The following is a 121,896-nucleotide window of genomic DNA, read 5'->3' on the forward strand; positions in this document are numbered from 1 at the left end:
CAATATCCCTGATGAATATTGATTCAAAAATGCTCAACTAAATAACAGGAAATCAAATTCAACAGTACATTAAAAAGATCATTCATCATGACCAAGTGGGATTTACTTCAGCAATGGAAGGATGGTTCAATGTGTGCAAATATATAAATGTAAAACATCATATCAACAAAATGAAGGACAAAAACCATGTAATTTCAATTGATGCTAAAAAAGCATTTGATAAAATTCAACATCCCTTCATGATAAAAACTTTAAAAAGTAGAAGTATAGAAGGAACATAGCTTAACACAATAAAAGCTATATACGAAAGACTCACAGCTAGTATCATACCAAATTGGGCAAAACTAAAAGCCTTTTCTCTAAGATATGGAACATGAGAAAGATAATCAGTTTCACCACTGCTATTATACATAATATTGGAAGCCCAAGCTGTAACAATCAGACAAGGGAAAGTAATAAAGGACATACAAGTTGGAAAAGAAGATACCAAATTATCATTACTTGCAGATGACAGAATCTTCTACTTGGAAAAAACTAAAGATTCCACACACACAAAAAAAACTATTAGAACAGATAAATTTAGTAAAGTTCCAGAATACAAAATCAACATGCAAATATCAGAACTATTTTTATAAGCCAACAATGAAAATCTTAAAACAAAATTTTAAAAATCCCATTTACAATAGCTGTAAATAAAATTAAATATCTAGGGATTAACTTGACCAAGTAAGTAAAAGATCTCTACAATTGAAACTATAAAACATTGATGAAAGAAATTCAAGAAGATACCAAAAAATGAAAAATGATCAAGAATTAGATGGATCAATATTGTTAAAATGTCTATACAACCCAAAGCAATCTACAGATTCAATGCAATCTCTATCAAAATACCAATGACATTCTTCACCAAAATAGAAAAATTTCTGAAATTTACATGGAACACAAAAGACCCAGAAGAGCCAAAGCTGTTCTGAGAAAAAAGAATGAAACTGAAGGAATCACATTACCTGACTTCAAATTATGCTAGAGCTACAGTAACCAAAACCGCATGGTACTGGCATAAAAATAGAGATATAGACCAATGGAACAAAATAAATAACCCAGAAACAAATCCATACGGCTATAATGAACTCACTTTCAACAAAGTTTCGAAGAACATACACTGGGGAAACAACAGTCTCTTTTCAGTAAATGGTGCTGAGAAAATTGGCTATCCATATGCAGATGTGTGAAACTAGACTCCTATATCTTGACATTTACAAAAATGCAATAAAAATAGATTAAAGACCTAAATCTAAGACCTCAAACTGTGAAACTACTAGAAATACAAGAAAACATCAGGGAAACTATCCAGGACATTGGAGTGGGCAAAGATTTCTTGAGTAATAACCCAGAAGTACAACCAACTAAAGCAAAAATGGACAAATGGGATTACATCAAGATAAACAGCTTCTGCACAGCAAAGAAAGCAGACAAAATAGAAGAAAATATTTGCAAACTATCAATCTGCAAGGGATCAATAACCAGAATGTATAAGAACCTCAAAAAAACTATAGGAAAAAAATTAATGACCTAATTAAATAATGGGTAAAAGATCTGAAAAGATATTTCTCAAAAGAAGACATGCAAATGGCAAACAGGCATCCCAAAGGTGCTCCACATTACTGTTTATCACAGGAGTACAAGTCAAAACTACAATGATTCATCTCACCCCAGTTAAAATGGCTTTTATCCAGTAGACAGGCAATAACAAATGCTGGCAAGGGTGTGTAGAAAAGATAACCTTCATACTGAGTTGGTGAGGATGTAAAGTAGTACAATCACTATAGATAACAGTTTGGAGGTTGTTCATAAAACTAAAAATAGAGCTACCATTCAATCCAGCAATCCTACTGCTGAGTATATAACCAAAGAAATCAGATATTTGCACCCTCATCACTCCCATTCTTGTCGCAATAATATATACAACAGCCAAGATTTGGAAGCAACCTAAGCATCTAGGAAAAGATGAATAGATAAAGAAAATGTGATACTTATACATAATGGAGTACTATTCAGTCATAAAAAAGAATGAGGTCCTGGCTTTTGCAACAACATGGACAGAACTGGAGGTCATTATGTTAAGTGAATTTAGTGAGGCACACAAACTTCCTATGTTCTCATTTATGGGAGGTAAAAATTAGAACAATTGCACTCATATATAGAGAGGGTAGAAGGATGGTTACCAGAGGCTGGGAATGGTCGTGGGGTGGTGGTAGGGGAATGTTGGGATGGTTACTGGATGCAAAAAATAGTTACAAGTAATAAATAAGACCTAGAATTTGATAGCATAAGAGGGTTACCATAGTCAGCAGTAATTTATTGAATATTTAAAAATAGCTGAAAGAGTAAAATGGAATTGTTTTTAATACAAAGAAAGGATAAATACTTGTAGTGATTATACCCCACATTCCCTGGTATGATTATTATGTATGGTATGCCTCTATCAAAATGTCTTCTGTACCCCATAAATATACATACTTACTATGTGCCAACAAAAATTAAACATAAAAATATTTACTTAAAAAAAAAGACAAGTGTCTGCATCAAAGGATAAGAGAACAATGTTAGAAAAACTTGTCTTCAAAGGGCATTTGTAGTGTTACATATTGTCAAAGGACTGCTTTCCCAGACACAGAAGGACTCTTTAGACCAACGTTTATGCCACCCATTGTGTCCTATTAGAACACAAACACTAAATTTCCAAAAATAATCTCAGAGAATGAAATGCTTAAAAAGTAGCTTCTGTAATGAAACTGGGTTTCACGAAGGTCATCAAGGTATATATTAAAAACTAAATATACTCATATTATTTGTAACTTATGGATAAAATAAAAAAGGCAAGGATTTTAGAGGTAGAAGAGGACTTACTAATTAACATAGGGCTTCTAGTACAAGAGAATAAAATGGACATATTTCTATTTATCTTTTTATTCTCCCTCCTATTGAAATGACAGTCAATATATAAAAATGATGTAAATCTCTAATGGTGAAGAGAATGGAGGAAGGAAAGGTAGGGAAACTGGGTGTGAAAACACTACGGTTATTTATGTGTACTGTAAGCAGTTGTCCCCAACCCTGGGCCACAGACTGGTACTGGTTGGTGGCCTGCTAGGAACTTGGCAACACAGCAGGAGGTGAGTGGCCTGTGAGCAAGCAATACCTCCTGAGCTCTGCTCCTGTCAGATCACTGGCAGCATTAGATTCTCATAGGAGCACGAATCCTATTGTGAACTGCACATGTGAGCGATCTAGGTTGTGCATTCCTTAGTAGAATCTAACTAATGCTTGATGATCTGAGGTGTAACAGTTTCAACCCGAAACCATTCCCCCCACCACCTCTGGTCTGTGGAAAAATTGGTGCCAAAAAGGTTGGGGACTGCTGCTATAAAAGGAGTGAGAGTGTCTGCAGGGATACAACAGAGTAGAGGAAGCTGGAATACAGAATGCGCTTAGAAGGAGGCTGGATTGGAGGTGGAAAACTTGAGTTGCCAGTCCAGAGTGTGAGTTGGTAACTGGGCAGAAAGCAGGCTAGTTAATTGAAGGACTTTGTACAGATTCTTTACAGGCTAATATGATTTCCCAAATGATTGGGTGCATCATATAAAAAAGAAAGCAACTGAGATGAGAAAGACCATGTAGAACAGGTTTAGGGGGAAGAATTATGGATTAAGTTTTAGGTACATGAAGTTTGGAATTTTATCTCTGAGTGTATTAAAAATAACCAAGATTCAAGATGAGGGTAGCCTTGAAACAAGAGAGAGGAGCTCAAATCACTGGAAAAGAGGAGTGTAACTTTGACATAGGTATGACTGCAGCAGTGAGGGCAACAAAGAAAAGTAATAGGTAATTTCTAACCTTATGGATATGTGATGAGTCACTAATCACAGTATTTTGCCTAAGCTTCTAATGCAGGTCTTGGTGAGAAATGATGACTCCAGATTGATGAAGAGGAAGAACAAAATCCGGTCTTTATTGGTGGAATAATAGAAGCAAAAACAGAATGTCTCCTTTGCTACCGGCTATACTTCAGTGGGTACAGCTTAGGCCAATGAGATATTGGCAGAGGCTTGCAAGTTGGGAAGGGATTTCTTTCTGAAATAAAACAACAAAGCTTTCTGAGAAGACATTTTCTTCTTCTTTTCTGAACTGTGGATATTAGCCCTAGGGAGCAGTAGCCACCTTGCAACCATGAGGGAAAAAGCCTAGGGAAGAAAGACAACACAGGAAAGGTGGCAGAGCTGGGAGATGGCTGGAGGGTTGTTACCCAAGGTAGCACTTAATATATCCACCAATTGAACAATGAGAACACTTGGACACAGGGTGGGGAACATCACACATTGGGGCCTGTAGTGGGGTAGGGGGACGGGGGAGGGATAGCATTAGGAGATATACCTAATGAAAATGACGAGTTAATGGGTGCAGCACACCAACATGGCACATGTATACATATGTAGCAAACCTGCACGTTGTGCACATGTACCCTAGAATTTAAGTATAATGAAAAGAAAGAAATAACAAAGAAAGAAAGAAAGAAAGAAAGAAAGAAAGAAAGAAAGAAAGAAAGAAAGAGAAAAAGAAATATCTCCACCAACAGGGATAGGGCTATGTGCTGTGGATTTTTAAGCTTATATATATTTTTTCTTTTAGAGACAAGGTCTCTCTCTAGCACCCAGGTAGGAGTGCAGTGGTATGATCATAGTTTTTTGTAACCTCGAACTCCTGGGCTCATAACATTATAAAACTTAAATGGAATGCTTATATAAGAAAATAATTCAAAATCATAAATACAAAATAAGTGAGGGATCGATCTTTTGACAAAATAGTCCAGAGTTACTTACACTCTGGATTAAACTATTTGTTTTGGTAAACTATTTGTTTACTAGATACATAATGTATGAATTATTAGAAAATCTATTAAGAAAAATCAGATAAGGGAAATATGTACTCTCGCAACATTCAAATTGGTCTTGAAATTTTATAAAGGTAATTGAAGCACATTTTCCTTTATATCAAAGAAATAAAAATGAGACTTCCACTTTCCATCAGAGATGCAGGGAGCAGGAATGTCTCACCCACAGCCTTACGATAGAAAAAGATGGATAAAATGCAAATAATAACTTTTCTTGAACCCATCAGGAGTTGAGCTTACCAGGCAAACAGCTAACTGGAAATCTAGATAGAGATGGGCTCCTGTAAGAAGACATAGGATTTGAACACTTGTTTACTTGAAGCATACGTCAACCAGTGCTGTATAAATAAGTAAAATGATTCAGCTAGAAATGTTTAATGAGTTGCTAAATACCAAATGTGGCTGGACAAGAGAAAGTGTGAATTCCCTGAAGTCTGCACACATAAGGGGCTTTATGCTTCTTGCGGCTGATTCTTTCAGTAGCCCCACTATGCACTCTATACGAAGATTACAGGTAATCTCTAGACAGCTCCATTGCTACTGGCTGGGGTATGAGAACAGCAACTACTGTTCAAGGCCTGCTCAAGATCAATCTCTCATTTCACCTTTAAAGAATAAAAGTCTTTATCTCCAAAAGGGTAGGGCAACAAAAACTATGGTTTGAGAGTACTGGTGAAAACCCTTGCAGCCGGGAAGGGAAACTAGGAGAAAAGCTCCACTCCTTGGAGAGGAACAGGTCATCATCAAGACCAAGATTCACAGAGCTTGCCTAATATTGAGCTTCAGGGCAACATCATCCCCTTGCTAATGACTATCTAGTAACAATAAGAGTGGAGTACAGCTGGGAGAGCTGCAAGAGACAAATTGTTTCTGAGTAATACAGCAAAAGGGGAAACCAAATATACTCAGAGGGCAGAATTTATATACAAATTTTTACTAAGATATTTAATGCTTTTGATGTTCCCAGGGTAATGAAAGCAACAAAAAACTTCAAGCCCAGTCCTGTTACTGACAACCCCCCACAATATATGCCTAATGGCAGGAAAGATGTTATTATCTCCATGTAAAATAAATATTTACTTCAGTATTGACATTCCTATACTACATTTATGGATTTCAACAAAAAATTCTGAGACATCAAAAGGCAATGAAAACACACACTGAACAGATATAGCAATCATCAAAACAAAACCACAATAAGACACAGATGTTGGTATTGTCAGACAAACGAAAAATAATTTTTAATTCAAGTGACTCAAAGACATATTTTTGTAGAGAATATAAACAATATAATCTTCACTGATAAGATCAGTCCTAAACAAACTGATGGGTAGACAATTTTGTTTGTACTTATACTCTCACTTTTCCATGATCTTTTCTCTGTTTATAAATATCTTATATTCTCTATTTTCACTACTATCAAAAGCCTGCTTCTTAAAAAAGAAGTGTATTGCTCACAATGTAGTGAAGGAAAAAATTTCTCTTCCAATTTTGCTGGAGATCAAGTCTTAATTCACAGGCATAAACATATTGATAGAAGTTAGGACAAGTTCAAATTATACAGTGGAGATTTGTCGGTGGTTAGAGTTGTGTATAGGGATATTAAGAAGATGATGTCTCCATGTAGACAGAGCTCTCTTTAGGATTCTGAAATCATGTCACTTTCAGGCTTTCACTAGTGGACAAAGTGGGACCATGGATTAAATGAGGCATCCTTACTTTCCTGGAAACACACAACCTCCCAAATTTGAACCAGGAAGAAATCAAAACCCTAAATATATCGATATCAAATTCGTGAATCAGTGCTAGAAACCCATCCAACCAAAAAAATCCTTGAGCTGGATGGATTCACAGCCAAACTTTAACAGATATACAGAGAAGTGCGGGTAGCAATTCTATTAAAACTATTCAAAGCAAAGTCAAAGAGGAAGGACTCCTCCCTAATTCATGTACGAAACAAGCATCACCCTGATAACCAGAATCTGACAAAGACACAGTGAACGCAGAGAACTACAAGCCAGTATCTCTAATAAACATACAGGCAAAAATCCTCAACAAAACGCTAGCAAATCAATTCTTACAGCACATCAAAAGTTAATTCACCATGATAAAGTGGGCTTTATTCCTGGGATGCAAGGATGGTTCAACATACACTAACCAATAAAGGTAATTCAGCACATAAACAAAAGTAAAAACAAAACCCATATGATCATCTCAATAGATTCAGAAAAAGCAGTTGATAAAATATACAACATCCCTTCATGATAAAAACCCTCAAGAAACTAGGCACTGAAAAAACTTACCTCAAAATAATAAGTGCCATCTATGACAAACCCACAGGTAACATCATACTGAATGGGCAAAAGCTGAAAACATTCCCTTTAATAACGGGAAGAAGACAAGAATGTCTAACTTTCACCAACCTTATTAAAGACAGTACTTGAAGCCCTAGCCAGAGAAATCAGGCAAGAGAAAGAAAGAAAAGTCATCCAAATAGGAAAACAGGGAGTAAAGTTATCTCTTTAGCTGATTATATGATTGTATACCTTGAAAACCCTAAAATTTCTGCCAAAAGAAACTTTACCTTGATAAACGACTTCAGCAAACTCTCAGGATACAAAATCAACATGCAAAAATTAGTGACATTTCTATATACCAATAATATTCAAGCTCAGAACCAAATCAAGAACTCTCAATCCCACTTACAATAAGCATACAAAAATACCTAGAAATAAACCTAATCAAGGAGGTGCAAGATCTGTATAAGAAGAACAATAAAACAATGTTGAAATAAATAAAAGCTGGCACAAACAAATGAAAAAACATCTGGTGCTCATAGATGGAAAGAATCAATATTATTAAAGTGCTTATTCTGCCCAAGGCAACCTGTAGATTCAATGCCATTCCTATCGAACTGCCAATGTTATTTTTCACATAATTAGTAAAAACACTATTCCAAAATTCATATGCAACGAAAAAAAGAGCCCAAATGGTTAATGCAATCCTGAGCAAAACAACAAAGAAAGAGACATCACTCTAAATGACTTCAAATTGTAAGAATACAGTAATCAAAAAGCATGGTACTGCTAAATATTAGACACTTAGACCAATAGAATGGAACAGAGAACCCTGAAATAAAGCTGCACATTTACAACAAACTCATCTTTGAAAAAATTAACAAAAATAAACAATGGGAAAAGGACACTACACTCAACAAACGGTGCTGGGAAAATTGGCTAACCAGATGCAAAAGAACAAAATTGGAAACTTACCTCTCACAATGTGTAAAAATTAACTCAAGATAAAGTCTTAAATGTAAGATCTCAAACCACAAATATTCTTGATAAAACCTAGGAAGTAGTCATCTAGACACAGGCCTAGGAAAAGAATTTATGATGAAGATCCCAAAAGCAAATGCAACAAAATGAAAAATAGACAATTAGAACTTGAGTAAACTAAAGAGCTTCTACACAATAAAAGAAACTGTGATCAAAACAGACAACCTACAAGATGTGAAAAAAAAAATTGCAAACTATGGAATTTTGGATTGCATCGTTTGGATGCAAACTATGCATCCAACAAGGGACTAACATTCAATGTCTATTAAGAACTTAAATAAATCAAGAGTAAGCAACAACCTAAGTGAAATGTGAGCAAAGGACATGAGCAAACATTTTTCAAAAGAAGACATACAAGCAGCCAATATAAATTAAAAGATTTCTCAGCATAGCTAATCATCAGAGAAGTGAAAATCACAACCACAAGGAGATACCATCATCTCACACCCACCAGAATGGTTACTATTAAATAGTCAAAAAATAACAGATGTTGATGAGGTTATGGAGAAAAGGGAATTCTTATACACTGTTTGTAGGATCGCAAATTCCTGCAGTGTCTGTGGGAAGCAGTTAGAACATTTCTTGAAGAATTAAAAACAGAACCACCAATTGACCCCATAATCCCATTAATACGTGGATACTCAAAGAAGAATAAATCATTCTATCAAAAAGTCACATGCATTCGTATGTTTATGGCAGAACTATTCACGGTAGCAGAGAATGGAATCAACTTAGGTGCCCATCAATGGTTGATTATATAAAGAAAATGTGGTACATATACACTATGGAATACTACACAGTCATAAGAAAGAATAAAATCACGTCTTTTGCAGCAACATGGATGCACCTGGAGGCCATTATCCTAAGCAAACTACGTAAGAAACAGAAAGCCTAATATCACATGTTTTCACTTGTAAGTGGGAGCTAAATCTTGCATTACCATAGATGTAACAATGAGAACAATAGATACTGGAAACTCCAAACAAAGGGAAAGAGAGATGAAAACAAGGGACTAAAAAAAGTCTTATTGGATATTATTTTTACTATCTGGGTGACAGGATGAATAGAAGCCCAACACTCAGCACTATGCAATACACCCTTATAATAAACTACACATGTACCCTCTGAATCTAAAGTTTAAAAAAGGAAATCAAAATAAAAACCTTCACTACAGATGAAGCGGACCTAATGGATATTTAAGGAACACTTCACCCAACAGTTGCTGAATGCACATACTTTTCATTAGCATGTGGAACAATCGCCAGGATAGACCATATGTTAGGACACAAAACAGGTCTCAAAAATTATTTAAAAAAAATCAAATACATGTCAGGTATCTTAACTGGCCACACGAAATAAAACTAGACATAATAACAAGAGTAACATTCAAAACTATACAAATACACGGAAATTAAACAACATATTCTTAAATAACCAATGAGTGAAGACATTAAGAATAAAATTTAAAAAATTATCTGAAAAACATGAAAATACAAATGCAATATGCCGAAACCTATGAGACACAGCAAAAGAAGTATTAAGAAGCAAGTTTATAGCAATAGAGGCCTATATCAAAAAAACCTAGAAAATTTAAAAATAAACAACCTGAACATGTACATCAATTAACACATAAAAATTTTCAAACCTAACCCAAAATTAGTAGATAAAAGAAATAAGATCATGGCAAAACTAAATGACAAAGAGTAAAAAAAAAAAAAATGCAAAAGATCAACAAACCAAAATGCTAGTTTTTTGAAAAGATTAACAAAATTGACAAGCCATTAGCTAGACTAAGAAAAAAAAAAGACCCAACTAAATAAAATCAGAAATTAACAAGGAAATTTCACAACAGCTACTACAGAAATACAAAGGATCATTAGGAGATACTCTGAACACTATTTTAAATTTGAAAACCTAGAGAAAATTGATAAATTCCTGACACACAATCTATCATGATTGAATAAAGAAGAAATACAAAGTCTGACAGACCAATAACAAGTAACATGGTTGAATCAGTAACAAAAAGTCTTCCAACAAATACAAGCTGAGGACTGTATGGCTTCACTGTTGAATTCTATGGGTATTAATTCTACTGGTACAATTCTTTTTAACAAGAATTAAAACTCATTATTCTGAAATGATTCTAAAAATGTGAAACCAAGGGAATTTTCTTAACCCATTCTACAAGGCCAGCAAAACACTGCAATTAAAACCCAATTAGAACATGAGGAAATAAAAAGAAAAAACTACAGGCAAGTATTTCTGATATATATAGACACAAAAATACCCAACAAAATAATACCAAACTAATCCAACAACATACCAAGAAATAATACCATAATTGAGTGAGATTTATCCAAGGAATGCAAGAATGGTTCAAAATACGTGAATCAGTAGGGTCATGCATCACATCAGTAGAATAAAAGTTATGTGACCATCTTAGTAGACACAGGAAATGCTTTTGAATAAATTCGAATATCTCTTCCTGATAAAAACTTTCAGTAAATTAGGTATAAAAGAAAACTGCATCAACATATTAAAGGTCATATATGAAAAACACACATCTAACTATTTTCTGAATGGGGAAAATCAGAGAGCTTTTACCCTAAGAAACAGAACAAGTTTGTCTAATCTCACCATTCCTAATCAACAAAGTTCTGAATTTCTAGCCAGGGCAACTAAGAAAGAGAAATAAAGAAGAGCATTTAAATTGGAAAGGAGAAAGTCAATTTGTCCATTTTTGCAGATGACCTGATCTTATATATAGAAAAATCTAGAGACTTACAAAACAAAACAAAAACATTAGAAATGGTAAATGATTTCAATAAAGATGCTGGATGCAAAATTAATATACAAAATCAGTAGTGTTTCTATAAATAAACAATGAATTAGCTAAAAAAAATCAGAAGGACAAACCTATTTACAAGAGCTCCAAAAAAAAAAAAAAAAAGACCTAGGAATAAATTTTTCCAAGGAGGTAAAAAGTTCTCCAAGAAAATGTACAAAATGCTGATGAAAAATACTGAAGAGGATACAAATATGTAGAAAGAAATCCTATGTTTATGAATCAGAAAAATCAATATTGTTTAAATGACACTACTATCCAAATCAATCCACAAATTCATGCAATTCATATCAAAATACCAATGACACTCTTCACTGAAATAGAAAATATTAGAAAATTTCTACAGAACCACAAAAGTCCTCAAATCACCAGAGCAGTTCTTATCAAAACGACCAAAGCCAGATTCATTACACTACCAGAGGTCAGAATATACTGCAAAGCTACAGTAACCAAAACAGCATGATACTAGCATAAAAACAGACACACAGACTAGCTGAACAGAATAGAAAACCCAGAAATTAATCCACATATGTATAGCCAACTGTTTTTTTTTTTTTTTTTTTTTTGACAAAAATACCAAAAACTCTCCCTGGGGCAAGGACAACCTGTTCAATAATTGTGCTGAAAAAAATGAATATACACATGCAGAATAATGAAAAAGAGCTCCCACCTCTTATGCTATTAAAAAAAACTCAAAATGGATCAAAGACCTAAATGTTATACCAGAAACAATAAAACTACTCTAAGAAATTATAGGGAAAATATTACAGGACATTGGTCTGCAAAAAGATTTTATCAATAAGACCTTAAAAACACAGGCAACAAAAGCAAAAATGAATAAATGAGATAATAACCAATAAAATGCTCTGTATGGCAATAGAAATAATCAACAGGGCGAAGAGCCAATCTACAAAATGTGAGAAAATATTTCCAAGCTACTCAATCAACAGAAGATTAATATTCAGAGCATACAAGGAACTCAAACAGTTCAACAGCAAAAAGATCAGCAAGTTAATTTTTAAAAGAATGGGCAAATAGTCTGAATAGACATTGCTCAAAAGAAGACATACAATTGGCAAACAAATATATAAAAAAAATTGTCAACATCACTAATTAAAAGAGATATGCAAATAAAAACCACAATGAGGTATCCTCTCACCCCAGTTAGAATGGCTATCATAAAAAAAGACAAACTACAAATGCTTGCAAGGATGCAGACTACAGAGAATTCTTACAGACAGTTGGTGGTAATGTAAACTAGTATGGCCACAAAGGGAAGAGTAAAGAGGTTCCTCAATAAACTACAATGGAAATAACTTACAATCTAGTAATCACACTATTGAGAATTTATCCAAAGGAAATAAAATCACTAAATAAATATATGTCTGCACCTGGATGTTTATCGCATCCCTGTTCACAGGAGCCAAAATATAGCATTAATATCCGTGTCCAACAACAAATAAATGGATAAAGTAAACATCAGATAGATGGATAGATAGACATATATCTGTATGTTTAGAGAGATACATAGAATACTAATTAGCTATAAAAAAGAATTAAATCTTGTCATTTGCAGCAACATGAATAGAATTCAGCAACATTATGATAAATGAAATAAGCCAGGAGCAGAATATTTTGCACTATGTGTTTTCACTCATATGTGGAACCTTAAAAGAGTTGATCTCATAGAAGTAAAAAGTCAAACAGAGGATACTAGACAAGGAAGGATAAGGAGAAGAGGAGATAGGAAGATATTTTTTTAAAAGATACAAAATCACAGCTCAAAAAAGAGCAGCAAAAAGGCAGAGGTAAGTTCTTACTTTCAAGAATCACACTGAATGTATATAAACTCAATTCTCCAGTTAAAAGATATAAAGTTGAATGAATAGATAAAATAACAAGACTCAACTATACATTGCCAACAAGAGACTTACTTCACCTATACAGACATGCATAGACTGAGAGTGAATGAGTGGAAAAAGATACTCCATACAAATAAAAACCAAAACAAAACAAGAGTAGCTATACTCTCTCAGATAAACATAAATTTCAAGTTAAAACATGAAGAGACAAGGCCATTATATAATGATAAAAGGGTCAATACAACAAGAGCATATAGCAATCATGAATACCTATGCACCCAACATCAAAGCATCTAAATACATAAAGGAAACATTAATAGATTTACAGGGAGAGATACATAGTAATACAATAACAGTAGGAGATTTCAACACCCTGCTTCCTGCAATGGACAGATTATTTACAGAAAACCAAGAAAAAAAATCAGATTTAAATTGCACTCTAGACCAAATGGACCTAACAGACATTTACAGAACATTCTAACCAACAGCTGCAGAATGCACATTCTTCTATATTGCACATGGTATGCTCTCCAGGATAGACTATATGTTAGTTTACCAAAAAAGTCTTTAAAAATTCAAAAGAACTAAAATCATATCAAGTATCATTTTTCACCATAATGAAATAAAACTAGAATTCAACAAAAGGAGGAGTTCTGAAATGCTGCAAGTACATGGAAATTAAACAGCATGTTTCTAAACAGCCTGTAAGCCAATGAAGAAATTAAAAGAGAAATTTTAAAACTTTCTAAAGACAAATGAAGATGAAAACACAACATACTAAAACTTATGGAATACAGCAAAAGTGGTCCTTAGAAGGAGGTTTATAGCAATAGATGTCTACATCAAAAAAAGCTCTCAAATGAACCACCAAATGATGGATCTCAAGGACAGAAAAGCAAGAATAAAATAAACTCACATTAGAAGGAAAATAATAAAATCAGAGTACAGTAGAGACCTAAAAAACACCACAAAAGATAAATGAAATGCAGAGCTGATTTTATAAAAACATAAACAAAAATGGCAAACCTTTAGCAAGACTAACCAAGAAAAAAAAGAGAGGAGTCAAATAAATAAAATCAGATTAAAAAGGAGGCATTGCAACTGATGCAACCGAAATACAAAAGTGCATAAGAAACTACTATGCACAATTAATGATATGCCAACAATATGAAAAATCTAGAAGAAATGGATCAGTTCCTGAACATAAGGGTGAAGTTTGGGAGGGTGGTGAAGGATATAATGGATATAATACTACATACTGCATACAGTGTACACTTCTTAGGTGACAGGTACACAAAAGTCTCAGACATCACCAAAGAACTTACCCATGTAACCAAAAGCTGCCTGTACCCCAAAATCTATTGAAATAAAAATATTAAAAATCTGCCAAGACTGAATTAAGAAGAAATAGAAAATGTGAATCAACAAATAATGAGTAATGAGATCTTAAGCAGTAATAAAAGGTATTTCATTAAAGGAACGTCCAAGACATGATGACTTCATGGCTAAATTCTACAAAATAACTTTAAAAGAATGAACACAATTCTTTACAAACTATTTTAATAAATTGAAAAGGAGGGAACTCTTTCAAATTTATTTTGTGAAGCCATCATCACACTGATTCTAAAACTAGAGAAAGACAACGACAGCAACAAAAATACTTCAGGCCAATACCCTTGATGAACTTAGATGAAAAAAATGTCAACAAAATACCAGCAAACCAAATTTAACAACAAATTTCAAAAATCAAGTGGGATTCATCCCAGGGATGCAAGCATATTTCAACATATGTAAATCAATAAACATGATACATCATATCAATAGAGTCAGACAAAAATTATATGATCATTTTAATAGATGCAGATCCATTTGACAAAATTCAACACCTCTACATAATAAAAGCTCTCAACAATTAGGTATAGAAGGAACATACTCCAACATAACAAAGTCCATATATGACAAATCCATAGGCAGTGTAATGCTGAATGAGGAATAGTTGAAAGCTTTTCCTCTAAGATCTGGAACAAGATAAAATTTCTCACATTTACCAGTCCTATTCAACACATTACTGGAAGTCCACAACAGACTGAATAACTAAAGCAATTCTGAGCAAACAGACAAAGCTAGAGACATTACACAACTTGGCTTAAAAATATGCTACAAAGCTATAGTAACCAAAACTGCATTGTATTGGCTAAAAATATAGAAAAGACAAAAAGACAAATGGAACAAAACAGAAATGCCAGAAATAAATTCATGCATTTACAACCAACTGATTTGAAAAAGATGCCAAGAACACAAATCAAGGAAAGGTCACTCTTTTCAATAAATGATGATGAAAAAACTGAATATCTGCATGCAACAGAATAAAACTAGACCTCTATTTCTCACCATATACAAAATTCAATTCAAAATAGATTAAAGATTTAAATGTAAAACCCAAAACTATGAAACTAGAATAATACAAGCAGAAATGCTACATAACTTCAGTCTGGGCAAGGATTTATTAGACAAGATCTCAATAACTCAGGCAACAATAGCAAAAATACAGTAATTACATCAAATTAAAAATCTTCTGTATAGAAAAGGAAACAATCAACAGACTAAGGAGAATAGCTACAGAATGAGAGAAAATATTTACAAATTATACATCTGACAAGAGGTTATTATCTAGAATTTATAAAAAATTCAAACAATTCAATAGAAAAATAATGTAATTTAAAAATGGACAAAATACCTGAATAGATATTTCTCCAAGAAAGATATAGAAATGGACAACAGTTATATGAAAAAAATGCTCAATATCACTAACAATCAGGGAAATGCAAATAAAAAGCAGAAAGAGATTATCACCTCACCCCAGTTAGAAAGGCTGTCATAAAAGACCAAAAACAAAACAAAAAAAAAAGAAAAGAAAAAATGCTGGCAATACTGTGGAAAAAAGGAAAGTCTTATACACTGTTGGGAATGGAAATTACTACAGCCATTATGAAAAACAGCATGGATATTCCTCAAAAAATTAAAAATAGATATATCATATGATCCAGCAAACCCACTACTGGGTATATATTCACAGAAAATCAGTATGCTGAAGAGTCATTTTGAACTCCCATGTTAATTGCAGCACTGTTGATTTTAGCCAAAACATGGAATCAACCTAAATGCCATCAACAGAGAAATGGATCAAGAAAATGTGGCATATATACAAAATTGACTACCATTCTGCCACTAAAAAAGGATGAAATCCTGTCATTTACAAAAAAATAGTGGAGCCTGGAGAACACTATGTTAAGGGAAATAAGTCAGGTACAGAAAGAAAAATACTGCATGATGTCATTTGTGTGAAGAATCTAAACAAATTGATCTTGTAGACATTAAGAGTAAAATTGTGCTTACCAAAGACAGGAAAAACAGGGGAAGGGGAAGATGGGGAGGAGTTGGTTAATGAGTACAATGTTCCAGTTAGATAGGAGGAATAAGTTGCTGGTACTTACTGCATAGTAGGGTGACTATAGCTAACAATAATGCATTATATATTTCAAAAAGCTAGAAGAGAGGACTTTGAATGTACTCACAATTAAGAAATTGTAAATGTATAAGGTGATGGATATGCTAATAACCATGATTTGATTATTACACAATGTATACATGTATTGAAATATCACATTGTATTCAATAAATGTGTATGATTATGTGTGTGTGTGTGATCACATTAGATTTGTTATATGATACCTACAAACCTAGCATGTATGTGGGTTTCCTCAAATTTCTGTTTGTGTGATTATTTTTTTTTCCTCAGGATTACAGGCTGAGAACAGGTATAAAGATATATATATATACATATATATATACACACACACACATATATATATACACATATATATATACACACACATATATATGTTACAGGCCAGTTCCCATATTCTAGTAATAATTTCTTGTGATTTTGCTACACTCAGGTATACCTTCTCCTATACATGGCAGTCTAGCAAGGAATCCTAGCATCATGTGGAATGTTTTAAAGACATCCAAGCTATATCACACATGTTTGAATTTGGAATCTCTAAAGTACATACATAATTATATTTCCTTTAAAATATATTTTTACAGTTGATTCTGATACAAAACATCTTTTAACCAATTGAGAATTATAAACTACAACCTCTAGCATTCACTAAGTAGAGATGTTGCTCCTGATAGTGACAGCAGACAGCCAAATGCCTAGGCAGATAGGGGCAGGTTCCCGGTGAAACCCCACCTCCAAGCTGAAGGCAGTTTAAAGTCCAAAAGCCAGGCTACAAGTTAAAGCCTTAGACCAGATTGAGAAGTTGTCTTCTTATTTGGCAGGCTTTCCTCTGACTGATCCCACCCTCCACCTATTTTAGATGTAACTACTCTTTCTTAATTGGTTTTCTATACTGTCATGCCCACCTTTGAGTGGTGCCTTCACTTTAACCTTTTTTGCATACTCAGAAACCAATCAGCACACACTCCCCATCCTGTGCCTATAAAGACTCCAGACTCAGCTGGTGGACTGGGGGAGACAGCTTGAATTCGAGGAAGAGACAGCAGGACTTCGGGGAAGACAACCTGCCCTTCCCATCCCCTCTCCAGCTCCCCTCACCACTGAGAGTTGTTTTCATCACTCATTAAAATTCTCCACCTTCACCACCCTTCAACTGTCAATGTGACCTCATTCTTCCTGGACACCAGGCATGGGCCTGGAACCCACCAAATGCAGGTACCCAGAAAAGGCTGTCACACTGGCCTTTGCCCTCACTGGCAGAGGGTAGCCACCCAAGGTAAAGAGACAAGGGGCCAGCTGAGCTGCTAACATGCTGTCATCTGTCAGACTGTAGATGGTGGAACTAAAGGAGCACCATAACAACCCCTCTGGGGCTTCAGGATCATGAGCACCCTTGCACCTTGTCTGGTTGCCAGCCCTGCATGTAACTCACTCCTGTTTCGGTGCCTGGAGTGGTTGCCCAGGTCCAGCATTCACTCGCTTGCACCTGGTCTGGCCATAGGAAACTCACAGAGCTTGTTTCTGTATCGATGACCAGAATGGCCCACATGGTCCTGCACTTGGTCACTCACACTCTCCCTCCCACAAGTGGCCGAGCATGGCAGACCAAATGAACAGGGCACCTCTATTGTGAGTCCAGTGAAGAGGCCAAGAAATATCCTGCATCACTACTAGAAAATGCAATATTTAAATATTTGATATCATTTTCTCTATTTCTTGTCCAGCTTGTGGAGATGTGGAAGATATTTTTGTGCACAATGAATAAACAAACAAGTATGCAAAAAAGTAACACAGATTTTGCTTCTCCCAGAGAACAGACAGATGCAATGAAGACACACCTTATCAATGGGTTTTGCTTTCTCAAGCTAAAGTCAGTTTTTCTTAATCCACTTCCATGGGTCCAGTAGAAACTTAACACGTATTATAATATGTTGTCTCACAATTATACCTTGCAAATATTTGAATATTTCTATTTCTTCTGCAGGATCTTAACGGGACGTTGGAAGAAGATCCATCGAGGTTGTTAGTCAAACACAAATTCAAATTTTAAATTAATAATATTTATAATTTCTGAAAAATATACAACTTAACATGAAAAGTATATATTATAGCATAAATCCAGGCTAGATTTTGGCCTAAGTAATACATCCAAAGTGTTTCATTTTTTTTTAAAGGCATCAGGCTTTTCTCTTTATTTAGGCTATTTATCTTCTCCCTTTTACTTCCCTTATATTCTAGTCACTGGTTTTATTAGCAGTTACAACTACCAAACAATTACTTTTTATTGTATCACATACTAACCATGCTTCTCACTTTAAATTTTTATGGATCATATATTCTAATCTTAACCATAAAGGCATAGCTATATCCTAACCATGGGTACTCCCATTTTTTATAGTTTATTATAGATGCATAGGCTTATCCATTGGTCCACTGTAAGTAAAGAATGTTGGAATTGTCAGTGAAAAGACCAGGAACACCTCAAAAATAACATATTAATGAATCAATACAATGTTAGTTGGCAGCAGCATTGTCTTGCATGTCCAAATTACATGTTTTACTATCTGTTCCAGCCGAAGGTACAAAATGTTCACCATTATTTAAGAATTCTAAGTTTGCTTCATCCATTACTTTTCTTTCATTGTCCAATGCCTTGGTATCTTTTCCTTGAAATTTTTTCTTCATAGCAAAAATGAATACAATATATAAAATAAGTGCTGGGAATCTTAAAGCTATAGACAAGCCCAAGTAAACCCTTCTGTGAAAAGAGAAAAAAGAGAGTAGATTATTATTTTAAATGTGTAAAATATTTTACATTTTTTTCTCTCCAGTATGCATACCTTAAAAGAAAGAAAAACAAGTTACACATACAAATATTAAGAGAACAATTCTATTTATTATTTTCATTGGGGGCATAAAATATTTTTCTATTATTAAAAAAAATATATGAAGCTACAGAAACTGAACCCCAGCTGTCTCTAGCCTTCTTTTGGGAGGGAGGAAAATATATAACTCCAGCCCCCTCAAGCCATCTCATTCTACCTAAGGGGTGGGAGACAGAAACTGAGAAGCAAGTTTGAAGTTCACAGTCCAAAGGTACAGGCTCACAAAAAGATTGAGGCCTTATCATAGAATTACAGGATGCTACTTTCTCTTATCACCTTACACCACATTAATAAAGGCTTATATACAGCAATTCCTTTTACCCAATACATTTCGTCTGCCTGTCAAGAAAAATTTGCAAGTCACATACTAAAAGACAATAAACATAGTCTGAAAAGAATAAGACTTAAAACCAGACCCAGACATGTCAGGGAATATCAGGGATGGAAATTTAAAACAACTATTATTAATTTGTTAAGCGGTCTAATGGATAATGTAGACAGCATGTAAGAAAGGTTAACAACGTAAGTAAAGAGATAAAAATTCTAAGAACCAAAATGAAAGAATACAGATAAGAAAACTGTAACAGAAATGATAAATGTCTTGATGGATTTATTATTAGATAGAGCACTGCTGAGGAAACAATCTCTAAGTTTATCTCAATAAAAAAAGCAAAGAAAAATAAGACAAAAGAAAGAAAAAACAGAATAACCAATAACATTGGAAGGACTACATAAGTGTTTATAATGGAAATACTTGAAGGGGAAAATGAAAGGAACAAAATAAATATTTCAAATAATAAGTACAGAGAATTTTTATTGAATTAATGTCAGACACCAAACCACAGATCCAGGAAGCTCAGAAAACACCAAGAAGGATAAAAGCCAGAAAAACTATGCATAGCTTTCTTATTTTCAAGCTATAGAAAATCAAAGATGAAGAAAACATCCTGAAAGAAACCAAAAGGAAAAGCAAACCTTATTTATAGAGTAGAAAAGATTACATCAGACTTCTCTTCAGAAACCATGCACGCAAGAAGAGAGCGAAGTGAAATATTTAACTGTTAAGAAAAATAAAACACCAACTTAAAAATTCTGTACCATATGAAATTATCTTTCAAAAGTTAAGTCGAAATAAAGACACTGTCATACAAACAAAAATTGAGGGATTGTTTTGCCAGTAGACTCTCCTTGCAAGAAATGTTAAAAGAAGTTTCTTAGAGACAAGGAAAATGATATAGGTCATAAACTTGGATATACATAAAGAAGGAAGAACATCAGAGAAGGAATCAGTTAAGGTAAAATAAATTATTCTAAATTGATTTAATATAAATCAATTTGTTCAAATTAATAATAGAAACAATGTGTTTAATTATATATAATATACATGCTTATTCATATGTGTATGTGTGCTTACCGATAAGTGGAGTAAATGACAGCAATGATACAATGAGTAGGAAAGAAGAATTAAGGTTATTTTGGTATTATAAGGGTACTCATAATCTGTGAACTAATAAAGTGTTATTAAAATATAAACTTGGATTAGTTCTAAATGTATACTGCAAATTCTAGGAAAACCACTGAAATTTTTATTTAAAAAGTATAACTAATAAACTGACAAATGAGAGAAAATGAAATTATATAAAATGCTCAGTTAAAACAAAACGGGAAGACAAAGAGTAGAATACAAAAATAGGATCAAAGAACAAAGAGAGCAAATAGAAAATAGTAACAAATATCGTCAGTATTCTTTCAATTATATCAGTAATCACTTTGAATGTCAATGATATAAATACACCAATTAAAAGACCAAAATAAGCCAAGCATGGTGGCTCATGCCTGTAATCCCAGCACTCTGGGGGGCCAAGATGGGAGAATCAAGTGAATCCAGGAGTTTGAGACCAGACTGGGCAACAGAGTTGCCCATCTCTAAAAAAAAAAAAAAAAAAAAAATTCAAAAAATTAGCTAGGCATGTTAGTTCATGCCTGTGTTCCCAGCTACATGGGAGGCTGAGGCAGAAGGATCTCTTGAGCCCAGGAGGGTGAGGCTGCAGTGAGCCATGTTCAAGCCACTGCTCTACAGCCTGGGTAGCAGAGTGAGACTCCATATCAAAAGATAATAATAAGATTGTTAGAGGATTAAAACCAAGAACCAAACTATATGTAGCCTACAAGAAACTCACTTTAAATATGAACACATACAGATTAAAAGTAATTAGACTGAGGAAGATATACACTGATAACATTAATCAAAAGAAAATGGGAGTACCTATTTTAATTTCAAACAGAGCAGACTTCAAAGCAAGGACATTTATGAAGGATAAAAAAGACTTTACATAATAACAAAGAAATCAGTTATCCTATTATCCTTTTACAAAACAGAACAATACTTAACATGTAAGCATGTAAAAATGGAGTGTCCAAATATGTGAGGAGAAAATGATAGAGCTGCAAAGAGAAATGCAGTAAGTCTTCACTTAACATTGTCTACAGGTTCTAGGCTGGGCGCGGTGGCTCACGCTTGTAATCCCAGCACTTTGGGAGGCCGAGGCGGGCGGATCACGAGGTCAGGAGATCCAGACCACGGTGAAACCCCGTCTCTACTGAAAACACAAAAAAATTAGCCGGGCGTGGTGGCAGGCGCCTGTAGTCCCAGCTACTCGGAGAGGCTGAGGCAGGAGAATGGCGTGAACCCGGGAGGCGGAGCTTGCAGTGAGCCGAGATTGCGCCACTGCACTCCAGCCTGGATGACAGAGCGAGACTCCGTCTCAAAAAAAAAAAAAAAAAAAAAAACATTGTCTACAGGTTCTTGGAAATTATAATTTTAAAAGTGAAATTATGTATTGTATAATAAAACCAATTTCACCATAGATAATTGGTATAAAAATAGTTACTATGGTACATAATATATTGTTTTGCTTAAAATCAGTTTCTAAGAACCTATGGACAATGTTAAGTGGATACTTAAATGTAAATGAACCCACAATTATGTTGGAGACTTCAATATGCCTCTATCAGAAATGCACGGATTCACCAGGCAAAATTCAATCAGACATAGTTGAACTCAACAACACTATCAACCAACAGTATAACAGATGTAACCTACTACATCAAACAGCAACAAAGTCTTCCCAAGCTCATATAGAATATTGACCAAGATAGACCACATTCTGGGCTATAAAAGATATCTTAAGAAATTTAAGGCCAGGTGTGGTGGCTCAGGCCTGTAATCCCAGCACTTTGGGAGGCCATGGCAGGCAGATCACTTGAGGTCAAGAATTTGACACAAGACTGATCAACATGGTGAACAACATGGTGAAACCCCATCTCTACAAAAATACAAAAAAAAGGCTGGGCGCAGTGGCTCACGCCTGTAATCCCAGCACTTTGGAAGGCCGAGATGGGTGGATCACGAGGTCAAGAGATTGAGACCATCCTGGCAACATGGTGAAACCCCATCTCTACTAAAAATACAGAAATTAGCTGGGTGTGGGGATGCGTGCCTGTAATCCCAGCTATTCAGGAGGCTAAGGTAGGAGAATCACTTGAACCTGGGAGGTAGAGGTTGCAGTGAACTGAGATTGCACCATTGCACTCCAGCCTGGGTGACAGCAGTGAAACTCCATCTAAAAAAAAAAGAAAAGAAAAGGAAAAATACCAAAAAAAAAAAAAAAAAATTAGCCAGGCGTGATAGCACACACCTGTAATCCCTGCTACTCAGAAGGCCAAGATACAAGAATTGTTTGAACCCAGGAAGCAGAGGTTGCAGTGAGTGAGATTGTACTGCTGCACTCCAGCCTTGGTAACAGAGCAAGACTGTCTCAAATAAATAAATAAATAAATAAATAAAAAATAGAAGAAATTTGAAAGAATGAAAATCCTGCAGTATCTGTCCCTAAACCACAATGGAATTAAACTAGAAGTCAATAACAGAAAGATCACTGGAAAGTCTCAAAATCTGTGACGATTAAGCAATACACTTCTAAGAAATATATGGGTCAAGATGAAATCTCATGAGAAATTTAAAAGTATTTTGAAATAAGTGAAAATAAAATTATAACATCAAATGTTATGGATGCAGTGAAAGCAGGATTAGAGATAAATGAAGAATATCTTAAATCAATCATTTAATCTTTTACCTTAGCAAACTAGAAAAAGAAGAGCAAATTAAATTCAAAGTAATCCGAAGATAATAAATGGTAAAAGTAGGGCACAAAGAAATTTAAAATGGGACACAAAGAGAGAAAATCAACAAAAACAAAAGCTGTTTCTCAGAAAAAAAAATGGTAAAATTGATGAGTCCCTTGCCAGGCTAATTTAGATAAAAAGGAGGACACGATTTACTAATATCAGAAATCAAAGACGGAACATCACTGTTGACCCCATTGACCTTAAAAGGATCAAAAGGGAATACCATAAACAACACCATGCCCCCAATTTTAATAATCTGAAAGAAATGGACCAATTCCTTGAAAGATATAATCTACCTAAATTCACACAAGAAGAAACAGACCATCTGAACAGGTCTATATCTGTTAAAGAAATGAATTGATAATAACCTTCTAAAGCAGAAAACATCAAACCAAGATGGGTTCATGGGTGAATTCTATAAAACACTTAAGTAAGAATTTATACCAATTCACTGCAATTTCCTACAGAGGAATAGAAGCAGCAGGAGTACTTCCTGTCTCCTATGAGGTCAGCATCATCCTAATACCTAAAGCAGACAAACATTACAAGAAAAGAAAACTACAGAGCAATACATCTCACAAATATAGGTGCAGAAGTTCTCAAAAATAGCTAATTGAATTTAACCTTGCATTAACAACTTAGGCACCACAACCAAGTGGAATGTATTTCAGGTTTACAAGACTGGTTCAACATTCAAAAATCAATTATATAATTTATTATATTAACAGGCTAAAGAAAAAAAATCACATGATCACATCAATAGATGCAGAAAATGTATTTGACAAAACCAAACATCCATCGGTGAACACAAACTTTCATTAAACTAGGAATAGAGGAGAATTATCAACCTGATTAAAAACATATACACCAAAAATTCTACATATTTTTTACTTGATGAAGAACTCAGAGCTTTCCTGATAAGGTCAGAACAAGCCAAGAATGTCCCTTTTCACCATTAATTTTCAACATGGTACATAGAATGTCCATGTGATTAAAAAAAAAAGTGAAAAGGGAATGGTATGTATACAGATCGAAAGGCAGGAATAAAACTACCTTTGTTTGCATATGTATATGTAGAAAATCTCAAATAATAAACAAAAACACTACTAGAACTAATAAGCAATTATAACAAGTTTGTAGGATATAAGATTAATATGCCAAAGTGAAAAGTTTTCCTATAAATCAGCAATGAACAAGTGGAATTTGAAATTAAAAACACATTACTATTTACGTTAGCACCCCCAAAAATGAAACATTGGGTATAAATTTAGCAAAATATATACAAAAGGTATAGGCAGAAAACTATAAAACTGATGAAAGAAATCAAAGAAGCACTAAAAAATGAAGTGATATTCCATGTTCATGTACAGTACCAGAAGACTCAATATTGTCAAGATGTCAGTTTGTCCCAACTTGATACACAGAATCAACGCAACCCCAATCAAAATCTCTATAAGTTATTTTGTGGATATTGACAAACTAATTCTAAAGTTTATGTGAAGACGTGAAAGAGGCTAAGTAGCCAAGACAATACTTAAGTATAAGAACCCAATAATTGGACTGATAATACCTGACCTCAAGACTTACTATGAAGCTATAGCAACCAAGACAGTGTGACTTTGGTAAAATAACATACAAATAGGTAAGTGGAAAGAATAAATAGCCCAGAAATAGACCCACTTAAATAGTCAATGGATCTTTAGAAAAAAATAAAGGCACTACAATGGAGAAAATATAGTATTTTCAACAAATGGTGCTGGAACAACTAGATATCAACATGCAAAATAATGAATTTAGGCTTCACAAAAATTAACTCAAAATGAATCACAAACCAAAATGTAAAATGCAAAACTATATAAAACTCCTAAGAGGTAACACAGGAGAAAGCAGCCTAGGAGTCGGTTATGACTTTTCAGATGCAACAGCAAAAGCACAATCCATGAAACAACTTATTGATAAGGAGGACTTCATTACAATTTAAAACTTCTGAATAGAACAGTTATCCAGGCATATATCCCAGGTTTGCAAGACTGGTTCAACATTCACAAATCACTTATATAATTCATCATATTAAGGACTAAGAAAAATAATCACATGATCACATCAATAAGAGGCTGAGGTGAGAGGATCACCTGAGCCCAAGAGTGCAAGGCTACAGTGAGCTAAGAAGGTGCCACTGAACTCCTGTTTGGGCAACAGAGTGAGATCCATTTCCAAAAACAAAACAAAACAAAACAAAAATTCTGCTCTGAGAAAGTAAGAGACACTGTCAAAAGGATAAGATGAGAGTCAGAGGCCACAGACTGACAGAAAATATTTTCAAAAGGCATATTCAATAACTGTTTTCAAAAATACTAAGAACTCTCAAAATTCAACAATAAAAAAAAAAAAAAACAGTTAAAAAGTGGGCCAAAGACTTTAACATACACCTCCCCACAGAAAATATAGAGGTGGCAAATAAGCATATAAGAAGATGCTTCATGACCAGGCACGGTGGCTCACGCCTGTAATCCCAGCACTTTGGGAGGCCGAGGCGGGCGGATCACAAGATCAGGAGATCGAGACCATCCTGGCTAACACGGTGAAACCCCGTCTCTACTAAACATACAAAACAAAAAACAAAAAAACACGCACACACACGCAAAATTAGCCAGGCATGGTAGTGGGCGCCTGTAGTCCCAGCTACTCAGGAGTCTGAGGTGGGAGAATGGCGTGAACCCGGGAGGCATAGCTTGCAGTGAGCCGAGATCCCGCCACTGCACTCCAGCCTGGGCGACAGAGTGAGACTCCATCTTAAAAAAAAAAAAAAGAAAGATCCTTCACATCTTATGTCATCAAGGAAATGCAAATTTAAGCCAAAATGAGATACCACTACATAGCTATTAGAATGGCCAAAATCCAGAACACTAGACATTAGATGTGGATAAGGAAGTGGAGCAACAGAAACTCTCATTCATTGTTGGTCAAAATGCAAAATGATACAGCCACTTTTGAAGCCAATCTGACAATTTCTTATAAAACTATACATATTTTTACCACATGATCAAGTAAGTGCACTTTGGTGTTGACACAAAGAAGTTGAAACCTGTATCTATACAAAAATTGGCACACAGATATCTTTTTATTTATTTATTTATTGTTTTTTTTTGAGACGGAGTCTCGCTGTCGCCCAGGCTAGAGTGCAGTGGCGTGATCTCGGCTCACTGCAGGCTCCGTCCCCCGGGGTTCATGCCATTCTCCTGCCTCAGCCTCCTGCGTAGCTGGGACTACAGGCGCCCACCACCTCGTCCGGCTAATTTTTTGTATTTTTAGTAGAGACGGGGTTTCACCATGTTAGCCAGGATGGTCTCGATCTGACCTTGTGATCCGCCCGCCTTGGCCTCCCAAAGTGCTGGGATTACAGGCATGAGCCACCACGCCCGGCTGGATATCTTTTATTATTAACTTTTATTTATAATTGCCAAAACCTAGAAGCAATCAAGATGTCCTTCAGTAGGCAAATGTATAAACTGTGGTGTATTGAGACAATCAATTATTGTTCAGTGCTAAAAAGAAATAACCCATCAAGCAATACAAACAACTAGAGGAAACTTAAATGCATATTACTGAGTTAAAGACGCTACCCTGAAAAGGCTACAAAATGTATAATTCCAACTATATGATCTGAAACAGACAAAATTATGGAAGTAATAAAAAGACTACTGGTTTCTAGGGATCCAGGGATTACTGGGAAAGGAGGGATGAACAGGCAGAGCACAGAGGATTTTTAGGGCAGCAAGACTACTTTTTATGATAGTTCAGGAGTGGATATGTATCATTTTACATTCATCTAAACCCATAGAAAGTTGAACACTAAGTGTGAAACCTGATGTAAACTGTGGATCCTGAGTGATAAAGATGTGTCAATCTGGTTTGTCAATTGTAACAAATGTACCATCCTGATGGGAGATGTTGATAATGGGGAAGGCTATGCATGTGTGGGAGCAGGCAGGATATGGGAAATCTCTGTGCTTTCTCCTCAATTTTACTGTGATTCTGAAACTATTCTAAAAAATAAAATCTATTAAAAATCATAAGATAATCATTTAACTTTCAGTGTATTAACTGGCAAATGAACTGCCCTTTTTTAAAATTCCACTTTTCATTTCCTTTTACTTTTACCTAAACCTTCACTGAAGGAAAAGGAACTAGTACAGTTTTTAAAACAATGTTTTAGTGGTCTTTTCGTACTGAAACTAACGTAACTAAAGTATCACCATTTCAAAATGTTATGTTAATGCTTGGATTTGGTGATTATTGCTCCGGGGAGATTCTGGGGAGCATCTTGCCAGTTGTCCTTAAAATGAATTATGATCTCAATTAAAATATTTTCTTAAAGTAAATTTATAAAGTTTTGCTTTTTTTTTTTTTTCCATGCTTTTATAAATAGAAATAAAATCTCCCAGCCGGGAGTGGTGGCTCACGCCTGTAATCCCAGCACATTGGGAGGCTGAGGTGGGCGGATCACTTGAGGTCAGGAGTTTGAGACTAGCCTGGCCAACAGGGCGAAACCCCATCTAGTAGAGATACAAAAAAATTAGCCCAGTGTAATGGCGGGCGCCTGTAATCCCAGATGCTCAGGAGGCTGAGGCAAAAGAATTGCTTGAACCCAGGAGTCAGAGGTTGCAGTGAGCTGAGATTTCGCTCCTGCACTCCAGCCTGGATGACAGAGTGGGGCTCCATCTCAAAAAAAAAAAAAAAAAAAAAGAAGGAAAGGGAAGGGGAGGGGAGGGAAAAGGAAGGGGAAGGGAGGGGAAGGGAAGGGGGAGGAAGGAAGGGAAGGAAGGAAGGGAAGGAAGGAAGGAAAGAAGGAAGGGGAGGGAGGGAGGAAATAAACCTCCCATTTAGGGAAAGATTTTCTATAATTATTTTAAATTTAAGAGAATGTCTGTGGGCTGGTGAATGCTGCTTTACTATAATTCCAGGAAAAGCTGGATCATTACTTGTTGGGGATGTTAGACAGTGAATTTACACATTAAGTAGAAAAAAGTTCTTTCAGTAAATTTGATCCAGGGAGTTTTCACCAGAGATCTAACCTGAACTAAGAAACATTCCCCACCTTTCATAAATAATAGCATATTCCACACACATTTTTCATGTAATGCCTCCTTTTTTCATATAATATATATGTGAATATACCAATATATTGCGAATAGGCTTCCATATTAGTAAGTAAAAAGATTTTTCCTTTAAGAACTCAGAATATTCATTTGTCTGTATGCACATTAATTTAATTGATATCTTCTTGATTGGTTCTTACTTTGTTTTCAGTATTTTGGGAGTATAGATATCTTTAGGATAAATTCCTAGAAGTATTGTTGCTGGCTCAAAGTTATAAACTTTGCCAACACAGTCCTCAAGTACATTTTTGATTGTTGACAATCCGGGTGATTTTTAATTATAATTCTTTTATTATCAAGATGATGTTCATGTTCTTATTCATTGATAATAACAGAACTGCAATTATAACATAATTGATAATAACAGAACTGCAATCTTTTTATATGTTTCATAACCATTAGTGACTTCTTTGAAAACTGTTTCATGATTTTTTTGTCTTTATATTTTATAGCAATTCTAGTTTTACCAGAAAACTGTATGGAGATCTCCCTGCCCAACATGTACACAGTTGTTTCTCCTATCATTAATATCTTGTATTAGTATAGCACATTTGTTAAAATTGATGAAATATTGATACATTATTAAATGCACATTTTACATTAGAGTTCACTTCTTATGTTGTGAAGTTCTATAGGTTTGGCAAATGCATAATGTCATGATCCAATATTACAATATCATATAGAATAGTTTCACTGCCCTAAAAATCCCTCGTGCTAGGCCTACTCATCCCAGCCTTCTCCACACTGAGCCCCAAAAACTACTGATTTTGTGGCCCATTGTTTTGCTTTTCTACAAGACCACATAGTTAAAATTATACAATCTGAAGCTTTTTTGGACTGCCTTTTTTTATTTAGCTATATGAGTTTAAGTTTCATTTTTTTCTTTTTTAGGCTGATAGTTCATTTCTTTTTATTGATTGATGTAGTTTGGATTTGGGTCCCTGCCCAAATCCCATGTTATATTGGAGAAGGGGCCTGGTGGGAGGTGATTGGATCATGGGGGTGGATTTCCCACTTGCTTTTCTCACGATAGAGAGTGAGTTCTCACCAGATCTGATGGTTTAGAAGTGTGTAGCTCTTCCCTTTTTACACTTTCTCTCTCCTGTTGTAATGAGAATACATGACTTGCTTCCCCCTTCCACCATGACTGTAAGTTTTCTGAGGCAGACTAATAGAGAATATTGATATTGGGAGTGGGGCACTGCTATAAGGATACGTGAAAATGTGGAGGCGACTTTGGAACTGAGTAATGAGTTAGGAGTGCTCAGAAGGAGACAGAAGATGTGGGAAAGATTGGAACTTCCTAGAGACTGTTGAATGGTTTTGACCAAAATGCTGCTAGTGATATGGACAATGAAGTTCAGGATTGTCTCAGATGCAGAAGAGGAACCTATGGGGAACTGGAGTAAAGGTCACTCTTGCCATGCTTTAGCTAAGAGACTGGTGGCATTTTGTCCCTGCTCTAGAGATTTGTGGAAATTTCAGCTTGAGAGAGATGATTTACGGTATCTAGTGGAAGAAATTTCTAAGCAGCAAAGCATTCAAGATGTGACCTGGCTGTTTCTAAAAGTGTTTACTCATATGCATGAACAAAGAGATTATTTGAAACTGGAACTTACATTTAAGAAAGAAGCAGAGCATAAAAGTTTGGAAAATACGCAACCCAGCCATGTGGTAGAAAAGAAAAACTCATTTTCTGAGGATAAAATCAAGTCTGCTGTAGAAATTTGCATAAGAGGATCCAAATGCTTAATAGCCAAGACAGTGGGGAAAATATCTCCAGGACATTTTAGAGACCTTCATGGAGGCCCCTCCCATCACCAGCCTGGTGGCCTAGGAGGGTTAAATGGTTTTGTGGGTCAGGCCCAGGGCCCTGCTGCCCTGTGCAACCTTGGGAGATGGCACCTTATTTCCCACTGACTCCAGCTCCAGGCATGGCTAAGAGAAGTCAAGGTACAGCTTGGGCCATGACTTCAGAGGGTGCAAGCCCCAAGCTTTGGTGCCTTTAACATGGTGTTGGGCTGATGAGTGTGCAGACAGCAAGAGTTCAGGTTTGGGAAACTATTCCTAGTATGTATCAAAATGCCTGGATGGCCAGCCTGGCCAACATGGCGAGACCCCATCTCTACTAAAGACATGAAAATTAGTCAGGTGTGGTGGTGCATGCCTGTGGTCCCATCTACTCAGGAGGCTGAGGCACAAGAATTGATTGAACCCAGGAGGCAGTGGTTACGGGAAGCTGAGATCATGCCACTGCACTCCAGCCTGGGCATCAGAGCAAGACACTGTCTCAAAAAAAAAAAAAAAAAAAAAAAAAAAAAAAAAAAAAAAAAATGCCTGGATATCCAGGCAGAAGTCTGCTGCAGGGGTGGAGCACTCATGAAGAACCTATACTAGGGCAGTACAGAGAGAAAACGTGGGGTTGGACATCCCACACAGAGTTCCCACTGAGGCACTACCTAGTGGAGCTATGAGAAGAGGGCCACTGTCCTCCAGACTCCAGAATGGTAGATCCACCAACAGCTTGCACTGTGTGCCTGGAAAAGCTGCAGGCACTCAGCATCAGCCCATGAAAGCAGCCATGGGGACTGTACCTGCAGAGCCACAGGAGTAGAGCTGCCCAAAGCCTTGGGCACAAATCTCCTGCATCAGTGTGCCCTACATGTGCGACATGGAGTTAAAGGAGATCATTTTGGAGCTTTAAGATTTAATGACTGCCCTGTTGGGTTTTGAACTTGCATGGGGCTTGTAACCCCTTTGTTTTGGCCAATTTCTCCCATTTGGAATAAGAGTATTTACCAAATGCCTGTACCCCCATTGTATCTTGGAAGTAACTAAATTTTTTTTTTTAAGACAGAGTCTCGCTCTGTCACTCAGGCTGGAGTGCAGTGCTGTGATCTCAGCTCACTGCAAGCTCCACCTCCTGGGTTCATGCCATTCTCCTGCCTCAGCCTCCCAAGTAGCTGGGACTACAGGCACCCACTACCATGCCTGGCTAATTTTTTGGTATTTTTAGTAGAGATGGGGTTTCACCATGTTAACCAGGATAGTCTCAATCTCCTGACATTGTGATCCACCTGCCTTGGCCTCCCAAAGTGCTGGGATTACAGGCATGAGCCACCGCACCTGGCTGGAAGTAACTAACTTTTTAAAATTTAATAGGCTCATAGGTGGAAGGGACTTACCTTGTCTCAGAAGAGACTTTGGACTGTGGGCTTTTGAGTTAATGCTGAAATGAGTTAAGACACAGGGACTGTTGAGAAGGGTAACTGTATTTTGCAATGTGAGAAGAACATGAGATTTGGGAATGACCAGGGGTTGAATGATATGGTTTGGGTTTGTGTCTCTGCCCAAATTTCATGTTGAATTGGAGAAGGAACCTGGTGGGAAGTGACTGGATCTTGGATTTCTCCCTTTCTGTTCCCAAGATAGTGAGTGAGTACTCATGAGGTCTGATGGTTTAGAAGTGTGTGGCACCTCCCCCTTTGCTCTCTCCCTCTCTCTCTCCTGTCACTAGGAGAAGACATGCCTTGCTTCCTTTTAGGCTTCTGCCATGATTGTGAGTTTTCTGAGGCCTCCCAGTCATGCTTCTTGTTAAGCCTGTGGAACTAGGAGTTAATTAAACCTCTTTTCTTCATGAATTACCCAGTCTCAGGTAGCTCTTCATAGCAGTGTGAGAATAGACTAATACACTGATTACTAATATTCCACTATATGAATGTAACATAGTTAACTTATCCATTTACCTACTGAAGGACATCTTCAATGCTTCCACTTTTTTATATTCAAGTACAGGCTTTTTTGTGGACATGTCTCCAACTAATTTATGTAAATACCTGGGAGCATGATTGCTTAATCATACAATAACTCTATTTGCTTTGTAAGAAAATTTCACTCTGTCTTCCAGCACTTCAGTACCATTTTACATCACCTCCAGCAATGACAGGAAACTCCTGTTGTTTCCCATTCTTGCTAGCATTTGATGTTTGTGTTGATTTTTTTTTTTTTTTTGAGATGGAATCCTGCTCTGTCACCCAGGCTGGAGTGTGCAGTTGGTGATCTCAGCTCACTGCCACCTCCACCTCCCAGGTTCAAGCAATTGTCCCACCTCAGCCTCCCAAGTAACTAAGATTACAGGCATGTACCACAATGCCTGGCTAATTTTTTTTTTTTTTTGTATTTTTACTAGAGATAAGGTTTCACCATGATTGTCAGGCTGGTCTCGAACTCCTGGCCTCAAGTGATCTGCCTGCCTCAGCCTCCCAAAATGCTAGGATTACAGTTGTGAGCCACTGCACCTGGCCTGTTTTTGTAGATTTTTAAGAGATCCTTATATACATAGGACATTTGGCTACGTCTATGTCTGAATTATAAATTCTTCTAATTTATCCCTTGCTGTTGAACTTTGCTTAAAATACGTTGTGTGATGCAGTTTTAAAAATATTTTATTATCTGTTCTTGTTCTCTTTCTTCCTTTTTAAATAAGCATAGTCACTTACAGGTAGTTTTGTTTCTTTACCCTCCTCTCACTCTCCACCCACAAGTAGGCTCCAGTGTCTATTGTTCCCTTCTTTGTGTCCATATGTACTTAATGTTTAGCTCCCACTTAAAAGGGAGAACATGCGATATTTGGTGTTGTGTTCATGCATTCGTTCACTTAGGATTCAACATCACTAATTATTAGAGAATTACAAACCAAAACTACAATCAGATACCATCCCACACCAGTCAGAATGGCTATTTTTAATGGGTTAAAAAATAACAGATACTGAAGACACAGTGGAGAAAAGGGAACGCTTATACACTACTAGTGGGAATGTAAATTAGTTCTGTCATTGTAGAAAGCAGTCTGACGATTTTTCAAAAAGAACATAAAACAGAATTACCATTCAACCCATCAGTCCTATTATTGGGTATATACACAAAGCAATATAAATCCTTTCACCATTATTTTTCTATTATACTTTGAGGCATTTGGGTCATACTTACAGACACATTTATTCTTCCTAGATAATTAAAAGAAATTCTACTATGAGTAGTTCTAATACTTATAGTTTCAGAAATCAAATTTATATGTTTGGTCAATATATAAATTACAAATTAATGCTTCTATAAGAGATAAGGTACAATTGCAGCAGCTTTTTTTTTCTTCCAGATAATCTAGTTGTCTCAATGTCACTTGCAGGATACTTCTGCCTATGAATAGAAGAGTAATGAAACTTTTTTTTCCATTTTTTTTCCTCAATTACCATATAATCAGAGCTGCAGCTGGTCATTCTGTGTCTTCCTGGAGAAGCCAGTGGGAGAGAGCTTTGTAATCAAAAGAGATTCAAGTACAAACCCTAGCTGTATTTCTTTTAGTTGTGCAATTCTGGACAAGTTACTCATTATTCTTCAATCTTGTTTTCTTCATATTTAAGGAAAAAGGAGAAATATATACATTTCCTACAGTTTCTATGAGTATTAAAATGAGATACCAGAATGCTTGATACAATAGTGAATACAAAGTAATTGTTCACTAAATGGTAGCTATCATTAATATTATGATCACACTAAAAATGCTATATCTTAGACATTAACATAGACAAAGAAAAAATCTATTAATGAAATGTGTTTATGACAACTTACCCAAAAAATACGGAATTATATATCCTACAAGCCCCTTGTGCTCCACAGCTGTTGGTAGACCACTTCATACATGTTTTATCAATCAGAGCCCCAAAATATATTGGAGCTAGAATTCCTCCTGCAACATGAGATAAAAAGATATCAATCCAAATGAAATGCTTCAAATGTAACTGAGTGATAGTCTATATTGATACATTTTGGATTAATACAAGTTTAAAGTTTTGAAAAATTATTCCATTGGTTTGGCCTGCATCCACCCAGGAATCAAAATTATTAGAAATTGCAAAGGCTTAAATCATATGGTAATGTCACAGATGTATTTGATCTACTGTTCTCTCCCTATATACAGTGGGAAGAAAGAGTATTATATGCCTATATACTCTGTTCTTCCTACAATACCTATTAGCTTAAGCCTGATTGGTAAAAAGGGGAATGTTGTTAGTAAAACATGAAAGTTATGTTGGTTCATATGGTATTTTTCTTAGGCAAGAATGGCTGGATTACTGACAGTTAAATTATAACTTTATGAGAAAAGGAAAAGCTCTCATCTAAACTGCTGTAAAGGCAGATTTTAATACTATTTTAAGATAATTAAAAAGTAAATGCTTACACCAGGATTCCCTCCCCAGAGAAGTTCAGGCCCAGCTTCAAGGAGTGCTCAGCTATTGGCCAGTTTTACTTCCTTCTAGGGCTCAGAGCCCAATTCTCTCTTTCTTAGTGCCATTAGAGCCCACAATCCAGCATTTCCTCTCCATTGATTTCATGCATTTTTTAATACCTCCTAAAGCAGCCTAGGCTGCAGGTTAGGGTCTCTGTTGCTAAATTTTGTATCTGTTAGTGGTCTGTTAGTGCACAATGATGCATATATTTTCAGTGGTCTGTCTCAAAGTCAATTTTTATTTGTAGTGCCTGATTTCAATGAATGTGTGGCATTCCAGGGATACATATGTTGTTTATAGGAGAAGTATAAATTCTGAAATTAACTCCTAGTTTTAAGAATAGGTAATTTGTTCAAAATTTTGAGGGACATCATAGTAGAGAGCTATCATTCAGATGGTAGAACTGAAGCATACAAGATTTTACTTTGTTCTTGTTCTGTTTTGTGATTCATACTTTTCAGATTTTATTTTGTCACAAAAAATGACAGTGATTTATACATGAATGTTTTACCGATTTTTTTTACTTTTAATCATCCTCAATTTTCTGAGACTGAGAAATAGTAGAATCACAAGGGAATGTTGTCTGAGGCCAATGCATCTGAAGCAAACTGGTACTGAGATAATGGGTGAGAAATTTGCAGATTTCAAAAAATCACAGCGACCCTTTGAAAAATTAAAAAAAAAAAAATAGATGCCAACAATTTATTTTCTTCACGTTATGCCACTGGTTTAAACAACCTTTGTGAAGTAAATGTTTTAAGTAACAAACTTGGTCTTATTAGAATTATAAATCTTCTGATAACCTATTTTCTAAATATCTCTTTTAGTTTAATACATTATATAGGTCTTCTACCATTTACACATATATCATATTTAAGACAATTGTTCATGAATTGGAAGCTTGCTACTAAGTGTGGATGTTTCCCACAGAAGCATTTAGGGTCCATTGTGCCATATATTGGACATAACAAAATTGGATGTTCACAATTAGAATGACAAAATTCATTTTTTTTTCTATTTTATGTTGCTGAAACAATGTCTTCTATTGTCATAGTCTCATTTCAACATATCAGAAGGAGTCCTAACTACCCAGATGCTATTTTCAGCCTCTGTGGCCCAGGTTCTGGGAGTGAGGTATCTTCTCTGAATCTGGAGGTAGAGAACTGCCAACATTACAGAGGCTGGAAGATTAGGGACACAGAAAGGGACGGCTAGGATGGAGGCAATGGAATTCTGCAGCATCTTCATCTTCTCTCTCCTATTCCTTTTATATTTCCTTTTACCTTTCAGGATCTGTGACCTTCTCACCAAACACACTTCATGTACAACTTCTTCACAGTAATTTGGCCATAGGGTTATACTTTTCTTGTAAGGGTCCCAGAAACTGACCCCTCCCACTTCCTTTTCCTTCTGCCATCAGTGGTTACCTATGGGCCATAATCAGTCCTCTGCACCAATCCCTAGATGAATGATGCCCTTTTCCTTCTTCTCAGGAATAAGCACATATGTTTACAATTCTTACAAAGGACCACTCACAGAGGTTAGACTAGACATTATTTAACAACAAGTATCTGTGCAGTAAAAAAGGCAATGGCAATAAGGGACAAAGGTTCATTTCCTAAAACTTTTCTCATCACTTTTGAATATCTAGAAATAGGCCTTTAGCCTCTGGAGTCTACAATCCTACCCTTGCCACCATAAACCACAATTTTCTGAGCTTTCTTTTACTCAGGACATCCTCATAATCCAACAAGCCTAGTTCCAGAGTATGAATTTTCATTCACTTTTGCATTAACTCTTGCTAATGGTTAGCTGCCCAGCCATACAGGACCAGGCAGTGGGAAATGGCACAGCAATTGTCAGCTTCTGTTGTTTTAGAAAACCTCAGCCTGACCAGATTCCCAGGGCTCCCAAGCTACTTTAGGGCTGTCCTAAGTAATGTCTCCATTTGGAAGGAAGATCCTCTACTCTGCCTATACCTGGGAGAAATATTCTTATTTTCCTGAAAGAAGGAAAACCTCAGAGGCCACCTATCTTTCTGTTTCTGTTAGAAAGAGTATAATATAAATATGATGATTCCTTGCTCTTAACAGATTGACTCTAACTAGAATTAACAATCAAATTATCTTTTAGGCCACTCAATTTTCCTGTTCCTTTTTATTTTCATTTATCACAAAATAGAAATGATTCTTACTTATTCCTTTTTATACAGTCTTATAGTTGAAAATTAATTGCATTCAGTCTTTAAGGCTTAAAGTTAATATTTATATGTTAAAATGTGTAATCTATATATTTGTCATACCTAGTGTTCTTATAACCATTGAATGGAAACCCATTGCAAGTGCTTTCAGTTCAGGTTGAACAATCCTGAAATATGACAAAGGCAAAGAAATAATACATGTCATTAAAAAATTAAACTGAGTCGATATCAAAACATTTATCAGTATCATTCCTCTCCCTGGTAGAAGGAATACTCTTAAGTGAACTTCCCACATTATATAAAGTTACATTTTCAACTGTTTTAAAAGGCAAACACCTAGTGATAATAATAATAATTTCCTTATTTATTAAATGCTTTATGATTTCAAGACAGTTTAACAAATATGTTCACATTTGATCCTTATGAAGATCCTATAAGTGGTTAGAAAAGACTTTATTATGCTTATGAAGAAAATGATTTTGTGTGGACTATTTAGTCAAGGTAGCTCATATTAAAAGATTATGTACTTTTATCCAGGAGTAATTCTTAGCAGACCTCTTTTTACCACCTTATTTCTGTCATCAATGTTAACAGAATAGCTTACTAATATGATTCATAAATTATATTATACAACCAGAAGGGTCAAAAAATTTTCTGTGTTGTAGTGTCTAATGTATTTAACTGTCATATTAAAGATACAGAGCATATTTATATCCTCACTTGGAAATTCACTCACTCTTACATTTCTACAATTCCATTTTTCTGTGTTCAATAAACTGATGACACTATCATCCCTGTGATAATTCATTTTGGCCATCCCAGTCCTCATAACTACCTCCTAAGTTTTAAATTTACTCCCTTTAATATATCTGTTATAAGAAGCTCCAGCCCAAGCTCTTTAGGCTATGATTCCCCTGACCTCTTCACAGGTTTTACCTCTTCACTTCCTTTCTCATCATGATCTTTTGTTATAATCGCTCTTCTGCAAATATTCTGTACATTTTTGTCCATCTTATCCTTTACTGTACTAGACAAGCAAAAATGCTTTCATCTAATCCTCTGCCTTCTGTGAACCTATATACAAAGAGCTGCATCCCTGGAGGAAATAATTCAAACATCTCACTGTGCTCACTTTACATTCATAAGCCCAGACATTCGGGGGCCTCCAGGGCAACTGTCCAATATTCTACTAGTCCATTTTCTCTGTCAGTATGTTTCTTTAATCTTCAAGATTACAGTTCACATTTTCTGATCTAAAGACTCTTTCTTTTCTTCCTCTGCTTTCTCATCTGATTACATTCCTTTTTTATAACAAAGAAAGTAGAAGCGGCAGAAAAAAGTTCAATATTCTTCATCACTACAGGTACACATTTACCTGCCTTTTACCCACATAGAAAATTTTCCTTCTTGTACAGAGAAAAACTGTGTGTCCTGGTTAATCTCTTTTCATCTTCCTCTGTAATTGCTTTCCCTCTTTTCTGCATTGTCAGTTTTCTTCATCTCTACTGATGATTCTCATCAGTATGTAAGCATGCTATTATGTCTAGCATTGAACATAAACAGAAGTTTTATTCCACAACTTTGCTATCAACTACAACTTTTGTCTGTTTCTTTTATAGCACTACTCCTGAAAATAACTTGCTGTGCTGACTGTTGCATTTCCCTTTCTGGCATTTTCTCTCGATCCTCTTCAATATAGCCTGTTAGATCCTACATAACACACATTATAGCCATATTTTCAAATGGAAAAAACCTAGTTCAAACAAAATAAATTCAAAATAAGGAGAGATAGCCTATCTAAGTTAGAAAGAACCAGAGAAAGAATTATGGAAGTATAAAAAAGATAGATTGTTAAAGGTCCAAAGGACCACAATGACTCTTGAGCAATTAATCCAAACCAAAATAAAATCGATATGCTGATAAAGAATCCAAAATATTGATTCTAAATAAGTCTTCAAGAAATAAGACCTTCAATTAATATGGGATTATGTAAAGCTTGAGATCCAAAAGAAAGTTAAAAATTATCTAAAATAAATGAGAAAAATAATGTAGGGTATAAAAGAAGAGATATATTTTATTATGAGAAGCAGACACAACTTCTAAAAATAAAAAATGTATTGAAGGGACTGCAAAATACTTCTGAAAGCTTTAACAATAAGCCAGACCAAACAGAATAAACAATTTCAGGGACTGCAAAATACTTCTGAAAGCTTTAACAATAAGTCAGACCAAGCAGAATAAACAATTTCAGAGCTGGAAGACAGGTCTTTCAAATAAACTTAGTAGGAAAAATATATAGAAAAGTGAATTGATAAACCTAACAGAGCCTTCAGGACATATGGGATTATGTAATGCATCCAAACTTATGAATCACTGGTATTCCAGAGGGAGAAGAAGAAAAAGTTAAAAGTGTGGGAAACTTGTTTGAAAGAAGAACTCCCAAAAACTTCCCTGACTTACTACAGATATAGATATCCAAATATAAAAAGCTCAGGTGATTCCTGGGAGATGCATTGCAAGAATAACCAGCACAAGACATATAGTCATCAGACTACTCAAAGTCAACATAAATTTAAAAATCTTAAACGTGGCAAGAGAGAAGTATCTAATTACCTGTAAAAAGAATCCTATCAGACTAACAACAGGCTTCTCAGCAGGAATCTTACAAGCCAAAAGAAATTAGGGTCTTATTATCAGTCTCTTAAAGAAAAAAAAAATGCCAGCCAAGAATTTTCTATCCTGCTCAACTAAGACTTATAATTCAAGAAGAAAAATAGTACTTCCCAAATAAGCGAACACTAAGGGAATTTGTCACAAACAGACTGACTCTACAAGAAAGGCTTCAAGGAGTTCTAACATACAGAAATGAAAGAGCAATACTTATCATTATGGAAACACACAAAGTATAAAACTTATAGATCTTTATTTTAAAATTACCTAATTGAGACTGCAAAGCAATTAAGAAATAATTAACAATATTATAGAAACAACCCCTCAAAAATCAATACTGACCTTATATATAAATAGATTAAACACTCTTCTTAAAAAATATAGTCTGGCAGAAAGAATTTTTAAAAATCCAACTATATGCTGCATACAAGAAACCCTCCTAACTCAAGTAACTGGTAAACACCTTTTAAGACTCAAACCAAAGGGGTGCAAAAAGACATTCTATGAAAATACAAACCAAATCTGAGCAGAAGTAGTTATACTTGCATTAGATAAAACAAATTTCAAATCAAAAACCATAAATAATGACAAAGAAGGTTATTATATAAAGGATCAATTAAACAAGAAGATATAACAATTCCAAACATATGCACCCAACATTGGAGCACCACAATTCATAAAACAAACACTACTGGGCCTAAGGAAAACAAAATAGATAGCAATACAATAGTAGTGGGGTCTTTCAATAATCCACTGACAGCACTAGGCAGATCATGGCAGCCAAAAATCGACAAAGAAACTTTTACAATGAACATTAGACCCAATGGATCTGACGAACCTTTTACAGAACATTTTACCCTACAACCCCAGAATATACATTCTTCTCATGCACACATGCAACATTTTCAAAAACTGACCACATGCTAGGCCAAAAGGCAATACTCAATGATTTTTTTTAAAAAATCAAAATAATATCAAGTACTTTTTCAGAATACAGTGGAATAAAAATAGAAATTAGTACCTAGAAGAATTCTCAACACTACACAAATACATGAAAATTAAATAGCCTGTTCCTGAACAATTACTTGGTCAATGATGAAATCAAGGCAGATTTTTTTTTTTAATTGAAATAAGGCTGGGTATGGTGGCTCACACCTGTAATCCTAGCACTTTGGGAGGCTGAGGTGGGTGGATCACTTGAGATCAGGAGCTTGAGACCAGCCTGGCTAACATAGTGAAACCCCATCTCTACTACAAATAAGAAAAAGCTGGGTGTGGTGGCACATGTCTTTAATCCCAGCAACTAGGGAGGCTGAGGCAGGAGAACTGCTTGAACCCAAGAGGTAGAGGTTGCAGTAAGTGAAGATTACACCATTTCACTCCAGCCTGGGTGACAGAGTGATATTCTGTCCCCAAAAACAAAAAAAATTTAAGAAATTGAAATGAATGAAAATAAAGACACCACATACCAAAACCTCTGAGATACAACAAATCAGTGCCAAGAGGGAAGTTTGTAGCATTAAATGTCCACAACCAACAGACAGAAAGATATAAAATTAACAATCTAATGTCACATCTCACAGAACTAGTAAAACAAGAATAAACTGTACCCAAAGCTAGCAGAATATAGTAAATATCAAAGAACAAATCTCAATGAAATTAGGGCCAAAAAATTATAAAGGATCAGTGAAATAAAAAGTTGTAATTTGAAAATATAAGTAAGATAGATAGCTTACTAGTAGCTTAACCAAAAAGAAAGAAGATTCAAATAAGGACAATCAGAAATATTAATAGTGTCATTAAAACTATTACCAAAGAAATATAAAAGATCATCAGAGACTACTATGACCATCTCTACATACACAAACTAGAAAACCTAGAGGAAATGGACAAATTCCTGGAAACATACAATCTCACACGTTTGAACCAGGAAGAAATAGAAATCCTTAACAGACCAATAATGAGTAATTAAATTGAATTAGTAATAATAAAAAAATCTCCTGATGACAACAACAAAAAGATGAACTTACTGCCAGATTCTACCAAGCCGAAGAGGAAGAAATGATACCAATTCTACTAAAACTATTCCAAAAAAATCAAGGGGGAAGGAATCCTCTTCAACTAATTCTATGAAGTCAGCATCATGCTGATACAAAAGCCAGGCAAGTACATAACAAATAAAAGAGAAAACTACACATAGATATCCCTGATGAACATAGAACAAAATATCCTCAAAAAAACAAACTCTAGAAAATAAAATTCAGCAGCACATCAAAAGGTTCATCACAATGAAAAGTGGACTTTTTCCTGAAATGCAGGATGGTTCAACATATGCGAATCAAAAATGTGATTCACAAAATTAACAGAAATTTCTTTTTCAAAAAGCATATGATAAAATAAATTGATGCAGAAAAAACATTTGATAAAATCCAGCATCCCTTTATGATAAAAACACATACCAAACTAGGCATAGAAGAAACATACTTTAAAATAATAAAAACCATGTATATGACAAACCACAGTCAATAACATACTGAATGGGGGAAAATTGTAAGCATTACTTCTAAGAATGGACCCAAGATGAGGATGCCCACTTTCACTACTCCTATTCAACATAGTATTGGAAGTCCTATCAGGAACAATCAGGTAAGATAAAGGAATAAAAGGTCTCCAAACGGGAAAAGAAGAATTTAAATTATTCCTCTTCGCTTATGATATAATCTTACACCTAGAAAACCCTAAAAACTCCTCTGAAAGCCTCTTAGACTTGATAAACTACCTCAGTAAAGTTTCAGGATACACAACCAATCTACAAAGATCAGTATCATTTCCATACAACAATAATGATCAAGCTCAAAACCAAATCAACAACTTAATCCCATTTACAACAGATATAAAAAAATAGTAATACATTTAAACTAAGAGGTAAAAAAGTCTCTAAGAGGATAACTACAAAACACTGATGAAAAAAGTCATATATGTCACAAAAAAATAGAAAAAACATCCTACGCTCATGAACTGGAATAATGAATATTGTGTAAAATGACCATCCTGCCCAAAACAATCTACAGATTCAACACAATTTTTATGAAATTACCAATGTAAATCCTAGAATTCATACGGAACCAAAAAAGTCTGACTAGCAAATCCATCCTAAGTAAAAAATAAAGCTGAAGGTATCACATTACCTGACTTCAAATTACACTACACGGCTATAAGCCAAAATAAAAGGGTACTAGTATAAAAATAGACACATAGATCAATGGAGCAGAATGGAGAAGCCAGAAATAAAGCCACATACCTACAACATACTGATTTTTGACAAAGCAACAAATATATATACAGTGAGGAAAGGACATCCTATTCAATAAATGGTGCTGGGAAAACTGGAGAGCCATATACACAGACATAAAATTGAACCCGTATCTCTCACCATATATAAAAATTAACTGAAAAAGGATGAAAGACTTAGTGGTAAGGCCTGAAACTATAAAAATCCTAGGGGAAAACCTAGGAAAAACTTTTCTGGACAACGGTCTAGGCAAAGAAATTATGACTACACCCTCAAAAGGAAATGCAACAAAATAATACACCAATGGAACTTAATTAAACTACAAAACTTTTGTTCAGTAAAAAAATTAACAATAATAATAATCAAGAGAGTATAAAGACAAACCACAGAATGGGAGGAAATATTTGCAAACAATGCATCTGACAAAGGGCTAATATCCAGAATCTACAAGAACTCAAACAACTCAATAAAAAAAAGAAAAAGTCATTAAAAAGTGGGTAAAGGACATGAACAGAAATTTTTCAAAAGACGACATATAAATGGCCAATAAATATATAAAAATGCCCAACATCACTAATCATCAAAGAAATGAAAATTAAAACCATAATGAGATATCATCTTACACTCATCAAGATAGCTATTATTATAAAGTCAAAAGTCAAGAGATGTTGGTGAAGATGAGAAGAAAAATGAATGCTTATACACTGCTGGTGGGAATGTAAATTAGTAAAACATCTATGGAAAACAGTATAGAGATTTCCCAATGACCTAAAAATTGAACTACCATTTAATCCAGCAATCCCACCATAGGGTGTCTACCTAAAGAAATCATTTTATTAAAAAGACAACTGACTTGTATGCTTATCACAGCACTAGTGACAAAAGCGAAGTCATGGAATCACTCTAAATTTCCATTCACTGATAATTAGATGAAAAATTTTGTATATATGTATACACTATGGAATATAAGTGAGCAATAAAAAATGAAATCATGTCTTTTTATAGCAATGTGGATAGAAATGGAGGCCATTATCCTGAGTGAAATGAGTCAGAAACAGAAAGTAAAAAATGCATGTACTTACTTTGATGTGGGAGCTAAACAATGGACACACAAGGACATACAGAGTGGAATAATCGACATTGGAGACCCTAAAGTGTGGGAGGGTGCGAGTGGGAAGGAAGAAATACTACCTATTGAATATAAAGTACACTATTCAGGTGACAGGAACATTAAACCCTAGACTTTACCACTGCACAATATAATCCATGTTTCACAACTACACTTGTATCTCTAAATCCATAAGAATGAAAAAATTGAAAACAACAAAAACAGCCTTTTTTTCACCTCCCATCTTCATGCACTAGTTTTGTTTAGGTTAATAGTTGATAATAGATAATAGTTGTTAATAGATGAGTATATAATGAAATCCAATGGTCACTTTCTAGTCCATAACTCCTATGAACTCTCAGCAGGCCTTGACACAGTTTCTTTATTCACTACTTCTCCATATATTCTTCACTGTGCTTCAAGGACATGATCCTTTCCCAGTTTTCCTCATAACTCATGGGACCTCCTCAGTTTCCTTTAGTGTCTTCTCCTTCTATTATTAATCTCTAAAGTTAGAGTGCCTGTTGTTCCTAGGATGTAGTTTCTATCTGTACCCAGTCCCTAGAAAATCTCAATGTGGCATTGGATTTAAATAGCATCTGTATATTGCTAACTCTAAGATTTGTGTCTATGGCTTTAATGATTTTCCTAAATGGTGGATTCTACATATGGCATTGTTGGTAGATACCTAACAGGCAGCTCAGTTTTACAGGGATATAAGAAATTTTGCTTTTCCACTTCATCCAAACTACCCTTCTTTAGTACTTCCCCTTTTGTTCAATAGTATCACCATCTTTCCAGAGCTCAGGCCAGAACCTTGGGACCATCCTTAAATTATCTTTCTCACATGCCACATTCAATCAACCAGCAAATCATATTGGCTTTGCCTTAGAAAACAAAACAAAACAAAGACTGAAGCACAAATATCTTCCCACTTCCTTTATCATAACCACGTTCCATAATACCTCATTGTGAAGAATGATCATAGCCTTCTGTTTTCCCTGATTTCATTCTTGTCTTCCAAAAACACACGCCATGCACAGTCTGAGTGATCTTCTCATTAGGTAAGACTTAAGCATTAGGTAATACTAATGCTTAAACCCTCTGAGGCTTCTGAACACACTTAGAATAAGCTCCAAAGCCTTTCCTGTGAACAATATAATCCGGATCACGCTAGCTCTGTCATTGTACTTCCTACCTCTCTCTTCCTCACACACTTTTTTCTAACCTTGTCTGTATCAAGTATGCTCCACACAAGGGCCTTTGTCTTTGCTCTACCTTGCCTAGCTTGTTCCTTTCCTGTCCTCATTTAGCATGGCTTGTAGCTTCTCTCTTCATCTCTTCATTTAGGTCTCTTGTCATATAACTTTCACAACATCTGAACTAGTGTCTGTCAGGCCTCTGAGCCCAAGCCAAGCCATCGCATCCCCTGTGACTTGCATGTATACATCCAGATGGCCTGAAGTAACTGCAGATCCACAAAAGAAGTAAAAATAGCCTTAACTGATGACATTCCACCATTGTGATTTGTTTCTGCCCCACCCTAACTGATCAATGTGCTTTGTAATCTCCCCCACCCTTAAGAAGGTTCTTTGTTAATTCTCCCTACCCTTGAGAATGTACTTTGCGAGATCCACCCCCTGCCCCCAAAATATTGCTCTTAACTTCACCGCCTATCCTAAAACCTATAAGAACTAATGATAATCCACCACCCTATGCTGACTCTCTTTTCAGACTCAGCCTGCCTGCACCCAGGTGAAATAAACAGTCATGTTGCTCACACAAAGCCTGTTTGGTGGTCTCTTCATAGGGACACACATGAAATTTGGTGCCGTGACTTGGATCAGGGGACCTCCATTAGGAGATAATCCCCTGTCCTCCTGCTCTTTGCTCCATAAGGAAGATCCACCTATGACCTCAGGTCCTCAGACCGACCAGCCCAAGAAACATCCCACCAATTTCAAATCCAGTAAGCGGCCTCTTTTTACTCTCTCTCCAACTTCCCTCACTATCCCTCAACCTCTTTTTCTTTTCAATCTTAGCACCACACTTCAATCTCTCACCTTCTCTTAATTTCAATTCCTTTCATTTTCTAGTAAAGACAAAGGAGACAGGTTTTATCTGTAGATCCAGACTAGGAAGGCAGCCTTCCCTTGGTGTTTAATAATTGCAAGGATGCCTCTCTGATTATTCACCCATGTTTCAAAGGTGTAAGTCCCGCTTTTCTAGAGGAAAGGCAAGTACCCCAACCCCTTCTCCATGTCTCTACCCCTTCTCTGCTTTTCTGTACCCCCCCAACCCCTTCTCCTTCACCCTTAGCAGCAAGTCCCGCTTTTCTAGGAGGGCAAGTACCCCAACCTTGTATCTCTGTGCCCCAATCCCTTATTTCCATGCCCCAACCCCTTTCCCGCTTTTCTGGAAGGTAAGAACCCCCAAACCCCTTCCCTCCATGTCTCTACGCTCTCTTTTCTCTGGGCTTGCCTCCTTCACTATAGGTGACCTTCCACCCTCCATTCCTCCTTCTTCTCCCTTAGCCTGTGTTCTCAAGAACTTAAAACCTCTTCAACTCACACCTGACCTAAAACCTAAATGCCTTTTCTTCTGCAATGCTGCTTGACCCCAGTACAAACTCGACAGTAGTTCCAAATGGCCAGAAAACAGCACTTTGAATTTTTCCATCCTGCAAGATCTAAATAATTCTTGTCGTAAAATAGGCAAACGGTCTGAGGTGCCTGACGTCCAGGCATTCTTTTACACATCAGTCCCTTCCTAGTCTCTGTGCCAAATGCAACTCGTCCCAAATCTTCCTTCTTTCCCTCCTGCCTGTCCCCTCAGTTCCAACTCCAAGTGTTGCTGAGTCTTTCTAATCTTCCTTTTCTGCAGACTCATCTGACCTCTCCCCTCCTCGCCAGGTGGAGCTGAGTCCCAATTCTTCCTCAGCCTCCGCTCCTCCACCCTATAATCCTTTTATCACCTCCCCTCCTCACACCTGGTCAGGCTTACAGTTTCGTTCTGTGACTAGCCCTCCCCCACCTGCCCAGCAATTTATTCTTAAAAAGGTGGCTGGAGCTAAAGGCATATTCAAGGTTAATGCTCCTTTTTCTTTATCCCAAATCAGATAGCATTTAGGCTTTTTCATCAAATATAAAAATCCAGCCCAGTTCATGGCTTGTTGGGCAGCAACCCTGAGACGCTTTACAGCTGTAGACCCTGAAAGGTCAAAAGGCCGTCTTATTCTCAACATACATTTTATTGCCCAATCTGCTCCCAACATTAAATAAAACTCCAAAAATTAGAATCTGGCCCTCAAACCCCATAACAAGACTTAATTAACCTCACCTTCAAGGTGTACAATAATAGAAAACAGTTGCAATTCCTTGCCTCCACTGTGAGACAAACCCCAGCCACATCTCCAGCACACAAGAACTTCCAAACGCCTGAACCGCAGCAGCCAGGCATTCCTCCAGAACCTCCTCCCCCAGAAGCTTGCTACAAGTGTCAGAAATCTGGCCACCAGGCCAAGGAATGCCTGCAGCCCAGGATTCCTCCTAAGCCACGTCCCATCTGTGCAGGACCCCACTGGAAATAGGACTGTTCAACTCACCTGGTAGCCACTCCCAGAGCCCCTGGAACTCTGGCCCAAGGCTCTCTGACTCCTTCTCGGCTTAGTGGCTGAAGACTGATGCTGCCTGATCGCCTCGGAAGCCCTGTAGACCATCACGGACACCAAGCTTTAAGTAACTCTCACAGTGGAGGGTAAGTCCGTCCCCTTCTTAATCTATATGGAGGCTACCCAGTCCACATTACCGTCTTTTCAAAGGCCTATTTCCCTTGCCTCTGTAGCTGTTGTAGGTATTGATGGCCAGGCTTCTAAACCTCTTAAAACTCCCCAACTCTGGTGCCAACTTAGACAATACTCTTTTAAGCACTCCTTTTTAGTTATCCCCACCTGCCCAGTTCCCTTATTAGGCTGAGACACTTTAACTAAATTATCTGCTGCCCTGACTATTCCTAGACTACAGCCACATCTCATTGCCACCCTTCTCCCCAACCCAAAGCCTCCTTCCTGTCTTCCTCTCATATCCCCCCACCTTAACCCACAAGTATAAGACATCTCTACTCCTCCCCTGGCAACCGATCACATGCCCATTACCATCACATTAAAACCTAATCACCCTTACCCCGCTCAACGCCAATATCCCATCCCACAGCACGCTTTAAAAGGATTAAAGCCCATTATCACTCACCTGCTACAGCATAAGCTTCTAAAACCTATAAGCTCTCCTTACAATTCCCCCATTTTACCTGTCCAAAAACCAGACAAAGCTTACAAGTTAGTTCGGAATCTGTGCCTTATCAACCAAATTGTTTTGCCTATCCACCCTGTGGTGCCAAACCCATATACTCTCCTATCCTCAATACTTCCCTCTACTACCCATTATTCTGTTCTGGATCTCAAACATGCTTTTTTTACTATTCCTTTGCACCCTTCATCCCAACCTCTCTTTGCTTTCACTTAGACTGACCCTGACACCCATTAGGCTCAGCAAATTACCTAGGCTGTACTGCCGCAAGGCTTCACAGACAGAACCCATTACTTCAGTCAAGCCCAAATTTCATCCTCATCTGTTACCTATCTTGGCATAATTCTCGTAAAAACACACGTGCTCTCCCTGCTGATCGTGTCCGATTAATCTCCCAAACCTCAATCCCTTACAAAACAACAACTCCTTTCCTTCCTAGGCATGGTTAGTGCAGTCAGAATTCTTACCCAAGAGCCAGGACCGCACCCTGTAGCCTTTCTGTCCAAACAACTTGACCTTACTGTTTTAGCCTAGCCCTCATGTCTGCGTGCAGTGGCTGCCACTGCTTTAATACTTTTAGAGGCCCTCAAAATTACAAACTATGCTCAACTCACTCTCTACATTTCTCATAACTTCCAAAAATCTATTTTCTTCCTCATACCTTACGCATATACTTTCTGCTCCCTGGCTCCTCCAGCTGTACTCACTCTTTATTAAGTCCCACAATTACCACTGTTCCTGGCCCGGACTTCAATCTGGCCTCCCACATTATTGCTGATACCACACCTGACCCCCAAGACGGTATCTCTCTGATCCACCTGACGTTCACCCCATTTCCCCATATTTCCTTCTTTACTGTTCCTCACCCTGATCACGCTTGATTTATTGATGGCAGTTCCACCAGGCCTAATCGCCACACACCAGCAAAGGCAGGCTATGCTATAGTACAAGCCACTAGCACACCTCTTAGAACCTCTCATTTCCTTTCCATCGTGGAAATCTATCCTCAAGGAAATAACTTCTCAGTGTTTCCATCTGCTATTCTGCTACTCCCCAGGGATTATTCAGGCCCCCTCCCTTCCCTACACATCAAGCCTGAAGATTTGCCCCTACCCAGGAATGGCAAATTAGCTTTACTCAACATGCCCTGAGTCAGATAACTAAAATACCTCTTAGTCTAAGTAGACACTTTCACTAGATAAGTAAGGCCTTTCCTACAGGGTCTGAGAAGGCCACCACAGTCATTTCTTTCCTTCTGTCAGACATAATTCCTCAGTTTAGCCTTCCCACCTCTATACAGTCTGATAACAGACCAGCCTTTATTAGTCAAATCAGCCAAACAGTTTTTCAGGCTCTCAGTATTCAGTGAAACTTTTATATCCCTTACGGTCCTCTGTCTTCAAGAAAAGTAGAATGGACTAAAGGTTTTTTAAAAACACACCTCACCAAGCTCAGCCACCAACTTAAAAAGGACTGGACAATACTTTTACCACTTTCGCTTCTCAGAATTCAGGCCTGTCCTCGGAATGCTACAAGGTACAGCTCATTTGAGCTCCTTTTTATTAGGCCCCAGTCTCATTCCAGACACCAGACCAACTTAGACTGTGCCCCCAGAAAACTTGTCATCCCTACTATTTTCTATCTAGTCATACTCCTATTCTCTGTTCTCAACTACTCATACATGCCCTGCTCTTGTTTACACTGCCGGTTTACACTGTTTCTCCAAGCCATCACAGCTGATATCTCCTGGTGCTATCCCCAAACTGCCACTCTTAACTCTTGAAGTAAATAATCTTTGCTGGCAGGACTATGCTGAATCTCCTTAGGCACTCTCTAATCAGATGTCCTAGGTCCTCCCAATTCTTAGACCTTTTATACCTGTTTTTCTCCTTCTCTCATTCCATTTAGTTTTTTCAATTCATACAAAACTGTATCCAGGCCATCACCAATAATTCCATACGACAAATGTTTCTTCTAACAACCCCACAATATCACCCTTTACCACAAAATCTTCTTTCAGCTTAATCTCTCCCACTCTAGGTTTCCACGCCGCCCCAATCCTGCTTGAAGCAGCCCTGAGAAACATGGCCCATTCTCTCTCCATACTACCCCCTAAAAAATTTTCACCCCAACACTTCAACACTATTTTGTTTTATTTTTCTTATTAATATAAGAAGGCAGGAATGTCAGGCCTCTGAGCCCAAGCCAAGCCATCGCATCCCCTGTGACTTGCACATATACATCCAGATGACCTGAAGTAACTGAAGATCCACAAAAGAAAAATAGCCTTAACTGATGACATTCCACCATTGTGATTTGTTTCTGCCCCACCCTAACTGACCAATGTGCTTTGTAATCTCCCCCACCCTTAAGAAGGTTCTTTGTAATTCTCCCTACCCTTGAGAATGTACTTTGCGAGATCCACCCCCTGCCCCCAAAATATTGCTCTTAACTTCACCACCTATCCCAAAACCTATAAGAACTAATGATAATCCACCACCCTTTGCTGACTGTCTTTTCGGACTCAGCCTGCCTGCACCCAGGTGAAATAAACAGTCATGTTGCTCACACAAAGCCTGTTTGGTGGTCTCTTCACATGGACGTGCATGAAAGTGTCTCTTACCTATCCCCACTTTTTCTATTTTCTGACTCTGATTTATTTTTCTTTCTAGTGCTTCACATTTACCGTTTTACATATTTACTTGCTTATTTATTAGTTCTTCTATATACATTCATTCCCCATTCCCTATCCCCACTGGATGCTAATGAAGTTTTATCATTTTCGTTCACAATTGCATCCTCAGTGCATGGATCTGTGGCTGACACACATAATGAATATGTACTGGATGAGTAAATGCCTACACTCCTGCTTAGTCTAGTTTTAGCAATAGCCTTATGATGTAAGCATTAGAAAATCATTAATAAAATGAAGTTTATATTTTTATTCTCCAGTCAGCTTCAGAAAACTTTTCTTCAAAGGAAATCAAAGGCAGGTGAGAAATTAATAAATGCTTTCATAAGTGGTAATGTTGATTTAATCACTTTTTATTCAGATAAAATATAACTATCATCAAGGATGGAACAACGTTTTTAAAACTCTCCTTTTCTCATGAAAAGGTTTCAATTAAGAAGCTAAAACATGTTGAGATGTAAACTAGTATGAAATTCTGAAGTGAATTTTTATAAGTTAATGAATCTGTGCTTTGGAAATATAGAAGGCTTCTCCTTCTGAATTGACACTTTATATTAAGATGAAGCTATGCTTGTGGAATATTTACGGTACGAAATTTAATAAAATTTGCGGGCAGGGTGAAAATTTAACAACTGTAAACTGATTTAGTTTACAGGTTTATATTCATGTTAACAAAAGTTAAAACACATTGTTGGTTGCTTTTTTTTTCTACCATGTCATGCTGTTGGCTGGCCATGAACTTACGATCAACTAGTAGGTTTTAAAAGTACAATCAGGTGTTACCCCAGGTCACTCTACTTATCATGTATATTTTTAAGATCTACATGCATGTCTTTCCATGTTTCCCGTTTTAGATGATTGAGTGCTTATTTTGGCCAGTAGGGCACACATTATCTGCTTCCCTCCTAACTCTCCAAACATCATCTGCCATACCCCTCTCACTCAGTGTGTTCCAATAAACTGGCTTCTTTTCATTCCTCAAAAATTCTAGCTCTTTCCTGTCTTAAGGAAACAGCACCTAGACTCTCTCCCTGAAAGCCCTTCATTTGGCTTTTTCTTTACATCCTTAGATATAATGTCACTTCTTTTGAGATGTACTCTGGGAGTCTTTCCCCTCACATCCCCTTACTTTAATCCTAAGTTTAGTTTCTCTTTTTATTCCTTTAATTGGCAGTCTTTTTCCTTATTAAGACAAACAGCAAGTTGTAATTATGTGTTTATTTTTATACTTATTTGTCTCGCATCAGTCTTGTCATTTTCTAAGCTGTGAGATAACAGGTACCTTATTGGTTTTACTTACTAGGAAATATTCTTCATCGAACATCATATCCTGTCTAAATAACTGTCTAATAAGTGAAAAAAGGAATGAATTATTTACACATATTTTTCTTATGCCCTACAAGGGTATCATGAGATACCAGGTCAAAAGCCATGCTGTGGGTGAATTGAAAACATTAGAATTTCATTACAAATTGAAGTTTATATTTATACCTGGTTGCTAAATGTTTTCTTTCAATGAAATCAACAGATAATTTACTCTAACTGGCTCAATAGGATGCAACGCAACTCAAAATTAAAAGTTCTTTTACAATCACACAAAGATTCTTCTACAATCAAGGCAATTGTCAATCAGTGTGTGCCTTAAGATTTTTATTAAAGAGAAGAAAGTATAGAGCCTAGATTTGACAATGGAAGTATTAGAGACAAAAATTATTAATGATGGCACTGAAAGATAAAAATAATTCTAAGAAAATGCACTCTCAAGGAATTAAAAATTGACAAAATATGAATTTGAGCTCAAAATACAGAAAAATATACCTATCATTAGGTGTGTTTTAGTCTAATATAGATGACAATGTTTTACAGCATCATACTTACTTCACAGTCAACAAGATAAATGCGGTACCTCCTGTTGCAGAGAACAAAGAGTTTATGACTTGAATTGCAACATAGATGAAAAATTTCCTTGTACAAGCATTATCTCTTGGGCATTCACCCAAGTGCGCTGAGTAATTTCTGTTCTGGAGACCAGTTACTTCCACACAACTACAGTTATAAAACACCTAAAAATAGTTTTTGAAATATTAACAAATACATTTGCCAAATACAACAGGGCTATGAATACATTCCATTATATTTAAAGAAGTCTCAAACTGAAATATTTACAGTTTAAAAAATGTTATAAAAATATAGTTGCTTAATAGTGAAAGGCAAAATAGCTCCCTGAATTTAGGAATTTAAGAAATTAGTGTATGAAATTCTGTATATAATTTTTTCTTTAATATACATTATTTAAAATATTTCTCTTCCACCCACATTTTCTTTCCAAAATACACATTCTTACTCTCTTTGGCAGGTTCTAAGTATTAGGGACTTACTCTGGGAAAGAACTACCAAAAGAATCCAGAAAATATAGCAGTTTGAAAAGGGACAAAATCTAGCCACTCATGAAAATGGGACAGAGTGCAGGGGAAATAGACCCAGGCAGGGATGCCAGAATTCTATTTAAGCAGGCAAAAGCAACATTCAAGACCATAATGACAGCTGATAAGATATAGTATATTATTACCAGAAAGGTTTAACACAAAAGAATGTGCTGGCTAGTGGTTACAATACAGAAGAGGAATATTAGGAACAAGTGATTTTAGAGATTTCATCAGGCAGGCAGTGTATGTGGTTAGGTGGCTTTAATAAATTCTGCTCTGATTCTAGGCTAAAGATTTAAGTTCATCTTGAACCTACTACTGCTAAAGACTATTTACTGAAGGAGAACTTGTAAAAGAATTGGCCAGGCGTGGTCACTCGCACCTGTAATCCCAGCACTTTGGGAGGCTGAGGCAGGCGGGTCACGAGGTCAGGAGTTTGAGACCAGTCTGGTCAACATGGTGAAACCCCGTCTCTACTAAAGATAAAAAAAAAATAGCCGGGTTTGGTGGTGTGCACCTGTAATCCCAGCTACTTGAGAGGCTGAGGCGGGAGAATTGCTTGAACCCAGGAGGTGGAGGTTGCAGTGAGCCGAGACTATGCCATTGCACTCCAGCCTGGGTGACCGGGCAAGACTCCCATCTCCAAAAAAAAAAAAAAAAAGAATTTAAATCCATACTTGTATCGTTCAAGAAAGATTCCTTTTTTCCTTTTATTTTTTTCAATAGGAATAATATGGAGGAATCTTTTATGGAGCAAGCACATTGGCCAATGAAACCCAACTTTGAAACAGAGAGCATTATTTTAACAATTTTAATGAGGATTTAGTAAAGGAAATTTGCAGTAGCCCCCACATGGTATAGCCATTGCCAATATTAAGATGATGTCTCCATGCAGACAGAGCTCTCTTTAGGATACTAACATCATGTCTCTTTCAGGTCTTCACTACTGGATAACACAGGACCAGGGATTAAATGGGGTACCCTTACTGAAAGATACTATAGCCGATGAATATGAGATGTGAGCTTTTAAGTATAATCTTTGGGCCACAAATGTGCAAGTTTATTAAAGTTGTAGCCTATCTTCAAGGAAACTAGGATGCTTTATTCTTCAAATTTCTCCATGCCGTTTAATAATACATTGGTAGGATATTGGGCAAGGGAAAGATAGAAAATGTTTAGAATTGAAGCATGGAAGAGTGTGGTAGAGAGTCATAATCGCAGCTGACTATATTGCTAATGTTGGTAATAGGGAAAGGGCCTGAAAAATAGTTATGCAACTTGTGAGATTTTGAATTGATTGTAGGTATGGGGAAGAGCATACCTAATTTCCAATCATTGGGAGTTACCCAGGATATTGGGAAAAACAGGATATGTGTCACATGGAAAAAAAAAAAAAGCCTTTGAGTTAAGAAAGAAATGGAATTTCCAATGGACATGTTGGCAATCAGTGAGTAGGATACTAAATTATACTGAGTAAAAGAAGTGCCAGCTTTGGGAACATCAAAATAGGAAATCAAGAATAGGGAATTCAACTGAACATGAAGCCTTGACTCATTTCTTGGAAAGTCCAAGGCCACAGTGAGTCCCTAGCTGAACTTATCAGGATGTATATATTAAAATGCAAATAGATTGTTGTTCCCGTAAAGCAGGTAGTGCTGACTACAGGCTAACTCTGAACTTTCCCCTAACTTCCAAAGGGTAAAGTAATTCCAAATAATAAAAATCATGTGCTTTAGTCAAATGAGATGCTTCTTAGAGACCCTAAATGCATTCAAATTCTAACAGGTCATATTCTTTTATTTATTTATTTATTTATTATTATACTTTAGGTTTTAGGGTACATGTGCACAATACTCTTAAAATCTCAAGAAAAAAAGTGGGTAATATCTAATTAGAATTCAAGTAACAGAGAAGTCTGATTGTGTCCTAAGCAGAGTTTTATATGAAGCTTTGTTTATACTTCACAGCTATCACAAGGACAGATAATACTGGAATCTTTTTGTTTTATCTTTTTATTGGAGACCTTAGTTATAGGAAGATTTGATAAGTAATTATTAAATCAAATCTGTGATTTTGATTAAGGAGAGGAGAAAATGCAAAAACTAATACTCACTGTATGCTTTTTAATACCACTTGAGGATTTGCATCCTGCTAGACAAGGTGACAGGTAAGTTATTCCATTGTTCCCACAGACTGGTTCCCACTGACTTTCATCACAATTGCACTCTGAGTTGCAATAAGAAAGTGGTACATCTACATGAGATGCCACTGAATTATTTCTGAAAATATATGATAGAAATATATCAAAAAAAGAGAAAGAGGAAGTAGAGAAGGAGCAGAAGAGGGAGACAAGGGGATAAGGAGGGGGAAATAGAGGAGGAGGAAGAGAAGAGGAAAAGAGAAGAGAAATAAGAGAAAGGGTTTTCCTTTAATTAGATAGAGAAATTTGATTTGCTGATGTCAAAATGGCAATTTTTGTAATGCTTATTGACTTTTAACTCTCCTTCTTTACCAAGACATGACTTATGACCTAGAAAAAGCAAAACTTAAAAAAGAAATAAAAGAGATCAGATAAGACTTAGACAAGAGGTCTTTATCATTCTATCAATGAAACTTTACATTATATAAGTAAATTCATTTTTCTGAGACTCAGTTTCTCTTCAGGGAGGTAATGGCATTAGATTAAGGTTCCTCTAAGCTCACTTTAAAACCCTCTGAATCTATACATATTAGTTAACATTGTTGAATTTTACAATCTATATTTTAACTACATAAAAAAAGATTTCAATGTAGTTAAAACCGAACCTCTGAGGAATAAAAAATCAAGAATAATAGAATTAGTTGAAAAAGGATAAAAAATCTCTGCATATTTTCTGAATAAAACTATAATATTGTTTATACTGATTTACTTTATAATATAGTTATAAATTATAAGATATAATTTTATATTATGACAAATAAAATATGTTATTTGTATAATGTTTAAGCTTAAAGATTTTAAGTTATTTGTTTTGTAAAGATATGATGATTATTAAGGATTTATAAAATATCTTCAAATGAATATAGAATTTAAATTAAAAATAAGTAGATTGACAATTTAGAAAATACATTATGAATAATTTTATTTAATGACATACGATACCTCTAATACCTCAAATTTGTGTCTTAACACTGCTAGCCATATAGTGTGTGTGTTTCTCTAAATCTCACTTTCCCATCTATAAAATTGGGGTAAAAGTGTCTACCACTCATTTTAATTACCCAGAAATTATAGGTATTATTATTTCAACCTATGTTGCTTTTCCTTAAGGAAGGAATAAAATAAATTTTTATTGTCTTAGGAAATTGACATTTTAATAATTTGAAAATTGAAATTTCTCTCAATTAAAATAAAGTTTAATTACAATTGTTTTCTACCTTATTTTACTTGCACATAATCTTTTAATTCGATGGTTAACATGTTACCCAATTTATATAGCAATATATACAAACCCATCATAGGTCAAGGTTAGGCCGGCAACTGATTTGCTTTCACAGATTAGAGGGAAATATAGAAGTTGAAACAAGAAGGATATTATCGAAGTAAGAAATGAAAATTTGGCAATTCCAACTAAAGGCAATTTGAATTTTTTAATGATATATCCTCCTAAAAGCATTCCAGTTGCAATCATAGGAATGGTTATGGTTCCTGGAAATAAAAGAAGAGAAAAAAGCTATAATTATATGAATATGGTTTTTCTGATATGTCTTTATATACAAAACACAGTGTATATCAACCAAATTCACCCATTCTTATTTCTTTAAGAGAAGGGTGGTGAACCTGGGAGGCGGAGCTTGCAGTGAGCCGAGATCGCGCCACTGCACTCCAGCCTGGGCAACAGAGCGAGACTCCATCTTAAAAAAAAAAAAGAGAGAGAGAAGGGTGGCACACTAGGGTGGAGGTAAGGGACAAGTATACCCACATGAGAGACAAAAATAATTTATTTTGGCCAATTATGAGGGCTTGGCTTCCTCACAAGCGAAAGGCAGTGGCTAAGAATATTTATGTGTCTAAAAAGGTTATTTCTATGAGGAGCTTTCTTTTTTTCTGGCAATCAACAACAACAAACAAAATCTTTCTTCCTCTGAGATTTCTATCCTACCATCTAAAAACTCCTTTACATCTCTCAAAACAGAGTTTCAATCCTCAATAACTCACTCCAATTTTGCCCAAGGCTTTAGAATTAAATTCTTGAACTAATATCTCTTTATTATTCATAAAAGACATATATACCGTGATATGATAAAAATGTCTACATACAGGATTAAAAATGACTGATCTCTGTTACATTTTTTCCATTTCACAGTCCTGTGTTATTAAAGGTGAAGATTCCTCTAACAAAAAATTCAAGCCAGGTTATTGGGAGTCAAAACTGAATCTTTTAAGTTTAAATCTGTCAGTTCAACAGGGAGATCATCCAGAAGCCTGTTCCAATGCTTCAGTACATTCATTTTCTAATTATTACTTTCCTATGTACATATGACCTAGATACATACCATTTGATACATTGTTTAACTCATCAAATACTTATCAAATTTCTACAAGGTTTCTACAATACTGGAGTTGTGGGAAAAGGGATATAAGATAACCTTTCCTTAATGAGAAGGTCTCAATATGACTTTGAAAATAGGGATTGTAGCAAAATAAACCTCTCTAAAATATTTGTTTTGAATCATGCATATTTTGTAATGTATTTAAATTGATTCTCCTTCTGAAAACATTAATATTATGTCTTTTGTAAGTAGCTGAGGGCTTATTTCAGTCCATGAATTATAGGATTATAATGGTTGGGTTTGTCGCAGGATCTCAGTACTATATTATAAGATCCAATTATGCAGATACCACGTCTAAATCTTTTATTCACAAGCAATTTTTTTCTTTAGAATTTCACCTATAGAATTAAATTCACCTAACATGAGATGCAACTTCAAATGCAGAACAACGATGATATCACAAGATAGAGAAATTTGAGACATAATAAGATTACATTTACTAAAATATAAAATCACCTTCATAATAAAATGTGACTTGGAACACAAGTACTCAATAGTGTTTCATTTATCAAGCAAACAGGTAAAAAATATCTTACCCAACAAAAAGTTAGCCTGAGATGCAGACTGACCATACTGTTGCTCCATATATTTAAAGAGGTAAGTAAAAGAACCAATAAAGCTGCTTACTTGTAACAATGTCAAAAGCAGAAATATAACATACAGAGGATTGGTAAGGATGCTTTTCAAAGACTGGAAAAAACCTATAGAATTATAAAAACATATTTCAATAATAAAATAGATATTAATGTCTAAATTTTGTAAATATAAGTTACATAAGACTTAAAGTTACAAATGATTTGTGAGGCTTTCTAAGAGTCGTGACCTTTGCTCAAAATAAATGGAACGTGAATTAACCAAACTGTTAAATTTTTGAGGTAAATAGGAACTCAGATGTCATCTAAACTGAACATCTATACAATCATAACTCACTATAATGTTGATCCATTAAAAAAATGGACCAATAAACAATTCAAGTGACATTACGCTACTTGAGAGCAATTTGCTCAACTTTTGAACAGTTCTCATTGTTTATGTGTTGTCTTTGTAATGAACTGGTATTTTCTTTGCTTTCTAATCAACTAGTCTTAGTTCCACTCAAGAATATATAGAATAAATCTAATTTTTTTTCTGACTATAGGTAGTTAGTATTTTAACCATTCCTAATGGGCACCTAATTAAAATTCGCTTTACTATTCATGTCACTACCCTTAAAACAAAAAAACAGTTCATAATATAGAAAATGTTCACAGTTGCCCCCTTTTTTGCACCTTATTATCTTCTTTATTCTTTTTGGGTCACAGTCAACCCTGGTCCTTATAGGTTTAGAAAATCCATTAATTGGCCGGGCATGGTGGCTCACGCCTGTAATCCCAGCACTTTGGGAGGCCGAGGCAGGTGGATTGTCTCAGCTCAGGAGTTCCAGAGCAGCCTGGCCAACACGGTGAAACCCCGTCTCTACTAAAATACAAAAAATTAGCTGGGCATGGCGGCGTGTGCCTGTAGTCCCAGCTACTCAGGAGGCTGAGGCAGGAGAATTGCTTGAACCTGGGAGGCGGAGATTGCAGTGAGCCGAGATCGCGCCACTGCACTCCAGCCTAGGTGACAGAGCGAGAGACTCTGTCTCAAAAAAAAATAAAAAAATAAAAATAATAAAATTCATCAATTGTTATGGATTTGATTAAAGTAGAAACATAGCATAGACAAAATAAAAATCCTTGAAACGCTATTTTTAGTATGCATGTTAAACAACAAAAACTTATCAATGATGTGCTGGTAAACGTTTAACAACAGATTCATTGGGAAACAAACCCGATTTGTGATATTTTTCAATTTCCATGGTAATACATGATGGTAAATTCTCCTACCATGGACAATTTCAAGCTACCAACACAGCTGAAATTAAGCAATCTACTCTCATGAGTGAATACACAAGGCTCCAGCATCCATCCCATTGCTCTTGGGTTAGTGTGGTGGAGAGGAGAAAATAACAACAACAACAACAAAAAAAAAAGGTACGTGAAAGAACTGATGAGAGAAAGAACATGCGTTACTTTGGAAAGTTTATAAGTTTACTTCAATGAAAACTTTAAAAAGTGCCAAGGGTTTAGGTGTTGGTTGCACTGCTTCAGGTTTTACTACTTCACCATTTCTCCCTAATCTGAAAACTGCTGTCAATACCTTACCATTTGATATATCTTGCTCTGACGGCTGCCAGATCATTCTCTTGATTACTGCTTCTCATGCTTCTCCATTAGCCCATATGGCTTATATTCGAAAGAGGCACCACTATCAAGTGGTAAAGAATTCTAATTCACATTATTGACTCCAAATATCTTAATTACTGATGTTGTTTTCACTTCATTTTTGAACACTTAGGTAAGATTATATATGTATATAACATTTTAATTCATATATATAAATTTAATAAGATATAATTTTAATTACCAAGAAAAATAATCTTACTCTAATTACCTAGACCGACTCTTCTCCTGACTTCCTTCTCCTTATTTCATCTCTACACCTGAGAATAGTTAAATATAACCTATCATAGTACTTAAGATACTTTATTACAGTGATCTATATACTTCTTAATATCATCCACTAGGTTCTCAAAAAATAAAGGCAATGTTCTATTACCAGAGAATAGTATGATGGCTGGTATCATTTGTTAAATAAATAAATGAATGAAATATTATAATCCTTTAAACCCTCACAGTTTATACTATATTAAAATGAATATGTACTCTCCGGCTTATAAGCAGCAGATGTTTGTAGCCTTCGATTGGTTTTTCTCTTCTAAAGAGCAGAAACCTAATCCTCTTCCCCTTTTTATGTACTCAAGACATATTTGTTAATTTTCATAGGCGTTTTAGAAAAAATAATTCAGCTAAATTTAGCAGAGAAGAAAGCTAACTCTAGATGATTTGAGTATGCTTTATTTTTTTTTTTTACTCACTTTTCCGTTTCATTGAGATTAACAATTCCAAGTTGACAATGAATGTTAAATACTTACCAGTCACATTTTTTGTAACATTTTTTCCTTGGTTGGTCAAATTAGCTGTTTGATTTCTATCATCATTTGTTTTCAGCACATGCAAAGATAGTGAAATTTTTCTTTCTTTTTGTGGTTTATTTGGATTTTGGGGCAAGAAAAAAAATGGTATGGAAGAAATAATGGAAAATAGTCCAGACACAAGGAAACCAAGCCACCAAGCTCCAACCCAACGAGAGTCTTTAGGAGTTATTCTGATAGTGCCTAGGAGAAACAGAAGAAACCAGTCAAAAATCGTTCTGAAATACAGCAGGTTCTGGGAAATAATGATAATGATTGCAGTCCTCCACAGATGAAGAAAGTAAACCAAATGTTTACTTTCAATTCTAAAACACTATTTTCTTCTTTTCATATTTTCTTATCTCTGAAACTAGGTTGATGACATCTTGCAATTGCTATTGTCCAGGAATCAGTCATGACCCTGTTCACATTGCCTGATCTTGTGTGCACTTGGTGGCTTTTCAGATTTCGTGACTGGACAGCTGCCATCATTGGACATTTAACTCCTGAGACCATTTAATAACTATTCATGGAAGAAATATGAATCCTCACTGTTGTCTGAAAATGTTGGAATCATCTGATGAGGTCAAGAAAGCATCAGTAATAAAATTTAAGCAGCTGGCAAAAAATACTTAGAGACAATAAAGGAGCTTCCATCCACACCACCCTAACTACCCAGAACCTGCATTTGCAATTATCCAGACAGCACAGAGGATGAAAAACTATGCAAAATGAAAATCTGAGTTTAAGAGTAACCCAGAAATATTGGACTCTAAATGTTAGAAATCATTTAACCATTTTATTTCAACTATATTTCCCTTAAAGTATGTATAAGAGTAATGTGTAAATGCTATATCTCAAGGGTAAATGAGTTATTTTAGTAGGTAGAAAATATACAGTTTAAGTAATAGGAATGCATCCATGAGATATCAGCAAGATACCAGAATAGGAAGCACTAGATACCTTTTTCTCCATGAGCATACTGATTCAACAGTAATATTCAGATCAATTTCATTTGTGAGAAATACAGAAACTAACTGAGAGACTGCTATACATCAGGAAAGTACAAAACCAGATACACAAAAACCAGTAAGATAATTGGAGACATCCTCTTGCCATTCTCCTCCTCAGTATTATACCACACAACTGGGAAAAACTAGCAGTTTAAACTGGCATGTGAACACTTGACACAGCTCTTCCCTCTGGCTTAACACAGAGTGAATGTGAGAGAAAAAGAAAAAAACAAAAAACATGTGGCAATTCCTCAAGGATCTAGAACCAGAAATGCCATTTGATCCAGCAACCCCTTTACTGGGTATATACCCAAAGGAATATAAATCATTCTATTATAAAGATACATACACATGTATGTTTATTGCAGCATTATTCACAATAGCAAAATCATGGAACCAACCCAAATACCCATCAATGATAGACTGTATAAAGAAAATGTGGTACATATACACATGGAATACTATGCAGCCATAAAAAGGAAGGAGATAATGTCCTTTGCAGGGACATGTATGAAGCTGAAAGCCATTATCCTCAGCAAACTAACACAGGAACAGAAAATCAAACATTGCATGTTCTCACTTATAAGTAGGAGCTGAACACTGAGAAGACATAAACACAAAGAGGGAAACTACACACACTGGGGCCTGTCATGGGGGCAGAAGGAGGGAGAACATCAGGACAAATAGCTAATGCATGTGGGGCTTAATACCTAGGTGATGGGTTGATAAGTGCAGCAAACCACCATTGCACATATTTACCTATGTAACAAACCTGTACATTCTGCACATGTATCCTGGAACTTAAAGTAAAATAAAATTTTAAAAAATGGTCCCAGCTCATCCTTGGGGAGAGAAAGGGTTGGACTGCACACTCAACATTTCAACCTTTCCAAGTGCTACCCAATGGATTGGCTTCTATCTCATCTGTCTCGAAGTACTGACAGGACCCAGCATATGCCAGACACCTGGGAACTACCGAGAATAAAGATGAGCCAGTATGTGGACATTTATCACAGATCCTGCCCCCTAGGTTAGTGCAGAGTGAGCAGGCAAAAACAAACAAAAACAAAAACAACATCCCAGCTCTTAGCTCCTCCATGGAGAAGCAAAGATTTGGATCACATATATAACATTTCATCTTTTCTGAGTTCTATTAAGGAAAGGTATTTTGTCCTCCTTGTCTTTAGGTTAGACATACACTTGGCCCCTGGGTGCTACAAAGAACACAAAAATGATTATTTAAACTAGCACATGGGCACTTGCCAAGTTCCTCCTGCCCCTAGATTTAAGCAGTGATGAGGTAAGAAATCTCAGCTTCCAAATTCTCCATGGGAAGGGAAAGAGTTGGACAGCATGCCCAATATTCAAACTTTCCTAAGAGTTGACTAAGGACTGTCTTCTGTCTCAAATGTGTAAAGGTGCTGATAAGATCCTGCATACTCTAGATGCCTGGTGGATCCTAAGACAAAGATAGAAGTTTGGACGACCATGAAAATTTGAGAGGCCCAAGAAGATGAAGGTTTTCTCTTACAATAAGGCCAGTCCATGAAGAGTTGGAGAGGTGATTCTTTTTTTCTAATGCATATATTGCAAAATATTTTTTTCTAATACCAGCTCAGCCACAGTAAAATAGGGCACCAGGCAGAGTTTTGAGGCCCTAACTCATGGACAACATTTCTAGGCACATCCTGGGCCAAAAAGGAATCCACTGCCTTGAAGGGAAGGACCCACTCCTGGCAGCATTTATCATCAGTTGACTAAAGGGCCCTCAGGCCCTAAATAACCAGCAGTGGTACCAAAGTAATGCACTGCGGGCCTTGGGCTCTGAGATTTGCTGACTTCAGGTGTGACCAAGCACAATCCCAGCTGTGGTGGTTATGGTGGAAGACTCCTTCTGTTTAAGAGAAGTGGTAGAAAAATAAAGGCGACTTTGTCTTGCACCTTAGCTACCAGCTCAGCTACAGTAGAACAGAGCAACAAGAAGGCTTTTGGGGTCCCTGAGTCCAGGGATAGTGGTTACAGCGGACCTTGGGCAAAAGCTCTTAGAAAGCATTTCTAGACCTGCCCTGGGCCAGAGGCAAGTCTAGAAATGCTGTCCAATAGCCTAGTCCTGGACTAAGAGACCCACTGCCCTGAAGGATGAGTCTCCGAGACCTGGCAGCATTCATAATAAACTGACTGAAGAGCCCTAGAGCTTTAATTGAACATGGGTGGTGGCCTGGCAGAATCTTCCTTGGGCCTGTGGTGGCGGTGGACACAGGGAGAAGCTCCTCTGCTTGTGGCAAGGGGGGATAAGAGCAAGAAGAACTTTGTGCTGTGGTTTGGGTTCCAGTGTAGCCACAGTAGAATAGGATATCTATTATAGGTAAATTGCTAAGGTTTTTTGCTCCAATCCTTGGCTCTCAGACAGCATCTGTAGGCCAGCCTGAGGCCTAGGGGAACTCACTGCATTGAAGGGAAGGACACAAACCTGGCTGGCTTGGCCAACTACTGCTTGTAGAGCCCTTCAGCTTGAGTTAACATAGATGGTAGCCCGACAGTAGTTAAAGAGGGCCTTGGGCAAGACCCAGTGCTGTGCTGGCTTCCGATAGTGGTTACAGCAGACCTTGGGCAAGACCCAGTGCTGTGCTGGCTTCAGGTCTTACCCAGGACAGTCTCAGTGGTGGGGGGGCCACAGGGATGCTTGCTTGCATCAGTGAACCCCCAGTTCCTGGTAGCTCAGCACAGAAAGAGCAGGACTACATTTGCTTTGGACAAAGTAGGGGAAAAGAACAAGAGTCTCTGCCTAATAATCCAGAGAATTCTTCCATATACTTTCCAAGGCCACCAAGGCAGTACCTCTCTAAGACTGTAAAAACCACAGTATTATTGAGGTTGTGGCCAAAGTCCCTTCATATACCTAAAAAGCCTAGTAAAGAAGGATGGGTAAAAACAAACCCAGACAACAAAGACTACAATAAATACCTAAGTCATCAATGCCCAGACATTGATGAATAACATAAGTACTAAGATGAGCCAGGAAAACACGACCTTACCAAACAAATTAAATAAGGCACCAGGGAACAATCCTGGTGAAACAGACATATGTAATCTTCAAACAGAGAATTCAACATAGCTGTTCTGAAGAAACTCACAGAAATTCGAGATAACATAGAGAAGGAATTCAGAAACTATCAGATAATTTAACAAAGAGATTGAAATAATTAATGCCAATACTATTCAAACCATTCCAAAAAATGGAGGAGTAGGGAATATTTCCAAACTCATTCTGTGAGGCCAATATTACCCCGATACCAAAATCAAACAAACACACATCAAAAAAAGAAAACTACAGGCCAATTTCTCTGATGAATATCGATGCAAATATCCTCAACAAAATAGTGACAAACCAAATTCAACAATATATTAGAATGATCCTTCATCATGACCAAGTGGGATTTATCCTGGGATCCAAGGTTAGTTCAACATATGCAAATCAATAAATCTGATACATTATATAAACAGATGAAAGGTAAAAATCATATGATCATTTCAATTGATGCTAAAAAAGCGCTTGATAAAATTCAACATCCCTTCATAATAAAGGCCCTCAGAAATCTGGGAATAGAAGGAACATACCTACCCAAATACATCCACAGATTCAAATTCATATAAAACCAACAAATGACCTCAAATAGCCAAAGCAACCTTGAGAAAGAACAAAGGTGATGGCTCACACTTCCTGATTACAAATATATGTTAAAGCTAAAGTAATTAATACATTACAGTACTGGCATAAAGATAGATATATAGACCAATAGAATGGAATACAGAGCCCAGAGAAATCTGTGTGTATACAGTCATCTGATCTTTGACAAGGGTCCACGATAGTGAAATAACTGTTTCTCTGATAAATGGTGTTGAGAAAACTGGATATTCACATACAAGAAAATGATGTTATGCCCTTATCTTATAGATACTGAAAAAATAAACTCAGACTATGTTGAAGACTAAAATTTAAAACTAGAAACTATAAAATTCTTAGAATAAAACTTAAAGAATTTCATTACATTTGTCTTGACAATAATTTCATGGATGTACCACCAAAAGCACAGGCAATAAAAGCAAAATTAGACAAATGGAACTGGTCAAACTAAAAAGCTTCTGCCCAGCAAAAGAAATAATCAACAGATTGAAAAGGCAACATATGGAATAAGAGAAAATATTCATAAAGCATATATGTGATAAGGTGTTAATTTCTAAAATGTACAAAACATTCCTACAACTCCATAGCAAAAAAATAATTGCCTGTTTTAAAAATAGGTGAAAGATCTGAATAGAAATTTCTCCAAAGAAGATATAGAAATGAACAACAGGTATACGAAAAGGTATCCAACATCACTTATTATCATAATAGTGCAAGTCAAAAGCATAATTACATATCACCATACACCCATTAGGATGGCTATTATCAAAAATAAAGAATGAGAAAAGTGTTGGCATAGATGTGGAGATATTTGAACACTTATACACTGTTGGTAGAATGCAAAATCGTGCAGCCGGTATAAAAAAATTGTATGAATTTTCCTCAAAAAATTAAATATAGAACTACCATATGATGGAGCAATCTCACTTCTAGGTGTATATCCAAAATAATCGAAATCAGGATCTCACAGAGATATTTGCATTTGCATGTTCATTGCAGCACTCTTCACAACAGTCTAAATGTGAAAACAACCTAATATCTACAGAGAGATGAATAAATAAAGAAAATGTGATATACACATATAATGGAATACTATTCACCCTTAAACAGAAAGGACATCCTGCAATATGTGATAACATGGATGAACTTTGCCAACATTGTGCTAAGTGAAATAAGCCAGTCACAGAAGAACAAATACTGAGTGACTACATTTATGTGACGCATACCAAAGAGTCAAACTCATGAAAGCAGAAAGTAGAATGGTGATTTCCAGTGGTTGTGGGAAAGGAGAAATAGGGAGTTCCCAGTCAATGGGTACAAAAAGTTTCATTTATACAAGATGAGTAAGCTCTAGAGATCTGCTGTACAACATTGTGCCTGTAGTTAACAATACTGTATTGTACAGTTGACCTTTGAATAACATGGGATTTAGGGTGGCTGACCCCCCACACAGTTGACAATCTGTGTATAACTTTTGGTTCCCCCAAAACTTAACTTGAATCTGTAGATATATTTGGGTAGGTATGTTCCTTCTATCCCCAGATTTTTGAGGGCTTTTACTATGAAGGGATGTTGAATTTTATCAAGTGCTTTTTTAGCACTAACAGTTGGCCAGAATTCTTACCAACAGCACAAACAGTCAATATATATTTTGCATGCTGTATGTATTATAAACTGTATTCTTTCTATAAAGTAAGCAGGAGAAAATGACATTTAGAAAATCACAAGGAAATGTGTTTACTATTCATTAAGTGGAAGTGGGTCATCATAAAGCTTTTCATCCTCATCTCTTCACATTGAATAGGTGGAGGAGGAGGAAGGGGAGGCATTGTTCTTGCTTTCTCTAGGGTAGTAGAGGCAGAGGCAGTGGAGGAAGTAAAAAGAAAGACAGGAAAGGCAGGTACACACAGTGTGGCTTTACAGAAATACATCATAATTTCTACAGGAAAGGCAGGTACACACAGTGTGGCTTTACAGAAATAACATCGTAATTTCTATTTGACTCTGTTGCTTTATCATTTCTCTAAAAATGTTTCTATATGATACCAATCCTTCTTCCACTGTTTGCTTTCATTTCAGTGCCCACATTACAGAAGCTTCCATGTTGTAGAATACATCAAAACAGTCTTGAATAATCAGAACGCTTCTGCCAGACTGTCTGATGTCAATTTGTTTCTGTCACTGCTTCTTCTATGTCTTCATCATCTGACATTGTTTCAAAAGCACTTATCTCCATCAAGTTGTCTTCTGTTGATTCCTCTGATGTGCCTGTTACCTCTTGAATGTCTCCAAGATTCATGTCTTGAAATTCTTCACTCCACACCTTTTTTTTTTGGCCATATCCACAATCTCTTCATAATTTTCTTGAATGGTTATGATTTCCATGAAGCTATGCACAACATTTGGACAGTTTTCTCCAGTAGAAATTTGTTTCCTGTTAGATGGCTTTTGTGGCTTTTTACATAACAATGATGGCAACTTCAATGGTGTAATCCTTTCAGACTTTTATAATGTTCTCTCTATTGGGGTTCTCTTCCACAGTATTTACAATCCTTTCTATAGGGTAACATGTATAATGAGCCTTAAATGTCCTTAGGACCCCACATCTAGAGGGTGAATTAGAGACATTGAGTTTGGGATAAAGCAGACCACTTCAGCACCTTCAGTATTCAACTCATGAGGTTCTGGATGACCAAGAGCATTGCGGATTATCAAAAGGACTTTAAAAGGTCAACCCTTCCTGCCAAGGTACTTCCTGTCTTCAGGAACAAAGCATGGAAGGAAACTGTCATAACTTTTCAGAAAAAAAGTTATTGTTCGGGCCTTCTTTTCCTACAACCAAAAGACTAACAACTGTTTTTTATTATTTCCCCTTCAAGGCTTAGGGATTAGCAGTTGTATAGGTAAGAACAGTTCTGATCATAAACCCCACTGCATTTGCACAGAACATCAGAGTTAGCCTATCCCTTCCTGCCTTAAATACTGGTGCTCACTTATCTTCCTTATTAGTAAGTGTACTTTGTGGTATTTTTTTTTTTTCAGAATAGGGCACTTTCATCTGATTAAAAACCTGCTCAGGTAGATGTCCTTTCTCCTCAATGACTTTCTTTATGCCATTTAGAACTTTTCTGTTATCTCCTAAGTGGCAGAAGCTGCTTCTCCTGTTATATTGACACTTTTTTGAGGCAAACCTCTTTCGAAAATTTTCAAATTATCCATTAGTGGCATGAAGTTCTCCAGCTTTAAATCATTCACTTTCCTTTTGCTTCAAGTTGTCATGTAATGACTTCATGTTTTCTTAAATCACGTTTCGAGTCTACAGGTATGCCTTTCTGACAGCAATCTTGCATCTACATAAAAGTTGAATTTTCAATATGATATAAAAAGCTATTTCACTAAAAGGACAGGTTTATGTGACCAATGTTGTAGCTGCAGTGAGGCTTCATGTTCATCCATTTTTCTGTGAGTGTGGGTTTTTGTTTTTGTTTTACAATGGTCCTTGTACTGCATACATTTATATTGAAACAGTGGCCAGCTGCAGAGCTCTTCTACAGTACATATTAAACAATTCAACTTTTTCTTATAATGTGATGACTTTTCTTTGCTTCTGGGAGCACTTCCAGCATCACTAGTGGTACTTCACGTGGCTCACACAGTGTTACTTAAGGTTGATGTTACAGCACTAAACAGGATGAAAAATACACAGAAAACACAAGGGTTCACTTTTTACTGTGATTCATCACTTACTGGAGAGTGATGAAAAATACTCACATGGAGACGATGAATGACACGTGGCATTTTAAATAAATGCTCTCAACACTTGAGCTTACTGCAATAGCAACAGGAGATGGTTACAGAATTTTTACAGCAGTGAAGTAGGCACTACAGTTAATTTTATGCACTTAATGATTTAATACTGTGACTGGGAATGGCATCGTGTAAGGTCTATAAGAGTTTCTCTGTGTAAAGTTTAACAAATTTTAACTTTTAATAAGAGATTTGTGCATATTTTATTGTAGTAAATTATAAAATAATATTTACATATATTTTATATATTCACAATATAACTAATTTTAACTTAACTTTTTCTACATTTCTAAGCTGCCTAGTTTATCTGCAAGGTTTTTCATGTCGTCACAAATCTCAAAAAATGTTTCCAATACATTTACCAAAAAAACTATGTATAAGTGGACCTGCACAGTTCAAACCTGTGCTGTTCAAGGTTCAATTGTATTTTTGGGAGGTAGAATCCATTTTAATTGTTCTTATCTCAGTAAAATAAAAATAATAAAAATTAAGAAAGTGTACACACACAGAAACACACACACCATAGAAGTTTGTAGCAAACTTAACTGATGCCATTACTCTTATCTATAAGAAAAGTCATTGACATGAAAAAATATTGAATTGATTTAAAACTACTTAGAAATATATTATTTTCTAGTATGGACTGATCTGGTTTTAAAATTGATTTATGTGATCATATTGTTTCATAATCAACAACTCAGGCAGACTTCAGGAAATGACTAGTTAAATCAGTAACTCCATTATACATGCTAAGTGTTTATCACCTGTCAGAAATGTAATTTTGATGACTGTTTTTGGTTCTTTCACTGGTCTATATATAGGAACTAAAGGTCATAACCAAGCTAGATATGTCCTGCTAGTGTTTCCTGTGGCTCACACACAATCTTAAAAATTGGAAAATTCTACATTAAAATCTTGGTTCCTGGATTCTCCAGAAAACCAATCAGAAAGCCTTATTAATGCTGGTCCCAAAATTCTGTATGAAAAGTATAGACCAGAGCTGGGGAGCACATGAGTTTTGGGGTATATGGGGAGAGTAGTGCACCAGCAACAACTCTCCCCGTTCTAACCATCATACCCTAATTTCCTGCCCTTGATACTCTTTACTCATTTATGTTATGTCTTTGGCTCCTGTAGGAATTAAAATTTACTGAAGTATACTTTATCATAAGTTCACTTCATGCTTCTCACAGAATAAGAGATGTGATAAGGCCTGAACAGTCAGGGGTAGAAGTTGAATCACCATGAATTCTAAAATGGTGTGCTTATTTCTGAGTAGAGAGGCTACAAAACTACTATCCTAAAGACCTTCAACACTTATTTTGTACTCAGTGTTAAAAGCAATGATTAAAGTAGAGCAAATGAGTAAAAATAGTGTACATAATGTGTAGCTACACTAAGCCACATGTCTAACATGGAAGATATAAAACATATCATCAGGTACTTGCTTTAGTTTTATAATAGAAAACACTTTATGGTTTGTTGGCCTACAATAATGGCTATTCCATCTTGGAATGAATCCTTTGGTCTCTTTGGAGTGATCTATTTAAGTCCTCAAGAGACAGAAAATTATATTTGTTTATTCACAAACCCTGATGAGTTATTATATGCTAACACAGACACAATTCTGTCATGTTCTCAAAGAGATGGTGGGTAAGTACGCAAATATTTACGGATTGTTGTGAGAAGGGCTACAATAAAGGCATGCTCTTGATGATTAATAGAAGCACCGAATTTGAGACCAATGGAAATGATGAAGTAAGGGTTACATGAGAAAAGTCACATGTTGAAAGAGACTTTGAGAACTATAAAAATAAAAAAGAGAGAAAAGTTTTTCCAATTTTAAATAAAGGGAAGTGTCAGATTACAGGGCATAGTAATTCAGTCAGTCATTGAATTAAGGTACAGATATTCATCAAGAGAGGGAATACAGGAAACAAAGCGGGTTTGGAAATCAGACGATGAGACCAGCTTTTGACAGGTTGAGTTTTAGGTACTTATTTAAAAAAAAATCTAAGAAGAAAAAAATGGAACAAGTAGTAGAACCATCCATTAAAACAAATTACAGAAAAATATCCATTACAATTAGTAAATTACATAGAAGTTGATTGTGTTTTATTAGTGGTAAAGCAGATTATAGTGGATGGAAGTACATGGGAGGTGAGAAGGTGAGACACTTATGTTAGATGATGTTTTTCTAGGTACTTGGCTTTGAAGATAAATTGAGAAACAGTTAATCAATTGGAAAGTTGTTTGGGGATATAAAAATGTATACGTGTACATAGATGGGAGAGACTTGAGTGTGTTTGCTGAGGAAAAGAGAGGGTGCAGATGGAGGAGAGGAAGAAAGAGGAAAGCTAAACCCCAGCTGGATCTACTAATATTAGCTGAAGATAAATACTTTTTCATAAGTATGGGTTAACAAAAGATAAATATGGATATGGTGAAGGTCTGTCTGTAGGAAGGAGGGCCTGAAGTCGAGGCAGATATTACAGCATTGACTCTCATTCTTCTATGAAAGGAGAAATAAAGCATGCTCTGAGAGTAAAGACAAAAGTCATAAATTTTATTTATGCATCCTCTCCTTCATTCATTTGTTCTATAAGCACTCATTAAATGTTCCCATAGGCCAAGCCCTCAGTGAGAACCAGGAAAAATGACCAGAACCAAAGTGAACTGTGGCCTCTCTTAACCAACCCCCGCCGTTAAGTCAATGCAGCAGCCACAAGGAGGCTTTCACAAAGCAAACATCAACATCTGAGTTCTACACATCAACATCCAAGTCACCATCAACTGAAAAATAACATTTACTTGACTTGGCCAGTCAGTTTGGGGAAAGGGACATTTCAAGTTTGGTTATTTTGGATCAAGTAATCTAAAATAAATTTGTTAAAAATCTCTTTTTACACTTAGTTGTAAAAGCGAAGTATAAATAGGAGCTAAATTTCTTTTTTATTCTGACTATTAATGGATTTATTTCCTACTTGTAACTCTTGAAAAATAGTAAACAGGTGGGGGGAGGGGGGAGGGACAGCATGAGGAGATATCCTAATGCTAAATGACGAGTTAATGGGTGCAGGAAATCAACATGGCACATGGATTCATATGTAACAAACCTGCACATTGTGCACATGTACCCTAAAACCTAAAGTATAATAAAAAAAAAAAAGAAAAATAGTAAACAAAGAACTATTGAAAGACTGAATTTAATTCTTTGGAAGAATGGTGTCCTGCACTTAAAAGACACTATTATTGTACCTTGTTCTGATTGTACTTACTCAGATCTACATATCCAATATCCACGTACATTTTAGCAAACAGAGATCCCAGTGCAAAGCCAATGACTGGACCAATCATTCCTATTGCATTCAAACTACCTGTAAGTATTACAAAACAATTTAATCAGATGTCACAAATACTTGGTTTTCATTTAACATGTTTTTAAAAGTAATATTACACAATACACTTCTGCAAATATTTTTCTAATAGGTAAAAGAAAAAACTAATGACATTATTATTTCAAGGGTAGATCCAGGGAATGTAATCATGAAATTTAATATATTCTGTACGTTACCTACGTACAAGGAAGAATGTCCTTCTTTTGCAAAATCATCAATGTATGAAATCCCCAATGGTACTATGGGGGTTTCCCCTATACCACGAAGCATATTCCCCATGAAGACATAGATCCACATGTGTGACCCAGATTCCTTTACACAATCTATCAAGACAAGAAAGTGTTTTACTTTAAACATTAATTTTAACATTCCTATTAGAAATTTAACTACTTTAAATCCTTCATTTTTCCATTTTTTGTTTGTTTCTTTCCTAATTACAAGTGATTCATATTCACTTTACAAAGTTTGAAAATAAGGAAGGGCACAAAGAAAACAAGTAAAAATTTTCTATAATTACACTACACACAGAAGATCATTGCAAATGTTATTCTAGATCTTCTGCATTTTTAGTGCACAAAATATGCATAATATTCATTATGTACATTACATGTTTAAAAATCCAGGTTATTTTTAAGGTGCATATACAATTATCACTATATTGTCACAATTTCCCCATGTTGTTAAGAGTTCTTCTATATTAAAATTTTAATTACTGGCATAGTAGTATGTTGAATAATAGTTTCCTAATTTGGTTAAACAATCTCTTCTTTTGTCGTTACAAAATACTTTTATTTTTATTCTGTTAAACACGGATGTCATGGCTGTGATTATCAAATGTCCTCATGAACATTACTGATGATTTCCTTAAGATTAATCAAGAAAGTAGGCAAGTATATTTTTGTTCTTTAATATATACTGAAAATTAATCTCCAGAAAGATTTTCAAATTTATACTCTCCCAGCAATATAGAAAACTTGAAATCATTTTTTTCCTCCACTTCATTTATTTTTATTAAATTTTGGAGTTAAAATTATAATTATATTATTGTGTTAAAATAGTTACAAACTCTTCAAATGCTATAACATTTTGTATCTTTATAAAGAGAAAGTTATATTATTCACATATTTCTACCACTTTCTGCCTTTTTATTTTAAATGTGTATGTTCTTTGCAAATTTCCTACTAAATTTGTTCTTTTGTCTTATCTACTTCTAAATGCCCTTGGTATACAATAATCCATTTGTACACTAGGAGATTTGTTCTAGGACAGCTCATATGTATACAAATTTATGCAGACTTAAGTCCTCTCATTTGCCCTGTGGAAACCGCCTATAGAAGTCAGACCTCCACATGGGTGGTGGGTTTCTCCTTTTGTTTGGTTGGACAAAAGCTGCATATAAAGTGAACACATGCAGTTCAAACCTGTGTTGTTTAAGAATCGACTGTATATATTAACAGTATGATTTTGTCTGTATGTAAGGGATAAACGTTCTTCCTATTTGTTCTTAAATCAATTTTGCTAAAGAATATCACAAACTTTATAGATGTGATTAAATCTATCAATCTAGAATTTGTTTTACTGTCACCATTAATTCTTACCTTTTTCTACTATCTCAGGTGATGTTCCATTGAATGATAAGGTTTGATTAATTAAACAGGTTGATAAACTTGATGTTGAATTTTCTGATGGATTAATATGGGTTTCTTTAGAATACCTGTAACTATAAGAGCAACATTAGATTGAACATTTTGCTTATCTACTGAATATTTTCAGTTTTCCTAGAAATACAGAGAAATTTTCTCCTTTATTTGAACCACTGTCTTCTCCAAATTACCAGAATCTTGTTTGTCAACTTCCCAGCATGTATTTCAGAACAGGTGATGAGAGGGGGTGAAATGGGAGTGTCTACTAAGAAAGATACTTCAATACACCATGAACAAAGTGAGTTATCACCTTGCTATTATCCTAAGAGTGCTTATAATCTGGTCAAGATATGAAATATCCTGGTTTCGCCTGTTGTTTTTTTATCTGTTAACTATGTCTATTTATCCCTTTGAGTTATCGTCAAAGATGGTCAATCTGTCTGATTTTCTTTCATGTACACACACACACACACACACACACACACACACACATACACACACAAAGTGCTTGACTTTTCAAAACTCAATAAAAACAAATTTCTAATTCATTTCAACTTTATGAGGAAAAACTTAATAAGAACAACAGAGATGGAGCTGGAATACGGACAGATGCTGATGCTCAAAAATATTAAGTGCTCTGTGAGCTCTAAGGGCAACATATAGTGTGCCAGGCATTTTGCTCAACTTCAAAGAACAAGAAATAAAACAGGAAGATTAAGAAATAAAACACACAGTGTTTGTACTTTGGAAATTTTACTCTCTCTAAGATAAATGTATATGATCAAAGATATAGTAAATTTAATATACAAGGTCCTGAGTTGCCACACACCCACAAAAAAGAAATGATCAGTGGCTGGGCGCGGTGGCTCACGCCTGTAATTCCAACACTTTGGGAGGCCGAGGAGGGCAGATCACGAGGTCAGGAGATCGAGACCATCCTGGCTAACATGGTGAAATCCCGTCTCTACTAAAAATACAAAAAATTAGCCGGGCATGGTGGCGGGCGCCTGTAGTCCCAGCTACTCGGGAAGCTGAGGCAAGAAAATGGTGTGAACCCGGGAGGTGGAGCTTACAGTGAGCCGAGATCGCGCCACTGCACTCCAGCCTGGGCGACTAGTGAGACCCCGTCTCAAAAAAAAAAAAAAAACAAATGATCAGCTTTTCCTGGAGGTGAAGGCAGATCAAAGAAAACTTCACAATGTGAAGGACAGATTAAATGAATATTGAAGATGGGTAGAATTCTAATTGGTAGACAAAGGAAGAAAAGTATTCAAGTCTGTAGAAATAACAGATGCAAAGATACGACATATTATGGCACATTAGAGAACTGTAAGCCTAGAATGTGGTCCTCAAATGTGGGGAGCAATGGAAGATGAAGCTGGGATAGTTGCATTTAAGGCATATCCTCCATAAAAATCATGAAGAATAAGATATTAAGAAGATTAGAGGGAATTATGGGACACAGAAATTATGGTGTCAGAAGCAAAGGAAAAAGATGGGCATGATGAAGAAGCCACAAAAATAGAAAAATGAATCAAGATTGTGGAATATGATGAGCATTAGAGCAGTATCATTAAGAAGAAAGTTCTTATAAGGGCCAAATATAGGGGGAAAAAACAGAATTAATATGGTGACAAAAAGGCATGATTGCTGGATTTGGCATTAAGGAATTGGTGTCTCTAACAAACTGCTCATTGTCTCTCAGTATCCTTTCTTCTCTCCTTCCACAGTAACAGAAGTTGGGTTTTTTAGCTGGAAATATGGAAGCCTGGAATAAAGTATATTTTTTCCAACATCTATATATCTATGTGTAAAATGTAACTGACTTCTGGTAAATGTGGAATCAGTGAAAGTGTTTTGCTTCTGAAAATGCTCCTGGAGCTCAGCCTGTGGGCACTCTTTGTTCTTGTTCTTCTCTTCTATCCTGTTGCCTGGAAATACATTGCCACAATTTGTAACATGAGGACACGGCCATGCAAGGCATAGCACTATGATGAAAAGTAGACTCATATCATCCTTGGACTAGTTACATTAAAAAATGTAAAAAATAAACTTCTATCTTATTTAAGTTATTGCTATTTTCAGTTTTCTCATATGAACTTCTTACTCTAATCATAACTACACAGTTACCTTAGAAAGAGCAGCTTCAGTGAAATGCTGATGGGAAAACCTGTACAGCAGCAGGTAAAGTTGTGAAGCCTTACTGAGGATAATCAAAATCTTACAGGCAAAAACATAAAATACATATGTTCTACAAAAATTGGTAAATAACATATTTATTTCATATAAAACTGCATACCTTATATAATATTATTCTTATTTAAAAGTATATAAAAGCCATGATAAAGAAATACATGATGAATAAAGCAATACATGAACTATTATATAGGAAATATACTCCATTTCTCTAGGCATACCTATAGGTATTCCTCTCAAAAGGTAACTGCCTACTTAAAAGTATAAAAATAAAATTCTACTGCTAATTTACAAGTAGCTGATAATAAATGGCTCAGAGCTGTTTAACACTTACTATCCCATGAAGAAATGTGGTAAAGCTGTCAAAATACTTCCAGTTCCCATAAGGAGACAACCAATTCCAATTAACTTCGGTCTGTGTAGTTTAGATCCAAAGTAACTTACAAATACAATCACAAGCAAATTTCCTAGAAAAAGAACAAAATTATGTTGATATGACTTAGTGTAATTTTGTATCTAGTAGAACTGAATGCCCCAAATGAATGCAAATATGCCCAAGACATTGTACCTTCCCTCAAAGACCATGCAATTTAATTGTGAAAGTGAACTCTCCTACACTAAACCACTCATTGAAAAGTTGTATAGTATTAATAAGTAGAATAGGTTTTATATGCAAAGAAAGCACTTAGGTAATTTGGCTATATGAGAGAAGCAAAGTTTTTTTGAAAATTTGGAGTTTACTGGATTGCATTGGAATGGAAAATGTCTTCCTAATCTGAGGGAAAGATAATCATTCATGCATATTTTAAACTTATTCTAGGCATTCTTTAAATTTATACTATGTACCTACCACAGTGCTCAGAGTCAGAAATAAAAAAAAATCATGGTACTTGTTCTCTAGAAACACACTAGTAATAAAATAAAACAGATAGATAGATGTGCTATTAGATTATGGAAATAGCGAGCTTAAATTAATTAGGGGCTTTGTGAAAGTTTCCTGGAGGATACATTATTTGAGATGTAATGTTGAGTATAAATTATTTAGATTAAAACATGGAAGAAGAGCAATAAGAGTAGGCCAATTCAGATTTATCTGTAGCCTTATATATAACATTGAACAGACAATAATCAAGAATTATTGAACACTGATGGAAAATAGTTTCACGAAAGAAAGCACCAGAATGGACCAGCAGATAAAGCAACACAAGAATAAATACTTAAAACAATATTGAACTAAAAAGAGTAGAAACTTTAAAAAAAAAAAAATGCTGTTAGTATATTTAAAGGTAAAATGGCATGTCACAGCCATAGAATCAGAACTGGCAGACTAAAAATAATAAGACAACAATAAAGTGTTGTTATAAATTTAAAATATAATTAAAAATTTACAAATTAGAACTTGATATAAAAGATGACATCACACATAAGAGAAAATTGATGAAACATAAAGAAAAGAGGTAGAAATTTGGAGGAAAAAATTTTAAAGGAAAAATATCCAGAAAATATATTATTTATCTCATACATGTTTCAGAAGAAAAGAAAGAATAAAATACAGGAAGAAACAAATAGGAAACAGAAAATAAAGTTTTTGTGTTAGAGGAAGACATAAGCTTTCATATGAAAGTTCCTACATTTGTCCAGCAGAAATAATGTAGAAAGAGAGAGAGTCTCGGATACATGCTGGTAAGTTTTTGGATATTTAAAGATAAAAAAGAGATGCATATCAGTGCATGAAAATTACAGTGGTAATAATTTCTCATATACAACACTGAATGTTATAAAACAGTAGATGAATATTTTTAATGTTTTGAGAAAAAGGGATTTGGAAATTTTAATTCCATACCCAGACAAATTATCAATTAAATATGATATTAAAATAAATATTCCAACAGGCAAGGGCTTAGAAAATATGCCACGTTTTCAATTCTTCCTAAAAAAAATAATTACAGTCATCCCTCGTGTCCATGGGTTATTGGTTCTAAAATGCTCTGTAGACACCAAGATTTGTGGATGCTCAAGTCCTTTAGGTAAAAAGGTGGAGTATTGCCTGGATGTGGAGGGTCACGTCTGTAATCCCAGCACTCTGAAAGGCTGAGGCTAGCAGATCACTTGAGGCTAGGAGTTTGAGATCAGCCTGGCCAAATGGTGAAAACTCGTCTCCACTTAAAAATACGAAAATTAGCCAGATGTGGTGGCACACACCTCTAATCCCAGCTACTCGGGAGGCTGAGGCAGGAGAATCGCTTAAACCCAGGTGGTGGAGGTTGCTGTGAGCTGACATCAGGGCACTGCACCAGCCTGGGCGACAGAGCGAGACTCTGCCTCAAAAAAGAAAAACAAAAGATGTAGTATTTCATAAAACCTATCAACATCCTCCTGTATGCTTTATATCATCTCTAGATAACTTCTAATACTTCTAATACAATGTAAATACTATGTAAATAGTTGCTATTCTATGTTGTTTTTATTTGTATCATTTTTATTAATATATGGCCATTTTTTAGTTTTATATTTTTTGAATATGACTTGCATCCGTGAGTGTGGAACCTGTGGATAAAGAGGGTCATCTATACATGAAGGTATACTCCAGAAAGAGTAAAGATGAGATTTGAAGTCACAGGATTCAAGAAACAGAGGTAAGAAACCAAACTGATAATATGTTCAAATGATTACTGTTAAATAGCTGCAAAGTTTAACAAAAATGTTAAGGATTAATTTCATAATAAAAATAGACATACAGTGAATTAAACGTTAAAACTAATAACATTCCAATTCTAAAATTCTAGATGATTTCATTGAGCCTGGGAGGTAAACAAGTGAAGGACATGTAGAGTGTCATATCTTTGAATCACAAACATTCTGAATTTATGTAAAGAGATAAATCTTCCTTTGACAATTACATTTTAGTCATTAGTTAAGCATTGTGTAAATACATTTAAAATAGAAACATGAATTGTAGAAAATATTTGCAGCCTATATAATAGACGATTTGGTGGTCCCTCCAAATAATTAGAAAGTGAAAAGAAAAAGGGAAAATTAGCAGAGGCTATGAGCTAGCAGTTCGTAAAATAAGAAAAATTTTAATTTTTCTTTGAAAAATTATATTGAAAATATATTATTTTCAATTATATAATATAATATTTTCAATTATTATATAAAATCTCACTATTGTTGGAGAAATCCAAATTAAAATGGTGACATCAAAGCAATATCTTCAATGTTCCAAAAAAAAAAAAAGACTTTAAACCCCCAATGTTGTATACAGTTAAACAGTAGAATCTAGTGTAGGTTGCTCCTATGCAGTCCCTCCACCTAAAATCATAAGAATTATAGTCCTCCCTCAACCTTTCTTCACGCTGGGGCACCTTGAGACAAGGGAGATAAAGTTTTCTAAAAAATTAATTTGCAGACCATGAGTTTGTGTAGGATCAGAGTTTTTCAACATCCTCACTATAGACATTTTGGGAAGGATAGTTCTTTGTCGGTAAGTCTGTCTTGTGCATTGCACAGTGTTTAGCAGCATCCCTGACCTCTACCCCTAGGTACCAGTGGCATCCTCCCCGCCCCAGCCCATTTATAGCAACAAAAATGTCCTAACATATTGCCAAATTGCCCATGAGAGACAAATGTACACCTAGTCCAGACCCAGTGATATAAAGCATGCATGAACAGTTTGTTTTTTAACTTATGCAAGTATGGTTATCAAATAGAAAAAAAAAAGTTACCAATTTCAAAGCTTCCATCAATTAAACCAGCAAGAGAAGAGGATATATCAAATCTCCTTTCTATTTGAGTGATGGAAATTTTCATAATGATTCCACCTAGTGCTTTAGCAATATAGCTGAATGACAGGGCTGCCAAGAACATCTAAAAATAATACAAGAAAAAAGGAAAATTGGTTAATCAAAGAACTATATAATGTTTATAGGTACATGGAACTAAAACAGTTTTTCTTCTTTACTTGAAAACATTATTTTTATCATAAAAAACATACCCATTTTTCCCTATACAAGTTGAAACTTCTCAGCCCTATAATATTATCATCAGTACACTACTAAAGCATGATTTTCTAACTTGGTTACAACATTCGATTGCTAGAGGAGTATAGTTAAGGTTGCTATTTTTAAACTAATTTCATTAACTGATTTATAGGAAGCTAGACACTGTTCTCAGATGGCCATGATGGTGAGCTATTCTTTATTTCCATGTGAATAGCACTGGCTAACTGGGAGGGGAATGGCAGTGCATGCAGAGGTAGCACTTGCAGGCAGCCAGCTGAAAAATAGAACGTTGTGGAGGCAAAGAGGAATTTTATGACCAACACAAGTGACTGTATCAAGACAGACAAAGGTATCCGATGCAAACTGGAACCTAAAGAGAGCAGATATGTCCATAATTATATCAGAAAAACTAGATTTTATGACAAAATCTGTCTCAGGAGACAAAGGACATTATAGTAGCATAAAATTATCAATTCACCAGGAAGAGCCAACAATTATAAATAGATCTGCACCTAAAACTAAAGCAATGAGATATATGAAACAAACATAGATACAACGGAAGGAAAAATGGACAGTAACATAATAATATAACAATACTAATGATACTTCAATATCCTGCATTCATTTATATACAGAACAACCAGGGAGACTATCATAGGAATCAAACGACTTGAACATGATAGACCAATTAACCTAACAGACAAATAGAGCACCCTCTGTCAAATAACAACAGAATACATCTTTTCTCCAGCAGAAATGGAACATTCTCCAAGATAGACCACCGTGGCCCACACAACAAATCTTAACAAATTAAAAATGTTGTAATTATATTAAGTATCTTTTCTGCTACAGTGCAATGAAACTAGTATTTAAAAGCAGGAATAAAACAAGAAAATCCACAGATATGTGAAATTAAAAAATTCATTCTTACACAACCAATGGGTCAAAGGAGGAATAACAAGAATTAATAAAATATCTGAGGAAAAATGAAAATGAAAACAGAAGAAACCAAAACTTATGTGACGCAGTGGAAGCAGCACTAAAGGGAAAGTTTATAAATTGATATTAAGAAAAGAAAAATCTCAAATAAATAACATACCTGTATCCATCAAGGAACCAGGAAAACAAAAACAAACCCAAAATTAAGAGAAGAAGAAAATATTAAACATTAGAGTAGAAAAAATAAAATAGAAAATAAACAAAAACAACAGAAAAAAATTAATGAACCCAAGTTGGTCTTCTTAATATATCAACAAAACTGAGAGACCTTTAGCTAAAATAAAAAAGAGAGAGAGACTTAAATAGCTAAAATTAGAACTGAAAGAGCAGGCATTACAACGGCTGTCTCAGATATTAAAAAGAATTATAAGAGATGACTATGAACAATTATAAGCCAACAAACTGGAAAACATAAAATAAATGCATTCCTAGAAACATACAACCTACTAAAATTGAATTATGATTCAATTTTAAAAATCTGAACAGAACTATAATTAGGACATCGAAGCAGTATCAAATACTTCCAAAAAAGATAAAACCAGTAACCAATGTCTTCACTAGAGAATTTTACCAAACTCCTAAAGAATAAGTAACACCAATACTTTTGAAAGAAACTCCAAAATTCATTTAATGTGGCCATAATTACCCTAATACCAAAATAACATAAAGACAGAAAAAAAGAAAACTACAGAAAAATATTCCTGGTGAATATTGTTACAAAAATCCTAAATGTAATACTAGCAGACTGAATTTAACAGCATATTAAAAAAAATCACATCATGATCCAGCAAAATATATACCTGGAATACAAGGATGGTTTAACATACAAAATTAAATCAGCATAATACATCACATTCACAAAATGAAGGACAAAACCACATGATCATCTCAATTAATGCAGAAAAAACATTTGACAAGATGCCCACTCCTAACATTAATATTAATTCAACCTACTGCTGGAAGTTCTAGGAAGAGAAATTAAACAAGAAAAAGAAATAAAATGCATTCAAATTGGAAAATAAATAAAATTATCTCTGTTCACAGATGACATCATCTTATATGTAAAGATTCTACCAAAAAAAATTTAGAAAAAATAAACACATTTAGCAAAGTTGCAGGAAACAAATCAACATTCAAAATTAAGAAGTGGTTCTATGCACTACCAATGAACATTTCAAAAGGAAATTAAGAAAATCTCACTAGATCATAAAAAAGATAAAACAGGAATAAACTTAAATGACAAAGATTTTTACACTGAAACCTATTAAAGATTACCAAAATAAATAAAATGCAAATAAATGGGAAATATTCAATTCTCATAGACTGGAAGATTTAGTATTGTTAAAACATCCATACTATCCAAACTCATCTACAGATTTTAATTTCAATGCCATTTAATTTTTTGAATTTTGAATTTTGAATTTTTTTACAGAGTCTTTCTCTGTTGCCCAGTCTGGAGTACAATGGAGTGATCATGGCTCACTGCAGTCCCAACCTCCTGGGCTCCATCAATCCTCTCACCTCAGCCTCCTGAATAGCTGGTACTAGAGCTGTGCACCACTATGCCTAATTTTTTTTTTTTTTAAAGATGTGGCATCTTGCCATGTTGCTTGGGCTAGAGCTAGTCTCAAACTTCTGGCATCAAGTGATCCTCCAGCCTCAGACTTCCAAAGCCCTGGGGATACAGGTATGAACCACCATACATAGCCAGAATTTGTATAGAAATAGAAAAAACAAATATAAAACTTACAGACAATCCAAAGGCACCCTGCATAGCTAAAATAATCTTGAAGAATAACACAGTTGGATGTTTCAAATTTCCTGTTTTCAAAATATACTTCAGAGCAACTGTATTTAAGATGGTGTGTACTGAAATAAAGATAGTCATATAAAACAATGGAATAGAATAGAGTTCAGAAATGAACTGTTGCCTATATGGACAAGTGATTTTCAACAAGAGTGCCAACACTGCATGACAGGGAGAGAACAGTCTCTTCAACAATTGATGTTGAGAAAACTGGATATCCACATACAAAGGAATGAAGTTGACCCATTGTCTTACACCATATGTGAAAACTAACTCAAAATGGATTAAATGCCTAAATGTGAGACCTTACACTCTTAGAAGAAAATACAGAGAAAATGCTTCAGAGCATTTGATTTGACAATAATTTCTTGAGTATGACACCCAAAGCACAGGCAACAAAATAAAAAATAGACAAATGTGACTACATCAAACTTAAAGACCTCTGCACATAAAAAGAAACAACAAGATGAAAATTTAACCTATAGAATGGCAGAAAATAATTGCAAATCCTATATTTAATAAGGAGCTAATACCCAGAATATATAAGGAACTTCTGCAACTTAACAACAACAGAAAACAAACAATGCAATTAAAAAATGGACAAAGGACTTGAATAAACATTTCTCCAAACAAGATGTATAAATGGCCAATAAACATATGAAAAGATGCTCAACATCACTAATCATAAGGGAAATGTAAATCAAAACCACCATGAGCTATCACCCCACACTCATCAGAATACTCACTATTCAAAGAAAAATAACAAATATTAATAAGTATGTGAAAAAGTTGGATTCACTGTGTTTGTTGTTTGAAATGTGAAATAGTGCTGCCATCATGAAAACTAGTTTGGAGTTTCCACAAAAAAGTCACAAGCAGAATTACCATAGAAGCCATCATTCCTTCTTCTATGTATATATTCAAAGAAATTCAAACTGGGATCTTGAAGAGATTTTCACACACCCATGTTCATCACAGCATTATTTACAATAGCCAAGAGGTAGAAGCAACTAAAATGTTCATTGACAAATGAATAGACAAATAAAATATGGTAATGCAAATCAAAACCACAATGAGATATCATCTCACACTAGTCAGAATGGCTATTATCAACAAGTCAAAAAATAACAGATGCTGGTGAGGTTGTGAAGAAAAGGGACCACTTATACCTTGATGGTAGGAATGTAAATTAGCTCAACCATTGTGAAAAGCACTTTGGCAATTTCTCAAATAACTTAAAATAGAATTATCATTCAACCCAGCAATTGTATTCCAGCAACATGGATGAAGCTGGTGGCCATTATCCTAAGCAAACTAACACAGGAACAGAAAATCAAATATTGCATGTTCTCACTTATAAGTGTGAACAAAAAATTAAGTACATATGTATACAAAGAAGGGAACAATAGACACTGGGCCTACCTGAGGGTGGAGGTTAGGAGAATACAGAGAATAGAAAAACTACCTATCAAGTACTATGCTTATTACTTGGCTGATAAAATAATCTGTACATTGGCCGGGCGTTGTGGCTTATGCCTGTAATCCCAGCACTTTGGGAGGCCGAGGCGGGTGGATCACAAGGTCAGGAGATCGAGACCATGCTGGCTAACGCAGTGAAACCTCATCTCTACTAAAAATACGAAAAAAAAAATTAGCAGGGCGTGGTGGTGGGTGCCTGTAGTCCCAGCTACTCAGGAGGCTGAGGCAGGAGAATGGCATGAACCCGGGAGGCGGAGCTTGCAGTGAGCCGAGATTGCGCCATGGCACTCCAGCCTTGGTGACAGAGCGAGACTCTGTCTCCAAAATAATAATAATAATAATAATAATAATCTGTACATCAAACATCTGCAACACACAATTTACCTATATAACTAAGTTGTACATGTACCCCTGAAGTTAAAATAAAAGTTTAAAACTTTTTTTCCAACTTTATTTTTTCAATATTATTTTGGTTATTTGGGGACCCTTGCCATTTCATATGACTGTCAGTATTGATTTTTCCACGTCTGCAAGAAAAAAAAAAAGGCTGTTGGGATTTAGAAAGAATTTGTGGTAAATCTGTAGAGAAATCTGGGTAGTATTGTCATTTCAAAAATACTAAATTTTATAATCTATAAACACTGGATGTTTTTCCATTTATGTGGGTCTTTAATTTTTTAAGCAATGTTTTATAGTTTACAGTGTGTGATTTTTTTAACCTTTTTGTTTAAATTTGTTCCTATATATATTTTTGAGATGCTATGACAAATGGATTTACTCCTTTGATTATTTTTCAACGCTCATCCCTGGTGTACAGAAACACAAGTAATGTGTGTGTGTGTGTGTGTGTGTGATTTTCTACTATGTAATTTTTCTTTATTTATTAGCTCTAGTAGATTTCTTGTGGATTCTTTGGGCTTTTCTTTACATATAATTATGTTATCTGTAAATAAAGACAGTTTTCCTTCTTTCTAATTTGAATGCCTTTTGTTTCTTTTTCTTGTCTAATGGATCTGGCTAGAACTTCCAGAACAATCTTGAATAGCGTTAGTAAAAATGAGCATTCATGTTTTTAATTACAGGGAGAAAACTTCCAGTCTTTCAATGTCAAATATGATGCCAGCTGAAGATTTTTCATAAATGCCCTTATCATGTTGAGAGAGGTCCCTTATATTACTAGTTTTCTGGGTGTTTGTATTGAGAAAGGGTATTGGATTTTTGTCAAATGCATCTAGTAAGATGGTCATCTGGCTTTTTTCTTTGCTTAATGTATCGCATTACTTTGGGTTTCGTGTATTTAATCATGCTTAAATTTCCAGGATGAATCCATCTTTGTTATGGTGTACAATCTTTTAAATGTGCTGTTGGAATTAATTGGCTAGTATTTTCTTGAAAATTTTTTAATACACTTAATAGACTTTATTTTTTAGAGCAATTTAGATTTACAAAAAAAAATTGACCATAAATTACAGAGAGCTTCCACATATTCCCTCTATCCACACATAGTTTCCCCTACTATTATGTTTACCTTCTATTGGTGTGGTACATTTGTTTATACTGATGAACCAATTTTGATGCATTATTATTAAGTGAAGAGCATATTTTACATTAGAGTTCACTTCGTGTGTTGTACAGTCTATCGACTTTGATAAATGTATATTGATAGGTCCGGCACAAATATTCAGTCCATAACTCTTTCCTTATAAATTTTTATTTTAGCTATTTTTTTTTTATTCTTCCACCTTTGGTTAGCCTTGGGCTGAGCCTGAGGATCAGCCTTAGGTAAAAGCTTATGGTCTTCTCAGGTGTTTTACAAGTGAGTCTACCACCCTGGGCATATGTGAGGCTTTCTAAATACCTCCAGGAACATGAAGTGCTAGCTTCACAGTAAGCTTGATAAATTTCTATTTTTATTAAAATTGTGAACTACCAACCTCCAGCTCTCTGCTTTAAGTTTATTCAAATAAAAACAAAACAGAGATACAAATGTACATAATTGTCAGATAGATTTTAATGTGTCACTGGCAGGAAGAGACAACTGGCATCGAGATAAGAGGTAAAGTCTCTATCTCCCTGCAGTCACGGCAAGCTGTTCATTAGTGTAAAACGGTAAAATTTCTGGACTTATAGTCAGAAGACAGTTCTAAGCTTCTACAGTTTATTTTATTTTAAAAAATAACTCCCCTGCCCCACTGAACCTTCTCTTTCCCATAACTCTCCCTTGTGTCCTTTCCAGTAGAAGCTTAGAGTTGACTATGCTTGCATGACTCAAATCCTATTTTTTTCGTCATTCCTCCCAAGTATCCATTGATTATGTTATTCTGGTTATCCCCTGTTCTTCCAGGGATTTGTTTCAGACACTCTTCTCTTTTTACTTTATATACTTTTTCTGGGAAAACTCACTCATTGTCATTGTTTATATTACCATCTGTTAAGGACTGAATGTTTGCATATCCTTCAAATATATATGTTGATAGTTTTTGTTTTAGCAGCCTGAGCTGATTAAAACACCAAGACATAGTTTGCAATTCCAAGTCAACAAAGTTAAATACCTTATAAAACAAAGAAACTAACTAACTAACTAAAGAATAACACTCTTTGGAAGAATATAACAATGTTCAAAATTATCTACATATGAAGGTCCAGGAAAATGTGAGATATTCTCATGAGAAATGACAATCAACAAAAACCAACCCATAGATGGCACATATGTTGGAATCACTGACCAGAATTTTGAAAGAACGATTCTAACTATTCTCTTTGATATAAAGGAAACCAATGTCATATTAAACAAAAATATAGTGAATGTTACCAAAAGAAGTAAGCTATGAAAATGAAAAAATATTGGAATACGTGAAATAAATACGTGTAACTGTTGTTGCTTTAAAGTCTGTTTTATCTGATATAAGAATAGCTCCTGCTCACTTTTTGACTTCCATTTCCATAGAATGGAACAACAGTTAAAAAAAAAAAGACAAGGAAGATCATTATATAATGATAGAAGAATCAATTCAACTAAAAGAGATTAAATTTTTATGTACCTAACAATGGAGCTCCCAGATTCATAAAATAATTACTACTAGACCTAAGAAATCAGTAGACAGCAACACAATTATAGTGGAGAACTTGAAAACTTCACTGACCGCACTAGCCACATGATCTAGAGAGAAAGTCAACAAAAACAATGTACTTAAACTACACTCTAGAACAAATGAGCCTAACAGATATTACGGGACATTCTACCCAAAAACTGCAGAATATACGTTCTTGTCATCAACACACGGAACACTCTCAAATATAGATCATATGATACATCACAAAACAAATCTCAATTTTTTTTTTCATATTCAGGCAGCTCTAAACATATTTTCTTTATTTCCTCCAGAGAACAGGCTTTAGTTCTGAGGTCCTTGTAAACATTTAACACAAAAGAACAAACTGAAGCATCTATATCCTTGCCCTGTGTTGCTGGGGTGAGTTTACACAAGGAGAAGTTGAGATAAATGCAGTAGTTACAGGTGAGCTTCTTACTCAGTTCAAAGTCGGTCTTGGGATGAGAGTCCCACATAGCCAGGACAGCTGACTTTCTGTGATTTCCAAGGGGCACACAAGACATTAAGGACTGATGATGTTTCTACTCATTGTTGATCAGGGTCAAACCTTTTCACTAACTGGGGCTGCTCTTTCCAAGAGGTCAGAGGTCAGAAAGCTGGTAGAATTGTACAAGACCGTCTTGACAGTATCTGTAGATCTGCTTCTCCCATGTGGCTACGTTGTACATAGGGTCACAATCAGCCTGGTGAGCTCAATGACATAGTCTAGGTCTTGCTGGACAATAAAATGGCTTCCATCACCTTGGCTAGCAATGAATCCATCTCTGAAACTTAGCAGGGATAGAACTGGTGTTTTTTTTTTTTAGACAGTCTCACTCTTTCACACAGACTAAAGTGCAGTGACACAATCTCGGCTCACTGCAACTTCTGCCTCCCGGGTTCAAGCAATTCTCCTGCCTCAGCCTCCCGAGTAGCTGGGATTACAGGCATGCACCACCATACCTGGCTAATTTTTGTATTTTTAATAGAGATGTGGTTTCACCATGTTGGCCACGCTGGTCTCGAATTCCTGACCTCAGGTGATTCACCCACCTTGGCCTCCCAAAGTGCTGGGATTACAGGCATGAGCTACCGCGCCCAGCCGAATAATTTTTCTTTAATTGAAATCATATCAACTATTTTTTCAGAGCATAGTGGAATAAAACTAGAAATCAACTCCAGAAGGAACCCCTAAAACTACACAAATACACGGAAAATAAACAATCTGCTCCTGAATGATTTGGGGGTTATCAATTAATGCAAGATGGAATTTTTTTTTTTTCTTTGAGACAGATGCTTGCTCTGTCAACCAGGCTGGAGTGCAATGGTGTAATCTCGGCTCACTGCAACCACTGCCTCCTATGTTCAAGTGATCCTCCTGTCTCAGCTTCCCAAGTAACTGGTACTACAGGGGTATATGCCACCATGCCTGGCTAATTTTTGTATTTTAGTAGAGAGGGGGTTTCACAACCTTGGCCAGGCTGGTCCTGAACTCCCAACCTCAAGTGATCCGCCCACCTCAGCCTTCCAAAGTGCTGTGATTACACGGGGGAGCCACTGCGCCTGGGCAGAAATTTTATTTAAAAATTTGGAAATACATACATATATATATGTAAGTAAGGTATCTTTATATACCTTAAACTTATGTATATATAAATATCTTTAAGTTTAAGGTATATAAAGTTTAAGGTATATATATACACACACACACATACATATATACACATGTTATATACCATATATATGTTTAAAGTGTACAAAGATTTTAATTAAAATTAACAATAACTTAATAATGAATTCCTTAAAAGGAGTATAATAAGTTGAAGAGGAGAACATTTAAAAATAAAAAATAAATGCAAATTTTCCAATATTCAACAAAAATGTGAAAACCTCAGATTGAGAGTGCCTGTTGAACACCCAGCAAAAGACATAAGGACATACATATATATGGAGAAAGTTTAGTAAAACATAAGAATATCAATGACAAAAAAAAAATTTGAAGTCTTTCAGAAAAGAAAGCTATCAATTTTAAACAGTAAGTGTGGATACACAAAAGATTAATAATACTTTTTTTTTTTCTTTTTGAGACAGAGTCTCACTCTGTTGCCCAGGCTGGAGTGCAGTGATGTGATCTCGGCTCACTGCAAGCTCTGCCTCCAGGGTTGCTGCCATTCTCCTGCCTCAGCCTCCTGAGTAGCTGGGACTACAGGTGCCCACCACCACACCCAGCTAATTTTTTTGTATTTTTAGTAGAGACGGGGTTTCACCATGTTAGCAAGGATGGTCTTGATCTCCTGATCTCATGATCCACCCACCTCGGCCTCCCAAAGTGCTGGGATTATAGGCATGAGCCCTGCGGATAAATAATACTTTTGAAGTATGGAGGTAAGAGAACATTAAAACTGTAATTTTATATTTAGCCACATAGTCATTCAACTATAAGGAAATATATTATTGAGCATATAAGTTCTCAAAAGTGTGGCATGTAAAGATTCACACTGAAATCAAATTCAGAAGATATACTTCAATAAAACAAGAATCAAATACTGAAGATATTGTGTGAGATTTGTAAAACAAGGTGAATAAAATACTTGATAATTTTGTAATTGTCTTTTAAAAAATGAGACCAAAAATAGAAAAGGAAAGAAAATAGATATAATATCTAAAATTTTAAATTTTAAATGGAAAATCGAGATGTATCAGAGAGTATAAAGGTTAAAGAGGCATATCAAAGAACATGAGAACATGTATTTTAGTATGTTTGGGGCTTCTATTAAAAATATAGCAAAATATAGCATATAATAAAACTGAGTACCTTATAAACAACAGAAATTTGTCACAGTTCCAGAGGTTGAAAAGTCTGAGATTAGGACAGCAGCAGGAAGAGGGTCATCTTCTCACAGTAATCTCACAGTGGGAAGGGCAGAATAGCTCTCTGAGGTCTCTTTTATAAAAACACTAAGCCCATTCATGAGGGGTCTGCTTTCATGACCTAATCACTTCTCAAAGTCTCTACCTTTGGATCAGAGACAGTACAAATATTCAGACCACAGCAATATGCTACAGTATTTGCCTTGTAAGAGAGATAAATATATCAATTCAAAAAGTATAAGAAAACATTAAAAGGCAACAGGGAAGGGAGTCATTTGGCATAATATTCTAAGATAGTAGAAACAAGTTTGACTATATAAAATAACAATAAACGTAAGTGGACAAAATTGCTAGTTTAAAGGCAGAGATTTTTCAGTTTGGATATTTTTTGAAAAATCTAAATATGAGATCTTGATAACAGGTATTCCTAATTCATGAGGAAGTGTTAATGATGGTAAAAGAATAAGAAGCAATTTAAAAAAATCTTGTAGCTGTATAAATAATAGCCCAAATAGATTTACACAAACATCATTACGGATAGAGTTTTCTACATATTGATATAAGTATATCAACCTAAAAGATACAATGATTATAAAATAATGGATTTAATAGGTATAAAATATATAAACAAAAGTCCGTAGAATTATTGTCACTAGAGGAAATTTCAACATATCTTTGTTTCTCAATTATTATAGGTCAAGTAGTCAAAATATGAGCAAGGACATAAAAGATCTGAATAACACAATTAACAAGACTGACCTCTTAGATACATATGAAATTCATATAAAATTCTACATCTGGTTGGGCATGGTGGCTCATGCCTGTAATCCCAGCAGTTTGTGGGGCCAAGGCAGGTGTATCACGAGGTCAGGAGTTCAAGACCAGCCTGACCAATACAGTGAAACCCTGTCTTTACTAAAAATACAAAAATTAGCCAGGCGTGGTGTCATGTGCCTGTAATCCCAGCTACTCAGGAGGCTGAGGCAGGAGAATCACTTGAATCTGGTTGGCAGAGGTTACAGTGAGCCGAGATTGCTCCACTGCATTCTAGCCTGGGTGAGTGAGACTCTGTCTCAAAAAAAAAAAAAAAAAAAAAAATCCACATCAAACAATTCAAAGAATATGCATTTTTCTCAAGTACATGAGGGAGAATTACAAAAATTGATGATACTTTTGGACATAAAAATGTCCCAACAGTACACATGGACACAAAGAAGTGAACAATAGATGCTGAGGCCTACTTGAGGGTAGAAGGTAGGAGGAGGGTGAAGTCTAAAAAAGTACCTGTTGATAACTGTGATTATTATCTGAGTGCTGAAATAATCTGTACACCAAACTCCCATGACACACAATTTACCTATGTAACAAACCTGCATATGTACCCCCTGAACCTAAAATAAAAGTTGAAAAGAAAAAGAGAACTCAACAAGTTTCAAAAAGTAGGTATCATACAGACAATATCTGCCACAGTGCAACTATGGCAGGCACTGGTAAAAAACATTTTTGAATAAGAATCCCCATATATTTGGGGCAAATCTTATTTTAAATAACTTGTGTATTAATTAAGAAATTATAGTGGAATTTTAAGTAGAAGTTTAGAACTGGTAAGACACGAGATTAGTGAATACGATTTAAAAAAATATACTGGGACTTTTGGGTGCTACTTTTGCAGAAAAGAAAGTTGGAGGGCATCATTTTTTTTCTAACATCAAGTAAAACACTAAACCGACTGAAAAAGCAACAATTCTTGGATCCCTAAAAGAGATGAGGACATGTGGCAAACCACTGTCTCCAAGATTGGAGATGGAGAGACAAAGTAAATATAAGGAGTAACAGCTTCTTGGAGCAGAAATTCATAAACAGAAACCAGAAAGGAAATAGTGCTAGGGTAAAAAAGAAAAAAAAAAATGTACTATAATTGAATTGCTAGAGCCTCAGGTTGGACAAGTCTGAGGGCTAATAACTCCAGGGGGACCAATTTGAGGACCCCATTTTTTGATGATTTTCTCTTCAGGAGCTCGACCTGCATCTTATAGTAAATGTTGGAGAAAAATCTTCTCATTCTAGCAGAGTGAAAGAGAAAGCAATCATTTTGAAATAGGCCAGAGCACTTTGTTTTTAATAGGGATTATGAGACTTGCCCTCAGGAAAAACTAATTAATTGGAGCCTCATAAGCTCTGGTGTTATCTGAGCTTAACTGACCTGAGGTAAAGGAAATACCCAACTTCAGCCAGTTCTAGCCTATCATATTACAGAGAGAAATATTCAATTCTAGCCCACTCTAGCAATCCTATCCTGCCTAGGGAGAAAAACATTTTTTAAAAAATTGACACTTTGGGAAGACGAAGCGGGTGGATTGCGAGGTCAGGAGTTCAAGACCAGCCTGGCCAAGATGGTGAAACCCTGTCTCTACTAAAAAATACAAAAAAATTAGCTGGGTGTGGTGTCGGGTGCCTGTAATCTCAGCTACCGGGAGGCTGAGGCAGAGAATTGCTTGAACCAGGGAGGGAGAGGCTGCAGTGAGCTGAGATCACACCACTGCATTCTAGCCTGGGCAACAGAGTGAGACTCCATCTCAAAAAAAAAAAAAAAAAAAAAAAAAATTGAGAAGCATTTGTGAAATTTATGGTCCAGAGTCAGAGGTTCATTCAAAGACTGATACCTAAGCTTAGAACTGTAGGATGCCTCTTCTCCAGACTGTGCCTTACCAACACATTATTGAAGGCATATGTATAGTAGGTTTTTACCCAATACAGCCTCCCTTGCTATCAAGGAAATATTACAAGTCACCTAAAAGGCAAATAACACAATTAGAAGAGACAGAGCAAGAATCAGGACCAAACTCAGATATGGCAGAGATGTTGGAATTATCAGACTGGGAATTTAAAATGACTATGAGCAATATACTAAGGGCTGTAGCAGTAAAAGAGACAGTATGCAAGAAGAGATGAGCAATTTAAGCTGAGATAAAAATTCTAAGAAAGAACCAAAAACAAATGCTAGAGATCAAAATATTGTAGCAGAAATAAATAATTCCTTTGACAAGCATATTAGTATTCTTGGCATACCTGAGAAAAGGATATATGAGCTTCAGAATATACCAATTAAAATCTGCAAAAGTAAAAAGCAAAATGAACAAAGACAGAAAAATATCAGAAGAAAATACCCAAAAGCTAAGGGATAACTACAACAGTAGCAACATGCACATAATAGGGACACCCTAAAAAGAGAATATGAAACAGAAGAAATATTTGAAACAATAATAACTGAGAATTTCCCCAAATTTATGTCAGACAACATACCACAGATCTTGGAAGTTCATAGAAAAACAAGCAGAATAAATGCTTTAAAGAATCCACCTAGGAATATCATTTTCAAACTACACAAAATCAAAGACAAGGGGAAAAAAAGTCCCAAAAGAAATCAGAGGGAAAATAAAATACCTATCCTTACTTACATAGGAACAAAGATAAGAATTGCATTTGACTTCTCAGAAACCATGCCAGCACAAAAAGAGTGGAATAAAAATATGTAAAGCATTGACAGAAAACAACAACCCAAAATTATGAAACCTGTGCAATTATCTTCTAACATGAAAGAAAAATAAGGATTTCTCAAATAAACAAAAATTAAAGGAATTTCTTGTCAGACTTGCCTTGCAAGATGTTAAGAGCAGTTTTTTAGAGAAAGAGAAAATAATATAGATCAGAAGCTCAAAACTTCATAAGAACAGGGAGACACTGCAGAAAATAAGTGAAGGTAAATTAAAAAGTTTTTTAATTAATTGATCTAAGAAATAACAGTTATTCAAAATAATAATATCTACAATGTATTTGATTATGTATGCTTACACTAAAATAAAAAGAATGACACAATGATGCAATAAATGGGAGAGAAGAATAAAAATACTTGGTTTTGCAAGTTACACTACTCATGAAGCAGTATGGTGTAATTTGAAAGTAAACTTGAAATAGTTGTAAATATATCTTACAAGCACCAGGGCAACTACTATATAATTCAAAGAAGAAATATAACAAATATGCTAAGAAAGGAGAAAAAATATTAATGGTATTATATAAAATGCTCATTTGAAACCACAAAAAGCACAAAAAGAGTGGAATACAAACATAGAAACAAAGAACATAGAAATACAGTAAGAAGTATGGTAGATATTAATTCAACTAAAGTCATGTACCACATAATGACATTTTAGTTATCAGTGGACTGCATATATGATAGTTGTCCCATTAGATTATAGCACCATATTTTACTGTAGTTTTTCTATGTTTAGATACAAATTTACTTATTGTGTTACAATTCCTGCAGTATTTAGTACAATAACGGCTGTAAAGGTTTGTAGCCTCAAAGCAATAGGCTATAACATATAGCCTAGGTGTATAGCAGGCTAATCTATCTAGGCTTGTGTAAGTACAGTCTATGATGTTTGCAAAATTAAAAAATTTGTCTGACAATGCACTTCTCAGAATGCATTCCTGTCATTTAATGTTCCATGACTGTATATTAATAATGAACTTTAATATCAATGATCTAAATGCACCAAATAAAAGATACAAGGTGACAGTAAATCAAGTAACAAGGCCAGCTATATGTTGTATACATGACACCCACTTTAAATATAAAAACACATATAGATTAAAAGTAAATGGATGGAGAAAAATATTCTATGCTAACAATAATCAAAAGAAGTCAGGAATAGCTAAATTAATTTCAGACACAGCAAACTTCAAAGCAAGGAAAGTTATCAGAGGTTAAAAATAGGTGAGAGGAGGCATTACAGAATAATAAGGACATCAGTTCTCAAAAAAGATATAATACTCCTTAACATATATGCACCCAACAACAGAGCATCAAATTCTATGAAGTAAAAACTGCTAGAACTGCAAGGAGAAATAGATGAATACACTATCATAGTTGGAGACATCAATACTCCTCTGTGGGAAGGGAACAAATCCAGCAGGCAGAAACAGATAGAAAATAGTTGACCTTAATAACACCATTAATCAACTGGATATAATTAACATCTATATATTACTTTATAACTTCATGTATTATATCCAACAACAGTAGAATAGACATTCTTAAGCTCACATGGAACATTCACCAAGAGAGACCACATTCTAAGACATAAAATATATCTTATCCAATTTATTTTCAAAAAGAAGTGATAGCATTTGTTCTCAGACAACAATAGAATTAAAGTAGAATCAATAACAGAAATAGCTGGAAAAATCTCCAAACATGTAGAGACTAAATAACACATTTTTAAGTAACACTTAGGTCAAAGGAAATCTCAAGATAAATTTTTAAATATTTTGACTAAATAAAACTAAAAATACAATTAATCAAAATTTGTGGCAGGTAGCAAAAGCAATGCTTAGAGGAAAATTTATTGCACTGAATATATATGTGAGAAAAGAGGAAAGATTTAAAATCAGTATTTAAGTTTCTACCTTAGGAAACTCGGAAAAAAACAGCAAATGAAATTCAAAGCAAGAAGAAGAAAGTTAATAATAAAAATTAAAACATAAGTCAATGACATTAAAAATAGGAACTCAATAGAGAAAATATACACGACCAAAGACTTGTTCTTTAGAAAGATCCATAAAATTTACAGGCTTCTAACCAGGTTAACTAACGGAAAAAAAAAGAGAGTGAATACTAACTACCAATATCAGAAATAACAGAGAGGATACCACTACAAATCCCACAGACATTAAAAGGATAATAATGAAATACTATGAAAAAACTATACCTGCAATTATAATAACCTAAATTAAATCGACCAATTTCCCAAAATAAACAATCTACTCAAACTCTTACAAGAAAAAAATTGATGATCTGAATTAGGCCTTTATCTGTTTAAGAAATTAGATTGTCAAGTAATAACCTTCAAAAACAGAAAGAATGGGCCAAGCGTGGTGGCTCATGGCTGTAATCCCAGCACTTTGGGAGGCCAAGGTAGGCTGATCCTGAGTTCAGGAGATCGAGACCATCCTGGCTAACACAGTGAAACCCCATCTCTAGTAAAAATACAAAAAATTAGCAAAGCGTGGTGGTGGGTGCCTGTAGTCCCAGCTACTCAGGAGGCTGAGGCAGGAGAATGGCACGAACCAGGGAGGCAGAGGTTGCAGTGAGCTGAGATAGCGCCACTGCACTCCAACCTGGGTAACAGAGCGAGACTCCATCTCAAAAAAACAAAACAAAACAAAAAACAGAAAGAATAAGGCCCAGATAGCTTCACTGGTGAATTATACCAAACATTTAAGAAACATGTTATACTAATTGTATACAACCTTCTTCACAGGATAAAAGCATCGGAAATACTTTCTATCTTATTCCATGAGGCCAGCATTACCCTGATACTAAAATCCAAGATATTACAATAACAAAAAAATGTAGACTGATATCACTCATGAACATAGATGTAAAAATCCTCAACAAATATTAGTAAAAAAAATTCAATAACACATGAAACATAAAATAATTAAATACTATGATAAAATGGGATTTTTTCCAGGTATGCATGGCTGGTTCAATGTATGAAAATCAATTCACGTAATCTATCACATAAACTTAATTTGAAAAGAAGCTATCATTTATAATAGTGATATGTTTTGGCTGTGTCCCCACTGAAATCTCATCTTAACTTGTAGCTCCCATAACCCCCATGTATCATGGGAGGGACCCAGTGGGAGCTAACTTTATCATGGGGATGGGTTTTTCCTATGCTGTTCTTGTGATAGTGAATAAGTCTCACAAGATCTGATTATTTTATAAAGCACAGTTCTCCTGTACACACTCTTTTGCCTGCTGCCATGTAAGACGTACCTTTGCTCCTCTGCCTTTCACCATGATTGTGAGGCCTCCCTTGCCATTTGAAATTGTGAGTCCATTAAACTTATTTTTCTTTATAAATTACCCAGTCTTCAGTATTTCTTCCTAGCAGCATGAGAATGGAATAATACAGTAAATTGGTACTGAGGTAGTGGGGCATTGCTACAGGATACCTGATAATGGGGAAGCAGCTTTGGAACTAGGTAATGGGCAGAAGCTGGAACAGTTTGGAGGACTCAGAAGAAGACAGGAAAATGTGGGAAAGTTTGAACTTCCTAGAGAATTGTTGAATGGCTTTTATCAAAACACTGATACTGATACGGACAATAAAGTCCAGGCTGAGTGGTACCAGATAAAGGTGAGAAACTTTTTGGAAACTAGAGCAAATGTGATTCTTGTTATTCTGTAGCAAAGAGACTGGCAGAATTTTGCCCCTGCCCTAGAGATCTGTGGAACTTTGACCTTGAGAGAGATGATTTAGGGTATCTGGTGGAAGAAATTTCTAAGCAGCAAAGTGTTCAAGAGGAAGCAGAGCATAAAAGTGTGAAAGATTTGCAGCCTGGCAATGCAGTAGGAAAGAAAAACCCATTTTCTGGGGGGATATTCAAGCAGGCAGCAGAAATTTGAATAAGTAATGAGGAGACAAATGTTAATTGCCAAGACAATGGGGAAAATGTCTCCAGGGCACATCAGAGACCTTGGGAGCAGCCACGCCCATCACAGGTCTAGAGGTCTAAAAGGGAAAAATGGTTTCCTGAGCCTGGTCCAGGGCCCCCCTACTGTGTGCAGTCTCATGACTTGGTGCCCTGCATTCCAGCCACTCCAGCCATGGCTAAAAGGGGCCAAGATACAGCTTGGACTGTGGCTTCAGAGGGTAAAAGCCCCATGCCTTGGAAGCTTCCACATGGTGTTGAGCTTACAGGTGCACAGAAGTCAAGAAGTGAAGTTTGGGAACCTCCACCTAGATTTCAGAGGATGTATGGAAATGCTTGGATGTCAGGCGGAGGTGTGCTTCAAGGGTGAAGCCCTCATGGAGAAATTTCACTATGGCAGTCAGAAGGGAAATGTGGGGCGAGAGCTCCCACAAACTGTCCCCACTGGGGCACTGCTTAGTGGATCTGTGAGAAGAGGGCCACGATCCTCCAGACCCCAGAATGGTAGATCCACTGACACTGTGGATTGCACTGTGCACATGGAAAAGCCACAGACACCCAATGCCAGCTGATGAAAGCAGGTGGGAGGAGGGTTGTTCCCTTAAAAGCCACAGGGGTGGAGCTGCCCAAGACTGAGGGACCCACCTCTTGCATCAGTCATTCAGCTTATACACACTGAGCACTGATGTTTGCCAGAGAGAACAGTGAATCAAACACCTATGTTTTCATGGAGCTTAATTTATGGTATAGAGAGATAGATGATAAATAAATTACATATATATTATATATATAATATAGGATAAATACATATATTATATATCATAATATATATTATGATATATATACATATATAATCATTACCCTACCTAAGGTTATATTATATATAACTTGTTACTCTACCAAAAGTTATATTATATACAACCTATATATAATTATATATATATTCTCCATGTATATGAAGACTATATATATAGTTTACAACCTATATATGTATATATACAACCTATATATAATTATATATATACTCCATGTATATGAAGACTACACATATAGTTTATATATATGTTTACTATATATACACACTTTCTCCATGTATATGAATACATATACAGTTTATATGTTTACTATATACACACATATATAGTTTGATATATAAATACATATATTTATATGTGTATATATGTATTATATCTATGTATGCATTTATATATTATATATGTGTATATATATTTATATATTTTTACATGCACATATATAATATATAAATATATATAAATATAATACATATACACATGTATACAATATAGACATGTTTACTATGTATGTATATACATATATAAGCTATATATGTATATAGCTTATATATGTATATACATATATAGCTTATATATGTATATGTGTACACATATGTTTACTATATATACATGAATATATACATATATTGTATACATACATTATATATAGTATATAAAATAGAGTATATAAACTTATTTAAACACAAACTGTGTGTGTGAATATATATATACACACACACTTTATGATATAGAGAGATAGATGATAAACTACATATATGTAATACATATTACATAAATTACATATGTAAATATATGTAATATACATGTAATTTATTTATCATCTATCTCTCTATACCATAAAGTGTGTGTATATATATGCACACAGTTTGTGTGTATAAATATGCACACAGTTTGTGTGTATATAATAGTTTACATACTCTATTTTATATACTATATATAGTGTATATATGCAATATATGTATATACTCATGTATATATAGTAAACATATATGTGTACAATATACATACATAAACTATATATGTATATACATACATAGTAAACATGTATATATGTGTGTATATGTATATGTGTGTATATATATTTATATATCAAACTATATATGTGTGTATATATAGTAAACATATATAAACTATATATATATATTCTTCATATACACGGAGAATATATACATGTAATGTTATATATAATATAACCTTAGGTAGAATAATGACCCTTAAAGACATCCAGGTCCTAATCTCCAGAACTTGTAAATATGTTAGGTAACATGGCAAGGAGATATTAAAATTGCACATGGAATTAAGGTTGCTAAACAGATGACTTAAAATAAAGAGAATGACTTGACCTGGCCTAGTGAATCCATTGTAATCACAAGCCTCCTTTAAATGTGAAAGAAGTATCCATGTGATGTGGACATCACTAGCTTTGAACACGGGAAAGGGCCATGAGCCAAGGAATTCAGACAGACTCTAGAAACTGGAGAAGACAAAGAAATGTATTGTCCCTAGAATTTTCAGAAACATGGTTTTGCCAACACCCTGAGTTTAGTTCACTGACACTCATTTCTGATTTCTGGATTTTAGATCTCTAAGATAATTTTTTTTTTGTTTTACGCCATTAAACACACATGTGCGCAAACACGCACTTCTACACAAGTGCGTTTTGGGGTCTTAGTGTCAGCTGGTGATAAATACCATAAAAATCAAGCTGGTTAAAGAGTTATGGATAGGGAATGCTATTTTATATGGGGTGTTCAGGAGTAAAGAAATCTTTAAACAGAGATCTGAATGACATGAAAGCACAAGACATCTGGAAGAAGAACGTTTTAGAAGAGGAACAAGGAAGTGCAAAATTCCCCAAGTCAGAAGTGTGCTTGGCATGTTTGAGAAATAGCAAAAAGGCCACTATGGCCGGAGAAAAGAGACCCAGAATAAAACCTGTGGGATATGGATCTTGGTGGCAGTTACATATGCGGAGTGATTATTCCAGAAAGGGAGTGAAAATGAAGGCAGAAAGGGGAGACTTTTTCTTTCGCTCTATTTTTTTTTAATAATCATTACTTTTTTGTTGTTAAAGATTTTCATTACAATATAGGGGTACAGGTAATTTGAAGAGCAGAAAAGACAAGTGTAATGAAGTATACACTGGCAGATTCTATGTAACATAGTTGGTTCAATACAAAAAACTGAGGGAAAATAATCAAATAATGGTAGAAAATAATCAAAGTATGTCATTTTATTTAAATGGGTTTGTAATCTACTTGTGCTTTTATACATTTCCGTCCACTGAGTCTGTATATGCAAGTCACTAACAACATGTGTATTAGTGTGCACACATGCAGGTAAACCAAGTCCCATGGTTGTTTGATACTGAATAATATGGAATAAGGTATATCATTAAATAGGCCGCACCGCTTAAGGGTACTAATAGTACGAAAGTCCACAGCTACTTTAGCAATGTGAAACAGAGTTGAGAGCATGGAATTTGGAATCAGACTGCCTGAATTCAGACCTTGGCTCCATCTTTTACCAGCTGTGAGAACTAGGGAAATTCATTTGCCTTTCTATACCTAGGTTTTTTTCATCTGCAAAGGGAGATAATAGCATCTGGTTGATGGAACTGTGGTAGGAAGAAAATCTATTAACACAAACAAAACACTAGCACAGTATCTCATATATAGTAAGTTCTCAACAAATGTTAGCCACTATTATTGTTCCTCTCACCATCTCTTTTTATGTTGCTGAATTAGATCTATTTTTACTATAGTTTTAATTATCTCTGTCTGTATGTGCGCATACTCCTAATTCACAAGATTTCAAAATTATTAAGATTTTTGGTAATTATTTTTACTGAAACAGTACTTTGTTGATAGTCTGATGTCTCAAACTTCATAAAAAATTAAAATACTGATTATTTAAAAATTTTATCGCATCACATTTTTGTTCCTCATGAATACAAAGTAGGCACAGAAATGCAACTAAATTCAACTGCAGACACACAAGTCTTTACAAAATTGTTGTAATGTGATTGTTGAGGTTAATATTCTTTCAATGTTAATAATTTAACTTAGTGAAAAGATTTCTTTAAACATCACTTGTAGATATGATTAATCAATTTAGCAATGTTTTCGATGATGTTAACCTTATTCAAATATTTTCGCCTAGAACTGGCTTTTTTTTTTTTTTTTTTTTTTTGAGATGGCATCTCGCTCTGTCACCCAGCCTGGAGTGGAGTGGCGGGATCTCGGCTCACTTCAACCTCTGCCTCCCGGGTACAAGTGACTCTTCTGCCTCAGCCTCCTAAGTAGCTGGAACTACAGGCGTGTGCCACCATGCCTGGATAATTTTTGTATTTTTAGTAGAGACAGGGTTTCATCATATTGGCCAGGCTGGTCTCGAACTCCTAACCTTGTGATCTGCCAGCCTCGACCTCCCAAAGTGCTGGGATTACAGGCGTGAGCCACCGCACCCGGCCTGGCTTCTTTATTGGACTGCAGGTAATGTGCCTTACGTACACTGCTATCTTCCTAACTCCTAGCTTCTATTCCAAATATGCTTTAAGGGATTATTCTGGAAATCTTATTTCTTCTGCCAGTTTGTCGTCACTTTGCTATGCACATGAAAGTGAAATCACTGTAACACTCAGTATTTAAAAGTAAAAATAATTAAGCCCATTATATTACCCTTAGACAATAGAAGGTAATTCACTTGCATTAGCCAATACTTTTTCCTTATGATTGCCATTCTGCTGAAATATTATTCAAATATTTCATCACAATAGACTTTACCAGATATCTCAGAAAACAAACAAACTCTATGTTCCCTGGACAAAGTTAAAAGGAACCCTGTTTAACATTATTGCAAGTGAATTCTGTGAAAGGAAATAAACACTTGGGACCCCAATTTACTATGCCAAAAGAAACAAAATTAAGCTGAGTCACCAAAAGCGGCTTTTTCTTTTGTTCCTAAGCAGACAGCTACAGGTAAAAGGTTAAATATCTCCAGCAGTAGGTATTCTATGTTCACTTTATCTTGTTTAAAGTGTCAGTTTACTAAGTGCAAGATGAATACATAGTTGACTATTTACCTACCTGCTCATTTTTCTCTGGCAACCTGTGGATTCAGAATTGTGACCATACCCTCACCTCTCTTTCCCCTTCAACCTATTTTTCCTCTTTAAATACTGAAGCCGTCAAAATCGTCTTTTGAGAAAGGCACAGGTCTGTCTCCCCCGTGCATCCTTAACCTTTGCAAAATAAACTTCTCAAGTGATTAAGACCTGTCTCTCATACCTTTTGATTTACAAATTTGTAAATTGGTGACCAAGGGAAGGACTCTTAGTGGAGATGGCCCTAACCTTTGACAAGGCTCCTATGGGTGCCAGGTACAAGCTTGAGATATCTTCATTGCTCACACTGTCAGAGACATGTGAACCAGAGCAACTCCATCCTGAATAGAGGCTGGATAAAATGAGGCTGAAACCTACTGGGCTGCAGTCCCCGACAATTAAGGCATTGTAAGTCACAGGATGAGACAGAAGTTCAGCACAGAATAAAGGTCACAAAGACCTTGCTGATAAAACAGGTTGCAGTAAAGGAGCTGGCCAAAACCCACCAAAACCAAATGGCGACAGAGTGACTTCTGGTCATCCTCACTGCTACACTCCCACCAGCGCCATGACAGTTTATAAATGCCATGGCAACATCAGCAAATTACCCTATACGGTCTACAAAGGGGAGGCATGAATAATCCACCCCTTGTTTAGCATATCATCAAGAAATAACCATAAAAATGGGTAACCAGCAGCCCTCGGGGCTGCTCTGTCTGTGGAATAGCCATTCTTTTATTCCTTTACTTTCTTAATAAACTTGCTTTCACTTTTCACTGTGGACTTGCCCTGAATTCCTTCTTGAGCAAGATCCAAGAACCCTCTCTTGCGGTCTGGATTGGGACCCCTTTCCTGTAACAAAACCAATTGCACATTTTGCCAAGGTCAGGGGGCTCCCACTGCAGAGAGAATGCCTGATCTCTCAAAATTTGGTTAAGATCTAAGATTTATTTTGTTGTGCAACACCTTTTCTGGAGTTTCATTTGCTTCGAACAAAGAAGGAGAGTTTTCCTGCTCCATGATGATGAAGGAGACCAACAACTCCTTTCTGAAGTTTCAGCCCACTTCCCACAGGGAAGGTGAGTTTGAGTGTTTCCCTGCTTCTAGGATGGTAGAGAGCAGTGTTGAGCCTGGGCCCCATTCCTAGGCAGTAGCTGAATTGTAATTTTTGTCTTGGAAATTCTCCTTAATTACTAAAAGTTAAGATTAGCAACTAGCTGGCCTTAATTTCTCCTTACCATTAGAGCACTCAGTGATCCTATAAATTGTACAATTGTTTGTTTGTTTGACTTAACTGATTTTTGTTTGTTTGTTTTTGTTGTTTCAGTCTTTTTCCCATTAGGTTTGACCAACTCTACCCGACATGGTCAAAGCCAAAGAAAAGTTCCAAATTATGGGGAAAAAGCCTACTGAGTTGATTAAATTCCTGCCTCTGTAAAAGGAAAGAAAAATTTTAAAACAACCAGCAAAAGGAAAAAAATACATTGATTACCTGAGGGACTTTTATGTACATAACAGGGCCATTTATTCCTAGCCAAGCCAAGATGAAAGAGCAATGGTGGTTATCCCATGCTGTAGTTCAGTAGCTAAGATTCTGCCCTTTTTCACCATGACAGCCTGGGTTTGGTTCCTAAATCCAATCTTTTCTGGGTTGATACTTGTGTTACTTTTGAAATATCAGCAGTTTGTCACAGCTAAAATATGGTAATGAAATTTAAAAGGATGTATTTAGTTCCATGGTTAAAAATCAGCTTAATTAAACGCTAATATCCAAGATGTGTGGCTTTAATTGTTCTATGAAACCAAGAATTTTCATTTATCACCAGGAACACACTCTTTCTATATCTAACTAATTCAAGTACGGTTTACATTAGTTTTGATTGCATGTTATCTAAATGTACTCCTCATAGGAAAAAGCTAACATAATGTAGAAGACCTTTTTTATTCTTTTTGTTAACTTGTCTAACAGATTTTACATTTATCAAAATAATTCCTATGTTATTCTTATTAAGTTTTTATTTGCTTAGAAAAATTGAGATTTACAAATTTTAAAAATTAAGGTTATTACGTCCATTTTACTTTCTGTATTGCTTTTAAAGTCCTAATTCTATTAAGTTTTCATGGTTTTTCTTTTCTTTCTTTCTTCCTGCTTTTTTTTTTTTTTTTTTTTTTTTGAGACAGAGTCTTGCTTTGTCACCCAGGCTGGAGTGCAGTGCCAGAATCTCGACTCACTGCAACCTCTACCTCCCAAATCCAAGCAATTCTCCTGTCTCAGCTTTCTGAGCAGCTGGGATTACAGATGCATACCACCATGTCTGGCTAATTTTTGTATATTTATTAATAGAGTCTGGGTTTCACCATGTTGGCCAGGCTGGTCTTAAAGTCCAGACCACAAGTCATCTGCCTGCCTTGGCATCCCAAAGTACTTGAATTACAAGCATGAGCCACCGTGCCCAGCCTATTCTGTTAAATTAAAGGGCTTTTACTTCTGGGTCTAAAAAGCACACCAAGTCCTGCTAAATCTTAAACCGTAACACCAGTCAAACCCTCATCTTCAGACCCAGGAAAAGATGATAATCAAAATAAACTGCATTCATGAGACACAGCACCAGAAATTAAAACTGCTGAACCCCTCTAATCCCAGGGACTGTCACAGAAGACATGCATCTGTTAAATTATAAGGGCCAATTTTGAGAGATAAACTTAGTTCAGAGTTTCCATATAAATTACACATTAATATTACAGGTTGATGAAAGACCAGCATCAGGGCCCCTGTGTTAGATAAACAAGGTTCTTATAGCATTAACCCATTTTTTTAATTTAAAAAAACATTAAAAGATTATTTAAAGGTTTATGGAAATTATAGCTTATGGTCAAAATGATTAAAATTTAATAGATTTGTTTATAAGATTTGAGAGACAGATTTAATTGGCCTCATGCAGTCTCTCTTAGGGCTCATCGTTTGGGAAATTAAGTCTCCTCTCTCAAAAAATAAGGATTTTTGGCTTTTTAAAAAAAACTTTGAGTTATCACTTTGACTAAATGAATGATTTATTTTACAATGACCTATGAGCCTATATTATCATATTAAGTATTTTAAACTTCTGACATTTGACAGACTTTCCAAATTTTGTAAAATTAGTACTTTGACTTCATATATTTATTAATAATAGATCTCCGGAAGTCCAAAAGAGACATATTTGACTTATTTGGTATAGTAAAGTCATACAGGAAGCACTGTCAAATAAACAATGACATTTAACCTTCTTTGGATTATATTATATTTATGTGAATGTGTAATCATTATGTGTTCCAAAAATATATGCCATTCCTGTGATTCTAATATGTCTTAGTAGATGTTGTCAGTAGTAATTATGATTATTATGTAAAATTGCTGTATGCCACAGAAGAAAACAAATTTACTTGTCAATGGCGTCTTTAACCATGGCTGTTCTAAGATTTTGTCATTCACAATTTTTTTTTTACTTTAATCCTTTCATAGGACAGTTTGTAATCAGCTATAGAACTCTGAGGAGTACTCTTAAAAAATAAGTTTTTGATAAATTTAGATATAGCATCATTGGGATAGGAAAATTTCTATACATAAAAATTTTCCATTAACTTATTTTAGTTTGAAAATATAAAACCCATTCTACCTTGAATCCATTGCAGCGTCTTGTTTTCTTTTTCTCTGAAGATTCTGACTCTGCTGTTTTATTCAAATGTTGATGTTGGTCCATGATTAAACTACAGATACCACGTGAATGTTTTTAATTGTTGCTGATGCTTGGTTTGAAATGATCACCTGTTAAAAAAGAAAAAGTATAATTTATTTTACTTTAACAATATACAATTTAAAATAGGAAAAGCCACAAGCTCAATACCAATCAATCAATCATTCTCTAATATTCACTCAGGGCCTGCTATTTCCTGACCACAGGACTGGGTCAATGCTGGACACAGAGGAGGAAAGACAGACACAAACTCCTAGCCTAAACAGATTATAATTTACTTAGAAAAACAATTTTCATAGAGAGAAATTTGAAACAAGTAAATAATATAAAACCACACACTAGATTGTATGAACAACAATTTTAAATTATAGAAATTAAAATTTTTATATTTTCTACATATCCAGATTACAAGATTTATGAAAGGAAATTTGTTTATGTTATCCTTATAGGTTTATAAAATGCCAAATGATGACTTGCACATACTGGATACTCAAAATGGGTTGAAAAATAATGTAAATAATAGTAATTAGGATAGCCTCAGTCAGTTTCATAGAGGAGATGCCTATGGAACAAGGCTGAAAAAGCAGATAAAGTTTGGATTTGTTTAAAAGAGCAAAATGTATTCCAAGTATCTCTCAGAGAGACTCTGATCATGCTTGACCTTACCATCATCATGATCTTACTGTATTTAGGGTTTATCCATTTATTTTTCAAGAGAAAATACATGCATGTAGTTGAAAATGCAAAAAAAAAAAAGAAAAGGCAAACATTCTTCTTATAACCTTTGTCCCCTTATCCAGAAATCTGGTATGCATTTTTTTTTTTTTTTTTTTTTTTTTGAGATGGAGTCTTGCTCTGTCTCCCAGGCTGGAGTGCAGTAGCGTGATCTCGGCTCACTGTAAGCTCTGCCTCCCAGGTTCACGCCATTCTCCTGCCTCAGCCTCCCGAGTAGCTGGGACCACAGGCGCAGGTGCATGCCACAACGCCCAGCTAATTTTTTTGTATTTTTAGTAGAGACGGGGTTTCACTGTGTTAGCCAGCATGGTCTCGATCTCCTGACCTCCTGATCCACCCACCTCGGCCTCCCAAAGTGCTGGGATTACAGGCGTGAACCACCGCACCCAGCCTTAATATGCATTTTTAATTAAATACATATTTTCCCTTTTAATGTAAATGTAAGCATAACAGTACCACTGCATGCTACCTTTTTATCTTCTGTATATACTTTATATTAATAAAAGTCCTCCTCATTTTGCTTATGGTAGCAGCATATTCTGTTGTTCATAATATATGTAACTAGTTCTATATTGATAACTATTTAGCTTATATCTAATTATTTCATATTAGAAAATGTTCTTAATATGTTATATGTCATTTTATTTATGTGTGGTCATATCTGTAGGATAAATTCCTACAAGTGAAGTTTTGAAGTCAAAGAGAAATCATAAGTTTGAGAGTTATTAAGCCCCTATTTTAAAGACCAGTAAAATGAGTCAACTTTTTACATCAGTTGACTCTTTTATATAGAACAGTGGAATATTTATAAGGTTTAGAGATGTATTCTTGTTCATACATATGTGCATAACACATATTTATGCATATAAAGTATATAAGCAGATACATAACATAGATATAGGTATATGTTATGTATATAGCATATATACGTAGATATATGCTATGTAGATATATGCTATGTAGCTGCTTATATAGATACCTTAGATATGTAAATGTCTAAGTATATAAATATCAAAGCTATCTATATAAGCATCCGATTTGTAATAGGATACTGATTATATAATATGTGTGATATAGGTTATATGTACAATTGATTCTCACTTTTTGCAATAATTACATTCCATAAAGTTGCTGGGAAAACTGAATTTGCAAATATTAATCCATCATTCCTAGAAGAGATACAGCGTTAGGTGACTGTGCGGCTTTGGTCTATTTTCATCAACGGATCAATACATAACTTAATATATAATGTTTTACGTATGTTTTTGTTTAAAGACACTTAATATATACTGTTGATTCATTAACATTGAATTAGTGGCCAATAACACTGTAGTTCATGCCTGAAGGAAACTTACATAGCATATGTACCTCTTCTGTCAGGCACTCTTGGAGGTGGGAACACGGGACAACACTTCAGGGCTATGCTTGAAGTCCATTTAAAACAGTAAACTCAGCATCGCAAAGCACAACTATGGAAACAATGTGGCGATAAATACACCGTGAAGTTTATAGTATGGGAGCTGAGACAGGAAGGCAGAGCTTCACTTTGTTCCACTTCAATCCAAAACAGAGCAACTCAAATTTTTCACCACTCTGCTCATGCGTGCCAATGGTCACAAAAGCCCAGCAGTATTAATTTTGGTGTCACAAATAAATTTTAGTGTTTAGACAAATTTTCTAATATAGAATCTGTGAATAATGAAGGTCTACTGCATATTTTATGCATTAATTTACTCAACAAGGGTTTACTGATTCTCTATATTATAAATGTATAAAACCATAAGTATATATCATGCATATTTAGTGGATAATGCATGAATATGGAAAAATCAACATCTGAAGATATTATCACTTATGTATATGCAAGTGTATATAAATACACTCATGAATGGTGAAACCCATACCTATGTATCTCTAAGAGAAGTTCGATTATTCCACTTTTTGTATGTGTTTTGTTGGTGAGGTGAGGAAAAAAATCAATAATTTGGTGGTCTCAAGGTAATAAGCAGCCCCTCAATAAATTTACACCACTTTTTCCACGAATATCTCTTTCTGTTTCTTCATAAAAGTTGGAAAATATTTTTTACCAATTAATTCTATAATTGCAAATATTTTTGAATGACTTGCAAGGTAGATAGTCTTCCTTCAGCTTTAGTTTTCTTTTTCTTTATACTAAACAAATATTCTTGAAGGCTTGAAGACTATTATCTCACCAATCAAGCCTTGTTTCTTTCAATTGATTAACTTCTAGTTGTCCTATCTTCCAGCTTGCTTTCTTTCCTATGCATATCATGTCCATTCTTGGAATCATTCAAAGATCCCTCTTACAACAAAAATAAAACTTACACTTCCTATTTGAGGGTCTTCACAGCCTAAATCTATCCATGTTTTTAGTCCCATTTCCCAATACAACCATAAGCACTTGCAGACGTATGGAACCACTGTCCCAAGAGAAAAGCTCTCTACCTTTATGTATATGTCTTCCATTCCTGGAATGTCCTTCCCTATCTCTTGGCTGTAATGCGGCTTCAAATCACACCACTTTAATGTTTCCCTATTTACCTCTAGTTGAAATAAACTCTCTCATCCTTCTGTAACACTGGAGAACATACCTGAATAATCATTACTTTTTTCTGTTATTTCCCCTACTTTCCAAGACAACTATTCCACACCTCTCTATGTTCAGATAAAATACCCATCCAGAAAAATAAGAAATGTGGGCACTTGGTTCCTCATCTCTCAGAAAGGTTAAATTGTATCAAGTAGGCTGGGCACGGTGACTCATGCCTGTAACCCCAGCACTTTGGGAGGCCGAGGCGGGCAGATCACTTGAGGTCGGGAGTTCGAGACCAGCCTGATCAACACGGAGAAACTCCGTTTCTACTAAAAATACAAAATTAGCCGGGTGTGGTGGCGCATGCCTGTAATCTCAGCTACTCTGGAAGCTCAGGCAGGAGAATTACTTGAACCCAGGAGGCTGAGGTTGTGGTGAGCTGAGATCGTGCCATTGCACTCCAGCCTGGGCAACAAGAGCGAAACTCCTTCTCAAAAAAAAATGTGTCAAGTAAGTACAAAGTACCTAGAAAACTTGAATATCAATTTAGTCTTGAATAAATACCACACTTTTTACTTCATTGTGGCATTTTAAGCCTTATTTAGAAGCATTTAATATATTTTACTCTGAACATATTATTTCTGAGTTCCAAATTAATGACATAAATAAATTTTGAGGACACAATATGTTTACAGACAGAGCCACAGGCATTTGCATGTAGCATTGCAACTCTTCCCTAAACAGAACAGGTCAGTTCTTCACAGTGTGAGTGGGCTGAAGTAGAGGGCAGAATCTTACCAGCCTCTGCTTATATTTCTGTTAAGCTTTTCATATTTAAGGGGTTATAGAAAACCAGTGCAGGCCAAGTGACCCAGTTTCTAGCATGTACCTATGGAACTGAGGAGGATAAAAGGGAAAACAGCATTTCCTAACTTCTTAGATTGTTCAGAGGAGAGACTTTCTGCATCCCCACCTTACTTTCACAATAAAATCAATTGTCTTATCAGGGAAGCCACCTTCCTGAATGGGTGAAGGGGACCATTATTTATTGAGCTGTTAATTCTTTCCAAGAGCTGTGCCCAGAAGACTTTTTTCTCTTATTTGAACAGAGATAAAAAAGTTATCTAGAAAATCTCTTTCCCCTCACCCTAAATCAAACTTGAGTTGAATGTAGGAAAGTGAGGTGATTGACTTTGAAACATATTTTCCACCCCTCTACCACCCACTCCTACTTATCCAGGTAAAGTGAAATCAAAGAAATAGGGAGCCTGGTATAGTAATTCTATACAGTTTATACAAATAATTATCTTGTAGTATATTTTAAGAGAGTAACTAGAAGTCCATCCTTCCAGACTTCATGTTTCATTTGTTTAGAAAGCAGTAGAAATAGGACTTCAAACTTTATTTTTCACTTTATAAAGGTATGATTTACTCTAATTTATTTTTGAGTATATAAATTTGAGGCTCTTCTATTTCTAGAAGGGATATTTACTAGGCTTTTAGGGCTCAGAACACAAGTGTGGAGAAGATGCAGAGCATAAAATTTGTAATATTTATCATAACTATCAAAAACATTTTGACTAATTTGTTAAAATTTCTTACATAAAAGAAATGTTTTAATTAGACAACCTCAACGGTTCTTACCTGGACTTTGAATGCTACAGCAACTGCAACAAGTCCATCCTTTTTCTGATGTTAAAGTCTCACTTTAAATGGTTAGTTGGCTTTTTGTTTGTTTGTTTTTATGAGTTCAATGATGATTAACCATCTTATTAGGTCATTGTCCTAGGCAAATAGAAAAAACATACCTAGCTAATTCTAGGAGTTCACCCCAGAAGCCTATCTTTTAAAGGTTTTATTAATAATTTCTCAGAATGTACACATTATTTTATGTTAACATTAGAAAATAAATTATTTCTGGGAATGATTTATTTCTTAATTAAGTTGGTTGCATAAGATTTTTTTCTTTAGAAATACAAATACAACACATTATCCAAAGTATTTAAAACTATTCCAAATAGAAAATATGTCAAGGTGATTTTTTAAAATGTCCCTACATATTACATTAGCATTCAAAAAATAAAATATACCCTCTTTGCTTGTTACATGTGTATGGATCTAATATGACGTACATGGACACTGGATATTTCACATGGAATACTAAATTGCCAATTAATTACAAGACTAGTCTTCTAAATGACAAAAATCAAGACTAGTTTGTATGATATATTCCTTACATCAAAGTGTAAAGGAAGAATGATCTCCTTCTATTGACTTGCTTTTTAGAGAACGGAAGACCTTCACTCAGTTGAAACTTTTCTTGAGTAAGGATGAAGTCGAATTAATTAATTCAGTAACTCAAACATATTTGACTCCCTACTATATCTCAGGCACATGGCTGTGTTCTAGAAGTGTACTATAATAATATAAATAATAAACAGACTCTTCTCTCACATGAATATATATATATACACACATGCATGAGTGTATGTATATATGTATGTATGTGTATGTGTGTATGTATATAGCAAAGACAGAATGCATGTATGAAAACATTGTTACCCCTTATCACTGACAGGACAGTTGTTGATACAGTTGCAGCAATATGTATTTAATTTCCATATCACAGTTATTTGATAAATTAGTTTTTGTTTTGTTTTGTTTTTTGAGACAGAGTCTTGCTCTGTCACCCAGGCTGGAGTGCAGTGGCACGATCTCGGCTCACTGCAAGCTCCGCCTCCCAGGTTCACGCCATTCTTCTGCCTCAGCCTCCCGAGCAGCTGGGACCACAGGCGCCCACCACCATGCCCAGCTAATTTTTTTGTATTTTTAGTAGAGACGGGGTTTCACCATGTTAGCCAGGATGGTCTCCAATTTCTGACCTCGTGATCCGCCCGCCTCGGCCTCCCAAAGTGCTATGATTACAGGCGTGAGCCACTGTGCCCGGCCTAGATTAGTTCTATACTCGGTTAATTCATAGAAGTACTAGAATAATGAAAGGAACCAGAGTGTGGAGGGAGAAGAGGATTAGAAAATGTGGGGAACACTGAAATGTAGACCTGGGGCAGTGAAAATTAGAACTAGGCTCCCAAACACCCCTCTGTTGAGTCAGAATCTACCGGAGAGCCTTTGTCAAAAGTGCGATCCAGCCCCACACACAAGAGATTCTGACTCACGAGTTCGGAGACTATGCTTTTTAAATACGCACTTAGAATAATTTTTACATACTGTCAGCTTTTGAGAACCATCATAGCAGAGATACTAAACATTCATTATCAGTTTCATGGCTTTTCTTTTATTCAGAGTGGGAAGACAGTTTGGATGTTCTCATGCTAATGGTTTTCTCCTCACACATCCATTTCATTCAAGACACCAATTTCATTTGGGACAAATATATGCATAGAATGAAGATAAAATAGTACAAATTCACTGAGAAACTTTCTAATCCCTAAACCAAAGCTATCAGTGGTAAAATTCTGGAATGTTTTCAGAACTCAAAGAGCATTCTCTGTGCCCTTTTTTCTTCCTATGTAAGTAATTTAGACTTCCCTTTTTGTGGGACTTGTGGAAAAAATAAGAGTGGTCAGAGAAAAGACATTGCAACACTTTTTTTCAAGATAAATATTATGCTAACAGCCGTGGATCAATACCACTCCAAATTTGCTTAAAACAATCTGCTGTTTGTTGCTGCAATCATCATCACAGTTCTGATGAAATATTATGGGCTTTGAAGTTTGATAAACTTTGGTACCATTGTCTCTGCTACTTGACAGCAGTATAAACTTCAGTAGCTTGTTTCACCATTCTAAGCATTAATGCTTTCATCCATTACGTGGGAAGGCTATAGTTGTGATAAGGATTTGCTCTGTGTAAACTGCCTCACCCAGTACCTGGCACATTATAGATTCGATACCTAGAGTCACTGTATGGCACTTGCATATTGTCAATTTTTTAAAGCAGTTAATTCTTATTAAAAGAATAAGAGTCAAGTCTCTGAAACATGTCCCCAGCAATTTTTCCTAATAGTTTTTAGTCTCAAGAGTTCTCAGGCGGATACTGGGTGCATACTCCAAGATGGAGACTTCAGCCTCAGAGCAGACCTGCCATTGCCTACCCACCTCACGTTCCTTAGCTGGTCAAGAGGTAATTACAGAAAGCTGCACTCCCTGGAAAGAACCCCCATGTCTCCATACCCACTAATGGTCAAAGCCCTGGCATCATTATGACTAATCTTATGGCAATTACCTCTCTTAATGTCAGTCACCATCATAAGAAGGCAGAGGCCAGGCGCGGTGGCTCATGCCTGTAATTCCAGCACTTTGGGAGGCCCAGGCAGGCGGATCACGACGTCAGGAGATAGAGACCATCCTGGCTAACACGGTGAAACCTCCTCTCTATTAAAAATAAAAAAGTTAGCTGGGCGTGGTGGTGAGTGGTGACAGCATGCCGGCGGCCCTGGCGGCCCTCGCTCCCTCTCGGCACCTCCTCAGTCTTGGCGCCCACTCTGGCCGCGCTGAGGGGCTCCCTCAGCCTGCCGCTGCACTGAGGGAGCCCCTTTCTGAGCTGGCCGAGACCAGAGCCGGCTCCCTCAGCTTGCTGGGAATGTGGAGGGAGAGGCGCGGGCGGAACCGGGGCTGTGTGCGCGCTTGCGGGCCAGCGCGAGTTCCCGGTGGGCGTGGGCTCGGCAGGCCCCACACTCGGAGCCGCCTGCCGCGCCCGGCAGTGACGGGCTTAGCAGTGACGGGCTTAGAATCTCGGCCTGCAGCTGCGGAGAGTGCGCCAGGTCCCCCAGCAGTGCCCGCCCGCCGGCGCTGCGTCCGAATTCTCGCGAGGCCTCAGCTGCCTCCCCTTGGGGCAGGGCTGGGGACCTGCAGCCCGCCCTGCCTGAGCCTCCCCAGCCCTGCTGGCCCCCACCCCGCCGCCCCGCTCCCCCTGGCCCCCCGCCATGGGCTCCTGCGCCCGCTGTAGCCTACCGGACGAGCGCCGCCCCCTGCTCCAGGAGCGCCCTGTCCCATAGACCGCCCTGTCCCATAGACCGCCCAAGGGCTGAGTGCGGGCGCAGGGCGTGTGGGACTGGCGGGCAGCTCTACCTGCGGCCCCAGGTGCGGGAGCTACTGGGTGAAGCCAGCTGGGCTCTTGAGTCTAGTGGGGACTTGGAGAAACTTTATGTCTAGCTAAGGGATTGTAAATACACCAATCAGCACTCTGTGTCTCGCTCAAGGTTTGTAAATGCACCAATCAGCACCCTGTGTCTAGCTCAGGGTTTGTGAATGCACCAGTGTTCTGTGTCTAGCTAATCTAGTAGGGACTTGGAGAACTTTTGTGTGTAGCTCAGGGATTGTAAACGCACCAATCAGCACCCTGTCAAAATAGACCAATCAGCTCTCTGTAAAACAGACCAATCAGCTCTCTATAAAACGGACCAATCAGCAGGATGTGGGTGGGGCTACATAAGGGAATAAACGGCTGCCCACGCTAGCACTGGCAATCTGTTTGGGTCCTCTTCCACACTGTGGGAGTTTTGTTGTTTCGCTCTTTGCAATAAATCTTATTGCTACTCGCTCTTTGGGTCTGCGCTGTCTTTATGAGCTGTATCACTCACTGCAAAGGTCTGCAGCTTCACTCCTGAGCCAGCGAGATCACGAACCCACCGGGAGGAATGAATGCGTCCGAACATCAGAAGGAACAAAATCCAGACACACCGCCTTTAAGAACTGTGACACTCACCGTGAGGGTCTGCGGCTTCATTCTTGAAGTCAGTGAGACCAAGAACCCCCCATTTCTGGACACAGTGGCACGTGCCTATAATCCCAGCTACTCGGGAGGCTGAGGGAGAAGAATTGCTTAAACCCGGGAGGCGGAGGTTGCAGTGAGTCCAGATCGCACGGCTGCACTCCAGCGTGGGTGACAGAGGGAGACTCTGTCTCAAAAAAATAAAATAAAAATAATAACTTGCTGATCACTCATCACCTCTTGTCTAATCCCAGTGTGGCTATACACATTTTTGCTTTTGCCCCCATCTCCTCTCTCTCCGTCTCCCAATCCTGAACCAAAACTCTTTTCTTGAGCTTTCTGGAACGCATAACTAATAATAAATGAAATTCTCCATACTTTCAGCCTCTTGTAAGAATTTTTCTGTTTCTCTTTTTTCTCTAACTATAACTTGGCCTTTCCCTGCCTCTTCTGCAGCCGTGATAAATGTGGGTTGCTTTATCTTCCATATTGCTCCAAACCAGGTGGAATGGTTTCCAATTTGCCTTACTTTACTACTTTCTGCTCATTTTCCTACCCTTTACCCTCAGAATTTATAGTTTTGAATCTCATATCAAAAGACTCTACCATTTATTATTCTTGAGATCATGCCCAAACCCTAAATCACTCCCACACACTTCACAATTTTAGTGCTTGGTTCAAAGGAAATCTGTCAAAATACTTCTTCTATTTTAATTATTGGTGATTTCATTGATCATGAAAATAATTGTTTTAATTCTCTAGCTTCTTGGTTTTCTTTTAACCCTCTCTTCTCCAGTGATCTTACCTTCTCCTCACTCCTATGGACATACTGTAGACATCACCACATCAGTAACAGCAAGCCCTCCTTAATATCAGTTTCAAGGAATGGAGCACCACTGCCTATTTTTCTAGCTCACGCTCAGTAGTACTCTGGATACAACAAAGCTTTCACTGACTATTATCTATAATCTATAGGTTAACTTTGCCACAGATTTCACTGTTTCTTATTTCTTTCTGCCTGTTCACCGATAGAGCTGATGGAGCTAAAGAAAATTCAGCAACCATGCTGACTTTAAATTTATTATCATAAAGCCAAAATGGACCTTTTATTTTGCTTAGAGGTCACAGTTTTTTTTCTAATCCATGTCATTCGTTTTCTGAGTAACTGTTTTGTACCTTCGTCCCTCTCCTCAAAATTCTAACATGTAGTTTCCTCTCTCCACCTTCAGCTGATGACCTATTTCACTGGCAAAAAATAAAGAAGAAACCTTCCAAAAGCTCCCTGGACCCCGTCTGTACAGGAAAAACACTAGTACCAGAACTGTCCATGTGTAAGCTAAGGCCAACCTACACTTCTGTATCAGATTGCCTCCTTTCCTTGTGCTGGCAAGGATATCACTTTCCCCTTTCTAAAGAAATATGCCCAGCAGGAGGTTAGCACGCTGTCATTTTCCCGTCTTTCAAGATCTCTCTTTGGGTTCCACTCTTTATATTGATATTGCCCAATTTGTGCCATTTTTACAGAAAAAAAAAGGCTGATTTATAATTCTTGTTTTCAGTCTCTCTCCTTGCATTCTTTCTTGAGCACACACCTATCAGGTTTTTGCCCCCAACTTCCTAATAGTATTATTCCTCCTAAGTCATAAATTACCTGAATGTGACATGTAGTGATCCTCATCTGACTTGAACTATTCACAGCATTTTTCAGAGCTGAGGATTCCTTCCTCTGGCAATATTTTCCAGGACACTATTCTTTGTGGTTTGCCTTGTAACTTTCACTGACCTTTCCATTTACATGTCATTTACTATTTTTTTTTTTTTTTTTACATTTCTTAGGCTTCTTAATTGAAGCATTTCAGTATTCAACTTTTGCATGTATGTGTATGACCTTGTCTAGTCTTATGTCTTAAAATGTCATCCTTATGTTGATAATTTCAAAATTTGTATCTGTGGCCAAAGCCTTACTCCTGAACTTTAGATTTATCTCGTCACCTCACCAGTTCCCTGTATATATGTAGTAGGTATCTCATACTTAACATTTTCTGAACAGGTATCCTCATCTTACTTTCTCAAACCTCTCCTCCTGGAGTATCCCTACTTTAGTAAAGGCAGGTCTATCCTTCCAGTTGTACATACACATGCAAAATATTGAAATAATTCCTATTCCTCTGTTGGTCGTGCTCATATCAGGCTCAAATTTCAAATCATACCCAGAATCTGACTACTTTTCAACACCTCCACAAGTTTTACCCTGGTCCGAGTTATTGCAATACGCTCCAACTTCTACCTCAGCTTATCTCCTGACCACTCACAGCCACTCTTCCCCAACCTCATTCCCCTGTGTAAATCTGAAAACAGCAGTCAGGGTCATCATGTCAAAACAAGTCATATCATTTCACTGCTTTGCTCAGATCCCCACCCCTTCCCCACCAGTGGCTACCCATGTCGCCTAGCATAAAATCTAAAGAACAACCTGAAGGCCCTATAAAGTATACCTCCAATACTAAGCATCTTTGATCCTGTTGTTCTTTCTGTCTGAAATGTATTTTCCCAATAACTACATAGCTCACTCCCTCACCATGTTCTAGTACCCAAAAAAATGGCACTTTCTCAGTGAGGACTTCTGTGACCATCTTTTTTTATTACTCCCTCTGACACTCAATATACCTTTTTTGCTACTTAAATTTTCTCATTATTTATCAGACTGTGATTTTTGCTCACGTATTTTGTTTATTGTCACCCTTCATTTGCCTCAGCAGCTATAAAGTTAAACTACTGACTAAGCTCTAGAAGTGCAAGGATGCGTTTTTCTCTTTTTTGTTCATTGCTGTATCCTCTGTGTCTAGAATAGTATCTATTCCCTAGCAGATACTCAATAAATATTTTAAAAGGAATGTATAGATGAAATTTCCATTTTAAACAACGTATAGCAACTAAGTGATGTTGAAACCAAGATTTAATCTGGAATAGTATTTAAAATGGTAAGGAAGTTGGCTATAATTGTATATGACACAGTTACCCAGTCATCAATGGTCATGCTATTAAAAAGTTGAAAACAGTCAATTCATTTTGCCTAGAGAGTCGGACATGACACTGATGCATACCACGTTAAGAAATTCTCCAAGAAAATCCTATTCAAAATCTTCCAACGGCTTCCTAGCTCACTTAGAATGAATACCCAAGTCCTTTCTACATCCCACAAGAATCTACAGAATCTTTTCCCTGGTTATCCCTCTGACAATATTTTCTACAGATATTTCCTACTCAGCCATTACTATACAGCAACACGGACTTCCTTGATATTCCATAAAGATTTCATTTATATACCTGTCTCAAGTCCCTGTCACTTCTTCTTCCTTCTATAAGGACGATTTTGCCTCCAGATGTCCATTTTTCACTTCAATTATTTTTCTGCTTAACCATTGCTGCCTTGTAGATGCTTTCCCAGACTTATATAAAAATGTGACATTTGTAATTCTTTGATGTCTTGCCCTACTGCCCCCTCCATATCTCTTAAAATTACATGATTTTATAAAATATGTTTATATATTGTCTTTTCCCCACTAAATATAAGCCACAAAATGGCAGGAACTTCATCTTTTTTGTTCCATCATTTTCTGGTATAGTGGTTGTTATATTATTGAAACAATAGACATTTTGAATCAATGAGTCAATTATGCCAGCTGTATGGATCCTGAACACGTCTGACACACAGAAAGATTAGCATCTCTCCTTGCTTCTTATAATTTAATACTTTAGCCCTGTGGTCTTCAATGTGAGACATGCATTCTCTCAGAGAAATGAGAAGGCTTTCCAAAGGATATGCAAGTACAGATAAAGTTTTAGAAAAAAATTAACAATTTCATGGAAGAACAATTTATATGCAGTAAAATGCACATACATAATGTATACCATTAAATGAATTTTGACATATGCATTCAGTCATGAAACAAAGATAATGAAGATAATGGTCATCCCAGAAGTTTTCTTCTGTCCCTTCCTACCACTACCCACCTCAGACCCAATCACTGAACTGCTTTTGTCATTATAGATTAATTTATATTTTAAAGAATTTTATATTAAGATACGTCAAACAATAGGTACTCCTTTCTACTTGACTCAATTACTTTCAGGTTCAACCGTATTGTCATAGATATAATACTTCATTCCCTTCAATGCTGATTAGTATTTTCTTTTTTTGTTTGTTTGTTTTTGAGATGGAGTCTCGCTCTGTCACGGAGGCTGGAGTGCAGTGGCGCGATCTCCGCTCACTGCAAGCTCCGCCTCCCGGGTTCACACCATTCTCCTACCTCAGCCTCCCGAGTAGTTGAGACTACAGGCGCCTGCCACCACACCCGGCCAATTTTTTGTATTTTTAGTAGAGATGGGGTTTCACCATGTTAGCCAGGATTGTCTCGATCTCCAGACCTCGTGATCCACCCGCCTCGGCCTCCCAAAGTGCTGCGATTACAGGGGAGAGCCACCGTGCCTAGCCAGTTTTGCCCAGTTTTTATTGGTATGTTTGTCTTATTATTGAGCTGTGTTTTTTATATGTCTTCAAACAAGATGTTTGTTGAATATATGTTTGCAAATATTTGCAAAAGCAAATGTTTAAAATTTTGAGTAAGTCCAACTTATAAATTTTATCTTTACAGTTTCCCTTTTGTATTCTATGTAAGAGGGTTTTCAGATAGGGTTTGCACTGCCAAAATGAAAGTGAATATGATTTTCCCATGTTGCTCTAGAGGTTTTATATTTTACTTATTACATTTATGCTGCATTTTGAGTTAGTTTTCGTAGCAGACATAAGGCAAGAGCCAAGGTTTTTTATTTTGTCTATTGCCATCTAATTTTTTCAGCATCATTTGTTAAACTTGACTTGGAATTTTTGTAAAATATCCATTAAACATAAAAGTTTTGATCTTGTCCCAGACTCTCTATTCTGTTCCATTTACTAATATGTTCAATTTTATGTCAATATTATTCTATTTTCATTACTGTGGCTTGATCATAAGTCTTGGAATCAAATCCTGTAAGTATTTCTACTTTTAATCTACTTTTAAGGTAGATTATCACGTTGTATAAAAAGAGTTGCCCCTCTTTCTTTGTAATTTGGATATGTTTTACTCCTTGACTTGTTGTACTGTCCAGAACCACCAGTGCCATCTCCAGACTACCATATCTCAGAAGTGATGAGGCCAGGCGCGGTGGCTCACGCTTGTAATCCCAGCACTTTGGGAAACCGAGGCGGGCGGATCACGAGGTCAGGAGATCGAGACCATGGTGAAACCCCGTCTCTACTAAAAATACAAAAAATTGGCCGGGCGTGGTGGCGGGCGCCT

At 35.9% G+C, this 121,896-nt stretch overlaps 1 protein-coding gene across 1 annotated transcript; it reads right to left on the bottom strand.

Annotated features, from left to right (window-relative positions):
* Positions 1-18,566: 18,566 nt before the first annotated feature.
* Positions 18,567-115,208, bottom strand: LOC129481899 (solute carrier organic anion transporter family member 1B3). The gene is made up of 16 exons (XM_063640754.1): positions 115,067-115,208; positions 112,466-112,606; positions 107,455-107,603; positions 80,846-80,987; positions 77,455-77,587; positions 74,880-75,001; positions 73,458-73,604; positions 73,162-73,260; positions 61,340-61,582; positions 58,863-59,027; positions 57,226-57,421; positions 55,847-56,012; positions 53,186-53,370; positions 37,344-37,408; positions 34,383-34,500; positions 18,567-19,280 (listed from the first exon to the last, which is right to left on the bottom strand). The coding sequence occupies exons 3-16, from the start codon at positions 107,536-107,538 to the stop codon at positions 19,037-19,039; spliced, it is 2,109 nt and encodes a 702-aa protein (XP_063496824.1). The 5' UTR covers positions 107,539-107,603; positions 112,466-112,606; positions 115,067-115,208; the 3' UTR covers positions 18,567-19,036.
* Positions 115,209-121,896: the final 6,688 nt, after the last annotated feature.

Source organism: Symphalangus syndactylus, chromosome 5 (genome assembly GCF_028878055.3).
Source record: "Symphalangus syndactylus isolate Jambi chromosome 5, NHGRI_mSymSyn1-v2.1_pri, whole genome shotgun sequence".
NCBI classification, from domain to species: Eukaryota; Metazoa; Chordata; class Mammalia; order Primates; family Hylobatidae; genus Symphalangus; species Symphalangus syndactylus.

Bases quoted from the DNA above. Each gene is read 5' to 3' on its own strand.
- LOC129481899 (XM_063640754.1), bottom strand. From the start codon at position 107,538: ATGGACCAACATCAACATTTGAATAAAACAGCAGAGTCAGAATCTTCA. The intron at 77,588-80,845 runs GTAACTTTTTTT...TTCTTTTTCTAG, and splicing joins TGATGGAAGCTTTGAAATTG to GAAATTTGCTTGTGATTGTA. The intron at 19,281-34,382 runs GTAAGTTGTCAT...CTCTTTTCACAG, and splicing joins TATAATTCCGTATTTTTTGG to AAGGGTTTACTTGGGCTTGT.